This window comes from Canis lupus, chromosome 22, assembly GCF_003254725.2.
Source record: "Canis lupus dingo isolate Sandy chromosome 22, ASM325472v2, whole genome shotgun sequence".
Lineage (NCBI taxonomy): Eukaryota > Metazoa > Chordata > Mammalia > Carnivora > Canidae > Canis > Canis lupus.
Window position 1 is genome coordinate 4,371,375 of NC_064264.1, and position 144,179 is coordinate 4,515,553.

Below are 144,179 nucleotides of genomic sequence, written 5' to 3' on the forward strand. Positions count from 1 at the left end.
TTAATTTTGTACCTATATTGTGCAATACTTGAAAAAATGGTATAAAAGTATTTTGAGTCAGTGTCTTACATGTTAAGAGGGACTGAAATAGTTTATATTAAGTTTGTATTAAAATTCTTTAAAATTAAAAAAAAAAAAAAACTTTCACCAAAATCAGGTAGTCCAAACCTAGATTATTTTAACAGTTGCCATCTGGACTTCCTTCTATCCCTCCTACTTCCTACAATTTCTACCCAACTGCTAAACACACTTGAGTTCTAAAGTCTCAAGCTGGGATCCCTGGGTGGCGCAGCGGTTTGGCGCCTGCCTTTGGCCCAGGGCGCGATCCTGGAGACCCGGGATCGAATCCCACATCGGGCTTCCAGTGCATGGAGCCTGCTTCTCCCTCTGCCTATGTCTCTGCCTCTCTCTCTTTCTCTCTCTGTGACTATCATAAATAAATAAAAATTTAAAAAAAAAGCAATTATTCTTATAAAAAAAAATAATAAAGTCTCAAGCTGCTTACCATGACCTGTGCAGCACTACATACTCTGGTAGTTGCCTATTTCTTCAGCCTCCTTACCTATCTGCCTTTCATTTTCTCCACTGTTTGCTGGATATTATGCTGTTCCTCAAATATCCCAAATCCATCTCAAAGGGTATTTGCTTTTCTCTCTGCCTGGGGATCCCTTTTCCCAGTTCTCAGAAATGGATTCCCCTTGTTATTCAGGTCTTAGCTATAATCTTAAAAACCTATCTAAAGTCCTCCCCACCCCACCTCCCTATCTTCTTATACTGACATTGTCCTTGGCACTCACCATCGCCAGGCCAAATATTATATATTAATTAGTATACTGTGATCTATCTTCCCAAGGAGAATGGAATCTCTGTAAAGGAGAAATATTCTATTCACATCTATATACCCAGCATCTAGTACACTTCCCGGAAAAAAAATGGTAGGCCCAAAATAAATAATTAATGAGTGAGGCAAATGCCAGAGGCCTTTTGAGAGAAACGAGGAAAATGGTAACTGTCAGGGTAACTGGAACTGGAAAGAGATTAGAGAAAACATCTTTCTGTTCAATTAGAGAGTTTTTATTAGAGACAGAACATCACTAACCCAATTATGTTTGCAGGAATCTAAGTGATTTTTAAATACTGTTAAAAAGGTACAAACACTGAGAATGTCAAATTTATGACAGGAAAATGACAGCTGAAATTTGTTAGGAATATGTAATGAACATCTTCTGACTGAGTAGGCTATGATTAATAAATTGCACCTTTGAGCTAATATGTTTAAGTAATGCATATGAAATTCGATAGTTTCCAGTTATCTTTGTAAATTCATGTTGTGTGGTATTTCTTCATTTAATAATAAAGGCTATTAATACCTATGACTTATTTATAATTTAAATTTTGTCTCAATCTAAAATATTCAGTCCATTTTCTTATAACCATTCATATTTAATTTGCTCATCTATACACAGTTTTCAGACTGTCCAAGTGTTGATAAACTGGCTTCTTTTCTCACAAATGGAACACAATTTTTAAAAAGGTAATGGGGACTTTTTTGTTTTGATTTTAAAGATTTAATTTATTAGAGAGAGACAGTGAGTGAGAGAGAGCAGAGCACAAGCTGAGGAAGGGGCCGAGGGAGAGAGAGAAACAGACCATCCACTGAGCAGGGAGCCTGATGTGGGACTGGATCCTAGGACGCTGGGATCATGACCTGAACTGAAGGCACGATCAGACTGAGCCTCCCAGGCACCCAAAGGTAATGGCATTTTAAAACCTTAAGAAACTATACAATAACCATCTCCCAGAACATCAACCAATCCATATTCCCCTTTCATAGGTTCTGCTTCCATCATCCCAACTGTGCAGGTACTAAGTCCACAGCACTGCTGTTTTCCCATATAAAGAGAGACGTGGGTAACTGCCCCTAATGGAGCCATTCAGATGGTCTTTAATTCTGAGATAGTCTTCAAAATCCTCCAGCAAGAGAAATTCAGTTTCCAGGAATAAAGTAGAGACATATTTTTCCCTATTCTTTTCACTGAATCGAACTACAAACCCTAGATGTTTGCATGTAAAATCAAAGTAAGACCATTCTGAATGGTGGAAAGGAGCAGACCAACTAGGTTCATTTGAACCCAAGGAACAACACAGTGGTGAATTCCTTGGGTTTTCTTTTGGCCTCCTATATTTCAGACTGGATTCTAGAGAGGATAGAAACCTGGAAGTACCAATAGGATTAGATAAGAAAAACCCCTCTCTAGCCAAAGGAAAGGGGCAGTGTAGAAGGATCAATGATTTTTTTAATAATAACTGCTCTACTCTAACAAAACATCAAAAAATTAAACTATGGTCACATCCAGCAAGAGCAGAGTGGAAAGCCTAGACTTCTACTCTTGCCAGACACCTAATGGACCTACCCAAGCTGTTATTAGAGAAGGCTGAGTAGGTTGCTAGAACACTTATCTCTGAATGATAAGCAGCTCTAACTCAATTTGAGTGGCAACCGTATGGAGAACACGGACTTCTGATGTCCACATGGCAGTAACAAAGAGGCACTCTCCTCCACTTCCCTATAAAAGCAGGTATCAGGGGAAGTCACTAAAACAGAAGGTTTAAGTAAGATCCAGAATATCTTAAAGTAGCCAAATGTCATATCTCAGTTGAAGAAAATCACACAAAGCAACAAGATCTAAAATTGAAAAGAAATAATCAATAGGTATCAACACTCAGACAATAGGCATATTAGAAATTTGACTGATTTTCAAGTAACTATCACAAAAATACTCCAAGAAACACAGTTGCAACAAATGAAAAGCAGCAAGTGTCAGAAAAGAGAACAAAGAACCAAATGAAAAAATTTTATAACTGAAAATTAAAAAAATTTAAACCCTGAATGGGTTCAACAGCATAGTAGAGAGGATATGGCGGGGGGGGGTGGGGGGGACAGTAAACAGAGAGAAAAGAAATTAGCCAGTCTGAACACAGAAATCTGTAACATTAAAGTCATAGGTTGTAAATAAGGAAAAATCTCATATCAATAATCAAAATTCCCACATCAAGGATCCAGAGAAAGGGGACACCTGAATGGCTCAGTGGTTGAGCATCTGTCTTTGGTTCAGGGTGTGATCCCAAGGTCCTGGGATCGAGTTCCGCATTGGGCTCCCTGCATGGACCCTGCTTCTCCCTCTGCCTGTGTCTCTGCCTCTCTCTCTGTGTCTCTCGTGAATAAATAAATAAAATCTTAAAAAAAAAAGTATCCAGAAAAAGAGCAAAAATAAACCATAAGAAAAGAATGAAGCAATGAAATAAAGGGCATAATCAAGAAAATTGAGAAGCAAAATTGAGTAAAAAAAAAAAATCAATGAAAGAACTGATTTTTTGAGGAAAAAAAATTTTTACAATCCTCCATTAAAATTGAAAACAGACAAGACACAAAATTATCAATATCAAGGGGAAAAAATCCAGGATATCACTAAAACCCTGCAATCATCAAAAAAAAAATAAAAAGTATTTACTATGAACAAGTCGATGCACATAAATTTGACAATTTAGATAAACCAGTGAGTTGAAAAATACAAGTTACCGTAATTCATCCAATACAAAATAGGTAATAGTTAATAGGCTTTAAAAATTAAGTTAGGAGTGCCTGGGTAAGTCAGTCCATTAAAGATTTGGCTCTTGATTTTGGCTCTGGTCCTGATCTCAGGGTTGTGGGATTGAGCCTCGTGTTGGGCTCTGCACTTAGTGGGGAGTCGGCTGGAGATTCTCTCTTCCTTTCCCTCTGCCCTTCCTCCTGTTCACTGTTTCCTCATGTGCACACTCGCGTGCTCACCCTCTTCCTCTCTAAAATAAATAAATCTTTAAAAAATTTTGGTTGAATTCTTAATTCTATTACTGCTCAAAAAGTAATCTCTAGCCTCAATTGTTTGCACTATGGAACTCTACCAAACCCTAAGAATTATTATACCATCTCTTCCAGACAAAACAGGAAGAACATCCCATTGTATTTTCTGCAACTATTATCCTGATACCAAAACCAAACAAAAACAGTAGGAAAAAAAATGAGAACTACCAACCAATACCCCTCATTTATTGCAAAATTCTTAACCAAACATTAGAAAATAGATGCTAGCAGTAAAGAAAAAAAAATCATATACCATAACCACATAGGGATTATTCCAGTAATGCAAAGCTGGTTTAAAATCTGAAGGAAAAAAAATCCACATAATCCATTTTATTAACAGGCTAAAGTAAGAATATCATGAGATCATATCAATTGATGCAAAAAAAGCCATTTAACCAAAAAAATAAAAGGAATTTGTGGGGTGTGTGGTGGGTAGGGGTGTGGGACCTCAACTTGATAAAGACCGCCTGTAAAATACCTACAGCTAACATACTCCATGGTGACCCTGGGGTCACGCCCTGAGCCGAAAGCAGATGCTCAACTGCTGAGCATTTGGTCCCAGGTAAAGAGTTTTTTAAACTTGATATCAAAGTAACCCATGGAAGGAAAACTATTTAAATTGGATTTCATCAAAATTAATTTTTTTTTCTTCGTGAAAGAGTTAAGATGATGAAAAAACTGTCTATGGGAGAAAAGGTTTGCAAGCCACATATGTGATAAAGGACCAGTTTGCCAAATACGTAAAGAATCCTCAGAACTCAAACAGTAACATTTTAAAATTACAATTAAAATTTTAAAGCCCCACATCACTAAACTGGAAATGGGCAAAAGATATCTGCCGTCACTTCACTGAAAAGGATATACAGATGGCAAATAAGCAGTGGAAAAGATACTATCACGAATTAGGGAGCTCGAATTAAAACAATGAGATCACTACACGCCTGTCAAAACTAAATAAAGAATAGTGACAGCACCAAATGCTAGCAAGGACACACAGAAATCAACCACTCACACCTTTCTAGTGTCAATATGAACTTTTAGAGCTATTGTCAGTGTTAGTTTGGCACTTTCTTAAAGATCTAAACATGCAACCACCTTGCAACCCAGCGGTAGTGTTACCAGACATTTATCCCCTGTTAGTTCGTGTTGGCACAAATACCTGTATATCAATGTTTATAACTGATCTGAAGTAGCAAAAAAGCAGACACCAGATGTACAGCAGATAAATGAGTAAACTGTGGTACATCTATACCACAGAACACTATCCCAAGATAAAATGCAACTGCTGATACACATAAAATCCTGACTATATCTACAGAGAATTAGCTGAGTTGGAAAAAAAAAAACCCTTTTCAGTACATTACATTTTGCATAATTTCACTTATACACCATTTTTGAAATAACAAGATTATATTGAAGAACAGATTAGTAGTTGTCGGGATAAAGAGGGAGTGGAGACAGGAGAAATTGGGTATAGCTCTAAAATTGATAAGGCGAGGGATCCTTGTGGTGGTGGAAAGGTTCTATATCCTGACTGTGTCCATGTCAATATCCTGGAAATACTGCACTATTGTCTCGCAAGGTGTTACCATTGGGGGAAAATAAGTGTATACAGGACCTGTTATGTCTTACAACTACATGTAAATCTACAATTTTCTCAAGATTAAAAAAAGAAAAAAAAACAGCAAGTCTATTGGGAGCTTGAGCTGAGAGGATCTAAATGGAGGCTGGGAGACAAGGTTGGACCAGGTAACGCAGAAAACAAAGTTTGCAGTGAGTGAGTTGAGAATAAAGCAAACAGCAGGTAAGAGCGAGCAACTAGAAAAAAGTAGCCTTCTAGATAGCTGCCTTGATTTCTCCTGACAGTTGGGTTCTTGGTTCCATGTTACTGGAAGGCATAGCAGCACTTCCCACCTTTGCGATGCGTACGACAGGTGTCCTTGTGTCTTTCCAGTTGAAGTTCCTTTGGGCTTAAACTGGGGTGGATGGGGTCTATGACTCACTGCCCAACAATTCCTAACAAGACAATCATGTTCAAATTACCTCAACTCTCGGGGGGCACTTGGCGGGATGAGCGCTGGGTGTTGTGCTATATGTTGGCAAATTGAACTCCAATAAAAAAATATACAAAAAAAATTACCTCAAACTCTCAAAACAAAGAAATGTAAAAAGCAAGTAAGGGTATACATGATAGATTTCTTTTTGTTTTGGTTGCACCAGGACACTAAATTTTTAAGGCTAATATAGTACGCAGTAGTAAGTGTGTAGAAACACTGATATTACAAATATTGATTGTAACCGTGAACAGGCACCTGCCAAGACTAACTCATACATGACTATAGGATGTCCTTTATGCCCCATTGCAATGAGAAAATTTCCAATTTGTTTTTTTTTTTTTAGTAGTAAAGCCAAGCTGTTCTGATCCTACCATTTTTTCTCCTTGAATTAGCTCATTTTCAATAGTTTTTAAAACAAAGGAATGTTTAAGAGAAACAATGGTTTGCAGGACATCTTCCAATCTGGATAGTGTAAGTGGTGATCAATGTATACTACTGGGTTGTGTGCACTATTAGTGAAACATAATTATGTTGATGTTCTTTCTTATGCTTTTAATGCCCCCCCCCCAAAAAAAATTCAATGCAACATGTGATCTGGATCCCTTCTTAGAAAGCAGAGGAATAAGTCAAGTAATTCTCTGAGAAGCATGTGTCTCAGATTTCTTTAAAATAACAATTACCTTTTCATCTCCTAAAAATCAGATTTAGGACGGTTAGCTGTAACTGTTCCAGAACACATTATAATGAGCATCACTCACCCACACGTTTATCTATTTGACACAATTATGGTTCTCAGTATTACACAATGAGCCAGATTTACCGAATAAAGACAGTTTTAAAGACCCCCATAGACCCCATCGGGGGACATCTGAACTGCAGGATATCTCAAGATTTTATGTAAGCGTACCGGGTATGTGCAAAAAAAAAGTCAACAGAAATTAGTCCAAAGTAAAATTAGTGAGTTTGTACTTATGATTTTGTGTTTAAAATCTCATCAAATTATGAAGTTGAACATGGAGCCTCAGAGGACCTGTCTCATACATTGTTCAGAGGCAAGTAAAGGTAAGGTGGAGACTTTACAAATTATCAGAAATTGTTTCTAAGAAGAATGACAAACACAAACCAAAAATCAACGTTGTATTTTAGAAATTAGGTATCTTTGACCTGAAAAAGCACTTCTGGATAAGGATATATGAATGAAGTAAAATGCATTACGCCCACACAAGCTACGGCTGCAAGGATGAAACTTCATTTTATCTCTGGCAGTAAAAGAGGTCTTAGACCCCAGAAAAATATATCTTCAGGCAGCCTGGCATATTTTTAACTCCGTGAAATTACAAAAACATTATCCATTTCATTTTCTGTGAATGAGACCAGCTTTTAACTTGCTTCTTTTCATGTGGAAATGGGATTAAAATAAGGTGAACAAAGCTGCCTGATAGTAAAATGTGAAGCACCTTCCTTACCTTGATTCCTTTTCAAACAAAGCACTTATTAACAACTATCATAATTATAATCCTATTTGTTCAATGTATTGAGCGTCTGTTCCACGCCAGGCACCATAGTTAGCACTCTCCTAACTGTATTTAATCCTCACAACCATCTAAGGCATTACCACCCCCATTGTATAATGGAAGAAATTGAGGCCCAGAATGTTTTGGCTAGCCCAAGACTACAAACCAGGCTACCATATTGGCAACCAACAACCAACACACCACATGTGTGCTTATAAAAGGGAAGATGATGGTTGCTTCTGGGATGGTTGCTTCTCTGAGCCTGGGAAGTGGAGACTGAACAAAAAAAATTGTGTGTATCTACTGTTTGTTTGTTTGTTTGTTTGTTTTAACAAGTAGAATGGATTTCTTTTATAATAAAAGCTACTGAATTCCTTGATCTGATAAAACACCTGCTGTATGAAAACTTCAAATTCCTGGAGAGCTCAACACACAGCAGGCATGGAGTCAACACTGGATAGAACTGAAGTGGGTTAAAATTGATTATTCCTTTAAAAAGGAAAGGTACACAGCAATTAAAATGTACTTCTGTCATTAACAAAGTATCATTAGACTATACATGAATATACATAAACCATTATTCAGTTACCTTATCAATATTTTATATATGTTAACATTGCCCTCCCGTAAATATGAATGATTCTCGACTTCTACTGTAGAAGTATATTTCCATGGAGTTTGTTTTACTGAAGAAAATTTGGCCTCATTCCTGAATCTAATCTAAGGTAGAATTTTGAAACAAAACAAAACAAAAACACCTCCAGATATTTGTTTGCAAGGACCAGCAATAGAACCCCTACTAAAACTTGTTCAAAACAGTAACTCAGCAATTCCTCCTCCTAGGCCTATGCTGGATAGAAAACCGTTGACCAAAACACATGTAGTAGATTAACAGCACAATTCATAATGGCCCCAAATTAGAAGCTAGCCAAAGGCCTAGTGAGGGAATAAAAAAATAATAATAAAAAATAAATTTAAAAAAAAGCTATACACAGTGGAATGCTATAAAGCAGTCAAAGGCTCTGTGCAATAAGGATGAAGGTCACAAGATGTTGACAACAGCCAGACACAAAGAACTACACACTGTGCAATTCCACTAATATAAAATGCAGAAACAGATGAAACTCATTTATGCTGTTGGAAGTCTAGATAGCAGTTACCTTTAGGTGGGGAAGAGGAGTAAGGGAGTGAAAGGAAGAGTAAGGAGGATTTCTTATATGATGCTATTCCGTGCGTCTGGTCAGATGGGTACATTCAGTTAAGGGAGATTAATCATGTGGTACACATGCGTGAGCTTTGCTTTATTACACAGCATGATGATAAATCTAAGATGTCGATCGGGGCACCTGGGGGGCTCAGTTGGTCAAGTGGCTGCCTTCAGCTCAGGTCATCATCCCAGGGGCCTGGGATCAAGTTCTGCATTGGGCTCCTGCTCAGCTGAGAATCTGCTTCTCCCTCTTCCTCTGCTGCTCCCCCTGCTTGTGCTTGCTCTGTCTAATAAAGAAAATCTTTAAGATAAAAATAAATGAAAAGAAAATGTGTATCAAATAGTTATTTGGCAGTTTGAAATTTAAAAACCAAGGGGATCCCTGGGTGACTCAGTGGTTTAGCGCCTACCTTTGATTCAGGGCATGATCCTGGGGTCCTGGGATTGAGTCCCATGTCAGGCTCTCAGCATGGAGCCTGCTTCTCCCTCTCCCTGTGTGTCTCTGACTCTCTCTTTCTCTCTATCATGAATAAATAAATATTTTTAAAGTTATTAAAAATTTAAAAACCAAGAATATATGGGCCTGGGTGGCTCAGTGGTTGAGCATCTGTCTGCCTTTGGCTCAGGTTGTGATCCTGGGGTTGTGGGATCGAGTCCCACAGTGGGTTCCCTGCACCGAGCCTGCTTCTCCTTCTACCTATGTCTCTGCCTCTCTCTGTGTGTCTCTCATGAATAAATGAATAAAATCTTTAATAAAAAAACTAAATTAAGTTTAAAAAAGACATAATTTAAAATATACAAAGAATGAATGAATGAGAGTGAATGATAGGGGTTGAGATCCCAACAGGAGCACTGGCCAAGGAGATTTAATTTCAGTCTCATCCCTAAACTTCCCAAGACCATCTGTGTCACATATTATTTCACCTCTTGAAATGTTGTCAGGATTATGTAACATTAACTAAAGCTTAATAGTTGGCGCACAGTTCACAGTAAGCATTCGTTTCTCTCCCTTCCTGGATTTTAGAACAAAATGCATGTTTCATAATGAAGTAGCTTAGTATTCTTAAATGTAATATCAAATGCAGGTAATTTTACCAAGAAATGTTTAAGCCAGTTCAGAAGTAGGTAATCCCAGAGGATTTTTTAGATACTTCTAATTTTCCTGATTTTCTGGGGTGGGATAGCAAATGGTAGGTGGTGACGAAGCTACCACACTGACATCTCCAGCAGCCATAGCCATGTGGTGTGTACGACGTCTGAAAGAGCACTGGCTGCGATAGTTTTCAACAACCAGGAGCTGTGATTCTAACTCAGTGGGATATCACTAAAATGTGTCATTGAAAGAAAAAATGATCAAATTCCAGCAGCCAAATTCAAACACAGCAGAAAAAAAATATCATTTCTGGGTATTGAAGGATTCCAAGCTGAATGGCTGTCAGCATGGTTTAAAAGGCCAGTCCTCAGATGCAGCAAAAATTGGCACATGATTAGTCATAGCACATTGACCGAACGCTTGCTATATATTGGGCCACCGACCTCACCACCCAGTTCTCACTGGGGCTACAGAGGAGTTTTGAAGAGGATTAAGAAGGGCCAGGGTTGATAACGAGGACAAATAGGCACAACTTAAAAGTGACCAACATTATTTACAAAAAGAAGAGAAAAAAAAATCAAGAGACAATTCAACAATCTATATTTGAATCAAAAGATCAAGGATTAAGGAGGAAAATTAGATGTTGTCAACAAAATCAAATCCATTCATCATTCAACCTTCCTGCGTGTTTTTAGCACCCTGTTGGTCCCTTTCTGCTTCCCCAGGCAAAAATGATGCTTTGTTTTTACATACGGTCAGGATATAATCACTGCAACTTCTAATTACAATTATATAACCATGACTAGAAATGGAGGAAATAGAATGGAAGAGAGAAAGAAGTGGCTGGGTCAATAAAGTGGTTTTATATTCCACCATCATGATGTTACTTGGTTACTAGGGGTCAATTGCAAATGGCTCTACAAGTCCTGAAACATGACCATCCCCAAAATAGATACTATCAAAAACGGGGGGAGTTATGGCATGTCATACAGCCATGAAAGATTAATCTATTATATGACAGATTCTTGAATATTGTTAAAAAAGGACGACTGAAGACAACAGCAAAAAAATATCCTAACTTCGCTTTTTACCTTTAAATCTTTAAAGATCTAATTTTCTGCCCCCCCCCCCAAAAAAGTAAATTTGATGGCTCACAAAAATGAAATCAGGCCTATGGCTGAGAAATCCGTGAAGAGGTGTGTTTACATGCCAAACTTTCACATGCTGGATAGGACATGAAAAAAGGAAGTCTGACTTATTCTTAGAGTGACTATAATGCGGGGTGGGGGTGGGGGAATTTGAGAATTATAAGGTGATAGAGAATCAGTTCTGAAGTAAGGGGTCAGCAGTTTTCTTTTTCTGTAAAAAGACAGATAAACACTTGAGAGTATGTAAGCAAAATGGTTGGTTGCAACTACTCTGTGGCTGCATTGGAAGAAGTCATAGCCTATATGTAAGAAGGAGCATGGTCATTTTCTAATAAACCTTGATTAAAACAACAGGCAGGGGACAGTATTTAGCCTGAGGGCCACAGATTGACAACCACTGCTTTTGAGACTATTAGGATGTGGTTTCCACAGAGGAGGGGGGTTAGCACAGACTGATGTATGGAAGTGCTGAGTCACTATATCCTGCACCTGAAACTAATATAACACACTGCAGGTCAAATAATGAGAATAAAAATTAAAAAATTTTAAAAGTTTTTAGACTTTTTAAACCATGGTAGAAAAGAGCAAACCACCTTTTTACTCAATCTGGCCATGAGCAGATAACCTGACCAGCCAAAAGCTTGAGCATGCATATTGTGGAAGACAAAGTTCTTCAAGGCTCCCTACAGTGAGAAAAATCAGAAGACCTTCTCTTCAAGTTTCGACACACATTTCCCCTGTTTTCCTTAGCTTCGCAATTAAAGTATCAAAACCTTAAAATGAATGAAACGTAAGGCTTTGACACATAGAATTGGTAGGAAAAGAAAGTCAGACTCAATTCTGACTCACACAGAATTCACCCAGTGCAACAAGACGATTCTAAAATGCATACTTAAGACAATTTTGCTGCTTTGTCTTTTCAATGGCACCATAAAAAACGCCAAGGGGTGCCTGGATGGCTCAGCATTGAGTGTCTGCCTTTGGCTCAGGTCATGATCCCAGGGTCCTGGGATGGAGTCCTGCATCAGGCTCCCCGCAGGGAGCCTGCTTCTCCCTCTGCCTGTGTCTCTGCCTCTGTCTGTGTCTCACATGGATAAATAAATAAATCTTTAAAATAATTAATAAATAAATAAGTACATAAATAAATAAATACCTAAATAAATAGAAATACCAAGAGTTAGAAACAAATGTAGGCTTTACAGCCTACTGCAAACTTGAACAAAAAATCAAATCAAATCAAATCAACTAAAATAAAATAAAATAAAATAAAATAAAAATAAAGACTGCCAAATTCAGGAGAAAAGTGGTGTGGGAAATGCCAAAAGATGATGCCTGTAGCTACAGATTTCAAAGCTGGAAGCATCCGTTTTTCCAGGAGATGGCCAACTCTGAGAGAGAGGACCAACAAGCCCTTTTTTGTAATAAACAAGATAGAATAAGGATGTTGTTAACAGCAGCTTTCCTAACCCCATCTGGGATAGAGAAGGCAGGGCTGAATGAGAAATCAGCAAGTAGCAGCCTGTCAGGGAGGCAGGGAGTCTACAGCAAATATTTGCCTCATCGTCCTGCAGTACCCATCTCTAAACGGCTAGAGAGAAGTAAAGCTGTAAATCTCACACACAATGTATGATCAGGAACTTAAGCAAACAATATGTAAATTGCACTAGACCTATGGAGAATTTCTAAAAAAAAGAAAAAAAAAGAAAGTCTATGAGGGGGAGGAGGATGGGGACAACTAGTACACAGACTCTTTGCCCCTCTCAAAACATTCCATGGAGAAAATTAAAATTTTGACCAAACATAGGTCATGAATGTATAGGTCTCAATAAAGCTATCACCTATATAAACAACAGCTCGAAGCTGTGATTCTAAGATCTCAGGCAATCTCAGTAAGTTAACAGGGACATCCAGAGATAAAGCAGGAGCTGGCTCACGGCAGCATAAAATACAACGTAGTTACAGAAATGTAGACCATATTGAAAATAGCAAAAATAGACACTGCCAAATCAAAAAGACAAAAGATTAAGTGAATAAAATGAAATACAAATAAAGCATTAGTAAGAAAATGATGACCATTAAGAGAAATTAAACCAATAGGACATACATCTAATTGGTATCCCTAAGGACAATTAAATACTAAGAAAATTTTTAAAGGGTTCTCTCCAGGAGACTTTGGAAGGATCATAGCCCTGCCAAAACCTTTGTTTTATGCATCTGGCTTCCAGAATTCTAAGAAAATGTATTGTTTTAAACCACACAAAAAAAGTTGAGATATAATTCAAGAAAACTTCAGAGGAATTTAATCTACACATTAAAAGGGCACACTATATGATGTACTGTATGTTGGTTAATTCAATTTAATTTTTTTTAAAAAAAGGAAAAAGCACACTATGTTCCAAGAAAAACTGTCAATGATCTGAATGATCATTAGCAGTACATTTCCAGGTAAAATTACTGGACATCAAAAGTTTAAAAAAAAAAAAGTCCATTGAGCATTAGAATGAACAGAAGGAATAAGACACTTAAAATGGTAAAAATAAATAAATAAATAAATAAAAATTAAAAAAAATCAAAGAGGGTGAGAATATACATGGTTTGCCTTTATTGGCCGTAGCCAAGACATGGAAGAAGGCTAATTGTCCACTGATGGATAATTGGATTAAAAAAATGTGATATATACACAATGGAATATTATTCAGCTTTAAAGGAAATCCTGCCATTTGGGATAAGTGGACCTGGAAGGCAAGGTGCTAAATGAAGCCAGCAGACACAGGACAAATTCTAGGTGATACCATTTATGTGAGCAAATCTAAAATAGTCAAACACAGAAGCAGAGAGCAGAATGATGGATGCCAGGAGTGGGGGGAGCATGGAGGGAGGAGGGAGGAAAATAGGGAGTTGTTACAGGGTACAAACTTTCAGTTGTGCAAAATAAGTCCTATAGATCTATGATATGGCATAGTGCCTCTAGCTGATAGCACATTGCATACTTCAAGATTTGCTGAGAGGGTAAATCTTATGTTAAGTGTTCTTATCACACAAAGAAAACAGAGGGAGGGAGGAAACTTTTGAGGGTGACAGGCTTATGACAAATTGTTTTGATAGCTTCATCAATATGCACTTCTCTCCAAAGTTATCAAGCTGTATACATTAAATATGTACACTTTTTATATATCATATCTGAATAAAGTGGTTAAAGAATTTATGTACAATATTCAAGAGAAGGATAAGAATCTTTGATGAAATGTTAAAAAAGCATGTCTGTATTTATGCTTTAACTTTTAACACTCAGGGAATATAGTTCCATGAGTCACTTTTGAAGAAACCGCTAGAGAACAATTTTCAATCAACCAAGAGATACCAACATTTATTTTGCCATAGTTGTGTGGTTAAGCATTCATCCTAGCAAACTGTAGGATTAAGCCTAAAACAGATGTGGGGATTATGGTCACAAGATATGATCCAACATTAGAAGCCTCAGAAATTCTTAGAAATGATATTAACAAAACCAGAAGGAAAAACAGAAAAAAAAAAAAAAGCACCAAGAAAGAAAAGCAGCTCATAGTAATAGGAACATGCTGATTTTTCCTTCTTTATAGGTTATTATTTAAAGCTCTTTAGTAAAGGTATACATATATACTTAGAATATATACATATTAGAAGTCACAAGAGATGTAAAAAACCTTGATCACAGGTACAGATCTGCAGGTCTTGGGTGCTAAATTCTCACAATACATTACTAGGTAAAGTATTTTCTCCTAACAGCCTTTGATTTTAGTTTATGGCAAATGATCTAGACAAAGACATTTGATCTTTGAGAAGCTACCTGGAACCAAGTCATTAAAATAGTTAAAGTTAACACTGATGGAAATGGTAAAAACAGAGAATCTCAAACTAAGGAATAAAGATATTCCAAGTGAATGTTGGGATTTCTAGCCATTACAAAGGTGGTGGATTCCAAAAATTGCTACATTTTTAAAACTTGAAAGTTTCTACAAATTGAAAACAACTTCACAAATATTTATAATTATAAATTTTACTTATACTTTGATTTACAGTGAGGCACAATTTTGTTTAACAACTGGTTGTTCATAAGATGTAAAATATTAGAGCTGTGAATTTAAAGAACCTTATGTTTTGGTCAATTTTATTCTACATTGAGAAAGATAATACCTATTCTTCTCAAGCTATTGCCAAAAAAAAAGGAAGAGAAAGGAATACTTCCAAGTTTATTCTTCAGAGCATTACCCTGATACCACAACCAAAGATACCATAACAAAAAATTGCAGACCAACAGCTCTGATCATAGATGCAAAATCCTCATTAAAATATTAGCAAATCTGGGGTGCCTCAGTCAGTTAATCATCTGCCTTCAGCTAGATCATGATCCCGGGGTCCTGAGCTGGAGCCCCAGGTCAGGCTCCCTGCTCAGTGGGAAGTCTGCTTCTCCCCTTCCCTCTGCAGTTTCCCCTGCCAGTGGCTCTCTGTCAAATAAATAAAACCCTTAAAAAATATATTAGCAAATCAAATTCAATCCATTAAAAAGATCATTCAGCACAATCAAGTGGAATTTCAGAAATGCAAGGATAGTTTGATATCCACTAATCATTACGATACACATTAACAAAATATAGGATAAAAATTGTATGATTTCAATAGATGCAGAAAAAGCTTTTGACAAAATTCAACATCAGTTCCTGAGTAAAACTCTTAAAGTCAACTTAAAGATAACATCTCAACATAATAAGAGCTATCTATGACAAACTCACAGCTAACATACTAACAATGGTAAAAGACAGAACTTTTCCTCTAGGACTGGCAATAAAACAAGTAGGTCCACTCTTACCCCTTTTATTTAATATAATACTAGAAGTCCTACCAATAGCAGTCAGATGAAACAAAGGAATCCAAATTATTAAGAAAGTCAAATTGCCCCATTTGCAGGTAATATTCTATATATCAAAAACTCTGAAGAACTCAGAGAATTAGAATAAATGCATTCAGTAAAGAGGCAAAATATAAAAAGAATCAATACACAAAAATCTGTTGTATTTCTATATATGCGTAAACTGGCAGAGACAGAAATTAAGATAACACTCCCATTTTTTTAGCTGCATCAAGTATACCGAGGAATAAATTTAAGCAGGAGGCAAAAGACCTACACTCTGAATGAAAAGAAATATGAACGAAAAGAAATTAAGGATGAGCAGAAGTAAATGGAAAATATGGCCTGCTAATGAATTAGAAGAATGTTAAAGTACCCATTTTAACCACCCAAAGGAATATACAAATTCAATGTGATCCCTATCAAATCCCAATAGTATTTTTCACAGAATGAAAATAATCCTACAATTTGTATAGAACCACAAAAGACCCCAAGTAGCCAAAGCTATCTTGCAAAAAAGGAACCAAACGGAAGGCACAACACTCCCACATTCAAACTCTATTACAAACCAATAGTGACCAAAACCGTATAGTACAAGCACACACTATAAAATGAATATATTCCTAGAAACAAAATCTTCTAAAACGGAATTAGGAATAAATAGAAAATCCAAACACAATAATTACTGGTAACAAAATTAAATCTGTAAACAAAAAAAACACCAAAAAAAAAAAAAATGTCCATGACCAGATGACTTCAAAGGTGATTTCTATCAAACATTTAAAGAGTTACCTTGGGGCACCAGCTGGCTCAGTCAGAAAAGCATGTGACTGTTGATCTCTGAGTCAAGAGTTTGAGCCCCCATGATGGGTGTAGAGGTTACTTAAATAAATAAAACTTTTTTAAAAAGCTACCTATTCTCTTCAAACTATGTCTAAACCAGACAAAGACACTACAAAACAAGAAAACTACAGGCAAATATCCCTGATGAACATAAATGCAAAAATCCTTAAAATATTAGCAAATCACATTCCAAAATACATTCAAAGATCATGCACCATGATTAAGGGGGATTTATTCCATAGATTCAAGGATTTCACTTGTATGTGGAATTTAAGAAATAAAACAAATGAGTAAAGGGGGAAAAAAAAGACTGTTTCTTGCTTTGACTCAAACTATAGAAAACAAACTGATGGTTACCAGAGGGGAGATGGGTGGGTGGCTGGGTTAAAAGGTCATGGGGATTAAGGAGGGTACTTGTTGCAATGAGCACCAGCTGATGCATGGAAGTGTCAATTCACTATATTGTACACCTAAAACTAATATTGTAGGTTGGTTGATTTTAAAACTTAAAAATAAGCACACTATAAAAAATAAGAAGTGGCCTCATGAAGGTGAAAATTTGGCTTTTCTGATATACAGTTCTACTCCTGAGGAAGTCAACACTTCCTATTCATGTTGACTATGTGAATCTATCGTTATTAAACCCACTGGAATATAGAAGAACCAAATATATGGTCTACTCATTTTATTCTGTCAAAATTCAAGAGGAAGAGCTCCAACGTGAGTACAGACCAAGGGCACAATCAGGCCACAGCGCTAAAAGATTGAACCTTCACTGAAAGAAGTGAAGACATTAAAAATCTAGCCTCTGAGAAGTGAGCTCTCATGCTTTTTTTTTTTTTTTTTTTTTTTTTGATGCATTTCCTCCCATAGGCTGCTTTTCTCTTAGCGCTCGTTCAGTAAAATTGGCCCAAAGCGTTTTTCTCCCTTGGAAATTACTTCAACTATCAGTTTCCTCATTCCCTACTATTCCCCTACCAGTATTCAGTTGGAAATGGATTGGGGCACAGAGGAGAGGCTTGATGACTGTTAGGTATGACTCTCATCACTCAAATAGAACTCTCAGATCCCATTCTGGATCACTAAATGCCCTAGTTAGGAATAAGTGTATTTGCCAGGAATAATCGCCAGCACACATCACAGACAGCTACCAGGATGGCTGTACCCACGGTTGGTGCCAGAAAAAAATTGGGATCCTGCCTAAGTATCTTTGAGATACACCCAATAGGCATCTGCAAATTTTTATGAGGTAGTTCTTTGGGATCAGCAAATATATTTGTCTCTATTAGTTCTGCATCATATACACACACACATACATACACACACACACCTATATATTTATATATATATATATATATATATATATATATATATATTAAACATTTACTCATTTTTAAAAAAGTGAAAAAGAGAGCACATGCATGAGTAGGGGGAGAGGCAAAGTAAAGAGAGAAGCAGACTCCCTGCTGAGCATGGAGCCCCACACTGGCCAATCCCATGATCCCAAAATCATGACCTGAGCTGAAATCAAGAGTCTGATGCCCAAGCAATTGATTCCAAGTGCCCCTGTGCTTTTCTTATAAGAAGTTATCCTCTCACCCTATAATTAGTCTAAAAATATATTTGTTTATCCCAAACCTATGTCACATCTGGTAGTAAATTAGGTATTTCAGGAAATGCACCTAGTAAGAATATATCAAGTGGCCTCCTGGTGACTTTAAACAAGGGCAATATCCCTTGACGCACCTTAGAATGACTCAAGCACCACATCCCATCTGACCAAATTAACACGGCAAAAAAAAAAAAAAAAAAAAAAAGGTCAGTCAAGTACTACATTTCACTAATAGACTAGATCATGATTTTACTAGTCCGGGTAGAAATCCTCATTTAGAAAGGCATCCATTCCAAATAGTTCCAATGAGGTCTTTAACCACATTGCCCTGATCTCTCTCTCTCTCTCTCTCTCTCTATATATATATATAAGTATGGGCAGGTGGCAGGACCCAGACTGGCCAGTTGAAGTACTCCCATTCTTCCAGCCACCATGATTGGTTCAGAGATGGGCATATGAACATCAGGTCCACTTTCCATGTGTGTGATAAAGAGAGATCATAGTTAAATCCTTTTTCACAAGTTTCAATTATGGAAAAAAATGACACCATCAACAGCCATCTTTCCCAGCTATGTGAAGGAAGTTGTGTGCAGTGAAAAGAAAACCAAGTCAGCCCAAAGGAGAGCTAATTCTTGAGATAGAAATACAGTCTAAATCTTTTTAGCCCCTAGATCTTGCCATGCCTGAAGTACCAGTTCTATTATTGGACTTATTAATTACATGTGACTCTTCTTTCGATGCTTCTTTGACTTACATGTATGCCACCTGCCGTTAAAATCTTGAATACTACAACTGCTATGCCTTAAAGGAACAAGCTATTTTTTTTTTTAATCTCACCTTCAAGCCAGTGAATCCCAATCATCATAAGACTATAAGATCATCCCTGGCTCTTTTCCTATGACCTTTAATCAAGTGATAAGTAATTATCATGTTAAGACCTTCACATGTACACGGCTCAGAAAACTTATAAAACCCAAAATGACCATAACTCTTTTGCCCAGATTGTTGTGATCATTTTAATCTGTTTCCTTTCAGTTTGAAAAAGACATACAGGTTCCTAAAGGTAAGATAATATTCCAAGGGGTCTTTCTATTCTACTCTAATTGAACATTAACTTGTGAGTAATTTTCCAGATAAGGAAATACTTTAAGTCTATGATTCTTAAAAGTTTCACAGTTGTTCATTTGCTATCTTAAGAAAACAAGTCCATCTACAATTATACCTTGGAATAAGCTTGACCAAAGAGGTGCATGACCTATACTCTGAAAACCAAACCACTGATAAATTGAAGACACAAACGGAAAGATATTCTATGCACATGGATTAGAAGAACACTATTAAAATGTCCATACTACCCAAAGCAATCTACAGATTCAATGCGATTCCAACAGCATTTTTCACAGAACTAGAGTACTAAAGCTTGTATGGAACCACAAAAGACCCCAACTAGCCAAGCAATCTTAAGAAAGCTGGAAGTTGGGATCCCTGGGTGGCTCAGCAGTTTAGCACCTGCCTTTGGCCCAGGGCGTGATCCTGGAGTCCCAGGATCGAGTCCCACGTCGGGCTCCCTACATGGAGCCGCCTTCTGTCTCTGCCTGTGTCTCTGCCTCTCTCTCTCTCTCTCTCTCTCTCATTACTAAATAAATAAAATCTTAAAAAAAAAAAAAAGAAAGAAAGCTGGAGGTATCACAATTGCAGATTTCAAGCCATATTACAAAGCTTTAGTAATAAAAACACTTTGGTACTGGCACAAAAAAACAGACATATGGATCAATAGAACAGAATAGAGAACCCAGAAGTAAACCTGTGCTTATTTGATTAATTAAGACAAAGGAGGCAAGTGGGGAAAAAACAGTCTCTTCAATAAATGATACTGGGGACCCTGGACAGCTAACATGCATAAGAATAAGATGCAACCAGTTTCTTACACCATACACAAAAATAAACTCAAAATGGATTAAAGACCTGAAACCATACAGCTTCTTGAAAAAAACAGGCAATAATCCCTTGGACACCAACCACAGAAACATTTTTCTAAGTGTCTCCTAAGACAAGGGAAATAAAAGCAAAAATCAACTATTGGGACTACACCAAAATTGAAAGCTTTTGTACAGTGAAGAAAAATATCAACAAACTAAGAGTAACATAGTGAATGGAATATATTGACAAATGACATATGTGATAAGGAGTTAACACCTAAGTATACCAAGAACTCCTACAACCCAACACCAAAAAGACAAATAATCCAATTAAAAGCTGGGCAGAGTACCTGAACAGACCTTTTACCGAAGAGATACAGACGGCCAACAGACACATGAAAAGATGGTCAACATCACTTGTCATCAGGGAAATGTACATTCAAAAATGAGATATCAGCTCACACCTGTCAGAATGACTTAGTATCCAAAAGACAAGAAGTAACAAGTGTTGGTGAGGATGTTTAGAAAAAGGAGCACTCATGCACTGCTGGTAGGAATGCAGCTTCGTACAGCCACTCTGGAAAACAGTATGGGGGTTCCTCAAGAAATTAAAAATAGGAATACCGTATGATCCAGTAATTCCCACTACTGGATATCTACCCCCAAAAAATGCAGACACTAGTTTGAGAAGATCTGTGTACCCCTATATTTATTGTAGCATTAGTAAGAATAGCCAACAAGTGGAAGCAACTCAAGTGTCTAACAATAGTTGAATGGATAGTGTTACATACACATACAAAGGAATATCACTCAGCCATAAAACAATGAGATCTTGCATTTTCAACATGGATGGACCTAAAGGGTATAATGGTAAGTGAAGTAAGTCAGATCAAGAAAAACAAATACCATAGGACTTCACTCATATGTGGAACCTCAGAAACAAAAACAAAAAGACAAAAAGACCGTTAAATACAACGAACAAACTGGTGGTTACCAGAGGGGAAATGGGTAGGGGGTAGGGCTGGGTGAAACAGATAAAGGAGATTAAGAGCACACTTACCAGGATGAGCACTAGGTAACATAGAATTCTTAAATCCTTATGTTGTACACTGTATGTTATACTCTGATGTAAATAAAATTTTGTAAATGTTTTATTTTTTTGGCTCCCAAGACACCACATTCTCTGCTTTTTCTCCTTCCTCATCATCCCCTCCCCAGTGTTCTTTGCAGGTTCTTCCTCACTTCCCTTACTTTGAAATGTTGAGGTAGCTCTGGATTCAGTTCTTGGGCTGCTTCTTACTCTCCTTAGATGGATGAGATTTCTTAAATATTTCATGATTTTCAATACCATCTATATACTCACAATATCCTAATTTATATCTGCAGCCTGGACCTCCCCATTCTCCTCCAGATCCTTATATTCAACTGTGTTATAAGACATAGTTATCTGTTCTATCTCCAGTTTAACATGCCCAAAACTGATCTGACATTTATCCAAAACATGTACCTCCCAAAGCCTTCCCCACTTCAGTTAAAGACAACTCCATCATCCCAGTTGCTCAGATCTGAAACCCGAGTCATCTTTGACACTTGTTTTTCTCACATGCCCACATCCTGTCCTTCCACTTCCCACTCTCAGAAGTTCCTCCCCACCCCCAATACCCCATGTTGCTCTTGTATATTTTAAGATTTTCAGTGAAACTGCTTTTAGGGTCACCACCAAACCCATGTTCCTAAATCTAATGGACTCATGTATACTTTCATCTTAATGGACAACCCAATGCTATTAGGCTTCTTAGGTTTTTTCTTGAAAACACTTTCTTCTGTTGGGCTCTAGATGTAAGACCAGATGTCTTACATTTCTCAAAGGAATTTTTTGTTCAATCTTCTACCTCTTTCAAACCTTTAAAATCTATTCCTTCTCTCCAAATCACGGTCATTCCAATAATTATCTCCTCCTTCTATTGCATCCCTTTCTTCTGGATCATTCCCATCACCACAAAAATGTATCCTATCTTGAAAAACAAAATTCTCTTTGCCTCTTAGCCCATCAATTACAACTCCATTTTTATTTTCCAAGAATATACTGTCTATACTACTTAAAAGGAAAAAATAGAGAGGAAGAACTGGTATCTATGCAGTTGGGCTCTTATCGCAACTGCTCCAAACAGTTCCAATCAAAGCCAAAAGCTTCCATACCGACAAACATGATGGTCATTTCTTATTTCTCATCCTCAGCTAATCAGGAGCACTAGACTGTTCAGTACTCACCTTCCTTCACTGTCTTTTCTCTACTTGACTTCTGGGATCCCACTCTGTGCCCCTCTTTACTCACTGGCTGCTCCTTCTCATTCTGCTTGAGTAGTTTCCTCTGGACTTCCCCAACCTCAAAAAACTGGAGTAATCCAGAGCCCATTCCCAAACCTCTTTTCCTTTCTCTATTTCCACTCAATCCCCCTAGATGATCTCACCCAGTTTCATACTGTATGCATGACCAACATGCCGTTGATCGCCAAGTTCATACCTTTTCCCTACACCCCTATACTCCTACTTGCTCCACCAACTACTTAAGTATAGGAATTAAGACAGGAACCTTATCTTCGATGCTATACTCAACAGTACAACAGTGCCTGACATAGCACTCAAAGGTTATCTGTTATTTTTATGAGTATTGTTAAACTAAATGCCCTTGTGAGAAGATTTCAAAGATAGGGAAGAGTTATTAGCTAATTCCAAATAGTTGCTGCTTTTGAATCAAGTCAATGGTATGAGAGAAAGGCATTAAAAGACCTTAATGCTTTTTTCCAAGCATGCAGTGATCAAGCAGTTTGGTTTGTTCCAAACTTGAGAACTGGCACATCCAAAGGAAGGAATGGGTTATGTATCATTCAGGAAATCTTCTGTGAAAATTTGTTCTCATTCTCAGACTATTAGTAAGATTTGGATAGCATAAATCTCAGGGACATATTCTTAAGAACGAACGTGGAATTAAAGAATTCTGTGCAGCCATCTCAAAATCAAATCAGATATAGTCCACTGAGCAGAGGTAAAGGTTTGCACAGTCTTGAAAAAGAAACCTGAAAAGATCCTAAAAAGGCTCTAGTCCGTGTTTCTTTGAACAAGAGAAAATAAAGGATTTCCCAAATATCCAGGCCATGTAACAGTTTTTCAAACTATAATCTACAGAAGTCTATGCATTGCAACATGGATAAATCTCACAAACATACTGTTGAGCAGAAGAACCCAGAACCAAAATGAGTCTATCCTACACGCATCCACTTAAATCAGTTTTAGATCAACATGAGAGAACTTTCACAAGTGATGGGAATGGTGGGTATCTTGATTTGGGAGATGGTTATACAGGTGCATAGTTGTCAAAATTTGAACTATTTACTTAAGATCTTTACAATTTAATTTGGGTTGCATTTTACATGCATTAAATTAATAAAAGGGTCCTGAAATCAGAGTTCTGGGGCATCGACGGGGAGTGAGAAAGTTAAGGTAAACAGATTTCGTCACTGCACCATCTCTCACTACATTTAATATGTTGCTATGCACTGTAGATCTCTAAGAGAAGGCTATAGGATGCATTATGTTCCAAGTTTACTTGCTCAAGGAATTTCCCACACACATACACTAATATCTATAAGCCACTAACTTAACTGGAAAAAAATTAAGAGCTACAAATACCACCACAGCCATTAAAAAAATTTTTTTTTAAGGATACCTGATTTAAGTAATCATCTTCTAGCAAACACTTCCCAGAATAAACTGGTTGCAAAACATATCCCTAAATAAAGTCCAGTTAGGTACTCAAATTCTGCCCCAAATAAGTTTCCTGTTGGGGTTGTTGACCTTAAATTCCTTATGAAAGTAGTTAGTCAAGCCAGCTGTCTATCGAAGAACTTCTAGTGTATGAGAAGAATCTACTCATCAACATACAATTTTTTTGTTTTGCTTTCCGTTAGACATTAAACTCATCCGGAGTGGCACCGAAGCATTAAAACACAGGTTTAAATATGTAGGCCTTAGGTTCCCCAGGAAGCCAACTCCGACAGACTTGTGTGTGGGAGATTGATTGCTGAGAGCTCTCGATCAATACCTGCAGGGGAGCGAGGGAGGCAGGACAAGGCAGAAAGAGGAGATTAACTGTAATGCAGTCCCAGCAAAGGCCTCAGCAGATCCCATGGAAGCTCTGAAGGGTGGTCCTTCAGCATTGTCCAGCCTTGAAGCAAGGAAGCCAAACTTCTGCATCCTCACAACTGGACCAGTTGTATGCTGGCTGGCCTAGAGGAGAGGCATGACTAAGGGCAAGGTGGCCTCTTTGGCTGAGGGTAATTGTCACAGTGACAATCAGCAGAGAGCCATAAGTCACCAACACGTCCACAGCAGGGGGGAGAAAGGAATCTCGGTCCTAAAGGGGGGGCTGAGCTACACACCAGTGTTCACTACAGCAGCTAATGTACACCCCTCTTCAAAATTCAAGGGTGTTTGACGTCTAAGAAACCATTCCTACCAAATCTAACTCCCATGCTATTAATAGGCTCTGCTTGAGTAATAGCCAGGGGTCTGATTTTGAACATACTGCTTTGTCTTGGACAAGTATTCATAAAACTCCACAAATAATCTCCAATGGCTGCTAACAAAATTATTTCACAGTATAAGCCTCTCACCGAGGAATTCATTTAGTAGATTTGCCATGATAGGAAACCTAGCTGTCCATGAAAACATGAAGCCTGAGAACATCAGATTTCTCTAAGAAACACAGCAATTCATGAAATGAAAGTTATCAAAAAGCTTTAGTTTTCTTTTTTTTTTAAGACTTTGTTTATTCATGAGAGACACAGACAGAGGGAGAAGCTGGCTCCCTGTGGGGAGCCTGATGTGGGACTCAATCCCAAGGCCCCAGGGCCCCAGGGTCATGGCCTGAAGGCAGATGCTCAACCACTGAGCCACCCAGGTACCCCCAAAAGCCTTAATTTTCTAAGAAAATATTTTTAATCACATCTCCCTTTGCCTAATATAGTTAAATTAGTATCCCATGGCACAAAGTAACAAAAAAGGAATTAGAGATCCTTTGCCTCTCCCTGGTCATGCTTTTTAATAAAGGCCATCAACTCATTTATCCTTTCAGAATGCATTGACTGAGGACCTTCCATTAGGAGATACCATGCTTGGTCTTGGAGGTAAAGAGATGTCTAAGAAGTTCACCATCTAATAAGGAAATATGTGTGAACAGCTAAATTATCAGTCACACATTTCATTCAACAAACAGATCTAAGCACTACGTGTGTGACAAACGTGGTCTTCACCCACAGGCAAGCTGAGACTTGATAGAACAGAAAGCTTCTGACGGTGCCACAGTCTTTGCCTTCCCCGAGGAAGGAGAGCGTGGAAAGCTTGATTACTGTAAACCAATGATTAGCCTTGTTTTTCTTTTTGGGTTTTTTTTTTTAAGATTTTATTTATTTATTCATGAGAGACACAGACAGAGAGGGAGAGACACAGGCAGAGGGAGAAGCAGGCTCCATGCAAGGAGCCCAACGTGGGACTCGACCCCGGTACTCCAGGATCATGCCCTGAGCCAAAGGCAGGCGCTCCACTTCTGAGCCACCCTGGGGTCCTGATTAGCCTTGGTTTTAATGCTCAAATACCTGGTATGTTTTAACTCTCAATCAATCCTCTGCGCTAGGTATTATTTTTCCCTATTTACAAAGAAGGAAATTAAGGCACTGGGATTCAGCAGCTTAGTCAAGGTCACCCAGGTAGTGAGTGGCAGCAGTGGGATTCAGGGGACTTACCTTCTGAACTGAGGCCTGACAACCGAGTAGAAATTGCCAGATGGATACTAAGAGGGGGTGAGAGCATTCCAGACACAGGCAACTGCAAATCCAAATGCTTTAAAACCCGCGAGTTCGTCTGCATGTAGGCTGCTTGCAGAAGAAATCAGGAGTCCAGGCCTGGGGAAGTGGGAGCAAGGACGGGAGTTGGGTCCTACCAGGGAGAGGCTGAAGGAATGGAAGCACAGGTTGATGGGAGCGATGTCGCTTTTGTCTTAAGGACACCAAACAGGAGGCTTAGTAGAAGCGTCACTAACGTGAAGAACATTAGTTGGGTTAAGCACGTTGGGTTAAATATTTAATGCCCTCATTTTAGTTTGACTACCATCCTGAGGGAGGTACCCCTATTATCCCATTTACAGGTGAAAACACAGAGTTTTTTTTTTTTTTTTTAAGATTTTATTTATTCATGAGAGACACAGAGAGAGAGAGAGAGAGGCAGAGACACAGGCAGAAGGAGGAGCAGGCTCCATGCAGGGAGCCCGACGTGGGACTCGATCCCGGGACCCCGGGGTCACGCCCTGGGCCAAAGGCAGGCGCTCAATGACTCACCCAGGCGGCCCTTGAGAACACAGAGGCTCCAGGAAGACTTAAGGACCAGGGTCTACTGTTTGACTTACAGAGCTGGGTTTCAAGACTAAGGAGCCTGGGCTCCCAGGGCATACCTGGAGGGAAGGGGGGAGGGGCACGGGGCGGATCCTCCCCCCTACCCCCCCACCCCCCGGGAGGGAGGCGCTGCAGCCCAGAAGGCAGGTGGGACCTGGGCTAGAGGATGGGAAACCCGAGTGCACGCAAGTGGCAGTGGACACTAGGCCCCCGCAGGTGAAGGAAGGGGGTGCGGCTGGAGCCACGCTGAGTGCACCCACCCAGGGGAGGGGTGGAGAGATGCCCCAGGGCCCGGGCAGGTGGGGGGGCGGGGGGGGGATGCGGAGGCCCCAGGTGGGCAGCTGGGTATGTAGAGGGGAGCGGAGAGGAGTTACCCGAGACGGGGCCCAGCTTGGTGCAGAGACGCGGCGAAGCACGCAGGGAGCAGATCTGGGGCAGCCCTAGGTGGGGCTGGAACCTAGGAACCCCCCGCCATGGGGGCGACACTCCTCAGTGGGGTCGGAACAGACCCGGAGGCCCGGTGTCTGCACCTGCACCCGCGGGCGCAGCTCCTGGTCCCCAGCACGGCGGGGGGGGGGGGGGCTCAGATCCTCTGGGAAGCTTCTCCTCCACGTGTGAGGCTCCGACTGAATGAGCCCTCAGGCCAAGCGCTTCCAGGGAAGACTAGTCCGTTGCACGGTATATGCTTTTAATAAGTTTCCAAAAAAAAAAAAAAAACCAAACAGCCCCGGTGCCGATACTTAGGGGGGCGCCCCGGTGCCTGAGCGCCCAGCCCCGCCGCCGCCGCCCCCCGCCCCCCGCCCCTGCGCCCCCCGCCCCCGCGCACCTGCCCCGCCTCCGCGTCAAACGCCGTCTCTCCAGCGTCTCACATTAGAAAAAAGACAAACCCACAAACTTCCCCGGGTTAACGTGGAGCCGAAAAGAGAAACAAGGGTGGGGGTGGGGGGTGGAATGAAAACCACTAGCCCCCCGCGGGGCCCGCCGCCCCGGCTGAGCCGCCCCCGCCGTCTGACCCGCGGACCGAGGGGGAGGGCGGGGGGCGCGGGCGGCCTCTGGGCGTCCCCCCCGCGGCCACGGGGTCCCGCGCTGGGCTCGCGTCCGCGTACTGGGAGGGGCTCCCCAAGGGAGCCCACGGGGGCGGAGGGGGGCGGAGGGGGGCGGGGGGGGGCGCCGGGCTGAGCCCTGGGCGGGAGGAGGGGGGTCGCCGGGCTGAGCCCTGGGGGGAGGGTACCGGGTTGGGCCCACGGAGGGGAGGTAGGGGGGAGTGGTCGCGGGGCTGAGCCCATGTGGGCGGGGGGGGGGGGTCGCCGGGCCGAGCCCTCAGGCCGGGAGGGGGGAGTGGTCACCCGGCTAAGCCCTGGGGGGGAGGGGGCGCCCAACTGAGCCCGGGGGGGCGGGGGTCACGGGGCTGAGCCCACGGGAGGGGAGGAGGGGGCGCCCGGCTGAGCCCACTGGGGGGGGCGGAGAGGGGTCGCCGGGCTGAGCCCTGGGGGGGAGGGGGGAGTGGTCACCCGGCTGAGCCCGGGGGGGGGGGGGGGGGAGGGGGGAGGGGGCGCCCAACTGAGCCCGGGGGGTGGGGTCACGGGGCTGAGCCCACGGGAGTGGAGGGGGCGCCGGGCTGAGCCCTGGGGGGGGCGGAGGGGGGCGCCCGTCTGAGCCCTGGGGGGGTCACTGGGTTGAACCCAGCGGGGGAGGGAGGCCACGGGCTGAGCCCACGGGAAGGCGGGCAGTGAGTGGTGACCCGGCCGAGCCCAGGGGCGGGGAGGGGAGGTGGGGATCTCCGGGCCGAGCCCACGGGCGGGGCGGGGGCGGGGGTGGGGGCGGGGCGGGAGCCCGCACGCCCAGACCGCGCAGGGCTGCAAGCGGCTCCACTCGCGCCTGCAGTTTTTGAAGTCAGCAAAACAGAAATCCAATTACCGCCCCATTATGCTGCGTGACGCGGGCGGAGCAGGGCCCGCGCGGCGGCCTCAGGAGCAGGGCAGCTGCCGCGAGCCGCGGGACGGCGGAGCCGGGCTCAGGTGCGGCCCCCGGGGACGGCCCTAAGCGCCCCGCCGCGTCGCATCTCCGAGCGCACCTGCTTGCTCTCCGGCTCGAGACGGCGCGCGGCCAAGACGTTCCCAATGTCAAGGAGGATTTCCCCGCGTGGGAAGTTGTCTGCCCCTGTTTGCTCGCGACTGCTGCTCTCCTCCTGCGCACCGGGCACGGTGCGAGCCGCAGCTCCCGACGGCGGCCGCGGCGGGTGAGCCCCGAGGCGGGGACGGCGGCCCCGAGCACCTGCCGCGACCCGGGGTGTCCGGACCTGCGGGTCCCGGAGCCGGTGGTGCCCCCGCCCCCCCGCCCCCCCCGCCCCCCCCGCCCGGGAGCGCAGCCGTGCCCGGACTGCGGAGGCCCAACCAGTGGGGCCAGCGTCACCGGCAGACCGAGGCAGAGCCCATGGGACGCCTGGAACCACAAAACTTTTCTTTTCCGGCCGGGATCCCAGCGTTCTTTCTCCCTGAACGCTCGAAACTCTGCAACGTCTGTGTTAAAAAGTTCAGTCTGCTTTTTTTGACCTTGCTTTGAAGGAAAAAAAAAAAAAAAAAAAAAGGAAAGAAGTGAGACCCAACAAGACTCCACTAACGTTGTGAAGGAAGGAGATCCAAAGAGTCCCTGCAGTTCAGCTCCCGGGGGGACAATGGGAGAAAGGAGGCGACCGCAGGAGCCCAGCAGGTGCGCCCGCTTCCGTGTGACAGAGACAGGGGACGGGGAGATGCATGGCCAGCCGAGGCTCTAACTTGTTACTTTCTCTGGACTTCGTGTGCTACGGATTCCGGCTGAGACATGGATGTCCTCTTTGAGGATAATGCTCCTTTGAGCCCAACCACCAGCTCCTTAATGCCGTCAAACGGGGACCCAAGGCTCTACGGCAACGACCTGAACGCTGGAGACGCGAACACTTCGGATGCATTTAACTGGACAGTGGATGCAGAAAACCGAACCAACCTTTCCTGCGAGGGCTGTCTCTCGCCACCATGCTTCTCCCTACTTCATCTCCAGGAAAAAAACTGGTCGGCTCTGTTGACAGCGGTCGTGATTATTCTGACCATTGCTGGAAACATACTCGTCATCATGGCAGTGTCCCTAGAGAAAAAGCTGCAGAACGCCACCAACTATTTCCTGATGTCACTTGCCATAGCTGATATGCTGCTGGGTTTCCTTGTCATGCCCGTGTCCATGCTAACCATCCTATATGGTGAGTGGCAGCAGCCTCCCAGCTGTACCCGCCGGGTACACGCAGCATGTGCATGCTCCGAGCAGATGAGCCGGGCCCAGGGGCCCAGCTGACCACCAGGGTTTATTTATAGACCAGGGGCTCCCCTGTCACACTACTCCAATCTCAAAGTGAGCTTGCACGTTCGAAAAGCTCAGACAACCTATTATCACCGGAGAGTGTTGTGCTTTGGGACAAGGACACTGTAACGTAGTCACTTTAAGTGCCCCCGACAGAGTCGTCCGGCAGTAATTTATCTGTCATCCTGAAGCCACTTGCTTTCCGCCTCTGTGTATGCCCAGATCTTCCAGCCTTCAGGACAGAACAGGTGGTTGTTGTTGTGGTTGTGTCTTTGTCACACACAGTTTTCAGCACTTCTAAAGGAGTAGGTAAGACCTTCCCAGGTCCCTGGGAACACTAGTGGGACACAGTTGGGTTTAATGCTAAGATATGCACCCTCTGCCTTAGAGTGAATGAATTATTCCGGCTTCTGCTGTCCCCCCTCACCCCCCAGTAGCTAATTTGGAAGTTTGCCTTTGAATGACCCCCTCAACTCGTGGAGAATAACCATCTCCCATCAACTCCCCGCAGTGTGTCTGGGAGGAGGGTGGAAACCGGTGAGGAAGGCACTGATGAGTCCTGCGCTCTCCACCAGCCCGGGGACAGTCAGACCCCTCAGCAGGGAGCAGAATGCCATGCTCTTTTCCAGTTATGAGCAATACAGCCTGATTTCTTTCAAAAAGAACATTTAGGGAGGGGAAAAAATATATTTAGGCTGCTGACACAGGCCCGTAGCCGTCACCCGGAGCTAGAAATGCTTTGTAAGAGCTGGGTCTTGGGGGGCTCAGAATACACAGGTGTATGCATCACCCGAGCGAGCGGAGAGGAGGAGGGGGGTGCAGGGGGGAAGGAGAGGGGCAACGGGGAGCAGGTGCCGGGTGCACGGGGTGGAAAGCGCTCCAGGCAAGGCCAGCCCCCCCTCCCTGCTGCACTGCTCAGCCTTCACCCCAGAATGATTTCATCAAATTCGCCTGTGGTTCCCAGACACGCCTCCTAGACCTCACCGCCGCGTCCAAGGCAAAGCCCGGGAGTGGGGCCTGGCTCCCAGGGGCCCCGGAAGGGCACCTAGACCGCTGCAGGGGGGATGGGGGGCCGGGCCGCGGGGGGCGGGGGGGCGCGACCCCGGGGCAGGTGAGGAGCAGAGGCGGCGAGGCCCGCTCGGGGTGCAACGGCGCCCCCTGGCGGCGGGCGCTCGGCAAGCGGCGAGTGGCAGCGGGAGCCGCGCCCCCTCCCGGGACCGCCCCCCACCCACCCCAGCCCGACTCCCGCAGACCTGAGCCCCAGGGCCGACCTCCGCTGCGAGCTCACCGAGGGCGGCGAGGCTCTCGTTTCAGCTCAGGTTTGTGCGTGTGGGTGGGTGTGCAAATATAATCAGAGAGAAGGGCCTTAAGCTAGGACAGCGTGCAGGATGCAAGCCTAAGCCTAGCTGGGGGCACTCGGGAGATGGGTCTGCAAACGCAGGGGTCGTCCAGCCTCGTGGGCCTGGGCTTGTGTAAAGAAACGGCGACGCTCTGTGACCTGCCCTGTGTCAGGTGCTCGGTGCAGCATGCTCGCTGGCGCGGCCACCAAAACACTTTGGGTTTGTGGGACCCCTTGGTGCCCCTCTACATCAACGACAGGGCACGTAGCATATGCATCGTGCACCCGCCTCCTGTGGTGCTTCGCGTATTGGCATCCTCGGGGAGCTTTGGAATACTTGGGGCCCAGCTCTGCCCCCCTCCTGAGCACCGGAGGAAAAGCGCTCCCGCTGATTCCAGAGTGTTACCCCCGGGCCAGCAGCCCCACCCGCAAACGTGTTAGAAATGACTCTCTCCTGCCCCACTGCACAGTCCAGAATCACAACCTCCGGGGGGGGGGGGGGGCAGCAGCACCATTTTATTTTATTCTATTCTATTCTATTTTATTATTTTATTTTATTTTATTATTTCATTTTACTTCATTTTTTTACTTTATTTTATTCGTATTTTATTTTATTTATTTTATTTTTATTTTACTTTTACTTTATTTTTTTTACTTTTACTTTATTTTATTTTATTTTTTATTTTATTTATTTTATTTTATTTTTATTTATTTTATTTTACTTTTACTTTATTTTTTATTTTATTTCATTTATTTTATTTTTTATGTTATTTTACTTTTATTTTATTTTTATTTTATTTTACTTTTACTTTATTTTATTTTTTATTTTATTTTTATTTTTTATTTTATTTTACTTTTACTTTATTTTATTTTTTATTTTATTTTATTTATTTATTTATTTATTATTTTTTATTTTTGTTTTATTTTACTTTTACTTTATTTTTTATTTTATTTTTATTTTTATTTTATTTTATTTTTTATTTTATTTTTATTTTTTTTCTTTTAATAATACATTTATTTTTTTATTGGTGTTCAATTTGCCAACATACAGAATAACACCCAGTGCCCATCCCATCAAGTATCCCCCTAAGTGCCCGCCACCCAGTCACCCCCACCCCCCGCCCTCCTCCCCTTCCACCACCCCTAGTTCGTTTCCCAGAGTTAGGAGTCTCTCATGTTCTGTCTCCCTTTCTGATATTTTCTACCCATTTCTTCTCCCTTCCCCTCTATTACCTTTCACTATTATTTATATTCCCCAAATGAATGAGACCATATAATGTTTGTCCTTCTCCGATTGACTTACTTCACTCAGCATAATACCCTCCAGTTCCCTCCACGTCGAAGCAAATGGCGGGTATTTGTCATTTTTATTTTATTTATTTTGTTTTTTCATTTTATTTTATTTTATTTTATTTTTATTTTATTTTATTTTTATATTACTTTATTTTATTTTATTTTATTTTTATTTTACTTTATTTTTCATTTTATTTTATATATATTTTATTTTATTTTATTTTATTTTATTCTACTTTGTTTTATTATTTTCCAGCAGCACCATTTTAAGACCCTGTCTAGGACACTCAGATTTGCTAAAGTTTGAGAACCACTGCTCTTGAACACTTATGACGACAAGAGCACCATACTTTTCTGCGTGGGTTTCACCCACACACATACACACACACACATCCACCGAAATCTGAGCTAAATACCTAAAGCTTTATGTAATTATTTTTCCAAATAAAAATATTCCCAATCTGGACTTTTTAATCATTTATTTATTCACATCAACAGCATTTGAGAGACCATCAAATGACATCCCCGTGTGCGCAGTTCTAATGAGTAAGAGGTGGGCTGAACCCCAGGGAACCCAAAGTACATCAAATATGTGAATTGAGTACAGGCGCTGCCCTGCAAGAGGCACTGTAATAGAGGGGCTCAAAAGACAGCGGGACTTCTAACTCATTAAAAACAAAGAGAAAAGGTAGATGCTACGGGACACAGGAAGAGAAATCCCGCAGACAGCCCAATTTTTATTTAGCACAACACACTGGCTTCATTCCAGCCACCAGAAATTTCTTAAACCCTGTGTTCTTCAGCGAGTGTGATCTTACCATACTTAGGTACAATTGTTTTAGGCTCTTTAAAATATTGAAGAGTCTCATGTTGTCCTTTGCCACCACCTGCGCCTCCCCCCTCCATGGAAACCCTCCTGGCAGGGTGGGTTCCGCACACCGTGGGCCGCCCCAGGTCCCTCACTGACGCTAACCTTCCGCATCACAGGTTACCGGTGGCCTCTGCCTAGCAAACTGTGCGCCGTGTGGATCTACCTGGACGTGCTCTTCTCCACGGCCTCCATCATGCACCTGTGCGCCATCTCGCTAGACCGCTACGTTGCCATCCAGAACCCCATCCACCATAGCCGATTCAACTCCAGAACTAAGGCATTTCTGAAGATCATCGCTGTCTGGACCATATCAGTGGGTAAGTGGGGACAGAACTGCAACGGGGGGCGGGGGGAATGACCATTCGCGCCTTCCAAAGAGACTCGTTCTGTTTTGTGGCACTAAAACCTGACACGGTGACTATGGGGGTTTTGTGGTCATTGCCGCAAGGTAGGTTGTACTGTGGCAATTAGCAGATTTGCTGTAGGAAGAAAAAGTCTATGAAGGTCCCTGGCCCGCAATGTAAGGCTGCACAGTTAAGAACAGGTACACCTACAGAGCCAACCTGGGGACTGTCTGTGCTGTGGCCACTTCCAAATGCTCTGCACCCCCATCTCACACCTTCAGATTCACTACTCTAACCCCTGAGCTCCCCCAGAGACCTCCTCGTTTATCATCACTGGACTGGTTGTCAATTCAAAACAGCAGATCCTCATGCTGGAGGATACACAGCTTCTGGAGGCCAGAGAAGGTACCAGGTGCCGTGACACAGAGGGAGAAGGTGAGGACGGAGGGGCAAGGCCCCACAGGCATTTCTGCCTGCCCAGTACCTCCTCCTGTTATGTCACCACACCCCAGAAGCTTCCAGCACACTTCACTTACTGAGTACACATCCACCTCTCACCAGGATTGACCTTCTGTCAATATTGCTTGTCACCCAACAAGCAGGAAAGCCCAGGTCATGGAAGCCAAAGGGACAGCTCCCAGGTAGCTAAGTCAATGGCACCTGTCACCTCCGGAGGCTTGGTTTATAACCAGAAGTTCCCTGGGGTTTCTTCTCAAGCTGCAAAGCTTTTTGGCCAAGAACACTGCACCTGCTTATGACCACAGAGATACCAGCATCTACTGACATGACAGATCGCAGGAGTTGACACCAAAAACGGAGTCCACCCCCAGCTTTGTAATAAAAATCCAGTTAACAACAGACACACTAGGACATTTGGTGTGTTTCAGTTCCTGTTGTTTGCCTTGCTGCTGAAGAGGTCCTCTGTGGAGTCGGTAGCTCCATTTTTTTTAAAGATTTTATTTATTTACTCATGAGAGACACAGAGAGAGAGGCAGAGACACAGGCAGAGGGAGAAGCAGGCTCCATGCAGGGAGCCTGACGTGGGACTTGATCCCGGGTCTCCAGGATCACACCCTGGGGTGAAGGAGGCGCTAAACCCCTGAGCCACCCAGGTTGCCCAATAACCCAAGTAATTTTTATGAATGAGCAACAAGTGAAATGGGGTCCGGCCAGTGAAATGATCTCCTCAAGACCCCACAGCTTGGAAATAGGACAGTGCTCATTTTATGACAGAAATGCTAGTGGTTGGAAGACCTTATGCTTATTTGATCGGTTAGAGAACCAAAGCATAGAGAGGTCTTGCAGCTTGCGGATCAGCTCTCCAACCAGTGGCAGGGCCAGGACCCCAAACCTCCGGCACCAAGTTCTTACTGTTGACTGACCGCCTACTTTAGGAAACCATCTCTGCTATACACACACACACACACACACACACACACACACACACACACGGTTTCTGGGCCTGGGCAATCTTGGGTTCATTCTAGTAGGAGCGAGAGAATGAAGCACTAGTGGCTCTCAATCCCAGCCACACCAAAGAATCCTTGGGGAGCATTGTGATTTAGTTGGTCCATGGTAAGGTGACCAAGGTGCAACCAGCAGTAAGGACCACCTCAACACATGTGTTTAGCAAAGGTGGGCAATCATGCAAATGAAGCAAACCATGCCATTGTCAGGTTTCTTCTAGTTTTACCCTTTTACGCTCTCCTGTTGGTGAGACAGACCGTGGGAGAGTCACCCATCTTTTACCTTCTGCCCTACTGACACCGGTTGCTCCATCTTAGGGTCAAGCTCAATAGTGCTACTAGTAAAAGCTGTTTCTGAGCCAAGACTACCAACCTACAGGGTCTAAGGCGCCTTACAGAAAAGAAACTGCAGATAAGCTGCACAGGGTGGCATCGCTCCACTCAGCTATCACTCCAGGAGACAGGCAGGCCGGCATGGATGTGGGGGGGCTAGCAGGAGCAGTCATCACCATCAACATAGCTACTGTGGTGCTTAGCACTGACTATACTAAGAGGAGTAGGATATACGTTTGGAGGCCTCCGGTGATGTGGTGGAAGAAGGCAGATAAGGAAACAAAAAAGCTGAGGTTACACAGGCTCTATAACCACGAGTCTGAGATATGAGACTGAAGAGATGGCCATTGGGAAAGGTTCAAAAAAAAAAAATTTCTACAAGAACCGGAAGGTGCTTAGCCCAAATATTCTGAATTTTCCTCTAGTGTTTCCATTTCTGTTTTACGTTTAGATACTTAGTCCAGATGGAATTTTGCGTATACAATCTATCATGTTCTTCTACCAATGTGTACAGTCTTTATACCATCTATTGATATATCAATAGACAGGAGAAACTCTTCGTTTTCTTGATAGATTTGAATTTGAACAGACCTTGCCTTCCTGAAATATATTCATAAATTAAATTGGTTTGGGATTACTTTGTTAGTTGGGTTATTATTCTTACAAGGTTTCTTTTCCTAGCTATAGTAAATAAATTTGGGTCATTACTGGTTTTTTTTCCCCACTGTGGTCTACAAATATTTAAGTAGGAATGTTCTTTTAAAGGTTATGTAGAACGTAGTTCTAAGTCTCTGTCCTCCTGGTACCTTTTCAAATATTATCTTTAATTATAACTCTAGGCTTTCTTCAGTTGCTATTTGCATCTTTTAGCTTATCTTGGGTTATTAGCTACGTACAAAGTTGAAATTATCTTTTATATTGATTCGTCATTATTAAATGTAATTCTTCTTGCCTTAATATCTACTTCATCTGATATTAGTAGAGCTATGCTTTGGGTTATCATTCTCTGAATATATCTTATTCTATCTTATTACTGTCATTTCTTTCTGATTTAATATTTAAAGTATATTGCTTATAAACAGTGCAAGTTTTTTAATCCAATCTTTATCTTTTAATTGGAAATTTTTTACTCCATTTATATTTAATGGAGCCCAGGTACATAGTATTCGGGTTTATAAATTCTATTATTCTTTCTATTGTCCCATTTATTCTATATTCTAGTTTCTATCCTTGCCTTTCTGTGGTCTGATCAAGAATTCATTGGTCTCCTTTATAAGCTTGTTATCCATTCTTTTAAATTCTCATAGTGGGGTCCCTGGGTGGCGCAGCGGTTTGGCGCCTGCCTTTGGCCTAGGGCGTGATCCTGGAGACCCAGGATCGAATCCCACATCGGGCTCCCGGTGCATGGAGCCTGCTTCTCCCTCTGCCTGTGTCTCTGCCTCTCTCTCTCTCTCTGTGACTATCATAAAATAAATTAAATTAAAAAAAAAAAAAGAAGAAACATTGTTTACAAAATAAATAAATAAATTCTCATAGTGATTTTTTTTTTACTTAGTAGTCTAACACGAATTACTTCTAACATTTCTTAAACAATGGAAAACTGTAGACTATTTTAACTTCATTTACCATGTCTTTTGTGTTTTTTCCTATTGTCTAATTTTAAGTACCCTTCTAAAACCTGTAGGACCTAAGAGTTCTAGTCACTATTTCCCACCTATTGACCCTTTCTGTTGCCATTCATTGCTTTGTCATTTCCATGATTCTGCCTGAGTTCAATACTCCTTACTTCTAAAGAATTTTAGAATAACCAGGTAGTTTTCTTTCAGTTTGCTGTTCTAAACATCTTTATTTTTGCCTTCATTTTAAGCAAATTTTTGCTTAATACACAATTCAAGGTTTCTACTTCTCCAACTATTTTTTAAGATTTTATTTATTTATTCATGAAAGACACCCAGAGAGAGAGAGAGAGAGAGAGAGAGAGAGAGAAGCAGAGACAGGCAGAGGGAGAAGCAGGCTCCATGCAGGGAGCCTGATGTGGGACTCGATCCGGGACTCCAGGATCACGCCCTGGGGCAAAGACAGGCGCTAAACCTCTGAGCCACCCAGGGATTCCCCTTCTCCAACAATTTAGAAGTGTTATTCCAAAGTTCTAGCTTATAGAATTTTGTTTGATTGTGAGAACTCAGCTGTCAGACCTACCAGTGTCCCTTAGAAATCACCATCTCTTGCCACCCTCTGCTGCTTTAGGATTTCTTCTTTGTATCTTAGCAACTTTAATGTGATGTGCATAAATGTGCTTTAGCTTTGGTTTTGCCCTGCATGGTGTTTATATCCATCCTTTGTTATTCAATGCTTTTGGTTAATTTAGCAACATTCTTGGCCATTATTTTTTCCAGTGTTACTTCTTCCACCTTCTCTCTCACTGACACGTTTCTTGGACTCCAGTTTCACAGATGGGAGAAATCTTACCCATGGTTATGCCTCAAACAACTTTTCTACATTTTTTCATCTTTAAGCCTTTAGTCCATCCAAGTAGTTTTATTCCTTTTTCTTCTGGATTAATCATCCTCACCCCACCTACTTATAATTTGCTGCTCAACAAATGTATTATAGCCCTAATAAGTCACTGTATTTCCAGTTTTAAAATGCCCATTTGATTGTATTTAGTTCTCTGGAATGATTCTCCATGTTTTCACCTGTTTTCTTAAATGTTAATCACAGGTGTCTAGATAGTTAATCACCTGGGATATTCTATTTTCTGGGGTCTTTTTCATTTTGGCTATTAGTATCCCTTGTATTTTTTTATTGAATATTGGACACTGTTTAAAAAAATGTGAATATTCTTGCTCAGAAAGAGGTGCTTTAGCGTTAACAGGCAGTTACAATAAGTGCCCTTAATCCAATCAAGGATGGAGTTTATTTAAGGCTGACTTTTCATAAACACTGGTGTTTAGTTTATCCTTACACCTAGGGTATATTCCTTCATGACCTCAGATGAAAGCCTGAGGTGTTCTCAGCACTACGAGACTGCTACTAACTCTTCAGCTACTCAGACTTTCAGTCTATCCCTCTAACAGACTGATAGATGACTAACCTGGGAAATAGTCTAATACCTTCTTTCTCTCTTCCCTTCACTCGAGAATCTTAATTCCTGAAATCCTGGCTAAGTATCCAGAACTCCAAATTTTGTTCTTTCTAAATCTTGGAGACAAGGTTTTGGGCCTTGAGCTCTGCTTTATTAGAAACTAGTATTACAGACCTCTTCCTCATTTGAGATTCTTCATTGCATCTTTCCTCATCTCATTTTTCTCCCATCTTTGTTCCTTTCATATTTTTACATTTTTAAAACACAATCTTCCTACCTCTGCCTTTTGAGAAAGAAATTCAGCCTGTCTATATCACTGTCATGATTGACAAAAATCACTTTTATTCTTCCCGTCTTCTACTTCAAGGATTTTCTCTGTAACAGTTCATTTTCCTTATTTCATGTGTTTACTGACTTGTATAAGATCATCCTTCCCTTCATCCCATGCTAATAAGTTTGAATTATTTGGCTTTTCTGTTCATTATTGCAGTTCCATCCCAAATCATTGCACTGATATCTCTCTTAAAAGATCATAAATAATCCAACGAGGCTGTTTTATTTCCTCATTCACCCTGAGTCTCAATTTAGACTTCTGTGTAATTTTAAGATAACTTAGTAATACAATAGCTTTTTAAGTAAATCAAAGAAATGGACAAACTATAAAGACATTGCTGACTACATAAGAAAGAATTTTATGACTAAAAATAGAAGCAAAATCAAAAGAAAAATTTCAGTGCATGAACAGACCAAGGGATATTCCTAACCTACAAAGAGGACCTGTATTCCAATCCACAAAAAGACAACCCAATAGGGAAAGAAATATGAATATGAACAGAAACATGAAATGGACAATATACGGAAAAGTGGACAACAGATAGATTGGAGAATGCTTAGTTTCTTCAACAGTCATGAAAATGTAAGACGATGTATTACCATTGTTTACCTAATTAGGCAAAATTAAAGTAAGTGGAAACACCCAGAGTGATACCCTGTGTATGCTATATCCTACTTGTGTGAATGTAAATTGTCCTTGGACAATCTAGCCAAAGTTGTTATCATTTGACCTACCAATCGTACTTCACACTGTCTTTCCTACAGAAAAACAAAAGTACATGTAAGGACCTTTAATGCAGTCATCTCAGAAATTAGCAGAAAAGTAAGAAGGTTGGATTATGGTTTGCTGTACTGGCTTTATCCTATTTACACAGCATTTCACAGCTCTTAAGAATATTGAGATAGAGTTATTGGATATTTGACTGGAAAAACATCCATGACCGTAAGTGTAAAATGCAAGGTTTCAGGGAGGTATGGATGATCTGAGCCTAGTCTGGTTAAATAGGAATGATTTATAGAAATCTTATTAGCAGGAAGAATCTGAGGACTTTACATTTGTCAAGAAGGGGAAATTAGGAAGAAGAAAAAAAAAAAAAACAGCAGGATGGTTGCTTTTTCCCTGTAACCTTCTGTATAGTTTTGTCATGAATACTGTCAATGTTTCATTCTTAATCATCATAACATCTGTGCCGTGGGAGGGAAGGCTTCATGGAGAAGCTGGCTGACCCTCCAAGTTTGCTAGGATCTAACAAATGGCAACCTTGGGAACCACAGCCTAGATGACTTAAGTTTTCCTGCACTTGGTATTTGAGGTTTGCCGCTGCGTACCCCCTGCTTACTGCTACCAGCTTGGTCATTTTACTGTTGCCAAGGCTTTCATCCAATTCTGAGGAAAATGAACGCAATTACAAATCAATTGCACTTGCTATTTGTGAGCTTTCAGTGAAGAACTGATGACAGAAAAGATTGACGCATTAGATTAAGAATGACCCTAGGATTCTCTGGATTTCATCATCCTTCCACAAACCCAATTCCCATGATCAGAGGTGACTGTGGCTTTGCTACGGCATATAAAATGAGCAAACCCTTTCTTCGCAACAATTGAGTTGCCAACACCATGTGAGAAGAGAAAATGCTTTATTCCCTGACTCTCTTTAGCAGGTAAAGGTACAGGTTAGCTAGATAAAGGACAATTTTTCACTTTGTCATATGATGGCAAAGACCCCAAATCAGAAATCTATTTGCAGGTCATGGAATAATTTTGAGCTATCATGGGTCCAAATAGAATGGTTTTTTTTCCTCCCCCCTCAAGGTTTCCATAGCTACTATGCTCTACATTACTATTACTGTTCTAATAGAATAAAGATCAGCTGTGTTTCATTAATTCAGAACCGATGTCCTCACAATAGACAGCTTCGCATAAACCCTCGATTGAAAGCTTTAGGCCACCAGGTACAACCCCTTGCCTTTAGGCAGGTCAGAAATTTACCTTCTTAGTACAGATTTATCAAGAAACTTTGGGGGACCGTGAAAATAATAGCTCAGTGTAGTTTTATTTTTTTAATGGACAATTCGAGCATTTTTTTTTTTGTCTATGAACAAATTTCCATCTTGTATAGTTGGCTGGACATAGATCTTGGTTATAAGCTAAAAGTCTGGAGTCAGACAATCTGGTCTGTTGTTCCTAAGCTGTGTGACATAGGGCAAGTTACTACTTTCTCTGCACCTTAGGTTTCCAATGAATAATTATAGTAACAGGACCCAGGTCACAGGGTTTAGTGGTTGAGTAAATCTAGTTTGTGTCCTAAGTGTTACAACATGCAAACTTTTCTGTACGGTTTTTGGTATCTTCCTAACAGATTAGTGGGATTAGCTTTTGTCTCTTTTTACAATTTATCTATGTATTCCCAATGTGTAACTGGTCATTTGACCTTGGTGGGATCTGTGTATGTTCTTTTCTTTAGGTCTTCTGAATTTTGAATTACCAGAATTGCCTTTCCCACTACAAAGTTTAAAAAAAAAAAAAAAAAAAAAAAAAAAAAAAAAAACCCTTATTTTTATAGGTTTCTTTTCTTTTCTTTTCTTTTCTTTTTTTTGGTTTTATATTAAGTCTTTGAAGCATCTAGAATTTAACCTGTGGTTTTATTCTTGCGACACAGCTACTTATACCTTTTATTTCCCCCACTGATCTGATAGGTCACTTTATCATAACCCAAGGTCCCATTGATATTTGGGTTTATTTTTGAACTTGTTCTGTTGATCAGTTCACTCTTTTACCCAGAGTGTACTTTCGTTTGAGAATATATAATGGTATTTATTACCTTAGATCAACTCCCTCATTCTTTCTCAGACATTTCATGACCATTTCCACTTGCTTTGAGTTTTAAAATTGAGCTTCTATCTAGTTTCGGGGAGGGGGAATGGTTTTATTGAAATCCCATGTAGTTTTATAAATCAACTTTCTAGACCTTTCGGGTGGTGTGACTGTGTACTTTTTTGGTCTTTTCTATTTTTCTGTGTGTCATGAGCAGGCTCACATTCTATGTAGAGTGAGGCAAATATGTATAGACAAACATAACTACGTAAAATTTCAGCATTTAGAAAATCACATACACATTTAGGTCCAAGAAGAACAATAGGATAGGATAGAAAAATTAAGCATAGTTCAGTATCTTCTGAAAAAAAATACTTGCAAAAATCCAAAGTGAATCAGCTGAGCGAAATGCTCTTAAAACCAGTGTTCTATTGGCCTTTATATGCTGGGGCAGATTCCCAGCTCCACTGCCTGAAACAAAGACTCTAAGAAGTCCTTCTTCTGGGATTCTCTTCTCTGGGACCTGGCAGGTTCATGCCCGACTCCCTTATCGCCAGGAGTCAGCCAGCCTAGGAAGTGGAGTCCAGAAATTGATGAAGCAACCAGGGCAGAAAGTGGATGGGTTACCTGTTCTCTTTGCCACTGCTGGGACATCTCAATGTAGGCAAGCACCTACCAGGACACAAAGGCAAAATCGAAGAATTAATCTAACTCTTCCTTTCCTTTGGTTTATTGACTCATTTTCTCTCCTGGATAAAAAATGGTCTTTTTTTTTTTTTTTTTCTTTTTGCTTCTGCCATAATGCACTGTCCTTTCCAGAAGGCTAGGTTGGAGCTCTGGGCACCATCTCAGGCTGCAGGTGAGTGGGCCAGTGTCTGGGAGCTACCAGCTTGGAGCAGGAGCAGGGCTGCTCACGGCCACATGGAGATTGCAGTCCTCCCCAAGAGTATCGCAGCACCAGACAGCTGCCAAGTGGCCGGCCATACTATCACAGCCCTGAAGTAAAGGCCCTGCAGAGACACCACCCACTCAGCCCACCTTCTCTTGGCCCTTAGAGTGCCATGATCCTTTCCCTTTTCTCCCCCTACAAGTATAGAATTTAGGAACCTTCCCCTGCTGACCAGCACTTCATACTTAGAAATATCACAGAAAGGCTAGGCTCTTGGTGGACGTATCCTTGGTTGTCCTTCAGCACACTTGCCCCTGGGTACAAGGCCATTTAATGGCCCATGTAGCTTGAAACCTGCCAGAATGACAGCTGACTTCTTTCTGCATGGCAGACTCAGCCATAGCTATGGGACAATATGCTCAGTAAACCAGCACTTAGCATAACTCTCTGGGGCTACTGGAAACTGGTGAGAAAAATTAAGAAGTGATTTGGTGGTAAAGAAGTACTTTATGCCTTGTTGGTCTGCTGCTGTGGCCTGCTTCGTGGGCACTTTGGCTCTTTTGAACATTCTATCAAGGCAAATGAAGAAGGAAAGGAGAGATGAGACTGAGACTTCTGTTGCTTCTTGACATTGAGAGCAGAGAACTGGCATCATATACTGCCCCTTCCTGCCCATGGGCTGTGTCAGGAGTCCGCAGCTTATGGAGGCTTCCACTTTCTCCAGATCCAACCATCCTTCCTGGGCTAGAAGATAGATAGATAGATAGATAGATAGATAGATAGATAGATAGATAGATAGATAGATAGATAACCCTCAAGTCACATGTTACGGTCAATCATCGCTAAGTTATCACCAGCACCCTTCGTGTCCTAGTACCTGTTGCTTCAGTGGCCTAAAAAAAACCCAACCCTGGATCACTCAGACCAATAACTTACTGTTATTGCACCCACGTAACAACCTACAGCTGCCGGAAGAAGTCACACGCTGAATCCCATGACGCCACATAGCTCTGGTTTCCAACTTTGCGTGGTCAGTGCCTTGGTTTGTCCCTCCTGGACCTTTCAAGTTTTTTCCTATTTAAGTTGTCTCAACCTTAGACCTCCATTCTCCAAGCATAAGACCTTATCCTGTTCTCTTCTATGAAAGGCCATCAAGCCCTTTTCCCTACTTCTACTTTCTAATTCTGCTTTTGTCAGCTTCCAAGCAGGTATTCCAGGACTATCCATATTCTTCTCTACTTTGTCTCTACTTCCTATCCTTCCCCAAAGCATTTTTTTTTCCCAAAGCATCTTTGACTCCTCCTCATCCATCTCTCTGATTTACATTTATTCCCCTAAAAATTCTGCCCTTGCTTGCTCCATCTTGTCACGTTCACACCTCAAAGCACCAGCCAGCTTTGGCCGCCCTTCTCTTTACTGTTCTCAAGGTCACCAAAGCCTTTCTGCTTTCCAGTCCTATCTAGAAGACTTTAATAATGTAGTCAAGTAATCCATGAATATGTTCTCAATGTGCGAACCCAGTGGCCCAGACTACAGAGAATGCAGAGTCGCCCTTCATCTCTCCTGCCTTTCCAGGCCCGCACCGCAGTTGGAACTAACCTTGAACCCCACCATCACCATTCAATGCAGAGCATAAGCAGGAGAGGAGCAAGGAAGTCACACCCAGCCAGGCTCCCTCAGATTTCAGCCTTTTTGAGAAGGCCCCTCGGTCCTCTTTCACTAGGATACCCTTTGACTCTGTTTGCACTTCAAAATGCTCCCTTCAAATCCTGCTGACCTTTGCTGCAGTTTCTCTTATTTTGGCCCTTCCTTCAAGTTGTTTTTTCTAAACCAGGTCCCATTTGTTGTCCTCCATTTGTGAATTACTAAGAAGAGCACACTCTTTCCATGGGTTGCTCTAGTTGATTAAACACGACAGAAATGCGCTGATCACAATCAGTGGAAGGAATTTGAGGATCATATACACACGTGTCTGGATATTGTCCTGATTCAAAAACGTTTCTCATTCTTTATCTACGATCCTTTTATGTATTTAATTCTATGGATTGATCGCTTTCCAAACTATCTCTTTCCTCTGCTCCTTTATTAACTCTCAGATGAACCGCTGGAAGTTTATGTGAGGAACTGTATTTACAAGCTACACTCAAATGGTTGAGACACGACCAATTCCCCCCACATTTAGGGAAACCACTCAGTTTACATATTTGATATAAGAACTTTGGAAACTACCCAGGTTATAGTAACCCGTGGTTTGTTTATTGAGGGATGCTTTCTTAAACTTCTAATAGCACAACTAACCTTTTTTTTTTTTTTTTTTTAAGTTTTTTACTCATTAAAATTTCATCTCATCCAATGAAAGACACTCAAGCCTATCTGGAAGAAAGTTGATCCTCATTTGTTTCGTTTGGTCCCCCTGGTTACTGTGTCTTTGTTTTAGGCTCTAGCTACTGAATCCCTAGTAAATGCCGGTGATGTACCATAAACCGTGTATCTGTGGTTTCTCTACTCGGCGGGAAAAGAGAGGTTCCTCATATCTCCCATCACCACCCTGTGCCAATCCTGCCAGCATTCTTTTTTTTTTTCCTGCCAGCATTTTATTACGGCTCCAACCACTCCATTCTGGCATCACCATTCTTAGATGCATAATGAGCCATTACTTCTTGGATCTTCATGATGCAAATTTACCCACCCTGAAGACCCTATTTCTTTTGATTTGTCCTCTAAAGCCATTTACCAAGGAATCAGACACATAGGAGACAAAGTATGAGTGTAGTTAGCCATATATAGAAGCTCAATTTTTTGTTTGAAGGAATAAACGAATGAGAAAAGGATATAGGGAGACTTGGAAGAAAGGGTTGGGGAAATAAAGGAAGGGAGAGAAATGGGGTTTCTTGAGAGGCTCTTATAGTTTTTCCCTGACAGCAAGTCATCTTTAATATGTCCACCTATGCCAGCTGTTTTATGTACAGGATCTCACTTGGCCAAGTACAGCAAATGTGTATTTGCATACACATCTCTAGCTTTTTCAGTATTCAGATTTAATGTCCGTTTCCATAGAAACAGGTCTGGCAAGGCTGGTTCACAGAAGCTAAGAATGAGAGACATAACATGAGAATTGTGCTAACTTCAGGCAAAAGCTAAAAGTCATACTTTTGTCTTTTCAGTAACTTGGTGCTTTAAAGTCAGCAGGAGGGAGCCTTATTAAGTCAAGCAAGAAGCATTTTCATTTTTATTACTGAGGGTTTTTTTTTTTTTTTTTTTACTGTTTACATTTCTCATAAAATTGAAAGCAATTACAGAACAGTGTTAATAGGCAATGTTCCCCAGGGGAATGGAAAACTTTCAGATTCTGGTTATGGTCTTCTGAACAGCCCCTGCCCAGCTCTTTCCTCAGCAAACTATCTTAGCCACCGCCTGTTCACCTGCCTATTTTGAGGTATTTTATGGTTTAGCCAAATGTTAGGAGTATTACACTTGAAAAACTCAAACAATAAGACTGAACTGTACAAGTGAAATATTTCTCTAAGCATCTCTAGTAATCATTCTCAGACCAGTTCCTGAAACTGTGGAACAAAGTGCTAATCCATAAATGAAGACCATTTCACCCGTGGGCGAGAACTTCTTTCCTGTCTGTGAAGGTGGACTCTTCTGTAAGGAAACAATGGAAGCACAATAAGATTGCTGTAAAATGCATATGCCTAGGGCCCCTTCCCAGACACTCTGGTTCAGTAGCAATGGAGAAAGCCAGGATGTGGTTTGCCTTATGGAGCACTGCCTCAACTATCAGGTAGAATTTGAGTTGTTTTTTTTTTTTCATGGATATTCTCATGGACTACTTTGCATGTTCTTTTCAGCTTTCAGATTTGCACATTGCATGTCCGTGTACTTGTAAGGAACCTATAAGCATTTCCACTAGTAGTGCGCAGTTGTTCGGCCATGCAGAATGTACCAGGCTTTTAACTTCTTAAGGGTAGGCAGGAACCATGTCTTACTTGCCTGTGTTCTTCACCATTAGTACAGTAGGTGTTGGATAAATGTTTGCAGAACTGACCAATGAGCCAATCCTGATTTCCTCAGTTTTGGTTTTTTTCTCCCCCTCAGTTTTCATTTTGATTTTGTCAAGGTAATAAGGTACCTTCTCACATAAAGGAGTATCATGTTATTTGAGAGCTATCACTGCCCATCAATAACTACTAGAATTTAAGAAGAAAAGTACAACTGAGACGACATAACTAATTTCCTCGGAGCTCTTTGGAAACCATTTAGAAAATCTTAAGTCTCACATGGGAGTTGTGTAGAATTAAAATACATTTTGATAATCCTTTCCAGCTTTATAATTCCGTTTTCTACTCTTGGGTCTCAATACCTAAAACTGTCAGCAAGCCTCTGAACAACGGTGCTTTTGTTTTAGTAGCCAAGAATTCTACTTCTAGGTTTCCATTCAACCTTCAAAATCATACTCAGAACCGGTTGGGGATCAAAATATGGAAAAGCACTGAAACCTCCTACTAGCTCGACCAAACTACAGTGTAAGCTGCAACTCCTATCTGTGCACCTATCTGAAAAGTTTACCAATTCTTCATAATTATTTTGAAACAGGGATGGTTCTTGGCTGAATAAGCTAATGCATAGACCCTATGGAAAGAGTAACACTAAACAGCCTATCTTCAGAATATTTCGCTTTTACTTTTTCCATAGTGGTTGAAGGCAGAAAAGACAATTGCTTATTTAGCACCCCAATCACTGGCTCAGCAGCCTGAAACAACAAGATAGAAATAGCAACAGCCCAGGTGAGGGCCAAAGAGTCAAAAGTTTTTTTGTTTTTTTTAATTCAGCACCAGTTTCAAGTAAAATTGAATTGACCATGATCATAAAAGAAGGTAGGATCTTATGACTGATTTCCTTTTGTTTTTTCAGCTGAAAATTGACCTAGTTAGTTTATGGGCTTTTAACAGATTTTTCACGAGGCTAAAATAAGAAATCTGAAATCAGATTGTCTTCATAGTTCTTTAGGAAGCTTTTTCCACATTAGTTCATGCTAGAAAGTTAAAGTCCAAATACTCAAAGTTGAAATAAATTCTTAACAATGTAAAAGATCCTAAAAGTTGAAAGGGAGGAAAGAAGAGATGATGGGTTTGGTTAATTTAGTAGCAATAAACTAAGCATTTTAAAGTGGTCATGAAGCACCAAGCTCTTCTGTCCATGATACATTGCCATTCAGAGTTCAGCACCAGGAAGCAGCTACACTGACAGGAAGAGCAGCGTATTGACACCCAGGCAGGTGCGCTATCGTCCAGTTTTTATGAACACATGGGCTGTGCCCACCTCCTCACTTCAGTGAGAAGTTTGGACTACTGAATTCCTAAGCTCCTGATCAATTGTACAGTCCTGTGGTCTGTAAACTGAACCCTGAAGTCTTGGCTCTAAGTGAGACTATGTAAGGAGAGCCCAAGCAAAACTTAATTGGAATCGAACACCTCTAAACTGATTTAGCTGTATTTTGTGTTAGCCCAACTTAGATGTAATTCATCAGGTTAAAATTGAGTATAACTGATATAGCTCCAAGATAAAATCTAGCTCAAAACCCCAAAAGGTAGTTAACAGGTCACTATTCATAGAGACCTAAGGTATTGAGCCAACCAAAACCTTTCCTGTTAGAAACGGTTGAAATCATTAATCCTAGAACTATTTTCACTTGTCTCCCACATAGAATATATTTTAGCACACAACCTACATGCAATTCTCTGTCCTGATACTTTTATAACTTGTATTAATTCATTTCTATTTTTCCATTACCAGCTCTATTGTTAGGATTTTAATGGCTACAACTTATTCCCTCATGTTGGTAAAGCATCATCTGTTAACTTTCCTTCCAATTCTGTTTCTAGTTTTGGTCTAAAAGTAGTTCATTTGGCATTAAATAGCATTTGCTTTATTCTGTCCTTATCATCAGCTAGGTTTTAGTTTCATCCTTTCAGTTTCACCTGCCTGGAATTTCTTCAGGTATATTTACTTTGGTCCAAATGGTTGCTTCACTGTTTTCCTATTTAAGGAAGTCTGACCATTTTTAGAAGTTGCTTTTATTTTTAAAAAGTCACAAATAAAGGCATGTATTTTCTTTTAAAAAAAATTGTGGCAGGGCAGCCCGGGTGGCTCAGTGGTTTAGTGCTGCCTTTGGCCCAGGGCCTGATCCTAGAGACCTGGGGTCGAGTCCCATGTCAGGCTCCCTGCGTGGAGCCTTCTTCTCCCTTTGACTGTGTCTCTGCCTCTCTTTCTCTCTCTGTTTCTCATGAATAAATAAATAAAAATCTTTTTAAAAAATTGTGGCAAAACAACGTGTCATGTCACCAATAAGTATATAGTTCGATGGCATTATATTCGGAACCTTGTGCAACCATCAGCACTACTTCCAAACTTACCATCCCAAGCAGAAACTGACCGTTAAGCAATTCTTCTCCATTCCTTCCTACTCCATCCCCTGGTAACTGCTAATCTACTTCGCCTCTATGAATCAGTCTTTTACATTTCATAGAAGTGGAAGTGTATTTGTTCCGTTGAGTCTAGCTTACCTAACTTAGGTTTTCAAGGTTTATTACACTACCTATTAAAACTCCATTCCTTTCTATAGCTTAATAGTCTATTGTTAGGTACAGCTTGTTTATGGATTTGTCTGATGGTAGACGTGAGTCATTCCCACCTTTTGGCTAACGTGAATACTGCTGTATTGAATATTGGCATACGCAGATCTGTTGGAGCCCCATTCTCAATTCTTTTGTGTATCCACCAAAGAGTGGAATTACAGGCGGTATTCTAGATTTATTTTTTCAAGAAAACTGCTACTTTGTCTTCCACAGAAACAATCCCTCTTCACATTTCCATCAGCAACATAGAAGGGCTGCCGTTTCCGTTTCTCCACGTAATCAGCAAAAGTTAACCTTGCTTTTTTATTGCAGCCATACCAGTGATGTGAAGTAGCAATTCATTGTGGCTTTGATTTGTATTTTCCTAAGAATTAATGTTTCATGTGTTTTTTGTTTGTTTGTTTGATTTTTTACTTTTGTGTATCTTCAATTTCTTTAGGTCCTCTACTTTTTAATTGGTATGTTTATCCTTGATTTTTTAGAAATTCGTCACATGTTCTGGATATAAACCTTTCAGAGAACATTTGCAATCCTTTTCCCCTATAGATTATCATTTTATTGATAATCAAAGTTAAATTTGTGCACATTGAGTACATTGAGTCCAATTTACCTTTTTCTTCTGTTCCTTGTGCTTTTGGTGCTTTATTTCTACCACTTTTTGTTCCTTTTATCTACGTTTTCTTTCTAACTCCCTTTATATTCCCTAAGGTTTATCACCATAAGTTATACTATTGGTAGATAGTAATTCAACCAGTTATTGAGGATTAAAAGGATTTACAGAAAGTTGTTTTCCTATCATTTAAAGTATTGAAATTCTGTGTGGCAATATTAAGAGCAGTGAATAATTTTTTCATTTTTAGAAATGGCACTATTTCAGTAGCCAGTAAATGTTCATGTAGTTTATAAAGGACCTTTGAATCCTTCAAGGATGAAGAGCCACCCTAGACTTCTTTGGGGAAGTATCTGTAGATAGATCATAAAAATGTGGTGTAGAGGATGAAATAGGAACTCAGGCAAATGTGGGGAATTTAAGATACACTATACCCGTGAATACACTCTCAAAAGAACTAGGTATGATAATTATGCATTTGATGGTGCTAATTTCTTTATTCAAGAGGTAAAAGAATCTAACAATATTTTAGGCAGGTGTTAGGTAATCTAATTCCTTCAGTTGGAGTTTGCTTTTGCTCATATGGTGGATTCTTCCCATTACAGGATCTTCTAAATAGTTATTTGTTCTTGGCCATGCATTCACCGTCAAAGACCTTATACAAATATTGTCTCAATACCAAGCTGTCAGAGCTTTGCATTCTGTTTCATCTACAGATTGCATTTCCAGCCGCACAGCAGCCTTCAGTAATTCCATTCAGCTTGACTCTCTGACCCAGCTCCAGCACGTTTGCACTCCAAGGATGCTGAGCTTTCAGATTATGCAAATGTTTTGTGCTCCCTGAAGTCTGACCTCTCTAGGGAAAAAGAGGTCCCCATAGCTTTAGAAAAATGGAAAGACAACACTTGAAAATGGGAACAATTTCCCTGATTTTCTCTTAAATTCACAATTTGTACTATCTAGGTTTCCAATTGCCTAGGGAAACCAGCTATTTAAGAATTGACCATCTCTTTGCGGTAGACTGAGACAATCTAATGGAAAGGAACCTGAGCTTAACAGACCCAAATTCTTTATGATGAGCAGCAAGCAACCAGCCCCTTGCTCCAGATGGAAATGTTATTGGTCATCTAAGTTTGTTCTCCACTCAAACATTCTCAAAAAAGATACTTCAGAGGAGCAGCAACTCAGAATTCTGTGGAGAATCGTCTCCTCAGTTTTTCTTTTAAGGTTTTAATTCCAGTGTAGTTAACATACAGAGTTATATTGTCTCCTCAGTTTTATGCCATGCTGCACATAAATACACCAGGCTCCATCACAATATTGATATAAATTGACAAGTGGTAAATGGTAAAACAAGAGATTAAGCAAAAAATGACAAATTAGCAGTGTCAGGGGACAAGATAATGGGGTTGCCTTCACTTTCTAGGATAAAGGCCGGTTGGCACCAATTATAAGGTAGATAAAGTATTGTATGTATAATCTATGCCAGATACTTTGCCCACCCTACATCTAGCATATCGTAAGCATTTTCAGAGTAGCAGCTGTCAATGTTATTAGTTCCAGGCAGCAATTATTTAGAGTATATATGGAAACTGTTTAATGTATAAAACTATATATAAAATACATAAGAAATATTTTTAAAAAAGTTCTTCTGTTTCTGGACTCAAACCCGTACTACTTAGAAAGCTTCCCCCCAAATTAGTAATGAACCAATAGGACATGTACCTTCAAGCCTTAATGTTCCTGGGGAAGCCTACCTGACCAATCCTCCCTCCCCAGAGAGGAAGAAGCCTACCTCCCCACCTCCCCCTGTCTACTTCCCACCCATTTTACCCAGCTTATTATCTTCTATTGTGTATTTATGTTTTATCTTCAGCTTCCCCACTGGAAGCTATGTCCCATGCGGGTAGGGGTTTGTAATCTAGCACATGATCAATCTCCAGCCCCAAACAATGTGTAACCACCCACAGTTGGTACTCAGCAAATTTGTTAAAGGAGAGAACTGAGGCTCAAAGAGACGGAGTATGTCAGCAGGATTTCTTAACAAGGTAGGATTGGGACACAAAGGTAGGTCTGCTGACTCTATTACTATTTCCACCGTATGTCACTTACTTTCAGAGCCTCTCTCTGCCCTAGGCCTCTAGGTACATGTTGTGAGCTCCGCCTAGGAGCTGAGAGAGCCCAGGAAAAGGAGGGATAGAAGTCTAGGCAGAGGCTGAATGGGTCTGCTCTGCAGGTAAATAGACCACCTGATCCAACTGTATGTGTGAATCAGCCTCTTGGGTTAGTAACAGATGCACTTCTCTGAACTTTATAAAAGATGAGTTTTCGGAAGTCTAATCTCTCTAAGTCAGGACTTCCCATAGTAATAAACACTTTATATAGAACTTTAATCTACAAAGCAATTTCTAAAACTCTCCCAAGTGAATCCTCTTAGGATTTCCAGGATGTGGGCAAGATAAAGATAACAAAACTTGAAAATAATGAAATATGTGAGAATGACAGCAAAAAGGGCTCATGAGATGGCTGGAAAGCCTAGAAAAGGTAACCTGCGTCTGAGCATCCCAGTGTTCCCATCACTGCTAACAACTTTGAGGACTTTCACTCTAGTGTCTGCATATCCTACTGTCAGTAATAGATGCCCATCAATATCCAATACATGAGACATATTTCTACTCATAGCACAAGTCTGTATATATCCACGTACCAAGATTTCCCTTGAATCAAGTAGTTCCATAAAGCTATCCATCAAGTAGCCGCCATAAATGTGTGCTCTTTAAAACTAAAAAATGAAACTAAAATCTAATCCCTCACAGGGTTACATTTTCAGTGTTCAGTAGACACACGGCCAGTGATGGTTGTATATCCCACACAGATATAGGACACTTTCATCACAAAGTTCTACTAGACTATGCCACTCTAGATGTAGCCCATGTGACACAGGACCATTTAGAGATTGCATCTCAATCTGATAGAGCCATAATAGTTTCATATGGCACTCTGCTGGCAGCCCCGGTGCTAGAACTTGTGCCTAATAGCTCTTTGACACTTTTCTCATGAGCTTTGAGCAGTTTCTTTATCTCGTCTTGTCTTATGGGGCTACTAGGAATTTTCTTTTCCATCAGGTCATACTCACTGACCTTGAGTCCTCAACAGCTGAGCCTCTTCCTTCGCCACCTAGAATAGTTTTTGTCAGCTAGCTGACAGTTCCTGGCCATGTAAGCCTTAGGACAACCTACTTTATTATCATCTCATTCTTCGATTGAGAATTTTATTATCTATGTCCAAGTTAAAGTTACAGATTAACAGAAGGCCGGAAGATGGGGAGGGGTAGCAAAATATTTTCTAGTATAAATGGGTCAGATACAGAATTAGGAGAACTTGAATTTGGCATTCGTGATTAACCTACAGACCAGTCCTATAACTTCTCTCAAAATCTCCTTTGTTGTCATTTGTAAAAGTATAGAAATATTCACATCTGCTGGAGGGCTACAGGAATATTTTAACAGCATGAAGTAGAACTACATCACTGTTAGATCTTGTTGAGAAATTAAACCCAGATTCTCCAAGCCCAGAAAACCATTCCACAAAAGGTAGCCAAGGGTTATTAATGAAGCAGCATTCATCTGGATGTGCTCCACATCATAGGTAGGCAACCTAAGAGTGCCAAGACGAGGAAATCTCACCCTTTGGTACAGCCAGGCAGATACAGCCTGCTACCTATGTGATCTCAAGTCACTAGTCCTCAAGTTTAGAGGGTTTACCAGCAACATTTGTCACACAAAGTTCATCTTAAACTCACCTGGTAATTGTGGTGACCATCTGTATTAGCTAACTGGCTGTATACAAATATAATTTTTTTTGTCTTTATGACAGGATATAGTTTTGTAACTCAGAGGGAGGTATTGGCCAAAGTTAGGCTCCCACCTTCCCACAGAACTTGGTAGATGTAGTATCTCTTAATAATTACATTTCAAAAGGATGGCTCCCTGGTACTTGTGAAAAAGCTCCCTAAATCTAAAGACCCACAATAGGCTTGTAAGAAGACTTAAAACTCAACAAGGCAGAGGAAGAATTTAACAGTTACAATTTTATAAAAGCAAACATCCTAAGAAAAGGGAGATGTAGGTCTCTCCCCTTTTAATTAATGAGAATTAAGCCTTTGGATTGTCATTTGTATTTGCCCTGCAGGCATCCATACACAATGGGTTATTTCACATCTGTATCATCAGGTATAATGAACTTTATCTAATTTTTGGTAAAGTAAATCTGGATTAAAGAATCTAAAGTGCATATTAATTTTTACTCTCCTGTGCACATAATAAACTAGACCAAAGCAAACTGACCAAAGAGAAAGTTCAATGAATCAGGTCTTTGGGATCTTTCATTCAGTTGAAGAACTGTATCATTAGTGTACTTCTGCACAAAAGACCATAAGCCCAAAAGCAGTTTAGGCAACTTTAATATTTCCACCAATAATCTATTTGATGTTATTTGTAGAAATGTCATTTTGTAGATCAAATATATGAGAAATATTTGTAGTGTAGTGATACTTAAAGTTTTATTCTATGAACCAAAGAACATTATTTTTTTTGGATGAGTTGCATTATAGGCCTTATTCTAGGTCTCTGCCTCGTTCATTAGGTTATTGAAAAATCTATGTAACAATTATACAGTTTCACCAGCTTTGTTGTGGTTTAGGCAAACTAAAACTACACCATACTATTTCATAATAGTTGATTCTAGTAGGTGATAAAATTCAGTCAGTCAAGAGTCCTAGCATTCATCTCCAGAACAGTCAGCTATGGTCCACATAGTCTAGGTTTCATGCTCATAGGAAACGTTAATGACCATCAAGTAGTCAGAACAGTACCAATATTTTTATATACTCATTAAATATATGTACCCGTTAACCCAGTTAATTTGTAGTTGAACACATGAATGTTTAAACACTAGAGGCTTGATGCATTATTTTAGGTATTCAGAATTCAGAGGTAGGAGTTATCTAAGGTCTTTTAATAACTTTTCAATGGTTTCCCATTTTTCATAGGAGGAGTTTGATATGCATTCATTACACTTAGCTGCTAAGTAATTCCTTCTGGCCCCCAGATACCTGCCCATTTCTCCACCCTCCCTTTACCCCACTTCTTCCTTATTGCTCTTCAAATCTGCCTAGAATTTCCCCACTTACCAGGCTTGCTCTTACATCAAGGTTGAAGTATTTCCTATCCTACCCACCATTCACTTCACTTTCTATTCCTTTAGGTTTTGACTGAGTTTGTCAAGTGGTATGTTTTACAACTGGACCCATTACCAGTTAGAGGACACTGAGTTAGTGGACCCAACCTAAGTCATCTTAGGAGGTTAAGAGAAGCACTAACAACTCTATTTCCCATTCACAGTCAGCCAAATTCTCATTTTTCTTCCTATTTCTGGGGTTTCTCATTAGGGGGCTCTATGTTGTTGAAAGCCACTCTTGACCTATCCCAAAGTGAATTCTACAATATCATTTTCCAGCTAATTTTCCTTATTCTGTTTACATTTTATTAGACTTGGTACCAAAATATAGTTTATCTTCCCCAATAGACTTGGAGCCAATCTTACAGTGCCTATCTCTATACCTCTGATTGTGGTACCTACCAGCAGTTACTTAATGATTTAAGTAATATGCAAAATCCCTATGGCTCCGCCTCCCCAAAGACCTACTTGCTATTAGTCTATTTCTTCCAGTGTGTGATATGTTTCAACTGCTTGGTTCAAAACTATAGATGTATTGCCTATCTGCTATGTAGTAACTGTTGGGTGTAAGTCTATGTTCAGAAGAGAATTTCTTTCATTGTAGTCACATCTGACAAGGAACTTACTGGCCCTCATCTGGTTCTCTATGTTGCATGCTTGGATAGAGGTCATTTAAGTCCACAGCTAATTTATTATGTAAGAAACTAGGATCCCAGACCACTGACCCAGAAACTAAAGGACAAGCAATAGCAAGACAATCTATTTTTGTCACAAAGGAGGCTGTCCCCACGTATATCCAGTATTTATCATCTTGGGCTCTTTGGCAATATGTAAAATGTATAAAAACAAATTGATTTTACATGGGGAATTAGTGATAAGGGAAGTTGGCAAATAGAAATTAAACCAGAGAAAGAGCCTCTTCAGAGGAGCAGAACAGGTTAAAAAGATAAATAAATAAAAATTTAAAAACAAAAACAAAAACAAAAAAACAGCTCTTCTAACTCTTACAAGGGTTATTTTTCCCCCTCTTTCAAATGCTAATTTACACATAATCCATTCTACTTGCTTCAATCCCCCAAGGACTTCTATTCAGGTTAAGGTTTTAGTAAGAAATAAAATCTAAGTTTTATTAGGCTTAAGTTCTAAGTTACTAAGTTCTAACTTACTAAGTTACTACCTCTTCCAGAAATGCGTGCTTTTTAGGCAAAGTGCTGGGGTGGGGTGATGCTTGATAGATACATCAGATGGAAAAAGTTTAGGATGGTAGGAGAGCTAATGGAGAACAGGCCTTTGCAGTATCTCCCAAGCTGTCTCCTAGAAGCAGGTTCACTCTGCAAACAGCTGGCTGCGGGGTGGAGGGTAGAGGGAGGAGAGGAACTCTGTTGCAGCTCCTTGTTGCTGAGGCCCATGTCTACAGGTAATGGAAGTTTAATAATGGTCTGGGAGATGCGTGAAGGAAAATTTTTACAATCTCAAAGTATGTCAAGGAGAAGGAAGCTGCTTAGGAAAAAATAAAAACCGCATCCTTTTGTACATCAGCCCAAGCTTCCAGGTTTCAGAAATGCTCACACTCAATAGGATTTTATTTATCTTATTTATTCTCCTTCTCACTTCTAAGCTTTTTTCTTCCATTTCTCTCTGAACCTGGTTGCTTTTTCATTATTTCAGTTACAGTTCCTCTAAGCTGTTAGGAAATAACTAGGACCTTTTAAAAGGATAAATTCGTGTATTTTCCCCCACTGTCAGCTTCCCATTCCTGCTTACAACAGAAACATCTGGCAAGTCTAATTTTAAATAATCAACTTTTCCAATATGGTAATTAAAAGATATAGATCTGAATTTGCATTTATTTGTGGAAATTCTTCCTGCGAGCCATTCATTTTTCATCAAGCGCCCTGTGCTTTTCATTACTTCCTTCCTCACCTCCTCCCCATGGTCACCCTACCTGACTAAGCAGCCCTATTTCACTCCAGGCTCCCGCTCCGTGAATGTAAAACTATTAGCAAATGTTAATAGTAACCCGTCAGACTTCATTATTTCAGTAATGGAATCTGTCAGTCAGCCACCGATGGCTGTTCATGACCACTTTGTTGATAAATAGGGGGTAACTTCAACAATATTCATTTTAAACAAATAAAATCTGTTCTGATTAAGAACTCATTCTGCCCAGTGGGAATCCAATTAAGCCAGCTTCTGGAGGAAGGTTCGTTCAGCATCTCCCCACTTAGCCATAGAAACCTAGTTTGATTTCTATGAAGCTCTCCTCTTTGGAAGCAAAGAAGTCTTGTTCTTCCAAAAGAAAGGGTGATGGCTCTGCTCTGCGGGCCCAGCTTGCCGCAGACCTCCCTCTCTCAGACCCTCACACAACCCATATATACAGACCCACCCACTTGCCATATCACACACGATGGTTGTTTTTCTTTGGTTTGTTCATGTTACCGTTGGGGGGGGGACCTTGACTTATGGAGGTTTCCATGAATTCTATAGCAAAGCAGATTCTGGTTCAAATTAGACATGTAGCCAGGGGTGACAGTCAAAATATTTCCACCGAAAAAAAAAAAATATTTCCACCAACCTGTATAATGCAGACACCAAACAGTGAGAATGACAAATAGGTAAACAAAAAACATGATTTGTAGCTGATGGAAGTGCTCTGAATGCACAGTACATAGTTCCCGTTATTATGAGGATACTATTTAGAGAAGGTATTCAAGGAAGTCTTTTCAGAACATTTCAGCTGAAACTTTAAAAATAGATCAGCTATAGCACATCTTGAGGAATTGGACAAATAAATGATCGAGAAGATTTTGTTGCAGATACCCGATGTGGGAATGAAGAATGTCCCACCAGTTCTAAGTCCTAGTATTTTTTTTCTCTCTCTCTCCACATATTGAATGCTGATGTCCCTTCAGAAGACAGAAAGTGGTTGTACAGAGTGGACCCCCGTGCCTTAGTACTGATAGGAAAAGGTCAAATGACGTTGCCACACATTCTTTACTACAGATGGAAATTGAACTGGCTGTTTCTTGTGGTGAAGGCAACTCCTAGTCCTTTAGTGACTTCTGACTTTAGTGAGATGGAGAGCTGGCCACTTGCACTGCTTTTCTCAAAGCTACTCCTTGCCATCACCCATCTGGCGCTGTCCTTGTCAAGTGGCCTACCGTCAGCGGAGTCAGAGCCCTGAGTGTCACTCTTGCCATCTTGCCTCCCCAAGTCCATGGCTGTCCATGGCTGCACCTACGGTCTCATCATCGCCTGTATTGGCTCCCCATTCATCCCCTCTGCTTCCATGTGGGACCTCAAGTTTGCACAGGAACAGTACTACGCTATCTTACCCGGTGTAACTGACCCTGCCCTCCAGTACTCTTGTTTGTCCCTTGTTTAAATTCTAAGGCACAAACGTGATCGGGCCTCTCCTCTGCCAACCACCTCATTAGCTCGTTCCCAGTCCTATAGGCACAGAACCAAGATCATGCAAGACCCAAATCATCCCCTGCCTTCCTCCTCCACCTCAACCCTTCTATGCCATCTGCAGTTCCTCATCGCCCTCTGGTCTCTTTCACCAACACACTCCTTTCTGGAGGACCTCCCCCTGCTTTAGCACCCCACCACCGCGATTCATCCTTTGCAACTCAGCGCATTACTCCCTTCTTCCCAGAGTCCTCCCCCAACTCCCCCCAGAGGGATCCCTAGCACCTTCCTTCTCCAGCTATCACAGATCTGTTTACCAAGGAGCTCTACTTGGATATGCCCTGGCTTCAATTTAATGTGTCCCAAGCTAACTCATGTCCTTTTCCCTAAAGCTGGTCCTTCTGAGTTCTTGAGTTCCCTGAGGCACACCACTCTACTAAACTCAGAAACCTTCCCCTCTTCCCTTTCTCCCTCGTACCCATGCCCACTCACCAAGTTCTATCAGTTCTGTTTAGTATCTCAGGTCTCCCCCACTTCTCAGTGTCCCCCCCCCCACTGTCCCTGGTGTTTGTCCCTTCTCTCCCTATTTACTGTGTCATCCCTTTACGGGTCTAATTCCCTGCTAATCCATTCTCCACACTCCCAGGCAACTCATCTGATCCTTTTCTCTCTGCCGAAGATCATTTAATGGCTGCCAGTTGCTCTCAGGATGAAATTAAAACTTCCCAAATAGCTCACAAGGCCCTTTGAGGCGTGGCTCTAGCATACCTCTCCAGGCTCCTCTCTCCAGGCTCCTTATCTCCTAGTGAATTGCTTTCAGTTCATATGATGTGCTCTGCTTCTTCGCCTCTAGGGAATTTGTCAGCTCTTCTGAATAAACCCTTCTTATTTTGAGGTCTTAGCTCAGGATCCTTTTCTATAGAAAGCTTTCTTGATCAGTCCCCAAAGCAAATCAAGTGTCCCCCTTAGTGTTCCTCATGGCACCTTGAAACGGCTCTCACCCCTAGAACTTATTAATATGAATTATGCCTGTTACTGAACTGTAAACTTCATGGTGCCAGAGACTGTAGCTGTTTTGACCAAGTATCCACCCTGCTTAGTATCACGCCTGACACTTAGGAGACATTCAGGATTTATTTGGGAGATGAATAAGCAATTAGATAATGATATCTCTTTCAGTTATATTTTTACTTCCTTCTTTGTTGGGAAAAATACAGATTAAGTAATTCAGTTTATTGAGGCTTCACTGTCAAGTCAGGACGTTGTACCCAGGTATGTGATTTCAAGTCTTTTCTAAATCATGTGGTTGATTACAAAGCCACAGGGGATTGCTGTTTTCATTTTATTGAATTTTTTTAAAAAAAGATTTCATTTATTTATTCATGAGACAGAGAGAGAGGCAGAGACATAGGCAGAGGGAGAAGCAGGCTCCCTGCAGGGAGCCTGACACAGGACTCGATCCCAGGACCCCGGATCACAACCTGAACCACAGGCAAATGCTCACCCACTGAGCCACCCAGGTGTCCCTTAAAGATTTTTTTTATAAAGAACTCTCCAGGGGATCCCTGGGTGGCACAGCGGTTTGGCGCCTGCCTTTGGCCCAGGGCGCGATCCTGGAGACCCGGGATCGAGTCCCACATCGGGCTCCCGGTGCATGGAGCCTACTTCTCCCTCTGCCTCTCTCTCTCTCTCTCTCTCTCTCTCTGTGACTATCATAAATAAATAAAAATTTTTTAAAAAATTAAAAAAAATAAAGAAAGAAAGAACTCTCCAAAATGGGGACTTTTATCAAACAAACAAGTTTGGTAAAACTTGTTCCTCATCCACTGTCAGAACATCAGTTTTCCCAGAGAAATGTGTAACTGGAGATAAAGCAGCACAAAGGACTGCTTTATTCCATGCCTTTTTCCTCAATCCAAGGAGCCTTTAATCTCACCTTCGAAGTCAAGAGATGGACCAGCAAGGAGGAAGGTTTAAGTACAGGATGGTAGAGAGAGGAGGAAAGATCATTTGCCCCAATGCCCAGAGCCATTGATCTTTAATAACTCTTTTTAGAGCCTCTACTTACATCATAGCTTAAGTAGGATTTAATGTGGTATATTAATCTGTAATTATCAGAACGGATCTGGCTGTAATTGTTATATTTTAGATATTTGAATTAAATGTTTGAGGTTACATGTATTTTGGGTCATTTTTTTCCAGGTCTTAAGATTTTTATAGGCTCTTCAGAATGCCACAGTGTCCCCATCTACCCACCCACTTCAGACCTTAGGGAGGAAAGCTTTGGGGTTCTGTTCCTCCTCACTCATCCCATTAGGTTTTACCTGGCTACATGGAATAGATAGGAACACCCCAAAAGCATAAAGGAAAGCCTGGGACATAGGTGGCCAACACATCCCTGAGTTGAGAGCACCTCCCCATACCCCACAAGGGAGTAAGTGAAAATCCTTATTCTCCCCCCACTCTGAGGTTCATAGGCACAAAAGGCTCCCCACATAAACCAGTCTGAGTTGGATCATATGAAACTGCCCTTTCTAAAGGTCAAAATGGTTAAATATCAGCCTTTCACTCTTCAACCTAGTAATTCAGTATGGGTCTTTGGAGTCAACCAATCCATAGTGTCCCTTCTAATAGAGTGAGGGGAAAGGGGTGTTTCCTAGGGTTGCCATAACAAAACAACACAAACTAGATGACTCAGCCAACAGATTTGTTGTCTCAATTCTGGAGACTAGAAGTCCAAACCTAAGATGTTGGCAGGTTTACTTTTGAGGGCTGTGAGCATCTACTGCATGCCTCTCTCCCAGGTTCTGCTGGTTTGTTGATGGTCTTCTGCATTCCTTGAATCACCTGATCTCTGCCTTAATCTTCACATGTTGTTATCCCTGTGTGCTGGTCTCAGCCCCCATTTCTCCTCTTTCGTAAGGTCACCAGTCATATTGGATTAGGGCTCACCCTAATAACCCTAACTTCACTTATTCATCCACAGAGACCCTATTTCTAAATGAGGTCATATTCACAGGTACACATTCACAGGGATTACGACCTTAACAGCTTTTGGAGGAGCACGATTCAACCTATAAAGGGGTAGGAGGTCATCTATGGTCTACTGGCCAAAGGCACAGATCAGTTTCAGCCTCCAGTGTTACCAGGCGTTTATTATAGTCCCACATCTCCACCCCATCAAATTCTGTCAGTCGGGTAGACTAATAATCTCAGGGAGATGCCAGAAAGAGCTGAAGTCAAATAGGGTCAAACCTGGAACTGTGAGATTTTTATTCCGATCTAGTCTGAAAGAGACTCAAAAACAACAACCACTAGTTTAAGTCTGGACACAAAGTTGCAGCAGCTTCTACCTCAAGCCAGTCCAAGCCTGAGTGAGCTAAATTACATGAGCTCCATCATAAAACCTTCTAGTAGCATAACACAAAGCTAATAAGCTCAATTCGAACAAATTCTAATAAGCAACCCTAACAGAAGAAAGCACTGAATGTGGCTCCTGGCTACTGAGGAACACCAAAGCTGTGATATTTTGTAACAGCACCCACTAGATGGTTCTTTTATTCTCAGATGGTTAATTCCCTGGTCACTCATCAGTTAATGTTTTGTCCTATTCACACCACAAGAATTAAAATCCACCTAATATGTAGGATTATCTCCTGAGAGCCCACTGCTAGTACGTACTTTTCTATTTTATCCCATTTAATCCTCACAAGAACTCAGGGATAACTTTGTTTTGTTAGCTAAGAACCTAATCCCAGACTTGGCACTGTGTCCCGTGTCTTCTCCAGTACCGTCTCAACTCAAGAATTCTCTCGAGTAAAATACATAAGGCACTGACAACCAGGACCTTCCAGGCTGGTTTCCCTTTAATTGCCCAGGTTTAAAAAGAAGGGCCTCCAGGGATGCCTGGGTTGCTCAGTGGTTGAGCATCTGTCTTTGGCTCAGGGTGTGATCCCAGGGTCCTAGGATCAAGTCCTGCCTCGGGCTCCCCATAGGGAGCCTGCTTCTCCCTCTCTCTGTGTCTCTGCCTCTCTCTCTGTGTTGCTCATGAATAAATAAAGTCATTAAAAAGTAAAATAAAAAGAAGGACCTCCAGATGCTGTAATGTAGGCAAATTGACCAGGACTGCTAATCACCTCTTCTAAATCGTAGAGGGAAATTGGTGAATTGGAGAACATAAAAGCTTTGAAAAATTTTTAGGAAAGAGAAGGTGATCGAAACCATACAGGGCAGATACATAACCCAGATGAGAAAACCAGAGAGCCACAGGCAGGATAGTGTGGGCAGGTCCCACCTGCCAGGTGATCAAGCAAGGCAAAGAAGCAACAATGGTGGCCCAGCACCTCCTCCAGCTGGTTGGATAACTTCAGGATAGCTCTAGAGCCACCTAGCTAGAGCTGTCATAGTGACATTAGAATCACCTATGGAGTTTTATGACCTCCTTGTGTCCTAGGCCTCACCTGGGTTTCATAAAAATTCAGACCGTAAGTTCAGTCCAACTGTATTTCTAAAATTTGGTTCCATTGTGCTCCAAGGTCAAGAACCACAGAATTAGGGTATGTGGGGGAGGGAAAGGAAGAGCCAGCCGGCTGGTGGTAACTTTCTGTCCTCCCGCTTTTCCCAGCCCAAGGGTTAGGGGACCGGAAGCTAGAGCAGCAGCCCAGACAGGTGTCCATGGAGGTATCCGGCAGGATATGGATAAATGGGGGAGGACGAGGGTCTTTGAGCTCACGTTTCAATTCTAGAGGCTGTCTGCCCAAAATTCCATCTTCTTCCCCAGTCAGAATCACCAGGAGAAGGACAGGGTAGAGTTTCAGTTCCAACCCCTCCTCCTGATGTACAGAGTCAGTTGTGGTTGCTTATATCCTCAGGGGAGCATTTACACACAAGAAAAGAAAAAAAGAAAAAATACCTAGGCATAGAAAACCAAGTCTCTATAAAAGAAATAGAGGAAGTAGACCAACCTTTACCCCACAATTCAGAAGCAACGTACCATACAAAGGGGGAAAAAAAGAGGTAAAAAGAAGGCCATAGCAATACTGGATACAAAGATAGGTTAACAATGAGAATTCCAAGACCTTTTGGGGGGAAAAAATGAGACCTTAGAGTTACAGGGCATCAATGACTTAACTAGTTAAAAAATAAATAAATAAAACTTATTTGTATTAGCATAGTTTAGCATTGTAAATTACAGGACTAACATATTCGTGCCCCCCTAAATTAATCCACACTTTCAGCAGTTTCAATTCCAACATCAGAAGGATTTGAGAAACTTTGTGAAGTCATTGTAAAATGTTTATGGGAGAAGAACCATTCATCACACTCTTGCGCAAGGCAGAGGAAGGAACAAGGGAGAGAGCCAGGGCTTCCATCCCCCAGTCCAGGCTCACTTCACCCCACTTGGCTACAGCTCTGAGTTGCATTTTTATAGCATAAATAAAAGTGAAAAGCAATGCTGTTCTTATTGTGAAAGTTATCTTGCTCACAGATTTAAAAGTTAATACAGAGTCTGAATATCATCAAAACCCATCAAGTTTGTCCCTTTGAAGAATTCTCATGGTGAAGACCACCCCAAATGCACCACACAAAAGGGATGCCACTAAGAACAGTGGGAGCAGGGGAGCAAGCAAATGTGCGTCCTAGGCTAGAGAGCACCGCCGTCCCCCTCCCCACCCACAGCGACACCCGAGTACTGGAGTAGGAATGGTCCAGACACGTTCATTTGTTTCCTTTTGCTGCTGTAAAAACTCCCACAAACTTAAACACCGCTCTTGTCAGCTCAATAAAACACAAATTTGTTATTCACAGCTTTAATTCAGAGTCGAAAACGGGCCTCACTAGACCCAAATCAAGGTGTCTGCAAGCCCACGTTCTTCCTGGAGGTCCTAAGGCAGAAGGCGTGCCCCTGTGACCTCCACCTTCCACAAGACACCTTTCTACTTGCAAAGACTGAACCACCCGACATACCTCTCCCACCCGCTCTTCCACTTTTAAGAACGCTTGTAATTACACTGGGCCCACCTGGGTCCCCAGGCTCTGCGCCTTACCTAAAGGCCAGCCATTTAGCAAGCTTAACTCCCCTTTGCTGTGAATGCAGTTTCCAGGAGATAGATGGCGACTTTTCAGGGGGGATCGTTTTCTCCCACCACAAAATGCATCGGGGTCAGATATTTTGTGGGCTGGCGTTGGTTCAACAGTGTCTTTGTTACTGTCACAAAATTGAGAAAAGTGTTGAGTGCATCATGAGCAAGGTCACAGTTTACTTGACTGGATCCACAACCACCCCACGTACCCAATATATTGTCAAAAGGAAAGCATCTCCCCCATCCATCCCCCCCCCTCGTTGGTCAGAATCATCCTAAGCTTATAAGGTGAGGTGGAGAGCTGAATCAATTTTTCAGATGTCCCTGTTTCCATTAGATATTCTATATGAAAGTCTTCTTTTGGTCTTACGCTAAGTGCCTCCATTTTATTTTTTTTTTATTTTTTTTTTTTTATTTATGATAGTCACAGAGAGAGAGAGAGAGAGAGAGAGAAAGAGAGAGAGAGAGAGAGAGAGAGGCAGAGACACAGGCAGAGAGAGAAGCAGGCTCCATGCACCGGGAGCCCGACGTGGGATTCGATCCCGGGTCTCCAGGATCGCGCCCTGGGCCAAAGGCAGGCGCCAAACCGCTGCGCCACCCAGGGATCCCAGTGCCTCCATTTTAACACGTGGATGGCTTGGCAAATTAGCTTCTCCGCAGGATACTAAAGTTAATTAATTAATGTGTTTCGTGGAGTGTGTGTCTGCATGTGTGTGTGCTTTAACCTAAACACACAATTCATCAAGGAGCTTGTCCCTTATCACTTTCCTGCATTTCCTTAAAACTATCTGGCTCATTAGATTTTGGCTGTGACTTTTGCTTCTTAATGTCCTTCGAAAATATAAATTGCTTCCATATTCTCAGAAAAGTACTAGCCAGGGGAAGCCGAACTCTGAAGCTGTGAAGCTATATTTTTACAAGGACACACACAACATAGCCTTTGCATATCCAGGTTCAGTGGCTCAGAATCATTTTTATATTACGGAGTGTTGGGGGATTGCCTCTCTTCTGAAACATTTACATAGTCACCACAATATAAATTTTCTATCCATTTTCAGGGGGTTTGCGCCTCCCCCCCACCCCACCCTGTCCCCGGCCCTGAAGTCATCTAAAAGGTTAGGCTGGAAGAAAAAACATTCAACATCAAAACAGGTGTGGGGTGCTAATCAGCTGGAACCAGTGGAAAGAAAAGAAGCACAGTAAGAAACCACGAAGGATTAAAGGCTAACAAGTCTTATTCATTATATCTCAAAGATACAGCATAAAATTCTGCTTAAAAAAGAATATAGTTAAAATAGTAAATTTTACATTATGTATATTTTACCACCATAAAAGAGGAGGTGCAGACATACGTCCTACGTACAAATTTCCATGTCTTTCGACACTTAGGGCATGGTAAGCTCTCATAATTATTTTCTACAACACCTGAAACAACACAAGCACAAAGAAAAGTGAACACTGAGTGGATGTTTAAAACCATGTCTCTTAAAAAAAAAAAAAAAAAAAAAAAAAAAAAAAAAAATAAAACCATGTCTCACAAATGTAGTATTAGTGAAAAGCCAAGCACAAAAGAATACATACTGATGACGCCATTGTATAGAGTTTAAAAGCAGGTGGAGCTAGCCTGTTGTGGGGGCAGAGGAGCAGTGACCTTCGGGGAGGAGGAAGGGAGGCGTGCCCAGGAAGTGTCTCCAGGGCTCCTGTGAGGTGCTGGCTCCGCTGTGTGTGTCAGGTGCACGGGTATGCTCACCTTCAATAACTCACCCAGCTGCACTCTCCCACCTGACACGCCTTTCTGTGTGGATGTTAACCTTCAGTAAGCTTTGAGTGTGTACCTTAAAAACAGAGAGGAAATCATCATCTTTTAAATGTTAAAATTGGGACACCTGGGTGGCTCAGTCGGTTAAGCGTCTGCCTTTGGCTCAGATCGTGATCCCGGGGCGGGGGGGAGGGGGGGGTGTCCTGGGATGGAGCCTCAAGCAGCAGAGCAAGCTCCCCAAGCAGCTCCTCAAGGAGCAAGCAGCAGCTGCTTCTTCCTCTCCCTCTGCCCCTCCCCACCCTGCTTGTTCTCCCCCCCAACCCTTTCTTGCTCTTTCCTTGTCTGAAACAATTAAAATCTTTAAAAAAGGGTAGAATTGTTAATATCAATGTCATATTAATGTAAACATGTTAAATTAGAAAAAAAAAAGAAAAACAAGAGGGTTGTATTAAAGGCTTACAGTACGTAATGACTCCTTACCCGTGAGCTCCTAAGCAGCAGGTCCCATAGCCTACCTCATTCATGACTCAAGGCCCTGACTGGCCTTCCCATGGAGAGCATCCACATGACCCTAAACACAAAATTTATGCACAAACACAGGAAGAAGGACACCTGCAGTCGTTGTACTCATTTGATCAGTAGGACACAGGGTGGATGTCAGGATCCAGACCTGAGGATGCAGGATGCAGAAACCAGGCCTGGCTGACATGACTTGTTAAGTAGCAGATTCCCTGCGGTGAGGTAGTTTGCCCTCCCTCCCAAGCCCCTGTGCCGGGCGGCTAAGTGGTCCTGAGGCTGCAGAGCAAAGCAACACACCGACCATGGAGCCAGGCTGACTGCGTCTTGAAGACCTAGTTCCAGCACTTACTGTGTGACCCACTGTAGGCAAGTTAGCCTCCCTGTGCCTCAGGCTTTTCATCAGCAAATAAGGAGACTACACAACCTAACTCCCGGTGTTGCCAGGCGGATCCAGTAAGCCGATTTGTGTAAAGTACCCGGGACACTACTTGAAACACAGGAAACCTCATCCAAGTATTTGCTACCATGACTATTTTTATTAGTATTATTATCTACCATCATCGCCGCATGGTGCCCCTGATGTAGTTAGGTTTATCAAGATAAAGTATCATTATTAACTCTGGGATATTAGAGAAAGAGTAATATCTATAAACCTATTAAAAAAAAACTCTCATGTTTAATAGCTTTACCTTTATCATCTAAAAAGACCTATTTTATCAGAAGTTTTAGTGCCCCAAGTGACTGATATTGGGGCGAATTCTTGCTCTTGCCCCATAACCAAGATAATGAAGAAGATTGTGATTTAGTCATAATTGTTCTTTGTTCCCAAGGCCTCTGAATTTGCCTGTTCGTTTCTTCCACAGATCCTTATTTAGCATTTAACATTTAAATACTATGTGCCAGGCACTATCTTAGGAGAGCTCCTTGCTTATATAGAGCTCACATTCATGAAAAGAGACAGACAGCAAACAAGCAAATAAATGAGCCAACAAAAAATTTCGTGTAGTGACAAATGCTATGGAGGAAACAAACCAGGGAAGCGTGTCATAGAGTGACTCAGGGAGGGAGAGGAGGGGGGCTAACTTACGTTAACCTCTCAGGAGGGGCCTCACCCTGAAGAGGGCATTAAAACCGACGTCCAATAATAAGAAGGAGCCAGGCATGGGGTTATCAGTGGAGGGCGTGTTCCTGGTAGTGGGATCGGCAAGTTCTAAGGCCCTAAATGTGGAAACCAGCTTATGGGGTTGAAGGGTTAGAAGGAAGCTAATGCAGCACCAGTAGCCCATCAAGAAAGGCTGAGTGACAGGAGACAGGGAAGGGGAGGTAGGCAGGACCTTATAACCAAGGTAAGGAGTTCGGACATTGCTCTGAGTGCAGTGGGGGGCCTCTGAGGGTGCTAAGCAGGGGTGGGGGGTACATAGGCAAGGGTAGAAACAGTGAGAGCAGTAAGGACATTCTGGTGGTATCAGTGTGGGGTACAGAGGCAGCTGTGGAGACAGATGGAGGTAGACAGATTCAGGCACCAAATACATGTGGGAGGTAGAATTAATAGGATGCAGTTGAGTTTTTTTGCAACAGGAGAATAATGGAAGGAACGACTCCTAGGTTTTTAAGCTGTGCACCTGGATGGATGGTAGCGCCACTAGCTAGGATGGGGAGACGATGGGAAATGGGCAGCTGGGGGTAGTAGTGGGAGACAGCGTGCGTTCTAGAGTTCTACTGAGGCCATGTAGGGTCAGGGTTGCTTATTCGAGACATCCAACCTGAGGGGCAGGGTAGGGAGCTAGATAATTGTTCATTCCTTATTAAAGAGTCATTTGTGACCTTGAATAGGATCCTTTTATTGAAGAGCTTCGTGAGCCTTGGGGTAGAGGTTTAATTTGTTTTCTATTCCCTATCTCTTGTTTCTATTCCTACCTCCCATGTATAAGATCTCACATAATGCTCAAATGCATCTCAAGGCTCTTTACAAATAAACACTCTTAATCCTTAAAGCCTCACAAACTATGAGCTATAAAATGAAAGCAATGAAAAAGCTGAAGGCCCTCTTGACTAGGGATCTGGAGGCCATGGTCCTAACACAAAGTGAGTAACAGAAGGAAACCAGTGAGTCCTGTGCTTGAATGCTAGTCCATTCATTCACTGACGGAAAGACCTAGAGCCAATTATGGAATATCTTGAAACCTCAATTATCTCCACTTGAAAATGGGGATAACAGTTCTTGCCTTATGGGTGCCTGGTGAGGATGAAATTTGCTGACATCTGTGAAGGTTTACACGGTGTCTGACACACGGTGGACACCTTTAAATAGGTGTAAATAGGACATTGTAAATAGGACTGTTTCACTCTTTTTGCCAATGAACCACTCTTCTATCAGTGTAAACTTTCATAAAGCGTTTAATATCTTACACTTCTAAGACGTAAATATAAATATATTTAATATCTTGGCTCGTCAACTTTGAAAGGAAGCAGCTTCACCAGATGATCATTAAGCTCCATGATAAGTCTTAGGAAACAAAAACAATGACAACGAAAGATGATCTTCTTGAAAACCACCATATAAACTTCTTAGTGAAAGCTCCTTTTTAACCTGACATCCGTGCATCTTTCCGCAAGCCTGCGGGGCATTTGGAAGCAGAAATTACGCCAGAGAAATGTCTCTCCAATGCCACAAAGATGTTCTCCCCCACACCACTAAAATTTCAGGACACAAACACTTTGCAGAGGATGGAGTAAATGAAATCCCACTGAGTGGTGACTTCGGATCACTCACTGCAAATCCAGTCTGAGAGAAAGCAAAACCCAAAGCTCTTCATCTCAGGCTTCCCTAAACTCGATGGGAAGTGTGGAGGTCTAGGTCAACCAGGCGGATGAGTAATGAAAGGGCTGGGAAGGTGGAGCTGTAGAGAAGCTCCTAGAATCCCACCAGTTCCAAGAGGAACTGACATGACAGGAGGGGGATCCTGAAGTTTAGCTCAGATTAGAAAAATGAGTTGCTAGTTGGAAAGTGTCTGTGTCCCCTCCTCCACAGGCAGGGTTGAAACAAGAGTTTATCCACCTGTGTGACAACAGCATTGATCCAAATCCAGGGTGAATGCATCTGAGACCCAAGCTGAGAAAGACCTTGCTTGATTATTGGACTTAGGAGCCAAAACAAAAACGTATCTAAGCCTGTGGTAGAAATAGTGTCAGTCTATCAATAACAGGGACGGTGACCCCAAGAGCAAAGCCAAGATGAGAAGCCTATAAGAGACGTGAAAGAGAAGAACCCCAAAGAAACTTTAAAGTTCAAACCTGTGCCAAGCTAAATGAATAATGAACAGTTTCTCTAGCCCAGAGACATGTTTGCTTTGGCTTGCACAATGTGTGATTTTTTTTTTTTAACTGAAGCTGATTGTCCTTAGACACCATCGGGTTTCCCAGGCACCATTCTCCCTATCATCTTATACCGCAGGACGAGCTCAGTTACAGCACCATGCTAGCCCCACGAGCATTTCATAGATACTGGTATGTAATCTCCAGATTGACTCATTTTTAAGTATCAAATACTTGAACATATGCTGACTACTGACATGACAGAGAAAGGGGACGATCACAGGAAAAATGATAAAAATAGGAAAAGGCCAAAAATTCCAGCCTCGCCATCTTTGGAAAAGGCATCCTCCCAGCCCAGCCCAGCCCAATCACAGCAGCTACGAATCATGCCGTACAAAGGTCAAGTTAAATGGGTGCCTGTCATATTTGTGGCTTCCTGTGTCTTTCACCTAACCTTTCTATAGCTGGGGAAATTCCCAAGAGGCAGAGCTCAAGTTCCAAGCCTTCCTTATAGCTAGGACATTGGCTTTTAGCCTAAGTTCACCCAAATTGCAAAACCGTGATGTGGAAAAGGGCAAAGTGAACAAGAAGGATGAGCAAACCACCTCCGTTTTTGCCAGCATGGAGGTGGCTGAGGTGTGAGGCTTCCAGCTGTTGCATAATTGAGTCCCTGGTGTAGAAGTAGCAGTGGAGAGGCAGGAGCTTCTGTTACTGTTTCCCCCTGGTGCTCAGTGGACAAGGAAAACAGTGGAAATTTCCTCATCAAAGCAAGTCCAGAGTGCAACTTTACTCCTGGAAGTTTTAACCTGGAGCTCAGCCCTGTCAAGAATTCTTTAAACTAATCAATTATCATTTTATCAAACCCATTTTCTGCTCAATCAGCCCCAAATCAGCTTCTGCTGCTTAAAACCAAAGTAGTCTAAGTGATAAAACAGGCGAAGGCAGACACGTCTTTGAGAACCTTTCCTTGGGGGTACCTTGGGAGAAAGCCATTCGCACGAATTTCGATGAACATATGCGAACATACCTGTGAAAGAAGCCCCCGATTTTATAAGGCCATCCTCGTCCTCACAGGGGAGGCGCACAGTGGAAATCTCTCTTTATTCTTGCTCTGTGAACCCTAGCATGTACTTTGTAAAGCAATATCACATTGCACACGTATTGCTTAGAACTCCTGGCAGTTGACTTGATTGTTACCATCCGCAGAAGAGGTCATTACATTCTCACCACTTGCGAGTCAGTTATGGAAAACTGCAGCGCTGAGGAGTCCATTATCAACCATCTGGGAGATGGTCTTGCTCTCCAAGGCCTCTACGTTAAGTCATGGACAGGATCCATAATCGTAGACCTCTCCGTGAGCAAGCAAGGGTACAGAGTTTAAAGCTAACCTATAAAGATGACATCAGGCTGGTTTGCACTTCTGCTACAACCAGACAAGGGGCATTGGAGGCTCGGGCTACGGAAGGGACTTGTAGACAGAACGAAGAACTCAGCATATTAAGGGAAGCTGTGGAAGATGCTTGTCCGTGATTTCTATCTGCCAGACAATACTGCATTTGCTACCAAAGAAATAGCAATGCCCATTGTCCTTCATGAGAATCTTTTAAAGGAGATGCTGTTAAATAATCGGATAATCCTCATTTATAAAAGGTGAAAAATCTCCCAGGGATTACGTGGTCATGGGGGATCCCAACTTGGGTTTTCTGATTTCAAGCTGATGGCTTTTTCTCCTACATCAGTGGCTTTCAAAGTGTGTTCCTGGGGGTTCTGGGTTTACCTGAGATGCTTTCAAGGCATCCATGAGATCAATACTATTTTAATAATAATAATAATAGTAATATAATATTCAAAGGGAAAAAATCACTACCTCAAAGGGGCATCTGTACCATGTTCCCTGAAGCACTATCACAATAGCCAAACATGGAAACAACCTAAGTGAATGAAGAAAGTGTGTGTGTGTGTGTGTGTGTAGTGTAATATTATTCAACCATGAAAAATAAGGAAGTTCTGCTTATTTGTGACGTGGATGGACTTATGGACTTTGAGGCCATTATGCTAAATGAAATAAGTCAAAGAGAGACAAGACTGTATGACCTCAATTACATATGGAATCTAAACATATCAAACTCATTGAAACAGAGTAGAATCGTGGTTACCAGGGACTGGAAGGTGGGAGAAATGCGGAGATGTTGGACACAGGGTACAAACTTTCAGTTATGAGATAAATAAGTTCTGGGGATCTAAGGTACAGCAGGGTGACTACAGCTAATAATACCATGTTCTGTATTTGAAAGTTGCTATGAGAGTAGAGCTCTGAGGTTCTCACCATAACAAAGGCAGCGAAATGGTAACTGGGTGGGGTGGAGGGCATGTCCATTAACCTTATTATGGCAAACACGTCTCAATGTATAGGTGTATCGAATCGTCCTAAATTTACACAATATTATGTCAATTAGATCTTAATAAAGCTCAGAAGAAAGAAAGTACTACCTTCCCTTTTCCCTTCCGTCCCTTTAGAAGGATACAGTGGAGTTTAATGGAGAACAGACTAAAACGGAAGCATCTAGGAGAATCCATCTGCCTTCTAGTAAGCCAGACATTAAAAGGGACCATCAAAACTGAACCAATGCCCTTCTTCACACTATTGGATTTGTTCTCGGAGATATAATTACTTTTCATAAAAAATGTTTTTTATGTTGACGTGCAATGGGTTTATTAATTATTTTTGATGAATTGATAAATTAAGTGTCCTCAGTTTTCATTTATAATACATCAAATATTTATACGTATAACCCAGAGAAACAAAGGTTCTTTGGAGTCCTCGATCATTTTTTTTTAAGACTTATTAATTTATTTTAGAGAGGGGGAGAGAGATGAGCAAGAGTGGGGGCGGGGGAGAGGCAGGGAAGAGGGAGGAGGGAGAGGGACAAGAAGACTCTGTGCTGAGCGCAGAGCCCATGTAGGGCTCCATCCCACAACCCGGAGACCATGACCCCAGCCGAAATCAAGAGTCAGATGCTCAACCGACAGAGCCACCCAGATGCCCCTGGAGTCCTCAATCATTTTTAAATGTGTAAAGGAGACTTGAGAGCAAAAAATTTGAGATCTGCTCTCCTACATTAGGCTACATTAAAAAAAAAATTCAGGCTAACTACAGATTTCCCTAGGTTGTATTATTTTTAGCCAACGGATGCAGGCGCTAACCCTAGTTTTTCTGCTTGCATCTCTCAGCCACTTTTCTCCCTAGTCTTGTTTTGGGTTGATGAGTTCATGAATGACAGCAAAAAGTCTTGGATTATAAAGCAGTGATCTTAGACTCAAGTACTTTCTTCCTCTCAACTTCCTAAAGTACCTAGTTCACTGTATGTTCAATTAATATTTGATTAATGGATGAATGACTGAAACTGATTCCTATCACACAGAGAGGACCTCCTTGATGCCTCTGATAAATAACATGTGTGCTTTCCCCTGAGTTCACAGGTGCGTACCAAACACGCGGGACTCAACCTCAGCAAGGCCAGGTGCACTAGAGCCCTGGATGCACAGTGGTCAACATCCATCGCCCCCATCCAGATCCTACCACCGCCCAGATTCTATTCACCCATAAAGACCTGAATCAGCAACCCTGTCTCCTCCACCGCTCTTTCCCGGAGACAGTAACCCGCAGTGAACATCACATTCTGATCAGCCTACATCAGCCTTTAGCCACATCATCTATTTTGCCTCTTGCTCTCATTCTACTCTGCACCATTGTCTTTGTAGATTAGGTGTGTGTATTTTTGTTTTTCCTACAAGATCTAAGGCTTCCTGAAGGTTCTCAAAGGCCTACTATGGCGCCCAAGAGTCTAGCATAGTGCTAAGTACGTTATGAGCACTTCCATCTTAAAAGTTTACAAAGTAATTCAGACACATGACCTCACTGTTTTCTCACCAAAGCCTTCTATGTAAATTAGAGAAGGGCTTTGTTTATTATCTTCTACCTTACAGAGGGAGGCTTTAAAGTTAAGCAACCTGAGGTCACCCAGCCAGTGACTGACAGTCAGGATGCACACCTACATCTTGGGGGTGGCCAGTCTGTGCTATTCTCACTGTATCATGCTCTCATTTCTCAATACATACTTACTTAATTAATCTGATAAAAAAGAGCTTTGAGAAAAATAACAGCTCTAAATCCAGTTTCTGAGTCAAAATATACAAGAATAAACCCAGGTCTCCTGATTTCCCATGCGGGCACTGCATTTTTACAGCATTTTTCCCCTTGTGATTTTAGCTGTTAAGGTAGTCAACTCATGTGCTGGTTGATCTTATATGTACTTCTCATAGAAAAGTACACAAATTAGCATCATAGTAATATCCATCTTCCTTCTTTCTGCCTCATGTGGCTAATTAGCAGCCACATTTACTGTTGTTTTCCCAGAAAAAAAAATGAAGGGAAACGTTATACAATAATTCAGTAAATTCAAGCTGTGTCTATAAAATTGATTATAACCCACATTTATTATGACTCTTTTTCCCCCCTCTCATTCACTGACTCATCAATCCCACAAGAATTTGCTAGGCCCCTATTTTGAGCAGAGCTGCATCAGATGTGGCTGGCAATAAGCAAAAGATATCCCTGCCATTAATGAGATTATCATCTCATGGGTGAAATGACACTCCTAGAGAAAAATTCTAAGGTATTAGGAGTGTGAATTAGCACAGTATAAATTATTTATAGAAGCAATGAAGGAATATAGAGGAAATTCTCCCTCTTATTACAGGGAGAATTTTTTTTTAAGATTTTATTTATTTATTCATGAGAGACAAGGAGAGAGAGAGAGAGAGGCAGAGACACAGGCAGAGGGAGGAGCAGGCTCCATGCAGGGAGCCCGATGTGGGACTCGATCCTGGGACTCCAGGATCATGCCCTGGGCCAAAGGTGGCGCTAAACCACTGGGCCACCCAGATTGCCCCACAGGGAGAATTTTAGGAAAGCTTCAAACAGAGGATGTCTTGAAAGAAAGACATCATGAGCTATGTCTTCAATAAAGGATATGGTTTGGGAATATAACCTCCAACTGTAGCCCCCCAAACCCCAAATAATCATATAGTCAAGGCGAAAACAGTGTGCTTCCTATGCAAATGTAGCCACAAAATGCGGTTGCCTCAGTCCCCCATGCCCAGCCAGCTGCCACCCCTAGGGCAAGAAGAAGTTCTGGAATCCCCACTGGTTGGTAGACCATTTCAGGAAAGAAAATAGAACCAGAACTGGTACAGAGTAAAATGGAGAAATGAGCCTGTCCCTTCCAATTACTATTTATAGTGCACCTTCCCTCACGGGAAACCCAACATGCCACAGATACCACATCTCTCTGTGACCAGCATCCCTGAGCTATGATGGATGTGATAGGTAGGTCTTCTCTCCTGTGACTGCTTTCCTTTCCAAGGCCCAGGCCCCGAGGAGTCTCCCTTGCTGTGCGTCTGTACCATGGCAACTTAAGCTTAGATTAATAGTTAAGCCTCTGAAGTTTCACGGGTGCAAAAAAAAAAAAAAAAAAGGGACCTCTCTCATTCTAGCGGTGAGACACTGCAGTGTACCAAGCAAGCCACTGGGAAAAGACCCAGGTGGAAGCAGGCAGATCTTGAGAGCCCCTCAGATCACACTATGTGATTAGCTGAAAAATCAAGCTATGCATAATTCCATTCTAAATAGTTCAAGAGATCACATAAAGAAGAGAGAAAATACCACACGACTAGGTCAAAATTGAGAACATTGAGTGAGCACATGAAGACCAGGTCACAGAGACCTTGTAGGATGGGCTCAGTGGTTGCTAATGGCTTGAGCATTGGGGACACTGTAGTTCTTCATTTTGTAATATGATAAATGTGGTGCTTTGGGAAGGTGTGTGTAAGAGATTCTAGGGGAAGGAGAACTGACAACCTCTAGGTCTGGATTATGTGGGCATCTACTGCAAGCCAACTTTCCAGATAACATAACTATTTCTGCACACATGCTCTAGACCAGAGTCTCTGTAATGAGGTGTCACATGTGAGACTCATTCTCCAAGCTTTCAGGAAGAATCACTACAAAATATGTCCCTTTTAAAGCAAATGGAAGAAAGGATGTGATCCTTCAAAGATGAGGTTCAGTAATATGAGGCAAAGATTATTTTTTCTTTTTTTTTAGGATTTATTTACTTTGGGGGGCTGACAGGCAGAAAGAGAGGGAGAGAAAGAATTTCAAGTAGACTCCTCACTGAGCATGGAGCCCAAAGTGGGCTCAATCTCATGACCCCGAGATCATGACTTGATCCAAAGCTTAACTAACTGAGAGCATCCAGGCACCCTGGAATTTTTTTCCTTCTAAATAAACCTCTGTTAGTGAGTATGTGGCTAAAAGAAACCTTTCCAATGTTGATAAGTAGTGTAATACCTATCTATTTAAAAAGAGTCAGTGGATGACAAGGTGAATTGAAGAATTTGAAAAGTTTCTCTATGGCTTATGATTTCAACAGAAAAATGAGGCTCTGATAACTTACCATATCTTATCACTCAGATTCTATTTGGGCGTCATTACATATTGACATGGAAAAAAGATGGGACATGGACGTCAGTCTGCCTTGGGATGAAAGACATGGATGGGCTGCCAGTGTCACAGCGACAGCTGATAATCCATAGCCTACGAGTTAGAATTCAGTCCCTTTACCTTTCAAGAATGCAAGGTCATGATATGAAAGCACAAACTTCTGGGCTACAAAACCCAAAGGGAAAGGAATGAGGGTCTCAAGAGCAAGATACTGCCTTTCCAGGAATCTATGGTATGGCAGCTGGGCCACCAGCCTCGACGGTTCATAGCTGGTCATACTTCAGGGAGACTCTCTGAGCATTTCTTCTGAGCATCATCTATTGCCTGGGACAGAACCCAAGCTTTAAGCCTTTTTGGAGATTTAGTCATAACAGTCAAACCATTTAAACAAGGATATGTGGCTTTATACAATAACTTTACCCAACACATTTTTTTTTTCAGATAACTCATGCCCAAGTTGATGGAGAGGTGGAGGGCAGATTTCTTCCCCTCTCCATCATTTCTCCACTTGGCTTTGCTTTGGGAAGTCAGCCTGAGCTGATTGGAAAGTAATAGATGTGCTCAATAAAGGCAAAGGGAGCAGCTGTAAAACTACTCAATTAGCTTCATTTCAAAATAGACATTATTTAGTTATTTATTAGAGAGGGAGGGGAGCAAAGAAGAGGGAGAGAAAGAGAGAGAGAATCTAAAGCAGCTCAGAGCCAGACACAGGGCTAGATCTCACGCCCCCGAGATCCACGTGGCGCAAGATCTTGTGATCCTGAGATCACGACCTGAGTCAAAATCCAGGTGCTTAACTGACTGAGCCACCAGGCGCCCCTCAAAATAAAAAGACATTTTTACTATGCTTTTCACCCCACACATCCTAGGTTCTCAGCTCTAGTCGTTTATCAGTATCACCCAGGTATTCTTTTGTTTGAATAACAACGTTCTTGTGGGGCCTAAGCGTTAGCAATTTTTTTTAAAGTACTAATATCCGAACCTCTGGGACTGGGGCTCATGCAATGTCATTTTTAAAAGCTCCCTAGGTGATGCTAATAGGCAGCCAAAGTTAAGAATAACTGTCATATAAAAAAGAAAGTTGGAGTTGATTATAAGGATTTTAGGTTTGGAATACCTGTCTGGCCTCAAAGAGTGAATAATGTCTCATCGGAGGAAATTTTGACTTTGAGATTAAGGAATGAAAAAAGAAAGAAAGTACAAAGATGCAGAAAATCATCAGAGTGTGTGTGCGTGTGTGTGTGTGTGTGTGTGTGTGTGTTCTGTACCTAGGACATTGATATAACTTAGTGTTTATTAACTACCTTGGGGGCTGGAACATTTTTGCTAATCTGATGAAAGCTCGGTCTTTAAAAAAATGTACATATATGGAAATTTCAGGAACATCACACACTTCCTGACACCCATGTCAAGGACCTCTGGTATAGTCATAAACTTTTTAAACTACTTTTATAAATAAGCAGGTAAAAAAAAAATCATCTAAAAGAAATGAGAGACCTAAGAGGGAGTCTTGATTTTGCCCCTAAAGGGTTGTGTGAATCTAAATAAATCATCTAAGCTTGCTCCCTCCAGCTTTTTCACAAAGTGAAATTTTTATCCACCCATAGAACAAGGTGGGTAATGTTTTTACAATTTTGTGAAAAACAAAAGATGGAAAGTCAATGAATATATGGGAAAGTACTTTGAGAACTTAAGATTTATTATTAGGGATGTGAAGAATTAATCTAAGAAAAAAAAGAATTGATCTAAGATGAAACATAGAATTTCTTGAGTAACAGACAGGTTTATCTGGCTCTCACTTATATGGACACCGGGCTGTCAGAAAACTATAGCTTAAAAAAAAAAAAGAAGAAGAAGACCATAGCTTATAAGGAATTTAGAAATGCTGGAGCTTTACACTTTGTATTAGAAGGTTGAGTCCCAGGCCCAGTTCCGTGTCTGCTCAGCCTCTCTCCCCCTGCAGTGTGGTGACCGCCCTACAGAACTCACTCATGGTGCTTTCTGTCAAGCTGCCAGTAAATCCATTCTTGTAACTTGAAACGATTCAGTGTGAGTCAAAATACAAAGGAAAGAGTGATTTCAGAAGAAAATGAAAGCTATGAACAAAAATTCAGGCTTTTTCATGGGAGCCCTGAAATATCTGCTTCCTCCCCCCCGCCCAAACTCCCATAAAAGCTGAGGCCCTGAGGACTCCTACTGTCCCATTCCCTACCACAGGACCACCACCTCATCAGGCAACCTTTTTATTTCCCAAGGAAATGCTGTCTCGGGAGCATATTCAGTCCCAAGATACTAAACTGTAAAAATGTAGGGTTGAGGATGAAGCTTATCCTTCACAGCCCGTGCTTCAGAGCGAAGGCCATTCACCAGACTGTGGTCACAGGTTAACCATAGGTGCAAACTTGGTGTGCCAGGGAAGCAGAGCTACCCTCCGAGGAGGACCCAGCCCCAGCCTACAGCTCCTGGGTGCCAGTGTTCCCCACTCATTTCACTGGCCGAGTCCCAAAGAAAAGAAATGAAAATGTGCATGGAGGCACCAATACTGACAGTGGATCTTCCTGGCTATTTACCATCCATTCCTCAGGAAGATACATTAAACAAAATGCAGAGTCACGTAGTTTGAGCTACTGTCTGTTGGTTCAAAAATGCTTTATATGCAGAAATTTCAAGTGAGAGGAGATGTCAGGTCTCCAAAAGCAGCTATTATCAAACAAAGCAGCCAGAAAATTAATGCACTGCAGATGGCTGTGACCGCAACCTTGGAGAGGAGCCAGCGTCTTCATCTCTCTCTCGGTCGGAGAGTGGTTTTCAACCTCGTGTCATACCCACAGAGCCTCCTAAATGTTCTCGTTCTTTGATGTGAAATTCTTTCCCTTCTTTTTACAGAATATTGCTTTAACTGTCTAGTTATTCTTCTAGAAATCCTTGCTGACCCATCACCAGGAGGGAGGCACTGAGAAAGAGTGGCATATGACAGGTTTTGTGAGGTTTTTTTTTTTTTTAATGTCAGGACATTTTTTGTTATGTGTTAAGAGGAAAGGGCCATTTAAGGAAGGCATCAGCTTGCTTCTCCTCCTCCAAATCAAGGACTCCCTTCTAGACAGCCTGCTTGGGCCTTCTTGCCATATCCATTTTTTTTTTAATTTAAAAAATGTTTATTTATCTTTTTCAGACAGTAAATATTCTTAGCTTTGCCATAGTCTGTTACAAGTACTCAACTCTGCCATTATAGCAAGAAAGCCTCCATAGACAATGTGCAAACAAGGGCGTGGCAGTTTTCCAATAAAACAGTGTTTACTGGGTACTTGGTCTCCTAAGCCTGTGTTATCTACACTTTTCCAAATTCTTTGTGAATTCCTAACTTAGAGCAGTGTCAACAACAAGCTTGTTGGATGTGTGCTGGGGTGTCCCATTCTCAAGGAAGGGGAGAAGCAGCAGAAAGGGAGCTTTGGGCAAGCTGATCCTGTTGCCACATCTCGGCCATGAAGGGTCGTGGGCAAGTCATTCATTCCCTTGAGCCTTTGCTTCCTTATTGGAAAAGTGGGAAGATGCCATATCCATTTTAAAGGAGCTCTTTGTCCCTGGCGGCTGAAAGAGGGAATCTCTACTTCAGTAAGAAGGCTCCATCATCCCCATCTATCCCTGGCCACAGAAGTTGAGCCATTCTGGAGAGGTGGGAGTGTGAGTGTGAGTGTGAGTGTGTGTTTGTGTGTGTGTGTGTGTGTGCGTGCTCCCAACCAACGACACTCCTCTGATTTCCAGATGATTCAAGAATTTGGTGTGGGTTTTTTTTTTTTTTAAGATTTTATTTATTTACTCAAAAGAGACCCAGAGAGAGAGAGAGGCAGAGACACAGGCCACCCAGGTGTCCCCCAGAAAACTCTTCATCGTAAAAGTTAAGAAATGGTTCCCAAGAATATTTTGTTTTCCAAGTGTTTGAACATGTATCTGTGAAAGGTATTTCCTCTACCCATCTAGAAGGTCTTTGTTCCACAGTGTAGTTGTTCACTGATGAGAATGGAAGCTTTGGAGTGAGACAGGACTGGATTTGAATTTTGGTCCTGGCCCTGTGCTCCTGGGTTGGGTTGCTTCATCCCCATACTTCCTCATCTATCCTCTATCATCTATAGGGTTGGCACCAACAGACCTCCACGGATGTGGGGAGGCTAAGATGAATCAGATAATGCAAAGCACCTAGGACAGTGCTTAGTCCAGAGTGGATGTCCCGCCAATGGTAGATAAACATGGGAGTAGCCTTCTCCACAGAATTATTCAAATTGAAGACCTTAACTTGATTTCATTTTATTTTGTCTTAAACCAAGAGAAGTCAAAGAGTTTTGGCTCTTGGCTACATTTTAGTAATGATGTAATTATTAGCTTCTGCCAGGGTGACAAAGGGCCTCAATCAATTTTAATTCTGTACAGCCAGAACTGTTGATCGCTCTTCTAACGTGATGAATTACAGCCACTACTATTAGTCATGATGTCCGTAAACAGAATATCAGCTGTGTGACAAAGGTGTATTATTTTGTCATCACGTTCTTAGGGGTGCATTCTCCTAATGCAAGAGAAGTCACTACCTTGAGACTCTTTTGCCCTATTTGTTTGCAACCTGGTGATTTATGTAAGTGGCAGTTCTGGAGGTATTGCTTAAAACACCAAGTTCTTGGGATGTCTGGGGAGCTCAGTGGTTGAGCATCTGCCTTGGGCTCAGGGCATGACCCAGGGGGTCTTGGCATCAAGCCTCACATTGGGCTCCTGGCAGGGAGCCTGCTTCTCCCTCTGCCTTGTCTCTGCCTCTCTCTCTCTCTCTGGGTCTCTCATGAATAAATATATAAAATCTTAAAAAAAAAAAAAAAAAGAGAGTGTTCTGAAGCCTACATAAAACTGGTGTGTATCCAGAGTCTGAGAGGATATTCCTTTTGCATCCTTGTTCTTCCATCCCTTCCTGGCCCACAGCATGTTACCAACAACACTCCAGGGACAGAAAGGAATAAAGGAGATAGAGTCATTAACCACACTAAGGGTCCTTAAGACCAGCTGTGACGTCATTTATCTCCACCTTCCAAGGAGGCTGACCCATGGCCTAGCATGGACAAGTGACAAATACTATTATTTACGTCTGTGAGGATCATGGCAAATGTCACGGAGAAAGATTTGAGCTAAACATTACATTAACTTGAGCTAATGTCCCCCTCCTTGCAAGGGCAGCCAACATGAGGTGATACGCAGTTAGGACGGTCAGGTCCATGGTTGGATGGAGCAGTAGGCACAAATTAGATGATAGAGCGTCAAGGGAAGCTCTTCCGGATGGATGACAAGACTCAAGCTAGCGGTAGCTCCCAACTCTGGAATGAACTTGTGTTCTTGGCTACACTGTGACCACCTACCAGACTCTGAAGGGTGGTCAGAATCAGTGTGCAGGACGCTCCCTGCAGTCCAGCTCTGAGGGAGGGATTGGAAAGAAACTCCACTCCGACTTTCTCCCGGGGTGCCCCTGTGGCGTCTACCCTTTCACAAAAGAAGCAATCCTAGGGATCCCTGGGTGGCGCAGCGGTTTGGCGCCTGCCTTTGGCCCAGGGCGCGATCCTGGAGACCCGGGATCGAATCCCACGTCGGGCTCCCGGTGCATGGAGCCTGCTTCTCCCTCTGCCTATGTCTCTGCCTCTCTCTCTCTGTGTGTGACTATTATAAAAAAAATAAAAAAATAAAAAAAAGAAGCAATCCTAAACTAAATTACACAAAGTAGTCATTGGATTCAAATTTCCTCTCCTTCCTCATCTCCCTGATTTTTTTTTCCTTTATGGCAATCACATGATTGCCAGGAGAGGAAGATACTCCCACTGCCCCCAAACTGCACAATGGTGGTGGAGGCCCATGGAATCTCCCTTAAATAAGGTCCTACGTCATGGGGGATAATTTAGCAGGATTAGAGGCCAAGTGTTCCTTTTACTCACTTTGTTCCCTCCTCTGCCTCACCTCTGTCCCTAAGGGAGCTGCATGGGTTCTCCAAATTTCAGTGATAGAACAACTGACCATGGGCTCTTGCTCCCACGTCTTCTCTCATCTTGTACCATTTGTCAATAAAAGAAGAGTTCATGGCTGCTTATTATATGTATTCCACCCTTATGAACATTCTACTACTAAAAATATGCAATGATTTTTATGGGACATTTGGAAATCTGAACACCGATTCTATAATAATATTAAGGAAATATTAAATTTCTATTTAGGAGTAGGAATGATGTTGTGATGATATGAGGTTTTCTAAAGAATGTGTAGCTTTTATATCTACATAAGAAAATATTAGGATCCCTGGGTGGCTCAGCGGTTGAGTGTCTGCCTTCCACCCAGGGTGTGATCCTGGAGTTCCCGGATCGAGTCCCACATCGGGCTCCCTGGATGGTGCCTGCTTCTCCCTCTGCCTGTGTCTCTGCCTCTCTCGGTGTGTCTCTCCTGGATAAATCAATAAAATCTTAAAAAAAAAAAAAGAAAGAAAATATTTACAGGTTGGATGACATGATGTCTGGGATTTGTTTCAAAGTAACATAGGAGGGGTTGAAACAAGATTGTCCTTGAGCTCCTTATTGTTGAAGCTGGTTGATGGGTTTACTGTGCTAGGTTTGTTTTCATTTTTCAGTGGGTTGTTTTTTTGTTTGTTTGTTTCTGCATATGTTAGAACTTTTTGATAGTAAAAAATTTTTTAAAAAAAGAATCAGGAAAAAAAATAAAAAATAAAAATTAAAAAATAAAAAAAGAATCAGGGACACTTGGGTGACTCAGCGGTTGAGCACCTGCCTTTGACCCAGGGCGTGATCCTGGAGTCCCGGGACTGAGTCCCAAATCGGGCTCCCTGAAGGGAGCCTGCTTCTCCCTCTGACTGTGTCTCTGCCCCTATCTCTGTGTCTCTCATGAATAAATAAATGGAATCTTTAAAAATAAAGAATTTAAAGCATCAAATTTATTATTTATTAAAAATATTTATTTTTATTAAAAATAAATATTTATTTATTATTTATTTAAAAATAAAAAACAAAATATAATTGGTGTTACTTCAAATTCACATTAGAAAATCATTTTTTCTAAGAATATTTTTAAAATATGTGCAATTTTCTATTAACTATAGAGAACAAACTGAGGGTTGAAGGTGGGAGGAGGTGAGTGGGGGATGAGTTAAATGGGGGATGAGCATTAAGGAAGGCACTCGTTGGGATGAGCACTGGGTGGTGTATGCAAGTGATGAATCACTAAATTCTAATCCTGAAACCAATATTATGTTGTATGTTAACTAACTAGAATTTAGATAAAAATCCAAAAAATAAACAAATAAATTAATAAAAATCTGAGACAAAAGAATTAATTAATTAATTATGTACAATTTTCCCAATTGGATGTTAAACAGAATAGGAAGATCTAAATCTGCACATAAAACACTGCCCATACGTATATATTTACATGCGTGCATGGAAACAGAAGAAGAAACTACATAACACGTTAATTATAATTCCCCTGGCTGGCAACAATCCATATTATTATTCTCTATTCATTGTTACTTTCTATTTTTCAAACTTTCTGAAAAGAAAAGATGTTTATAATTTTATGAGGATATTTTTATGAACTAATGAAATAATGTTAGGAGAAAAATAGCTACAGAACTGTGTATGAAACCCAAGTATATAATGTGTGTGAATGCTGTGTGTGTGTGTGTGTGTGTGTGTGTGTGTGTTTATCTAAAATAAATAGCATCCGATTGTGAATGGTGATTATCTCTGGATGGCAGCTTCACTGGTCATTTTTATTTTTGTGTGACTCCATGTATTTTCTTCAGTTAATAAGTGTAACATTGTAATCAGAAAAAATGCAAAATTGAAAAATTTATGAGTTAGATTTATTGTACTATTTTATTGTATTTTTTTTGAAGATTTTATTTATTTATTCATGAGAGACACAGAGAGAGAGAGAGGAACAGACACAGGCAAAGGAAGAAGCAGGCTCCATGCAGGGAGCCTGACATGGGACTCGATCCCAGGTCTCCAGGATCACGCCTTGGGCTGAAGGCGGCACTAAACTGCTGAGCCACCTGGGCTGCCCATTATTGTACTTTTTAAAAAGATTTATTTATTTATTTATTTATTTATTTATTTATTGTAGAGAGAGACAGTGCATGTGAGCAGCGGGGGGAGGTAAGGCTGGGGAGAGAGAGAGAGAAGGAAAGAAGCAGATTCCCTGCTGAGGGTGGAGCCTGACAGGGCAGGGCGCTGGATCTCACAACCCTGAGGTCATGACCTGAACCAAAACAAAGAGTTGGACGCTAAACCAACTGAGCCACCCAGGCGCCCCCCTGTACTTATAAGTAAAGGACTATCTCTATAGGCCAAGGTAACGTACAAGTACGGGAAACCATACGTTGTATGTAGCTTATATTTTATATAAGTGTGTATATACTACAACTATATGTAACGAATGTCACTACAGATAACTATATATTAAATTTATATAAGAACCACATAATATCTGTAAGTTCAAGAGAATTTTAAATTCTCACTGCAAGTATATGTTGAGCTTTTAGACCACGTCGAAATAGAATCCAGTGCGCAGCCACCGTTGTGTAGCAGTGCTCCCCCATAGACAGCCCCTCAATACTCATGTGCTCTTCTCTATCCAACTCCAGGTATATCTATGCCAATACCAGTTTTCGGGCTACAGGATGATTCCAAGGTCTTTAAGGAAGGGAGCTGCCTACTTGCCGACGATAACTTTGTCCTGATCGGCTCTTTCGTGTCGTTCTTCATTCCCTTAACCATCATGGTGATCACCTACTTTCTAACTATCAAGTCGCTCCAGAAAGAAGCCACCTTGTGTGTGAGTGATCCTGGCACACGGGCCAAGCTAGCGTCTTTCAGCTTCCTCCCTCAGAGCTCCCTGTCTTCGGAAAAGCTCTTCCAACGATCAATCCACAGGGAGCCAGGGTCCTACGGCAGGAGGACTATGCAGTCCATCAGCAATGAGCAGAAAGCTTGCAAGGTGCTGGGCATTGTCTTCTTCCTGTTTGTGGTGATGTGGTGCCCATTCTTCATCACGAACATAATGGCCGTCATCTGCAAAGAGTCCTGCAACGAGGATATCATTGGAGCCCTGCTCAACGTGTTTGTCTGGATCGGTTACCTCTCCTCGGCGGTCAACCCACTGGTATACACACTGTTCAACAAGACCTACAGGTCGGCCTTCTCCCGGTATATTCAGTGTCAGTACAAGGAAAATAAAAAACCATTGCAGTTAATTTTAGTGAACACTATACCGGCCTTGGCCTACAAATCTAGTCAACTCCAAATGGGACAAAAAAAGAATTCAAAGAAAGATGCCAAGAGCACAGATAATGACTACAGCATGGTTGCTCTAGGAAAACAACATTCAGAAGACGCTCCTACAGACAATATTAACACAGTGAATGAAAAGGTTAGCTGTGTGTGATAGACCAGTTGCCATAGCAACGACAGAGGGCACACTGGGCAAATTTTCACCTATCTGGGGGGAAAAAAATAAAGAAAATAGGGAGACTGGAAAAAAAAAAAAGCCAGTCTAGTAGAACCAACAATAATATTTATATGCCTCATTTTATTCTGTCAATGGAAAAAAAAAAGCAGGGTTAAATGACACAAAACGTGCACTTCAAAAATGTCCTGACAGCATTTCGGCTGTGAGCTTTACAATACTTGTTTTTAACATTGTAAATGATAGGTCTTTAAAATAATTAGCTTTTATTGTATAATTATAATGAGGCCACAAATAATTCTAAATTACCTTCTATTTCAAGTGGAAACCTTGCTACCATGTTGTTAATTGATGGCATGAGTTGGTTGCCTACTGCTGTAAATAACAATCGCTATACGTAGTGAAAACTGGTTGACTACAATGACCTCTTAAAGAAAAATCCTCTTTGAAACTTACTATGCTATATGTTTTGAACAACAATAAAAAAAAAAAGACACTAAGGACAGTGTTACGAAATCGTATTGCTAAGAGCATTCAACGAAATACTTGACGACTTTTTCATCCCTGCTTTTTCATAGATGTCATTTGGAAATACCCAACAAAGTTGCTGGCATTTGCTGCACTTCGAGTTAATTCTTCTCAGAAGTGAAAAAGTTTCAAAGTGTTATTTAATTATTTAATCACTACTGCTGCTTTCTCTTCTACTACTTGTACTTTATGCTCAATCTCCAGCGTGGTCTTGTTTAGTGTTTGTTCTACTAAGTAAACTATCAAAAAGGATAATTTAACATCACCAAATATGTTTCTGGAAACTGCTTCTCCTCAACAGCACCATAGCGGTGTTTTGTAACTCGCTCCCTGATGACTGCACCGTGCATGCCCCCCTTTGAGCAGTAAGCAGTATTGATGTCACTGTGTCAAGATTGAGGAATAAACTCAGGTTTTTGGCTACTGACAGCGGTAGAGTCTTGGGATGTCTCTGTAAAAATGCACGTGGCTTTCCTGTGTGCACCCGTCAGGTAAATTGATGCTCTCAGATCAATCAATCTATATTCTCTACTAAAACTGTTCAATTTTGGTCTCACAATCATCCACTGGGTGTATACTATCTGTGAAGAAATGTCCTAGGTACCAAGGATCTAAAAATAATTGCAGCAAGATCCCTGCCTTTAAAGAAAATGGCCTATTTGGAGTGGTCCTTGTCAAAAATATTAATCAGCAGACATTCTGAGAATTGGTACTCAACTGTTTTCTTCTTACCTGGTTCAGAAAAAAAAGGCTTGTTTGGACTCAGAGGGCGGTTTTCTCCGTAGGTTTCCCTATTGGTTGCCAAGGAATACCGACCAAAGGAGCAAGGCGGGGAATACTACAGGAGGTCAAAGTTTGCAATTAGTCTAGAAATACACACCTCAGCCTGGACCCAACCTATCCCTACCAAAATTTTAAGGAAAATTTTTGTTTCACTTCCCTAAACACTAATTATTACTCACTGACCCTGGACTCCCTAATAAAAAAAAAATTTTTTAAAGCAGTAATATAATGTTTCATAGAAAAGTTTGCTAAAGAGAGAAAGATTAACAGCAGTTAATTCACCTTGATATCACTCTAGATTAACCTTTCTGAAACAGATGTTAGATGAGATGCGATTACAATACTGAAGCATTTCCATTAAATGAAAAACTTTTTTTGAAAAAAAAAAAGAAAAACTTTTTTTGCTCTAAGCCACTTGAAAAAAATTTTTTGCTCTAAACCACTTGAAAAATATTACAGCTTTGAAAACTGAAGAACATGGGCCAGGCCACTGCGTAATTTGGAAATGCATTGAGTCTCTCCAACAGTGCCCTTCTGGCCACATGGGAAGGTATGTATTTCAAAGCTCGAAATTACAGTAAGCCACTTCTATCCAGGCTGTATTTGAACTGACCCACTTTAATGATCGTACGAACAGATAAAAATGCACATGATTCCAAAGCTCTGCTCCCATGTATTTGCCATAGTTTATAACTGCCCAGCTCATTAAGTATCAGAGAAAAGATCACAGATTTTTACCCCCGGATACTCAATCTTGACCAGAATGAACATAAATACTGCCTGACAGACGTCTTTTGACTACAGATATATTACAAATGTGTGTGCTTTTTCTTTCCACGGGTATCTATCGAGTGTATATAGACAAACATGTATCTGTGTATATGTACAGACACGCTCTCATGCACTTTATTCGATATTTATATATTTATATGGAGAAAAAGCAAGAGTCGTTGAGGCAAACACTCAGTATATAGATATACACGTTTGCATGTCTGTATCCCGTCAACTACAATGTGAATTCATGTTCTAAATGTGTCTCTGACCTTCCACTGCTGTCAAAGCGGATTAAGATGTAACAGAAGCATCGGCTCTTTAAATAAACTGGAAGTTCACCTCAATTTTGTGGCAAGACTTTCACCCCATTCTGTGAGGGTGGTGAAAACAGTGGTCCTTATATATAGCTGAGTGACCCTGAATGAAATGGTACTTTGGACCCCCTTTCTCAGTCTGGGGACTTTCTGACCACTGAGGCTTTTAAAAATACACCCCTCACCCCAGTGACACGCAGTGCGTGAAGGATCTGTGGATCTGTGGTCAAAGGACTCACTCCTGATCCATAGTGTTCTTAAAATACAATGAGCGACAGGACCCTACTTTACGTTGAATGGTAGATTCTTCTATATTTAAAGAAAGGAATTAAATGCCATATAGTTAGGGGGAAACACTCAATTGAGACAATACTTCATCCACTTGGCCGCAGCGCCACCTCATGGTCAAATCCAACGAAGAGCTGCTGTAGCCAAATCCAACCAAGTTCCTGCCCTGCTTTCCGCAGAGGGTGCTTCTCCCATTTGTGCACCAATGAAACATATTTATAAAGTGTTAAGTTATTCTGTGCCATATATCAGAAATGCAGTGATGGTTATTCTGTGTAATGGTTTTCATCGAGGTGATTCTAAAAGACTTCAAGAAAGAATGAATGAGTATAAATAAAGTCTCCTCAAAAATCAATGCAGTTTGAATGAGTATAAATAAAGTCTCCTCAAAAATCAAATGGTTCCTCAAAAATCAATAGTTTTGTCCACTAAAGGGAGTCACCCAAAGCTTCCACTCCTCCGACTGGGAGCTTATGTGTCACCGAGGTGTTTTAAGAGTACGAGGCCTGTGCTTCTGAAGGTCAATGACTGAACTAGGATCTACCTGGTTGAGTCTGATTTATGCTGGTGATCCAGTTGGCGGTTACCTGCAGCAGACAGATGCTCTCCACATTTGGTCACTGTATCTGGTTCTCCAGAGCCTAGAAACATGGAGAAAAAAAAAGAAAGAAACTTGGAGAGCCAGCACTGCACCCCCAACACATGCACACAGGTACTGGTGGGTATGTATGTCCAGGTGCACCCCAAGACATGGACAGGTGCATTCACACAGATGTCACACCCATCTTCACGGAGATAATTAAAATAAACCAAGAAAACACACGGTATCCTTGAATAAACTGAAAAGCTGCCCTGAGTCATCCTTCCATATCTAAATGTAGGAAAAGTTTGGGAAACAGGGACAGTAGGTATCTCTTCCAGGGGTTTATAGCTCCATGTATGGGCTACCTACCATGTGCCAGAATTAAGCCAGTTGCTTTGCTTGCTCTACCTATGGAATCTTCACAACAATCCTATAAGTAGCTATTATTATTTCTTAGTTTTCATAGGTAAAGAAACTGAGATTCAGAACAGTTAGTAACATGTTCAAGGTCACACAGCTAGGGGGAAAAAAAAGGTGGCAAGTTCCAGCCTGGGTCATCTGATTCTGAAGCATAAATTCTTGCCCCGACCCAGCGTGGCACAGGAGAACAAACACAGAATTCAGAACCAAAAGATGCAAATTGGCATCTCAGCTTTGCCCCACACTGGTTATATAACTGGGGACAAATCATTTAATAGCCCTGGGCCTCAATTTCATTGTCTCTAAAAATGGAGCTTCTAGTACCTGTCCAGGCTAACTGTCATTTAAATGAGGTCATGGCTGTGGCCGAGCATGATAACCTGTAAAGCACTTTGTAAATGTCATAACTGTATTGTTATTGGAAAGAAAAAAACCCAAAGCCGGTACATATTATTAGCCACCAGGGCAAATTCCAGATAAAACTGTAGGATGGTCAATATTATTATTCAACAGCTTCTACTATCCTTCTTGTAAACATTCTCATTTTTAAAAAACTTTTAGCTTCTGCTCTGTCCTCACCATGATGCAGACTTCCTTTCATGAAATATTCCTTTTTTTCTTGCTTACATCAAAACTTACCCATTCTGTGACCCATTCCATCACGTTGCTCGTCTCTGCTAGAGCACTAATAAGTCGTTCAAGCTGACAAACCGTTGCCTATCACTGAGGTCCCTTTAGCTGTCTGCATTGATCATAACCCAAAAGGTAAAAGTGTTAGAGCCAGGAAGTCAAGTGAGAAAGAAATTTAGGGACAAGAAGTATTCTCCTGGCATCACCCAAATGACCCACAGAAAAACAAATACCTTCAGAAACTTCATAATGTGTATAAACTTTTCTAACTTAACATTAAATTTTAACCCACAATCATAATGATGATTTTGAAGAAAGCATCTGTGATTTTTAAGATTTCACTCTGAGCTGCGAACAAACAACTAAGCTTATCTCAAGTTCTACATTCAGTAGACATTTGCCCCCATTGAATATGCAGTAAGACAAAACTTGGTTATTTTTTTTATTATTTTTGCAGGTGGTTTGCAAAATCAAATGGTTCCTTGCTTTCCCTTAATGACATACACCCCAATCTTAGCTCTGTTCTTCCCTTTTGATATTTAATAACGGTATGCCCACTTGAGCCAACACATTACGGGAAGTTTTCACACCCGACTGGAACCTCAGGATTTAATGTGACCCTATTGCCCCAGAAGACTGAGGCAGGACACCTAGGTCCAATCTGTTGCTACTGTCTGACCCCGGACAAATCAATACCTTTTTTCTTCAACTGTATAATAGGGGACTACAGTCAATGATCTTTTCAAAAGGTCTCTTCTAGGTCTATGCTTATCTCATTGCTAGGGAGTCCAGTCAAGGCTTTGATGAACCCAGACACAGCTTCATGAACAAAGAATATTCCAGAACAATTTTCACATTCTCTTAAATTCTTCAGATGTGGGATCCCTGGGTGGCGCAGCGGTTTAGCGCCTGCCTTTGGCCCAGGGCACGATCCTGGAGACCCAGGATCGAATCCCACATCGGGCTCCCGGTGCATGGAGCCTGCTTCTCCCTCTGCCTATGTCTCTGCCTCTCTCTCTCTCTGTGACTATCATAAATAAATAAAAATTAAAAAAAAATCTTCAGATGTATTGCAAATAAATGACAGCTGTAACTTTTATATGGGAGTATCATAAGAAAAATTAAATTATGGATCCAAGGACTTTCTAAGATATGAGATCAAGAGTCAGATATCAACACAAATGACTGCTATGGTGGCATTTTTCTCACCATTGGCCTCCTTTCTACACAATTTCTAGCTGGTACAAGATATCTGGTTGTTCTTTTAAACAGCCCCCAGCCTTCCTAAAGAGCAAATGCTATCACTAGTCAAGTTCAACTTCTTCGGAGGGTTAAAATTTAAAAGCTCAAAAAAGATTGAGATACCACGGTACAGCAAAGATCTCTTTTTTAAAAAACAGCTAGATTTTTGTTGAAAGTGAGCCAAGGTCATTTAATTTTTTATTTATAATTAAGATTATAACATCTTCAAAGGTGTTTATTCTAGCTTCTAGAGAGTAACACAATTTGTACTTCCTGTCCTACATTTATTTCAGATATTGAAAGGAAATAATATGCCATTATTCAGATGATCTTGTCTTAGTTGGGGTGACCCCAAGTACAGAGCCAAGACAAAAACCTGAGTGCAGATCATGTATGTGGAGTGTGATCCCAAGTAGCAGATAAACTTAGGGAAGAGGTAAAGTCTCTTTAGGGGTATGGCATCAAGGATACCGCAGACAATGAAGAATCAATTCCATTAGTAGCAGCAGCAGATGACTTGGAACTTTACTACAGCTGGCATGAAAATCAAAAGTGGGCCACAAGCAACTGGTTGAGAGCTTGCATGAATATTTTACCTCATTGGTCATTAACCACAACCTCAAAAATCAATATGCATCCTCAAAAGAAAGTGGTGTTATTATGATTAGTAACAATATTTAAGTGAACACACATTTGTATTGTACAATCATGTCTAAACCTATTACTGAGACCCTATGACCAGCAAACACATTTCCTATAGAATGAAACTTGATCATTCCTTTCAGCTTTGCTAAGAAGGTTCTGGATAGCCATCATCATTACCACAGGAGCTGCAGAAAACCTAGAGAAGCTCTCTAACATCCTAATACACAAATGACAAATTCTCTGTATGAGTTCTACTTATGCAGCCTAAGTAATAATTCTGAACTACTGAAATATATGGAACAAAAAGAAACATACTCAATAAATTTAAAAGCTAGAGGAGCTAAGACATCATCTGATTCAGGCTTCTCATTTAGCAGAAAGGGTGATCAAAAGCCAGGGAAATTAGAGAAATTATTCAAGGCCACCTGGCCAAGCAGCGTCAGAGCCAGTAATAGGATCCAAACCTCACATCTTCCAAACTCTTACTTTTCTCCTTTTATATGAAAAAAAGGATCTGAGAAGGACTCATTGGTCTATAGTTTATATGGCTTATTTATTCATATAACCAAAAATGTATTAAAGCAGGTGGAAATATCAGTGCTGCAAACTCATTTATTCTCCCCACATGTTTGTTAGTAAGAGTCTACGATGTGTATCTTTCTTTTTAAGATCTATTTATTTATTTATTTATTTATTCATGAGAGAGAGAGAGAGAGGCAGAGACACAGGCAGAGGGAGAAGCAGGCTCCATGCTGGGAGCCCAACGTGGGACTCGATCTCGGGACTCCAGGATCGTGCCCTGGGCCAAAGGCAGATGCTAAACCGCTGAGCCACCCAGGGATCCCCTACGATGTATATCTTATACCTCAGACACCGATGGAGTGTAGGAAGTCTCGAGATGAAATTACTCCCTAAAAATAATAAAAATAGCATGTTTGGTGGGGAATTATCCTGTCCTCTCTACAAAAATCATGTTTGCTTTGCTGAGCCCACTAGCTTTGTCACAAATTGGCCTAATTAATATGTGGTCAACTTAATACATGTACCCAAAAATAACACTTCTTAAAGAGAATGCATCTGAAAGATACCCTCAGGGCAATGCCTCCACTCTCTGATGTTTCTGTGGCTGTAGACCCTAAGCAGATTAATGTAAGCCACTGGCAAAAGTGTTAAAAATAATGAATTTGGAAGTTAGTTTTAAAGAGGGAAAAAATTAAAATTAGATCTTATGTTTAGGATCCCTATCTCCAGGCTCCACTATCAATGTTCTACATTCTACAGGACACAGGTTCACATGGGGTATATAAAGAATATCCAAATTATGGGAATTGAGTCAACAGAGATAAGCAAGCCAAGAATTGTCTCAAAAGGAAAAAATTTCAAAAAAAAAGCAAATTCAAAACTAATTTGCTCAGCATATATATATTTAATAATTTGTCTCTCTGACATACTGAAAATGAGAAATATCTATAAGTATTTAATTTCTAAAAATGAGATGGCGGGTCTTTTTCTGAATTAGCAGGAAATAGGAAATGTTAGTTATTCATGAGTGATTATGAGTATGACAAATTTAATTCAACTAAACATATTCAAGACTGAAGAGCAAGAAGAGTGATTTGCATGAAAATGTCACGCTATTCTCAGCCTTCAGTTCACCAGAGAACTTGCCTTTGATAAATTCGTCCCTGTACTTGTCTACAGAATGTGGAAGCTCTGACTCACATTTGCTCCTCCATCTGTCCACCAGATAGGCCTGACCAACTAGCACCACTCAAAAAAAATACATCTTGTCAACCTTAGAATTATAATAGTCATGATGCAAATACCATGTTATCTCAATTTATGTTAAGCACAATAAATAAAACTTTGAAGCTACAGGTACATTTATGTAACATTCTGCTTTACAAGATTTGCTTAATGAATTTGAATTTGAAATACAAATTGGAGGGACATGGGGATCCCTGGGTGGTGCAGCGGTTTGGCGCCTGCCTTTGGCCCAGGGCGCGATCCTGGAGACCCGGGATCGAGTCCCACATCGGGCTCCCGGTGCATGGAGCCTGCTTCTCCCTCTGCCTGTGTCTCTGCCTCTCTCTCTCTCTCTTTCTGTGACTATCATAAATAAATAAATAAATAAATAAATAAATAAATAAATAAATAACAAAACAAAACAAATTGGAGGGACGCCTGGGGGCTCAGTTGGTTAAGCATCTGACTCTTGGTTTCCACTCAGGTCATGATCTCAGGGTCATGAGATGGAGCCCGGACTTGGGCTCTGCAAGGAGTCCATTAAAGGTTCTCCCCTTTCCCTCTTCCTCTATTCCTCCCCCCTACACCCCCATTCACACACAGTCTCTAAAAATAAACAAATTAATCTTTAAAAAAAAAGAAATACAAATTTGAATTTGCCAGTGAATTTGAAAGACAAGTTATTTCCCCTTGGAGAAGAATATTTTTTTATTTGAATTCAGTATTAACTTGTATTGCTACCTGTCCTACTTGCTTCTAAGAATTCAGGCAAAGTACACCTATCTCCTTGTAGGAAGATGATACTGTGTAAATAAACATAAATTACAATGCTTTGATATTTTTTTGAAGTAGTGAAATTAAACCCAGAACCGTCCAATCTACCTTCTTTACAGTAGGAAGTAAAGCAGAAGGAAGAATATAAGGAAGACACTGACACTACTATTTATTGAACAACTATTTTGTACTAAGGGACTTCACATGTGAACACATTAATATGATATCTGCAGGTCACCGTAGCCAGCGAGCAAACTGTGTCTCAAAGGGAAATTTGTCCAATTTGCCTAAACTAAGGAACAGAACCAGAATTCAATTTCAGATCTCTATGACCGTTAAGCTTTTACTGTTTCCTATTTCCACTGTGGCAAAGATCAGAAAACATTGTCTATAAAGAGTCAAGTAGTATATATTTTAGGTCTTGTGAACCATAGGGTCTGTCGTAACCATTCAGCTCTACTGCGGTAGCATGAAAGCTGACAGAGACAACAAGCAAATGAGAAGATGTGGCTGTCTCCCATTAAAACGTATTTACAAAAACAGATAGCAGGCCAGATTTGGTCCTTGGGTAACAGCTAGCCATTTGGGGTCTATGCTGTCCAGCATCAGCAATAACCACAACAGACATGACAACTATAACATTCTAGCATCAGGGTTGTGATGTTCAAAATTCATTTGAACCCTCCGTTGAATGCTAACGATCATGTTCCATCCTTTAACATATCATTTCATTTAATCCTTAAGGTATCAGCACTACAGTCTGTATATAAGGAAACTAAAGATTAAGGGACTTGTCCAAACTCTTACATGGTAAATGGTGGAGCTCGATTTTGGATCAACAGCCATATTCTCAGCCACTTGCTTGGTTTCCTCCCTACCCTAGAAGTATGAGAGCACATCTCCAATATGCCTGCATCATGTCCCAGACCTCCCAGGCTAAGTTAAATCAAAGAAAGAAGCTCAACAGAACTCTAACCTTATTTAAGCGACAGCTCCTCCTAAATATCCTAACATACAATGCCGAGTAGATTAGACATTGCTAAGTAAACATAATTTTAACCTGTAAGTATAGTTCATCATCAATATGATTATTCTTACCTAAAGGATCTTCCCTGATCTTATAAGATACAATCACCATACACCGATTGCTATCTCTTCTCATGGCTCACCTTCATGCCCAGAAATTGTATCCAACATTAAGTTCCTCCTAATGAAAGCTAAAAGAATAAACCCTATGTCCTTCATACCAGTAGAATTATGCTCAAAAATAAATTTCTGATATTACCTCCTACTTCTTGCATGAATGAATAAAAGAAAGCATATAAACTGAGAAAAAAACGCTATTTAAAATGAGCACTAGGCATACTGGTTAGTTGAAAAACCTCAAGTTCCTTCAGAGAACCTAGTTTATTGTCAGTAGACCCATAGGAATGAGTAAGCAGCAATCACAAATGTCAAAAAGACTTCACAGAAGCCCAGAAAGAAAAGCCCAGGTTCACACCAATTCTAGGGCCTGAGGTTACACAAGCACTAGTTCTTCTACTCAATCATCCATGGGACCCAGCTACTCTCTCTCAGCCTGTTCCTCTCTATGCCTCTTTCACTCTTCCTGTGTCTACCACTTGGCTTCCTTCTAACTTCCCTTTACTTTTTTTTTTTTTTGGTAGTTTTATGGTTTTATTAACACAAATGTGACACGCACATAAGCTGTCAATTCATTTTCTTCGTTATGCAGTCTGGCATTGGGATTGGTGACTCTGGGGCCAATTGGGCTGCTCTTTCCACAATGGCTTTGCAGTTCTTGGAGGATACATTGTGAGCAATCTCTGCACGATGAGATTTGTTTCACATCAGCAGCACTTCAAGCTCCTAGACATTGTGGACTAGGAACTTCCAGAAGCCACTGGGCAGCATGTGCTTTGTTTTCTTGTTGCTCCCATAACCAATGCTGGGCATCAAGATCTGGCCCTTGAATCTTTTGTGTACCATACCTATTGTCAAGGCCTGGTTCCCGCCAGTTGTGCTTAATTTTGACATATTGGTCTGACTGGTGCCAGATGAATTTCTTGGTCCTCTTTTTAATGATCTTGGGCTCCACCAGAGGTCTGAGGGCTGCCATGATGCCCAGCAATAGATGGCTGCCCCCTCCGCAGGCAGCACCAAGGAAGAGACTAGCTTCCCTTTACTTGTAACACCCTCCCTCTTGGTCCACTATGACCTCTCTCTACTGCATGGACTTCCATCTTCTACACCTGCCACTAGTTACTTGATCTTAGCTACACTGTTCAGATTTCTAAAAGATGGTGATCCAGTTGGCCCAGATCCTCCCTATTTAGGCAGAGACTTTGTTCTGAGCCCCCCTTCTAGTCCACTACTGTAGTATGGCCAGATGCTCTTCCCAATCCAATCAGCTGTATGGACTGGCGCAGAATGCATACTCCAACTCCCACTAGATCCCTGGACAGAAGAAGAATTTTCCCACAAGGGGTTAAGAAATGTCCAGCACTATGTCTCATCAGCACCTTATATGAGAAGGTAAAGAATCTATTGACTTACGAGTCTAATAAGGAAAGCCATCTCTTTCAAATAGCGCTCCCATTTCTCACCTTACATTTTTTCCCTGGTAATACAACTACTTCCAATTTCCTATCTGTTACCTAGCTGGTCTAGAAAACAGAATAGTCACATTTTAAAGAATGTTATCAAAAAGCGAGCCAGCCAATTTTCTTTTACGGGGCAATCTGCAAAACAGTCATTGCTAAATAATACAGAAGCTTACATATGAAATCCAGGAAATACAATGGGCAGGAGATGAACCAAACGCAGTGATGCTTTTCCAATACTTGCCCTGGGAACTGTGATTTGATGACCTCTACAAGCAGCACTGTGTGCTATGATTAAAATAGCCATGTTACAATCTAAAGAAAATTAGACAATTCAGAAGGAAATATCTACAAAGCCTCAGTTGAGAAAATCATTTAGCAGCTGAGTTGAAAACATTTATGTTATTGGGCAAACAGAGTCCTCCAACCATCTGACCCGTGATGTTATGAAGATATATGTAGGAGAAGAAAGGCACAGAATGACAAGAGTAGCCAGCAACCCTCAGTAGGATGTCCAGTTTATACCGATGAGCAGAGAAGAGCATGGATTTAATTATCTGTAAACCAGAACTCTCAGAAGAAACGAGGGAATTAACTACAGGATGTTAATAAAAATAAGCTAATGAAATATATTCCCCTGCAATGCAGCAAGAGTTATTTGAATTATTCCATATTCCTTAGACTCACAATAACAAGAAGTTACATCAGAGAGCTTGGAGGCTTTATATTAGTGAATATTGCACCAATTCAAAGTTCATGGTTAGGCCATTATGGGAGGTTGTATTTTAGGTCTAATGGCATAAGATTTAGGAAAATGTTAGAAAGGGCGTGGGCTTCGGAGTTACGTAGACATTACTTTGGATTCTGTTTCTACTCTTTACTGGCTGTTTGAAAAAATACTTAATGTCTGTGAGTCTCATCTGTTAAATGGGGATGATAATACCTTGTGGAGTGATAAGAATGAGAGATGGATCTTTGAACAGCACTGGACCTATTCTAGATGATGACCGTTAACATTACTAGCTAGAGAGGAGAGACACGACCCTCCTTGTTAAGAGGACCTGCCTGTCTCCTACACAAAGGAAGACAAAAATGAAGGCAAAGGGACATCTAGAGCTAACAAGTCACGGGCAAAAATCACACACAAGATCTGGCAAGTGTCTCGATCTAATCTGTCCCTGTCTTGTTCTTTCCCTTGGTGTTTATAATGATAAGGTGAGTTATCAAGGGAAAAATGCAATCAACTATTGTTAGGGGCTCTTTTACTAGAATGGATTTAAAAGAAGTCACCTCCTTTCCCTACTTCCACCTGTCTCTAAAGGTCTGAAAGCTCCTTCCCATGAGGGGGCCGGGGAGATGACCACCAAGGTCATGTCTCTCAGAAGCATGGAAGACGGAACTCATGCTTTAAACTGCAGGTGGGGAGTGATGGCCTGCATCACGGTTTCCCTGAGCCTTGGAAAAGTACAGGTTGAGTATTTCTACAAGTGAGCAAGATCTACCCTCTACCCCATCCAGGACCCTGGGACTTAGTAAGGTTTCTCTCAGGCTGCCGCTGAATGGCGGAGAACAGAAAAGCAGATGCTTTGGCAAAAGAGCTCCAGGCCTGATGCAGGCACGGAGGGCATAAGCTTCCCACCCTCCCTCCTCAGCACAGCCGTAGCCATGAGCATCTCCAAGTTTCTGGACTATGACCTTTGGATTCTTACAAAGTAAAAGAAAGGACTCCCTGACAATAGTGACCAAACTGGGCTTTTCTCCAACCTTGGTGGGTGAGGGGATGGGAGGATGGTGCAGGGAGGGGAACTCATGCCTACATTTATTTTAATTTAGAAAAATAAGTAACTTGGGGTTTTTTTGCTCTTAAGGGTCATCATTTAAGTAGCAATAAGAAGGAAGAATGAAGGAAAGTTCCATTTCCTTTTTCAAGTCTGCCCTTTGATGATATAATAGACTATCAGTCCTGCCTGCCCATGCAGAAAAAAAGCCTCATTCCACTCTCGTGAAGACATCCCTGGGCAGAGCAATCCCGTTCTAAGAGAGGAACTCTTGTACTACTGGCTGACGTTTTCTTGGCACGCGCGGTCCAGCAATCTCAGCTCTCCAGAATAGAGTTCTAGAGACAAATGAGTGAAAAGGGCTTCTGAGTAGCCGAAGTAACCTTTATCAAGGCCATCAACACAAGTCTGCTCTTTATTCCATAGATAATGCCCCCCACTCCCAAAGCAGAGTCAGTCTATAATGTAATAAGCAACATTCCGTCATCCCCTACACCATCATAAACATGAAGTGCCATGTACCTGAGGATTGCTGTGAGGATCAGAAGAGGAGATGCTCTTGATTACTCTTGGAGGGTTTCTTGTTACAAAACAGATTAGGAGCTGAAGAGGGACGTACGGAGGAAATGGGATCTAAAGAACAGTTCGGGTGTGCGGCTGCCATGGCCGAGGGCTAGGCGGTAAAACTATAAAGTGGATAATAGAAGAAAATCACCTGAAGTCTAACAGTTCCTTTCTGCTACAAATCCTATATGCCTCAAAGTCCCCCAAAATAACAGCTTTCAGCTTTCAAAATACCTGGTGAGTTGGTTTTAAAGTTCAGATTTCAGAGTCTCCTTCTGGAATTCTCTTTGGGGCCATTTAGGGTCTCCAGTACCTGAAGTTTTTTAAGAGACCTTGGGTATTTATGTAACAGTAAGGCTTTGGACCACTTTTCAGAAACACTGAACTAAAGGTATGACTATACTCCAGTTATTCTTTTCTTCAAATAACATTTATTAAAAATGCACCAGGTCCTGAGTTGGATGCTGGGAATACAGAGATGATGGAGTCATGGTCTCTTCCTTCAGGATTGCCCGCAGCCTAAGTGGAGATACAGACAGGTGGATAATATCTGCAATAACGCCATCAATATGGGGCTGGTATATATTTATATATACACCAGCTACGTTGGCAACACACAAAAACCAAGAAACTCTACCTTGGCGGAGCTGAGAAGCTTTCACTGGTGTGGAGATGTTTGAATTGCATCATGAACAAGTGTGAACTCACCGAGCTGACCCAAGGGAAGAGTATTTAAATCACAGGTGAGCTCAGAGGTTGGAAAAGAGAGAACATTGAGTAGGCCGTTAAGTCTGACCTTGAGAGTGAAGGAGGGAGAGGGGAACAGCAGCTGATGGGGAACTGGGCAGGTAGGGGTCAGGCCATAGAGAACCCTGAACTGCAAACTCCTCATGTGAAGAATCTCTCTGGTGGGCAGACAGGAGCCATTGACAGAATTAGTGGGAAAAAATACCATGTAACCAGATTTGCATCTTTGATATTTGGGGCTCCAGCCAGATCCCACTGTTGAAGGTGAAAGTGCTGATGGTTTGAACTATATGGGCTGGATCCTTATCTAAAGCAATTAAGTAGCAAGGCTAGAGAAGCCCAAAATTTGAAATGTGCTGATATGAAGAATAAATTAGAGATGGGATGACTACAGCCTCAAGCCTTCCTGGAACTATTATGTAACAGGCACACCATCTTTTAACTCTAAGTCCAAAATCCTTTATCCTCAATTCCAAAGCCAAAAAGCTCTAAAAACTAAAAAAAAAAAAAAAAAAATTATTCTTAATAATGGATGTGGCACTAAAACCTGACCTGACCTAGAGTCATTTATGACAAAACCTGCCCTGACCTGATATGAGACTCTGCATAATTTTTAGTTATCCCACTAGACATGACTATTTGTATGTTTGCTGCAGAAATATTAAAGGATATGATTCTGGGGAGCAATTCTAGCTCCTGCTGGTGATGGTATGGAATATGTGGCTCAGGGTCCAGATTTCCTGTTTAAAATCAGAACAATCTGAATTCATGAACAACACATTTAGCCTCAAGGGTTTTGGGTAAAGGGTTGTGGCCCTATGAAATCAGAGCCAAGAGCTTGTCCTGACCTAAAGCATCCACAGCATCAGAAAGGAAAGGAGGTCAACAAGACTTGGAGAGAGCGTGAGGGACAGAAGGAAATCCCATTTATGGCTTGGGTCTAGAACACTAAAGACTATCACCCTCCAGAATGAGGAAGAAGGAACCAAAAGATCAAGGAACACTTTCTAGGAGTTAGGAATCTTCCAATTCACATTATTTTTTTAAATGGTGTTCAGGTGCACATATTACACATACCTAGAAATCCTCATGTCTACAATATCTCAAACCTTGATAAATGAAATCAAAACAGTAACTCCTTACATGGCTGTGTGCATTAAAGTTTATGGAGCACTGCCCTATCACAATGGCACTTAGCCCTCTGAACAACTCCAAAGCATCTTTGTGTGTGTGCATGGACTCATAAACTTAGCTAAGTTTTAATTTTTTTAAATAAAGCATTCAATTTATTTTTGCATATGTAATGTTTCAAGACATATACTCAGTATCAGAAAGGCCCCTGTGGTACGGGGGAAAGACTTGATAATCTGGGGGAAAGAATCTATAGGGCCACGTGAAGTCTGATTAGTGTACTTCCCTATCAGTGTGGAAAATGTTGAGATCTATCCTGAATTCATCATAGTGAGGCACTATGGGACAGCTGTAGGGGGACAAAAAGGACCTGTCTCCTCTCAACCATTCCAACAATATAGTTTCATCACTGTTTTCTTTCAATCAGTAAATTTTTCTCCCTTCCGAAAAATTTACCGTGATCCACAATGGTACACCTATTAACCCCGATTGTATTTGTATCTCAATCTCCTGAGTCAATAACAAATCTAATTGTTCATTCTTGATTGTGTTTTTATCATCCTATATTTATCAAATGGTTCCATGACACTCTGTAGTGTCCTTGCCAACTGTGATGCTAAATATTTGTCTCAATTAACCTGATAAAGGTCATGTTAAGACTGTGTACACATTGCCTAAATGAAGGGAAACGTGTCTTTGACAAAAGCTGTCAATCTCATCAGTGACATTTTTTAATATTATGCAAGTAACATAAAACTATATTATTGTTGTAAAAATGTCAAATATACCGCAGCACACAGTCAAATAAGAAGGTTCCCTTCATGGTCATTTAGGCTCATGTCATTGACAATAGTTGGGTGTTAAGTTATTCGTGCTCCACACCCTTTCCTGTGCTCCAAGAGTAGTTCAAAGGAAGAGTTCAATTGTTTTTCCTTTTAGGTTCTTGTTCTCTCTCTCTCTCTCTCTCTCTCTCTCTCTCCCTCTTTCTCAATACATTTAATATCTTCTCCATCAGGAAACCCTGTTAGCTCAGTCTTCAAAACATATCCTTTGGGGCACCTGGGTGGCTCAATAGTTGAGCGCCTTGCCTTTGGCTCAGATCCAGATCCTGAGTCCTGGAATTGAGTCCCACATCAGGCTCCCTGCAGGGAGCCTGCTTTTCTCTACCTAAGTCTCTGCCTCTCTCTGTGTGTCTCTCATGAAAAAATAAAATCTTAAAAAAATATAGATAGATAGATAGATAGATAGATAGATAGATAGATAGATATCCTTTACCTCACACTGTTACCACTTTGGTCCAAACCACCATTATCTCTCACCTGGATGACTACAGTAGCTTCCTTCCTGGTCTCCTGGCTTCTGTTCTTACCCCATTCTAAAAATCTATTTACAATAAGGGAAGGGAGAAGAAATGTGTGGGAAATATCAGAAAGGGAGACAGAACATAAAGACTCCTAACTCTGGGAAACGAACTAGGGGTGATGGAAGGGGAGGCGGGTGGGGGGTGGGGGTGAATGGGTGACGGGCACTGAGGGGGGCACTTGACGGGATGAGCACTGGGTGTTATTCTGTGTGTTGGTAAATTGAACACCAATAAAAAATAGATTTATTATTTAAAAAAATAAATAAAATAAAAATCTATTCACAGCATATCAGTAAGAAGGATCCTTCTGAAAAAATGAATAAATAAATAAATAATAAAATAAATAATAAATAAAATAAAATAAAATAAAATAAAATAAAGAAGGATCCTTCTGAAAATAGTGTTCTGCTCAAAACCCTCCAATAGCTCTCCACTTCATGCAGAGTACAAGGTCCAGTCCTTTAGGAGCCCAGAAAGTTCTATACAATCTTATCTCTCTGAGCTCATCTTCTGTAACTCTCCTGGCTCTGCACAGCCACACTGGCTTCCCTGCTGTTCTCAAATATGCCAGATCTGAGGCTACTTGGGGTCTCCAGAATGAACACAGCTCCAACACCTTAATTTTAGCCCTGGAAGACTCGCTGTAGATGTCTGACCTCCAGAAAGGAGAAGATAATAAATTTGTGTTGTTTAGGCCACTAAATATGTGATAATTTGTTATGCAAGTAATAGGAAACGAATACATAATCTGCCTTTCTTTTATAGTAGCCCCAGGCAGGCACCCGTTCTAGATGCAAGTGGTAACAGTTCTTCCAACTTTGAAATTGTACTAATTTCCCAGTGAATGTGTAGATTGCTTGCTTATTTACTTATTTGCTTATGTATTTGTTTGTTTATGCTTGTATAATATATGGCAACAGGAAGCATAGTCTGTTCAGTAGACATAATGCATTGAAAAACAGACATTCAAATAGAGAAAGGGCAGACATATGTTTTTTTAAAAAACTTATTTATCCAAGTTATCAAAAATCTCCCATGGGCCAGAGGCCATAACCATGGCAGGCACTGTGTCCCTGAGAGTGCAAAGGATGCTAATTCATTCAAAGACTGAATTCATGTCTATGGTTGTTGATCATCCATGAGCCATCTAGCAATCATTGGTCGATCACCTACTACTACTCGGTGCTATACTAGATGCTGAGTAGCACAAAGAAGTATCAGGATTCATGATGACGTATGACCAGACTAACAGACCAGAACTTAAAAGCAAGCAATGTAAGGCACTATAGAGTTTGCATTAAATCATAAGGATAGCAGGAGATCCATGTATATGGACCGGAGTGAGGGCTGCATTCAGCAGGACCTCAATGGAGGACTGGTAAGATTCAGAAGAAAAGGGGATACTAGGGCATCTGAGGCAGGAGAAACAGCAGGAATAAAAGCGTGAAAGAGAAAATGAGCGCAGCAGAAGTGAAGGAGACTGAGGAAATCAGCTTGGTTTATAGCGCACGGCTTGACAGGGAACAGTAGAAATAAAGTTGGACAGGTATGGCACAACTTTTTAAATTCTGAGCTTTAAAAGCCAGGCAGAGGCATTTGGACTCAATGTATAAAAGTAGGGAGCTGTGGCATATATTTTCCCATTTTACTTGGAAATTTTCCAAACATCAAAAACAGTTGAAACAATTGTCCATAAACATCCTATAGGCATCATGTGCGCTGCACAATTAACCTGTTGTATGTTCACTTTATTCTTATCTAAGCACCCCTATACCTACCTATTAATCCATCTTGTGTGTTAGGACTTTTTAAAATTGTGCTAGATCTTTTATTCTTATTCTTCTGGATGAACCTTGCATCATTTGCCAAGTTCACAATAATACCTTTGGAATTTTGAGAAACATTACACAAAATTCGTTAATCAATTTAGAGGGAATTTTTTAGAGACAATTTTTAATTGTCTATTTTCCTTCTCAGGAAAATAGTCTCAGTAATGTTTTGTATTTTGTATTTTCTCCTTGCATAGTGTTCACAAATTCATGATCAAGCTTATTCTTAGATATTTTATCAACAATGTGAATATCTTTTCCCATTTCATGTTTCTAACTGGTGGCCCAGGTCTTTTCTTTCATGGTCATGCTTAGCCATTCTTTGCTAAGACCTCATTATAATCTGGGCTCACAGTGCCAGATGCAGGGCTGAGATGGGGGGGGGGGGAGTCTTTACATACAAGCTAGCAGTCTTCTCAACAATCCATTTAAAAAATATTCATAAGATAAGACTTGCTTCTCGGTAGTTATTACATATTCTTTTGCTAACCTAACATTTGGGAGAATGAGTTATTCAAAAAACATTCAAGATTTCAGAGAATAAAAGACCTAGCAATTGATTTTAAAAGGAAATATATATCCCTCTTCAAGAGTTGGTAACATTCATTTCCTGAGTAAATATTCTTCTGAGAGAATAAAAAGCCAGGATACAAAAGTTAAAGTCAAAGATAAAAGGTGGTGAGTGTGATAAAGTGAAAAGGAAGTGGAAGGCTACATGGCGCCTAGTTTCAGCAGCACAAGGCCATCTTTCCCTGGACTCATAGCCTTTGATTCAACTATGAATGAGCAGAACTTTTAAATAAATGATGTACTTATTTTACAGCTAACCATAATATATAAATATTTTCATTTTGCTTTAAAATTAATTTCATAGTTAACAGATTCAAATGCTTCCAAAAAAATTGAACCTATAATTAGGAATCTCATGGCTTCCTGTTTCTTCATACCCAACCCTAACATAAATGACGCACTTTATTAGATTTGCATAACCCCCCAGTATTTCTTTACACAAATACAAATATCTATTTATGGTTTTCCACTTTTATATATAAAAAGTAGTATTAAAAAAAAGTAGTATACTACATGCATTGCTCTACACCTTACTTTTTTCCTTGACCTAGAGATCATGCCATACTTACACACAAAGAACTTCCTCACTCTCCTGTAAGGCCTCATAGAATCCCATTTTGTGACATGCCAGTTTTATTTAACCAGCCTTTTACCGATGGAGACTTGGGTTATTTTTGTTGGTTTACTATTATAAACAATGCTGCGATGAATAGCTTTGGATGTAAAATATTTCATACATTTGCAGTCATATCATGGGGTTTTTAATGCATGTAGACAAAATATTAATGATACAAAAGCTAAAAGGAGATGGGTGGGGAAATGAAAGTGTACTGTCACAAAATTCTCATTTTCATAAAGTGACATAACATTACGTCAAAGTAGACCATGATAAAATAAGAATGTGTATTGTAATTCCTCGAGAAACCAGCTTAAAAATACAGAGGTTAAACTGAAAGACAGTAGAACACTGACTACGGAACACAAAACCCACAAATATTCAATGAACCCAAAAGCAAGCTAGGAAAAAAGATGAGAAAAATAAAAACCACAGGAGACAAATAGAAAATAGCTAATATAGAGACCTAAATCCAATCATATCAATACTTACATTAAATGAAAATAGACCAAACATTCTAATGAAAAGACAAAGACATTTCAAAATGATAAAGGGTCAATTCATCAGGAAGGTATAACGGTAACAAATGTTTACCAGAGCTTCAAAATACGTGAGGGAAAACTGACAGAGCTAAAGAAAAAAGAAGCTAGATCCATAATCAGGTTTGTACCTTTCAATACTCTGAACAACATTATTGACCAACTTGGCCTCATCAATATCTATGAACAGTACATTCAACGACCACATCATACATATTATTTTCAAGGGCACTTGGAACATTGACTAAAACAGACATTATGCTGGCTCATAAAAGGTCTCAATAAATTTCAAGTTTGAAATCTGTCACGGCATGTTCCCTGACAAGAAGGGAATTAAATTAGAAATCAATGACAACCGACAGCTAGCAGATGGAAAGGAGAATTATTAAGTATGGAAAGCAGGGAAGCCGAGGCCGTGGCCTTGGATAGGAATTGGAGATTTGGGGGTGAATGCATTAATTTTAATATGTACAGAAAGAAATACAGGAATATATATGTACAGGAATGTGTGTGTCCATTCTACTTTGGCCTCCTGAAAGGGCCCAGAAGTAATCACATGCCAGAAGCAATTAGCACACTCAGCTCCCAGATCTTAATTTATAAAAATGGGCTTCCTTGGAGAAAAGGCTGACTCTAGCCCTGGGGCAGGGATAAGACTACAGCATCTTGTTGCTTCAGAAAGTAAGAAATTGCTCAAAGAATGATGGAAACATGTCAAAAAAGACAGGAGAGGCCCTGGCAAAATCTGGGACAACTCCAGCATCAAAATAAGTAAGATGAGTAATGGATCACATAACCCACTGAAAGACAAAAATACATGAGTACATTTTTGATATAAACAAGTGAATAGATTAATAAGCAAAGAAATAAAGGAGAAGGGAAAGATCTTCCTTATATGAGAATGTCTGCTAATAAATCTAGAAGAAACAGGGGCACTAGAAAATCATCAATGAGCACTAAAACTACCAGATAAAAACTTCGTAAGAAAGAAGATATTCTAAAATGAACTGGCCTGTGTTCTTCAAAAAAGACAAAGAAAATCTGAGGATCTGTTCTAGATTAAAGGAGACTAAAGATATGGGTCAGCTAAGTGCATGACCCTGGACCGTGAGCGGTAAAACACACACACACACACACACACACACACACACACACACACTTTGAACAATCAAAAGGGAAAACTGAAAAATCCAGATATGAACTGTGGATTACATAATAGTGTCATATCAATGTTAAGTTCCTGATTTCAATCATTGCACTAGGTTATTTCAAAATTTAAATATCAAGTATCTGTGATAGAGCGAAAGCGGTAAAGGATGTACAAGAGCTCCTTGTATTATTTTTGCAACTATTCTGTAACCTTTAAATTGTATCATGATAAAATGTTACCCCAAAATTAACATCCTCAGTTTGCTGAAATTCCTTTAAAATCTTTTATACCATTCTTGTAATATACCTCCATAATCTCTACTATCCTGCTATTAAAGCAAAATATAAAACCAGTTTAGACGTCCACCATCCCCTATGTGTAGCAGAGCTATCAATCACCCTGCATTAGATAAAGTAACACACAAAAAGCAAACTCATTTGTCATATTGAAACTCTTGGGGGCATCTGGGTGGCTCAGTGGTTGAGCCTTTGGCTCAGGGCGTGATCCCAGGTCTAGGGATCAAGTCCCACATCGGGCTCCCTGCATGGAGCCTGCTTCTCCCTTTGCCTGTGTCTCTGCCTCTCTTTCTGTGTCTCTCATGAATAAATAAATAAAATCTTTTTTTAAAAAAGAAACTTTTACCATTGATACGCACTATGTTCATTCAAAGCCTGTGTATGGGCATTTTATATGTGGGAATGACTATTTGATTCAACTTTTAGTTTACTTCTGAATGTGGGATTTAAAACGTTATTTGTGATTATCATCCATTCACATAGACATATTCAATAAACATTTTTTGTAAACACTTTTTCCCTTCTTATGTTATGCTGATTATATTTACCGAAATGCAATTTATATGTGTTGAGCCTACCAATTAAAAGTTGGGACTTATATTTTTGCCTTTGTGGTGATTTTTTTGTTTTGATTTTCTAGAAATTCATTTCTATTATCTTGGTGTGCGACATTGGCTATCATGTGTGGTTTTTCACCACAGATAGTTGAGGAGGCACTGGTTAAAGTTCTGATTTATGCATCAACAACCAGCTTCCCAGAGGTTTATTTGCTTTCTGAAAGGATCTCTTTCACTAAGAGAATAAAGCATCCAATGAATTGATAGGGGTTTTTTTATTTGTTTGATTGATTTGAATAAGTATTCACACTATAACTGAATTATGCTGTCACTTACACCCATTTTGGCAATTAAAGAGCCTGAATATGTGGGTTTCATCTCTGAAATGATCAGCTATCCTCATACACAGAGGAATCATTCAAGACCACAGCCTCGTTCAAGAACACCCACCTCTATATTCTTTCACTTTTGCAGAATGCAGTAATTATCAGGGGAGTATAGATGCAGCTCAGTACTTGGGAGGGATGGAGAAAGGGAAGTGGGGCACCTCTAAGAGGCTAAAATTCTTAACTAGTTATATCCACATGGATATTTATTTATAGTTTTAACTAGGAAAAGGTTTTCTCTCATGTCCTTATGGAAAGCCTTAAAATTCCTTTCTCCAGGGGAACTATGCTAGGCATGGCAAGCCAACCCCACACAAATTCTTCTCTAGAAGTCATTATTTCTGCCACAAACCATGTGGCACCACTGTAGAAACAAAGTGACATGCATGCTGATTTAATAAATACTGTCAGTGGAGAATTATTTACTGCTAAAAAAAATACCCAATACTTAGAAATAGGCAAAAAGATTACTGGGAATGCCCTTGGTAGAGACTGGGCATGTTCTAGTGAACATTCTGGGAATTATTTGATTCTATGGGAGTGTGCATCTGTGATTGACCTTCTATTGACTAGGTTATTCTACAACCCTATAGGGGTAACAGAAAGCATGTAGCAATTGATGCAAATGATTCCAGTTAGCAGCAGTGCAAATTATTCACATTTATACTAATGCAAATTAATTTTATCTAACAGAGAATATAAATCTCTGTAACTCAAGTTCCCATTTGAACCAATGTTAACATTTTACTGGCCTCTCCTTTAGTTAATAAATAGTTCTTGATTCATGTGTACTTTTTAGTTGCACATTTGATGAGAATGATACACATTCTCATGTGTATCATTGATAAAGGAGTGACACCTTTATTAGTAATAAAAACTTTCCTTGGAGAGAAGTTCGACCTGTTGAAGGTGCTGAGACAGCCCGGGCGTGTGTTGACCAAAGCCCCCTCATGAGGATGTAAATTCAGAAAAATGAAAAGTGAGAAATATTTGTGAAATTCTGGGAAGAAAATGCAGTAGGACTTGGCAGTTGGTTGGGAAAGTAGAATAAAAAAAACAATCAAATATATAATTTCTTGGTTCCTTGTTTGAGAAATTGGTGATACTATAGTATTGAGAACTAAGAGACATCATGTCACTAATGGAATGTGAATAGTTAAGGACTTAGAAAAAAGATTATTATGGGGTCTGATCCAGTGGGAATATGACCAAGAGTAAACTAGATGGGTATTTCCCAAATTGTGTTTCACATGACAAAAAAAAACAATCTATCAGAATACTGTAAGACAAAAACAGTACTATAACCCCCCAAGGGAGATATGTAATGTTCACTAGCTCCTTAAAGACTCAGTGAAGTCCTTTGTTCAACCTACCACTCCTACATTTAATCACAAAAACATGAATCTAAATACATTCCTAAGGAATTGGAAGTTTCTCAGTGTCACTTTGAGAAACATGGCACCAGGTTTATAAAGAAAGTCCATTTATTAAACAAGTTTTGTCAAGCGATGATAAATTTTAAAGTGAGATATAAATTTTTATGTGATATCTGACTGATACCTAAGTGTATTCCCAAAACATCTCAGCCTCTGGTTTTATATAAACTAGTTCATGAAAATTCTACAAAGTTGGCAGTTTTGCAAGAGTGGTCTTTCAAATGTGATAAAATTCTCACTGCTTTCCTTATCATTTTCCAGAAGTCCAAAACAATCTCAGCATTTTTTCTATTCTTCCATTTTTTTAAAGATTTTATTTATTTATTCATGAAAGACACACACACAGAGAGAGAAGCAGGGACACGGGCAGAGGGAGAAGCAGGGTCCATGCAGGGAGCCCGATGTGGGAGTCGATCCTGGGACTCCGGGACCATGGCCTGAGCTGAAGGCGGGGCTAAACCGCTGAGCCACCCAAGTGTGCCTATTCTTTCATTTCGAATCGAGTTCCATTCTATAAAAATCTCTAATATTCACACATTTATTCTAACATTATTCTCATTTTCCACTAACTCATCTAACTCACACTCTTTTAGAGCTCTGCTCTCTCCTTGTCTTATGGGTTCCAATAAAAACATTTTTAGGCATAGCTTATTACCTCTGTCTCCTACTCACAACATAATGCTTCTCGAGTGCTTATATAACATTGCTGACTTCCAGGTTCTGTGGTTTAACTTAGTAGAAGTTTGATTGGAAAAGACCAGATTTTACTAAGAATCAGGAGATACTGGTTATGTCTTCTCAAATTCAGCTGAGCTTTACAGACCTAAAAGCAACAGTTATGTACGAACACATCAGATTCCATCCTATGGGACATGTGTTGCCTCTCTTGCAAACCTTGGTCTGCTTCAAGGAATTAGACTCACTCAGCATTTGCGTTGGCATCTATCATTTGGATTCATGGCAACCTAACCTTAAACTTGATTTCCAGCTGTGCCAATGCCTTGACTCAAGTCATTTATTCTCTTACGAATCAGTTTGTGCTCTGTAAAGAGCAGATTAAATGTATCCAAAGGCATTTGATTCTGTTAACTGAGTTAGTATGTAAAGATTTGCTTTACTAATATAGAATAATATTTTTCATGTTTTTAGGAAAAGGAAGCTTTGTAAGAACAGAGACCTTGATTTGTCCATTTTTCTAATTCCAGTACCTAAAAAGGTACCTGGCATATGGTAGGCAAACAATAATTATTGGTGGGTAAAAGAATGGATGAATGGATGACGGTATGAGTAGAGATCCAGAAGATATGGCAAATGAGCTTCCCCTGCCCAGTGTTGCAAAATAAACCCAAGTTCTTGTACCTACTATCTTATATTTTAAAAGTCAATCCCTTATTGCTTTCATAAGATGTAACTTGAGGATGACATTGATTTGTTCGATCTACAGTGCTTTGATAGCAAAAATAAAGGTGCATACCACTATCTTCCTCACTAGGATCACCAAGAAGCAGAAGGGGAAAACGGTTAAACACACAAACTCTGGATTCTGATTAATGGAAACAAATCTCAGCTCAGCCACTTACTAGCTCTTTGTACCATATTAAATAATTTACCTATGTTTCAGTTTCCTCATCTACAAAAACATAAACATGAAAATACTTCTCTCATAACCTCATAGGACAATGTACGTAAAAGAACCTTGGAACAGGACCCACTCATAAGGAACACTATATAACTGTCTACTTTTATAAATAATAGTACTGTGCACTCTTGTCTTAGAAAAATGCAGAAGATGTGGTTTATGTATACAATGGAATATTCCTCAGCCATTAGAAACGACAAATACCCACCATTTGCTTCGACGTGGATGGAACTGGAGGGTATTATGCTGAGTGAAGTAGGTCAATCGGAGAAGGACAAACATTATATGGTCTCATTCATTTGGGGAATATAAAAAATAGTGAAAGGGAATAAAGGGGAAAGGAGAAAAAAATGTGTGGGAAATATCAGAAAGGGAGACAGAACATGAAAGACTCCTAACTCTGGGAAACGAACTAGGGGTGGTGGAAGGGGAGGTGGGCAGGGGGTGGGGGTGACTTGGTGACGGGCACTGAGGGGGGCACTTGACGGGATGAGCACTGGGTGTTACTCTATATGTTGGCAAATTGAACACCAATAAAAAATAAATTGATAAAAATTAAAAAAATTTTAATTAAAAAAAAGAAGTACAAATAAAAAAAAATGCAGAAGGATTGTTAGAAATGGCAAAGGCTGTAGTTCATTTTGATCTTCAGGTACCAAAACACAGAGAGTCTCTGTTAGAGTAAAAATAGTAGAGCATCTTTAGTATCTGACCTATTGGCCTTCTTTCTTTTATGGAAGCATACCAACTCCCACAGCAGGGCCTCTGCACTAGCTACCCCTTCTACTTAGAATGGTCCTCCACTGGTCTCAGCTAAAATTTAGTCTCCTCAGAAGTCCTTCTCTGACCAATGTTTCTGAAGTAGAGGCTTACTACTATACCCTACTTAATTCTCTGAATAGTACTTAAAACTGAAATTTTCTCATTTATTTATTTTTATTTTACAAGTCATCCCCACTGGACTCCATCTCAATACCTAATCCAATGAGCACAACAAAGTGGTATTCCACATGACTAAGCTTTAGAGTAGTTTGTTTTGTTTTGTTTTTATGATAGTCACACAGAGAGAGAGAGAGGCAGAGACACAGGCAGAGGGAGAAGCAGGCTCCATGCACCGGGAGCCCGATGTGGGATTCGATCCGGGTCTCCAGGATCGCGCCCTGGGCCAAAGGCAGGCGCCAAACTGCTGCGCCACCCAGGGATCCCTAGAGTAGTTTTTAATGCTGCATTGCTAACCAGAACGGTAAGGCATTGGTTAAGTAAAATACTACATCCATTGAATGAAACTCTATACAGCTGTTAAAAAGTGAAAGATGGTGTAGTTTTAGAAACAATACATAATACGGCCCTAGTTTGTTTTGTATTTTTTAAATTTAGTTTCAACCTTATTGAGGTATAACTGAAAATTATGATCCAGTTCATGAAATAGAGAAATAAACATTGCATATGAGACGTATAAACTTCTTAGAAAACAATTTAGCCATCTATTCATTTCAAGAGCTGTAAAATCCAAAATAGTTGACCCAATAATGCCTTTTGTAAGGACGTATCTTTATTTTGTATTTTAAAACTTCATATATAAGTCTAAGAATTATTCTTTAAAAAGGTCAACTAAAAAATACCCTTTGAATAAAAGAATAAAGCAAAAAAAGAGAAGGAACACAAGCATTCAACACTAAAAAGGGGGGAAAATATGATAACCAGAGGAGTGGAGATTTTCATTTTTTTTAATGATACAAAAATATAAAATCTAGATAAAGCACATTGTCCTTTTTGAAAACATAAATTACCAAATTTTAAAATATAAAATCTAGATAAAACACGTTGTCCTTTCTGAAAACATAAATTACCAAATTTTAAAAAAGAATTATAAAGATTAATAAATAATTGTGCTAGAAGGTGAAAAAGACCTCACTTCTGCTTCCAAAAAATTGTCAGGCACAAAAAGTTTTGCATTCAATTGTTTTCAAATAATCAATGAACAAAAACCCCTATCAGAGTAATTAAATTTTTCTTAGCCCATGGGATTACTGGTGATTTAATTTTCCATTTCCCCTATTCTATATTCTCTAAGAGTCCTACTTTTCAAACATATTCTTCTACTATTAAAATAATTAATGTTACATATAACAATATAGCTAAAATGTACTAAAAATTTAGATGGCTCTAACTGAAATTATGAAAATGGGAATATATAATTTTTTTATCAAGCTTTGAAATCAGTGAAAGGCAGGGTGAAGGTGGAACTAATTTAGTTAGGGACGTTGAGGTCTTTAGAAAGAGATAAGAACAGAAATGTAGCCTGCTTCTCAGGCCGAAGCTCCTGGACCCGCAAACAGGCCTCCTTCCCAGAAAGACAGGGGGTGCTCCAGCCTCCTCCCCACAGTGCACGGTCCCCGGGGTGCACGTCTGGTGCTCCCACCTCCAGAGCCACACAATTAAGGGGCCTCCCTTGGGCTGTCGTTGCAAAACCTGGGACACTGGACTGTGTAAAAGCTCCCCTCTCAAAAATACTGAGACTGTGGAGTGTGGCAGAAGGAGAGCCCAAAGATGGCACCCACCAAGGAAGAAAGAAAGGTCTAGAAAAAAAAAATCTTGGAAAATGGTGCCCGCCAGCAACTCTATCTCTGAGAATCCCAACAGGCCCTTGCCCCACCAGGGATGCTTCCAAATTAGCAGATGAGGGGGGCCTGGGTGGCTGGGTGGTGGGATCAAGCCCCAGGATGGGCTCTGTGCTCAGCATGGAGTCTGCTTGACATTCTCTCTCAGCTTCCCCTCTGCTGCCCACCACCCTGCTCAGGCATGCTCGTGCCTTCTCTCTCTCTCTCTTTTTTAATTTTTATTTATTTATTTATGATAGTCACAGAGAGAGAGAGAGAGAGAGAGAGAGAGAGGCAGAGACACAGGCAGAGGGAGAAGCAGGCTCCATGCACTGGGAGCCCGACGTGGGATTCGATCCCGGGTCTCCAGGATCGTGCCCCGGGCCAAAGGCAGGCGCCAAACCGCTGCGCCACCCAGGGATCCCTCTCTCTCTCTCTCAAATAAATAAATAAATAAAAGCTTTAAAAAATAAAATAAATAAAATTAGCAGATGGATCTCTTTCACCTAAATTCTGGGTACTTTGCAAAGAGCTGCTTCTGCTCTGGGCCCTGGGGCCTGGGGCCTGAGTCTGCGGGAGCCCATCCAAAGACCTTCCTCAGTTCCTTTCTGGTCTCAGGGACTTGAGCCCTGTTCATTTGCGAAGCCAGATGCAGGTGTTAAAAGTTGAGGGTGCCTGATGTGGGCCACAAACTCTACACTCCTTGGGGAGAAACTACGAGTTTGTGGGATCCCTCGTGATTGTTGGGTCACTGTGGGAGAGAGGGAGGTGCAAGGTGAGACTGTGGCTCAGCCTCTGCTACCTGCTTCGTTGTCTTTTTTTTTTATTTTTTTATTTTTTTTATTGGTGTTCAATTTACTAACATACAGAATAACCCCCAGTGCCCGTCACCCATTCACTCCCACCCCCCGCCCTCCTCCCCTTCTACCACCCCTAGTTCGTTTCCCAGAGTTAGCAGTCTTTACGTTCTGTCTCCCTTTCTGATATTTCCCACACATTTCTTCTCCCTTCCCTTATTTTCCCTTTCACTATTATTTATATTCCCCAAATGAATGAGAACATATAATGTTTGTCCTTCTCCGACTGAATTACTTCACTCAGCATAATACCCTCCAGTTCCATCCACGTTGAAGCAAATGGTGGGTATTTGTCATTTCTAATAGCTGAGTAATATTCCATTGTATACATAAACCACATCTTCTTTATCCATTCATCTTTCGTTGGACACCGAGGCTCCTTCCACAGTTTGGCTGTAGTGGCCATTGCTGCTAGAAACATCAGGGTGCAGGTGTCCCGGCGTTTCATTGCATTTGTGCTTCGTTGTCTTCATGCGCCCAGGGGAAGGAGTCGCTCGGCTTGTTTTCAGGTCTCTTCCAGAGGAAATTGCTCCTTTGTAATTGGAGCCTCCCTGCGTCTACACAGCGGAAAGGAGTTGAGGATCTTCCTGCATGGCCCCCTTGAATTGCCTCCCAGGACTTATTATACCTCTGGAAGTTTGTCCATTTTGATCCGCTTCACTTTGTGCCCAGTGGCTTGTCCTCTGCATGACTGCTCGACTCTGGCAACTACCAGTCTGTTCTGAACACCTGTGAGCTTGGGATTAGCATTCATTTTTAAGATTCTACATATAAGCGAGGTCATACGTGTATGAGATAGTTTTGACCTTTCTCTGACTTATTTCACTTAGCAGAATACCCTCAAGATCCATCTATTTTCTCACAAATAGCAAAATTTCCTTCTTTTTATGGCCGATTAATATTCCTATATATACATATACACACATATATGTACATAAACATATATATGTATATGCATCACATTTCTTTGTCCACTCATGCATCAGTGGACACTTGGGTTGTCTCCATGCCTCAGCTATTATAATACTGTAATGAACATGGGAGCGGGGTGAGGGGGGGGCAGTTCAGATATCTTTCCAAGTTCATGTGTTTCCTTTGGGTAAACACCCAGAAGTGGAACTGCTGTATCATAGGGTAGCTCTATTTTTAATATTTTGAAGAACCTCCACACTGGTTTCCATGGTGGCTGCACCAGTCTGCATTCCCACCAACAGTGCACAAGGGTTCTCTTTTCTCCACCTCCTCACTCACACTTGTTATCGTATTTTTTATTCTAGCCCCTCTAACAGCTGTAAGGTGGCATCTCATAGTTTTGATTTGCATTTATCTGATACTTAGTGATGTTGAGCTCCTTTTTATGTACCTATTGACCATCTGTATGTCACTTTGATCTTTCTGAGACAAGGAGTAACAGATACTATGAATGTGTGGTGGAAAAGAAATACAGGCTTCAGGATGTAAGGAGGGTAAAATAAATGTCATTGGTAAAGAAAATGGAAAACAGTCTGCGAGATTTGGACGTTTGTAAGTATTAGTGCAGGAATTAGATAATCTTCACTACGGTTCATATGTACTCACTCTGTGGTTAGAATTTAAAATAACAAACTTGAGCTGCAATACTGGCAAAGGATCAGAATCTGATCCTCAGTGATACACATTTAAAAGTGCAATTTTACAAGGTGGGTATCACATTCAGAGGTGACCAGTCTCTTAAAGAATGAATCACCCCAATTAGATTCTGCAGAGACTGATGCTTTATTAACCTATATTCTGATTTATTAAATAATAGTGAAGGCTATTCTTCTCTAAAATGTCATCAGTTGAGAACAGAATCAGAATAAAAGGAGTTTTGAAAAATGTTTACCTAGGCCAGGGTTTCTCAAAAGGAGCAATTTTTTTGGCAGTATCTAGAGATATTGTGGGCATCAGAGCTTTGGTGGCAAGGGGGTTCTGTGGTCATTTAGTGGGCAGAGGCAGAGATGCTGTTAAGCATCCTACAGTGCATGGGGTAGCTCCCCACAGCAAAGAATTATTTGACTCTAAATGTCAATGGTGCCAAGGTTGAGGAATGCTAATCAGGTCTGTGGGAAAGCCATATGAACACTTCTCATCTTCACGTATGGTGTCTTTTCCAGGTTCTCTCAAAAATCGTCTCCTTTCCCCAAGATCTTAAGCAGAGTTGAGTTTTTTTCACTCGTTACATCTCTTTATTGCCTCCCTAAGATTATATCCTATTTATTTTACTTCAAACAGTCTTTAAATCTTCTCAGCCACATATTTACAGGTAATTTTTGGTCTATTTCTTCAAGTGGTTAATATTCATCCATTTTTTATTACTAGTTTCATTATTAGAAATGTCAACCTTATGACTTCAGCTTACTTTGCTTCCATATATAGGTAGGTATGAATGTACATAAACTATTTCAAAGAAGAAACAGAAATTTACTGGATCTATTGTAATATTACTTATGCTGAGTAAAAGAAATTATAGTTCTGGTTATCATACTGCATTAACACAAGAACCCTTTCATAAAAGACTTCATGCACACAGTTGGTAGGCTGGTTTGCACCCCACAACAATCATTTTATTAAATAAACACCTTCTAACCTTCTTCAAATATTTTCCATCAAATAACTTGCAAACCTGGGTATGCTATCTTAGTTGTGAAACTCAGCTTGAAGAAAATTCCCTTTTCAGTGATTTATATTTAAAATAGAAAGTGGAAAGAAATTTTCAATTCAATAGTTTCTCAGAATACAATCTTTATTTTGATTAGATAAACATTATTTTTGGACTGAGTCTCAATCGATCTGCAGGTCCACAGGTTCGGCCCACAGGGTAGGTCAGTCCACAGGTCAATGGGCCACGGGACAGATTCTTGCATCCATGTTTATAATGTCACCTCTCACAGAGGTCATTTCAACAGCATCAGCCACATGATTTGCAGGGCTCAGTGCAATAGGAAAATATGGGAAATCCGTGTTAAAAAAAAAAAGTATTAACAATGTGGAATAGGAAATAATTTCACCAAGCAGAGAGTTAAACCAAGTGCAGGGTCCTTCTGAGATATGAACCCTGTTTTTGGGCTTATACCCCCATGAAACTAGTCCTGTCTTTCATATTGTATCATTTACACTCAGTCTAGCTGTTGGTTTTAAAAAAAAAAAAGTTTTTTTTTGTGATCAGATTTAATTTTCTCAAAAGCCAAAGTACATGCACAATCAGTTCAATTATATCAAGTGAAAAACAAAAAAATCAAGATTTGCTGTAAGTTATCAACCAGCAACTATTAATTCAACTAAGTTATATTCAGAATAGGGAACACGGGTGCAGTGTGTCTGCTATGTGTCCGGCGCTGGAGATTTGAAATGACTCTTCCTGCGGATGGGCGGTGGGTCCATGAGCCGTTGCATCACACTGCCCATCTGAAAGGAACGTGACCCTAGGTTAGTAACTACACCGGAATTAAAATAAAAGATAAAAATGATGCCTGTTCAACTCCAGCTACTAAGCAGGTGACCTGCAAAGATTTGGGGGATGGAGGCTCCCAGACGCGGTATTATAATCTTGTTTTAAAATACTTTCAAAACCTGCTTGGAAATGTTTTCCACCAGTTAAGTGGGGCCAGACCTTGACCCCTGGGGAGAGGGTGGGCGGCGCTGGCTGGTCCCGGGCCAGGAATCCCTCACCAGCCACCGAGGGAGGAGAGGCCCGTGACCCTAGGGCGGAGGAGCAGGTGCAGAGGGAGGGTGGGGACCGTGGGGGCGGGGCCGCGGCTGGGCGGGGCCAAGAGGCAGAAAGGGCGGGCCCTGATTGGGCGGGGCCAAGGAGAAGACGGAGCGAGGCCGAGGAGCAGAAGGGGCGGGGCAGTGACCGGGCGGGGCCATTGAGAAGGGGCGGGGCCGCGGAGCAGAGGGGCGGGGCCGCGGCTGGGCGGGGCCAAAGGAGCAGAAGGGGCGGGGTCGCGGCTGGGGGTGGCAAGGAGCCTAGGGGACCCACGAAGTACGACCCGGAAGTGGGCGTGCTCTGAAGTGGGCGAGTTCTATCGGCGCGGAGTCGAGGCTGGGCGGTGCCAAGGAGCCGAAGGGACCCACGAACCACGACCCGGAAGTGGGCGTGCTCTGAAGTGGGCGGGGTCTGTCTGCCCTGAAGTGGGCGGGGGCGAGGGTCGAGGCTGGACCCCTGCTGCCAAGGAGCCAAAGGGACCCAAGTATGATCCGGAAGTGGGCGTGCCCCGAAGTGGGCGGGCTCCGCGGGGGCGGGGCCGAGGCTGGGCGGTGCCAAGGGCCCCCCAGGGACTCCGGAAGTACTGCCCGGAAGTGGGCGTGTCCGAGCGTAGGCGGGGTCTGCGGGGGCGGGGTCGAGGCAGAGCGACTCCAGTGTCGGCGCCCGCGGCCATAACGCGGCCCCGCCTTTCCGCTCCCGCTGCAGCTCGGGTTCCCGCCGCCGCCGCCGCCGATCGCGAGGTAAGGCCGCGTGTGGGGAGGGTCCTAACTGTCCTCGGTGTGTCCGCGGCTGCGCCGGGGCCCGCGGCGAGTCCAGCAGGCCTGATCCCGGGCGCCGCGGCCGGGACCTCGGCCGGGCCCCCTGTCCTTACCGGAACTTCCCCATAGGACTGCCCTGCGGCCTCCGAGCCGCTGCATTTACTTGGCTCCTTGCACTTGGCGTAGCTCCTCCCCCCGGCCGTCTGGGCCGGTCGCCGCCGCGCGAAGTCCACGCGTACCCGGTGCGGTGAGACCCAGACCTCAAAGCGGTCACCGCCTGGGCAGGCGCGCCTGGGGGTCGCTCCCGGATGACGTCACCCGGGAGGCGGCGCCCGCGCCCACCTGGGGGCCCCGAGGTCTCTGGAATTGGAAGAAGCAGCGTTGGTTGGTGCGCGCGGTGGCCCGCGGGTGACAGTCAGGGGTGGAATTGAGGCCGCTCATCTCGGGGGCGGCCCTGTGGGCTGGAGCGGATGGCATCCCCGTGTTATAGACGGGGAAGCGAGTCCTAGGAAGATCACCTGGCTTGGCGGCAGCAGCAGCAGCAGCAGCAGCACGGGGTGGAGCCGGAGGGTGTGGCCCCAGAACCAGCTCTGAACCTGCTACACCTCGGCGCTGGCGGAGGCCGCCCCGTGCCCCCCCCACCCCCCCCCCCCCCCGGCTGTGCCTCGGTTCTGCGTAGCCGGGGCTGACAGACTGGAGATGATACGACCTTCGGCCAGAAAAGCAACCTGGGACCATTGAAGACAGGCTAAGGTGTTTGGGATTCGTGGATGCTCAGTGTCCCGCCCGTGGTGGTTTAAAAATGTATATGTGGGCTAGCCAGGTGGATTTTTATGATGGGAAAGAGACTATGGCTTATACACGGTTAAAATGCGACCAAAGTATATATGGAGGGTTTTTTTTTTTTAAGATTTTGTTTATTTATTCATGAGAGCCAGGCCGAGGGAGGAGCAGGCTCCACGCAGGGAGCCCGACGCGGGACTCGATGACTCGATCCCGGGACTCCAGGATCACAGGATCACGCCCTGGACTGAAGGAGGCGCTAAACCGCTGAGCACCCCCCCCCTCCCCCCCGGGCTGACCCGTATATGGAGTTTTATTCACCTTTATGTCTTTGTCAGCTCTTCATCGTTTCAATTTCATGAAGTTTTGATGGCATCAGACTTGAAAAAAAAAAAAAAAGGTGGGGATCCCTGGGTGGCTCAGAGGTTTAGTGCCTGTCTTTGCCCCAGGGCTTGATCCTGGAGTCCCGGGATCCAGTCCCACCACATCGGGCTCCCTGCATGGAGCCTGCTTCTCCCTCTGCCTGGGTCTCTGCCTCTCTCTCTCTCTGTGTCTATCATGAATAAATAAATAAAATCTTACGTTCACTAGGCCAGCGGGATTCCCTCCATGCTTGTAGCTGCCCCATGGAGATGGCCAAGATTTCTTCTCTGCTAGTTACGTGGGCAAGCTGACCAAGTTTCTAGAATTGGCAGTATACTTAACACCGCTGAATCATACACTTTAAAAATGGTTAGGACGGTAAATTCTATGTCAAATGTTTTATCACAGTTTTTAAAAATCAAATAAAAAAAAATCAAAATGACTAACAGTTGCCCGGAGGCATGTCAGGCCTGACCATGGAACATGTCTAGGTATCCGTGAAGTGGTAAGTCACCTGTATTAAAGCCCTAGGCTCCCGTGTAGGATTGATTTTAGTGGGACATACAAGAAGACAAAGTAGGAGCCTAAGTTTTAATTTCTTGTGTATAATTAGGATGGTGGCAGTGGAAATTTAAAGCAGGGTGGTAACTTTAAGACATTTCACACATAGATTGGGCAAGACAGGCATGAATGAAAAGAGAGACAGGAAAAGGAAGGAAAAAATGGTTTGAGGGTGAGAGATAGACAATTTAATTTTATTTATTTTATTTTTTAAAGATGTTATTTATTCATGAGACAGAGAGAGAGAGGCAGAGACACAGGTAGAGGGAGAAGCAGGCCCCACACAGGGAGCCCAACGTGGGACTCGATCCCGGGTCTCCAGGATCACACCCTGGGCTGAAGGCGGCGCTAAACTGCTGAGCCACCCAGGGATCCCCGACACTTAATTTTAAATTGATTTTTTATTTATTTATTTTGGGAATGGGGAGAGTGGGGGAAGGGCAGACAGAGTAAGAGAATCCTAAGCAGGCTTCATACCCAGTGCAGAGCTCCATGTGGGGCTCCATCTCAAAACCCTGAGTTCATGACCTGAGTGGAGATCAAGAGTCAGGGCATTCACCTCACTGAGCCACCCAAGTGCCCCAACACTTACTTTTATTTATTTTTTTCTAAAGATTTTATTTATTCATGAGATGTAGAGAGAGAGAGAGGCAGAGACACAGGCAGAGGGAGAAGCAGGCACCATCCAGGGAGCCCGACCTGGGACTTGATCCCGGGTCTCCAGGATTAGGCCCTGGACTGAAGGCGGTGCTAAACCGCTGAGCCACCTGGGTTGCCCCTAACACTTACTTTTAGTTGTGGTTAGTTTTACTAGCTGGTGGCATATCTTGGTAGAAGGGTCCAACGGGACATTTAAATTCTGGCACTAATACAGGAGAATGATTGGGCCTAGAGATGCAGATTTAGATTCGTTCACCTAGAAAATGTGGTAGAAACATAAGGATTGGGAGTAAAGGGAAAGAGTGCCTGCGAAGAGAAAAGGAAAGGGAGATGGGAGAAGGGGAAGGAGTGGAAGAACCCAGACCCGGAGTTTTCTCTGAAGAGAGGATTTGAACAGAGACCTGACGGTCTGCAGTGCCATTATCCTGCGATGCTGGGGAGGCCTGTGTAGGTCCTAAGAGCCAGTGGGGCGGGACACACTGAGGGTGAGGCAGTGGATTAAAGTCCGAGGAGTCTGAACGAATGGGAACAGAAACTCAGGAAGAGGTAGAGACATTGAGACTCCTCCAAAGAAGAAAAGAATGGGTAAACCTAAAGAACACACATTTCTGGAGGAGCATGGCAGTTAGCCTGAATAAAGAAAGAAAATAAATAAGAGATTTGGCAAATTGACCTTTTGGGGGAACAGGTGTTTGGTGAATAAAGATTTCTCTTTGATAGTTCTTCCCTGACTGGCCTGGCCGTGCCTTTGAGAAAACCACTTCCCTCTCTGAAGATGAGGTTCATATCATTGACTTTGTTGTGGAAGCCTTTGTAACACCCCCTGCACCTGAAATCAGTTGTCTGTTTTTGTTTGGAGCTTTTCTTGGGAGACAGGTTTGTTTTGGGTTTTTTTGCTCAGTCTACCCCACCCTTTCCTTCCATTTCTCCCACAAAATATGTCCGAGAACCTAAATAAGACGTCGGCAGACAAGTGAAAACGATGGGCCTCCACGTACTGCGTATGCTTCTGTTTACTTCTCACTGTGTCGCAGTCCCTTCAGCCTCCTTCACAAGCCCGGTCATGTTTCTGAGCAGTTCAGCCTTTCTGGCCTGTCAGCCCCGCAGCCCTGAAGTCCTCTTCCCTTCCCTCCTTGTCCCTGTGTGACACGTTCCATCTACACCTCCGTGCCGAACAGGTGTCAGCTCTATAGCTTTCTCTTTCCTTCTTGTCCAGGCTCCTGGTCTCTTTACTCTCAGCGGTTGATTCTATGTCAGGCGAGCAAATTACACTTTAAAATGTTCTTATCTACTTGATTAAAAAGGAAGAAACAAAAATCAAACCCACAACTTTCTTCATAGAAATCTTAAGTCTAGCAGAAGATTTTGAACATCCTGCCTTGTGGCAAAATAGGTCTTAAGGCCATTAGATTAGGGCAGAGGCGATGGAGTCTGCTCCCATGCTGTCATACCCAGGGTAGAGAGTCCTCTGCCTTGAGAGAAGAAAATGTCAGCTCAGAATGTGTGGTGCCCTGCACATACATGTCTATATAACCTCTGTTGTGAAAAGTATAAACCTCCTGTTTACAAACCATTTGTTTTTTTTGTTTTTTTTTGTTTGTTTTTTCTTCCAGGATCCCCTGTCCATCCTTTAGTGCACGCAAAAAAGCAAGTAGCAGTTGGTCAGGTAATAAACTTAAGTTTTATTTATTTATTTATTTATTTATTTATTAAAGATTTTATTTATTCATGATAGACAGAGGCAGAGACACAGGCAGAGGGAGAAACAGGCTCCATGCCGGGAGCCCGATGCGGGACTCGATTCTAGGACTCCAGGATTGCGCCCTGGGCCGAAGGCAGGGGCCAAACCGCTGAGCTACCCAAGGATCCCCAAGTTTTATTTCTTCTGTGTTACTTTGAAAGTTGGATGAGAAAGCTAATAACTTAGTTTAAAATGTTATTTTTCACATAGAAAAATTTTCATGAACAATGAAGTCACCTAGTTGAATAGTTCATATATCACGGTGTATTTAGTTCATGGCTTGTGTCATACTTTTTATTGAGGGTAAATTTTCTCTTGATTTGTGATCGAAGGTAATTTCTAAAATGGGTGGTTAGAGGGAAAAAATTTCAAAAGCTTTTGTTTTAGTCAGCTCATTCTATCAAGTGAAAACATAGCATTTTAACTGAATTTTCTCTGACCAAATGGGAAGTACTGATTTTGAATTTTAAGTAAAGAATATTAAATAAGCAAAAGAAATAAGACTAGTTGTGCTTTACTTTTAAAATATAGGAAAAAAAGATGAAGGACAAGCTGATTTTTAAAACTTTCCACGTAATTGGCAGTCAAAAGTTAATAAAAGAATTATTCCTTAATTCAACAAATAATTATTAGTTATCTCTTATGTACTAGATATATGCTCAGTATAACATGGTTTTGGAAAGCAAATGAAACCCTTACTAAATTTAAGAAAATAGGAAGGTCATCCTTATAATTCAAAAAGATTATATGCCTTGGTCTCATGTATATATGCTAAAATTATACGTCTGTGTTAGTATATTATTAAGCTCAGATCATGAACAAGAATAGCTGAAGTTAATAATTTTTTTTTAAAGATTTTATTCATTTATTCATGAGAGACACAGAGAGAGAGAGAGAGAGAGGCAGAGACACAAGCAGAGGGAGAAGCAGGCTCCATGCAGGGAGCCCGACGTGGGACTCGATCTTGGGTCTCTAGGATCACGCCCTGGGCCAAAGGCAGTGCTAAACTGCTGAGCCACCCAGGCTACCCAATAATCAATAATTAATAACATTTGTGAGCAGTTTGTTAAGAATTGATCTCTTATAGATTAAATACATAAACCTGTGAGTAGAAGGTAATTTCTCTGTAATTTTGAGCCCTGATCCTACAAATTTAGTCAATCTCAGCTTCTGAAAAAGAGAGTATGTAAAGATCCTCCAAAGAAGCAGGAGAGCAGAATAGCAAAGAGTAGGGGGGCTCTGATGTTAGGCTCTCTGTTCACATCCCAGCTTTCCAATGCAAAGATAAGTATTTGGATTTACTGAGGAAATTACTAAAAGGTAGGATTGAAACTAATCTTATTTAGAATTTTGCAAAGACATTTCCAAGATCAACTTTTTAAAGATTATTGTTTTATATATATAATATATATATATATATATATATATATATATATATATATTATATACATATATTTTAAGAGCAACCCTAAAGCTCCAGCTCTGATCAGCGTACTGTAGATCTGAGAATGTCGGTAGAGATCATATGAAACATTTTCACTGAGAAGACCACTAGAGCAGTAGTACCTGTTCCAAGAATCTGAGGATTTTTTATTTAGCACGTACAGCTAACTGATTTAAAATAAGGTGGAACATAAAATAAGGTGGAGAAGGGAATTCTTCCGTTAGAGATACACATCAGAAGCAGTCTGGTTCCTCCTTGTTAAACAGGCACTTCTAGTAAGGACGGTTTACTGACTTTTTTTTTTTTTTGTAGTATTAAAAATTAATAACATGTGGCATTTTAAGATTTAAGTTTAAGATTATTACATTAACATCTAAGTTTTAAATTATTATTTAAAAGATTTGTCTGCGAGAAAAGAATTACCAGACTTTAAAATCTCCCATCGATAAGCTGCACGGTCAGTTCCCTTATGTTTTTACTTGTTGGTTTGTTTTAAAAGGAGAACTGTTGATCTAAAAGTTGTGCATCACTTTCTCAGACAAACCCCTAGGACGAGGGAGGAATTTGGTCTGAGTGAGCATAACATATAACAAAGTGGCGATCATGCTGTAAGTGCTCAATAAATGTTACCGCTTATTGTTATCAAAATCGTTACTGTGAGATCATTTTCCTCCCATTTTAAAATGAACCATAATCTGTAAGACCACTTCTTTGATTCCTTTGTGATAATTGACAGGTAAACTATTAACAGTTTTTTATCTTCTAAGCTAAGGTAGTTAATTAGTAGCTTGCTTATATTCTCCTTCTTTCTGAAAAGAATTTGGGGCAGTCCACAAAAAGAAAACAACAAAAAAAAGCTTATTAACCAACTGGGTAAATTAGTCCTGACGTACCGAAGTACTAAGTTTCCTAAAGTGCGTAACAAGTGCGTACCTGAAACTGAGTCCGTTTCTTAATGTTCTTTATCAGAGAAAAGTAGTGTGTGAAAAACTATGCTGGGTGGAAAACAATTGTTTGATAATTTATCTGAAAACAGTTTTGTTTAAATTTTTCAGGAACAAGTGTTCTGAAAATTAATGTTGATCTTTACTAACAGGGGAAGAATGGCATTGAAGCAGATTTCCAGCAACAAGTGCTTTGGAGGATTGCAGAAAGTTTTTGAGCATGACAGGTAACTACCAAGAATACAGTTTTAGGTACCTCTCATTCTGCTTCTATTTGGTTCCTTTAATCAGCCCACAAGAGATCATTGTTGCACAAATTACCATTTACATGGGAAAATACCTGTGGCTTTTATAAAAATTTCCGTATTGGTGATATTAGTGATTGTAATAAGATATTAGAGACAGAGAACAAATTAAAATGTGGTACATTTCAGTGCCCATGAACAAACATGTAACTTAAGATTTTTAAAATTCATTTTTTATAAAAGCTGATGTTATTTTATGCATCTCTAGAAACAAAAACAATTTTTCTTTTAGTAATATTAGTGCTACATTGAGGGTATTACATTTATTCTTTTAATTAAAAAAAAAAATTTCCAATCCAGAAGACAGTTTGGGATTATTTTTTTAAAAGGTTTTATTTATTTATTCATGAGAGAGAGAGGCGAGAGACGCGCAGAGACACAGGCAGAGGGAGAAGCAGGCCCCATGCAGGGAGCCCGATGTGGGACTCGATCCGGGGTCTCCAGGATCAGGCCCTGGGCTGAAGGCGGCGCTAAACCACTGAGCCACCGGGGCTGCCCCTACATTTATTCTTTTAATTTATTCCCGCCCCCTCCCCATGACTTCTGTGCCATGCACAACAAAGACTCAGCTTGGTTAATAGATCAGTATGCTAAATTGGCCCCATCATTTCTTTAAGGGCCAAGGTATTTTCCTTGGAGTCACTTCTTTTGGACATTAAATCACTTATTTTTATGTTTCTGTCTTAACAAGTGAGAGGCATTGATTTTTTTGTTGTTGTTGTGGCTGTTAAAATTACAGTGTTGAACTGAACTGCAAAATGAAATTTGCTATCTACTTACCACCAAAGGCAGAAACTGAAAAATGCCCCGCACTGTATTGGCTGTCTGGTAAGTGTTATTCATTTGCGTTTTAGAAAAGAGTTTCTTTTTAACTGCCTTATCTTACTCTTTTATCTTAACAGTGTGCTTGGTGCCGTCTGTTTTATAAAAGACTTTAGGAGCCTCTTTCTACTTTATCCTGAGAATGATTTCAGACCTAATGAGTTACACTTGTTTCACTTCTTTTAAAATTAAACCAAGTAATTTAACAGAAAATGTACAATTCTGGACTCAATGGCAAGAGCTTAGAAAAGTTACTTAATTTGTACCTACCTAAGAATCTCTGAAATTTATAGAGATTTTACCACTCAAATAGAACAATATTAGGTAACCCACAATACACTAATTAGAAACTACAGACAAGTAACTCCTTAGAGTCTTCTCTAAAATGTTTTAGTTGGACTCCCATCAATCCTCTCTGGCAATAGTTTGGAAAATCACAAAGGAACATTAAAGCTGTTTAATCAGTGGTGAATATTAAAGACTATCGAATGGATTATGAGAGAGTAAGGTTTTGCTACCAGTAGTTTAAAGCTGTGTGCTAATTCTTTCACAAGCTGTTGTTGGTATTTTATCTTTAGAAGCAAACATAAGGAAAGACTTGATAGAAACCAAATTATGTCATAGAGTGCTATTTTTGTCATTTTAAAATTAAAATTACCTTTGCTTTTAATAAATTCCCTCTTATAGATAAATGTTTTACCGAGGATAAGCCCCAAATACTAGTCCTTTAAAATGAAATTGAGACTTTTCATTTTAAAAGGTGAACATTTTTTAAAATAAAAGGTAAAAATGAAGTGCCTATCTGATTGTAACTCAACAACCCATTTTTGTGATTGAAAAAAACAAACTGATTTTGCTAGAAGAGCGTTGGGTATTGCCAAAAGCAACAAGAACAAAGTTGCATGCTTGTTTTAGGAGCATAGTATTGTATAGCTGAAGATGACCTTAGAAATCATGTAATCTACAGAATAGTTAACTCTTTCATAGGCCCAGAGAAGTTATATATTGACCAAGATCATATAACAGAGTCAACAAGTTTTCTGACTCATAACCCAGCGCTATATTTAGTCTTTCCCCTATTGTTTTTGCATTTTGTTTCTGAGGACAGCTGCTGGAGTCCTGTCTCTTGGCTATAAGAACTATAACATAGATCAGAGGTACCCAGGGTATTGTGTAAGCGGTACTATAATAATAAGGCCATAAATTCTTAACCAAAATTAGAATCTATCAAGACATACCATCTGAGCTTTAGAAGAATTAAAAAATAGAATTTGTGTTTGTGTACATCATATGATAGGACAGTTTTCTTAGTGAGAGGCTGAAGAACAGATAGACCTTGGAAATTAAGACTTGATTTTATTTAAAAAATTAAGATTGTCTGACTATACACTGGAGAAATAATGGCAAAAGAATTTCAGTGTATTTATTTCTCAGTAAATTGAAGGAAAATAATGGCAGACATACATCAGTTATCATATTTCTGAAATTACTAAATTAACTGAAAGTAAAACATCCAAACTGAAATTCTAAAAGATAGTCCTGATGAAGGCATTTGTGTGTCTCCCAAGTCAAGGCGACCAGCGGAATAGCCCTTCATTAGCCATATACTCAAGAGAATATATGGGCCCATATAAAAACTTGCACACAGATATCTATATATTACATATATTATTGTAATAGCAAAAAAGTAGAAACAAACCAAAGGTCCATCAACTAATGAAATAAGTAAAGTGTAGTATAGTGGAGTATTGCTTAACAACAAAAGTATCGAAGTCCCCGTAGATGTGCGACATACAACATGGATGAACGTTGAAGCCGTGCTAAGTGAAAGAAGACGTTTACAAGAGACTACGTATTGTTAAATTCCATGTATGTGAAATGTCCAGACTAAACAAATTCATAAAGACAGAAAATGATTACCTGAGGCTGAGGAGGCAGGGATTAGGAGAAAATAGGAAGTGACTGCTAATGGGCAGGGGTTTTCTTTTGGGGATAGTACAAATATTCTAAAAGTAGAGAGTGTGGTGGTATTCCATAATTGTAAATATACCAACAGTCACTGAGCTGTACACTTTAGGTGGCTGAATTGTATGGCGTCTGAATTGTAGCTCAATAAAGCTGTTACCCAGAGCACCTGGGAGGTTCAGTCGGTTAAGCAGCCAACTCAGTTTCAGCTCAGGTCATGATCTCACGACTGTGGGATCGAGCCCTGTATTGGTCTCTGTGCTCAGTGTAGAGTCTCCTTCACACTCTTTCTCCACCTCTCTCTCCCTCTCATTCTGTCTCAAATAAATAAAAATCTTTAAGTAAATAAATAAAGCTGTTAACCAAAAAAAATCCCAAAACTTTTTATATAAAATAAGTATAGTTCAACAAGTGTATATTAATTAGTAACCTTCTTTATATTCTTGAGAGTAATTCTGCTAATAGAATTATCTTCATTTCTTGAGTCTACAGTTTATATCCTAATACCTTAATGAAGGAATTTGTGTCCGAACTAGAAAAAAAACATTTTTCTCTCGTCTCTAAACATTTACATTTCCCAAGTGTAAGACAACTGTACACACTGTGTCTGAGACACAATTCAAGGCTTTTTACATGTTATCACCTTGAATCCTCACAGCCATGTTATGAGATAATCGTAAGCAATATTATCCCCATTTTTCAAATGAAAGAACTGAGGCTCAGAATATTCAAGTTACTTGCCTGATTTTGGTGAGCCAGTAAGTGGCTGAGTGACATCTTGAGAATGAGATCCCGTCTGAAGTCCAAAACCCATTCTTTTTACACTCTTAATCTTGCCTCTGAACACATTTACATTAAGGTTGCCAAGACTGTTGACCTTTTAGCAGTATTTGGGGTAGTTATGGCTCCCGTACCTCTGGAAGATGTACTGGTACAGAACATAGTAGACAAACAAGGACTTTGTCCTCCGGCCATGCCTAGTGAAAGCATGTTTGTCCTAACAGTTTATCCAATGATCCTTGTATGAACTCCCATAACACTTTATGCAGTGATTCTTGTAACTTTGTATCTTGTAATCATTTACTAATTTAATCTTCATTAACAGCCATTTCAAATAAGTCCCTGTTGGCTGTTAGGGGATAAATAAAAACTATAAAGTTCATACTGCATCCTGTATACGAGTCCGTTTTGATGTTGCTAATTATCAGATGTAGTAGGATATTTAGCATTGGCCACTGGAAAGGGGGTTTTGGGTTAGGTGATATTTAGCTCAGCCATCTCTTGCCAGTTTATTCTTGGACCTTCTCCTGTAATAAGAGAATTCAGTCCTCTATCATACAAAAGCCTATAGCTAGGAAAAATGGCCTAAATAGTTGGAAAAACAGGGGCTAAAATTTAAGGAAGGTATATGGTGACCATTTCTCCCTTAAATCGGCAAGGAATACAAAGATGGTCAGGCTCAATTTTGTTGCCGAGGGCCACTCGTATTTTTAAAAAATCAAGTTATTTAAAGTATTATGACTGAATGTGAATATTTATGTTTTGATGCAGGAATAGTAACATGTTTAATTAGCATGTTTGACAACACCCCACTGGGGTTGTTAAAACATTTGATTTCTATACCATATTGCCAATCTACGGTTTGGAAAATTCCAGATTCTCAAGGATTTCAATAATTGATACTTTAGTGAGTGACTTTGAAAGGACAGCTGTGGGAGCGTTTAGCCTAAGATGGTTCTTAGATTAATACTATTGTAAATTTTATGAGAAAGAGAACTTTATTGTCTTCTTTAGGATTATTCCTAAAAAAAATTTTTTTTAATACCAAGTGAGCTTGTTTTCTTACATTATAAAAGGATTAAATCTTACAAACCACCAACAGGATAGCATGAGGTAACACTATTTCTGATCCTCAGGTTTGACTTGTACAGAACAAAATTTTATATCAAAGTCTGGTTTTCATCAAGCTGCCTCAGAACATGGCCTTGTCGTCATTGCTCCGGATACCAGCCCTCGTAAGTGTTCTCATTCTGGAGATCCTTTATAAAAATATAAATCTTTCAGACTAAGTTATGAGATAAGTGGTATAATATAATATTGTTTTATTTTTTATTTATTTTATATTTTTGCTGTTATCTCTTAATCTTTCAGATGATATCATGACTCTAAAATACTGTGCTTTTTTCTCACTGTGAATTTTACTCATGACATCACTCTTATGAGAGGGGACTATTTTGTTATTTCCAGGTTGTAGAATAAGACACTTCAAAACAGACTGAGCAACTTTAATGTATATCATATTGGCGCTAGTGCCAAAATGCACAAAAATTTTTCTATTCCATAGGTAAACTATCTTGTCACATGAAAATTATGTCTTTTCTCATCTCTTTACCCATCATAGTTTAATATGTATTGATTTTAATATAAATACCTAAAATGCTTATATTAGAGAAATGCAACTATCCAATATTTGTGAACTCAGTCCATCAGTAAGTTAAAACTCATTTTGTGACCCTAAATGTGTCAGGAAATGGGATTTATTAAATGGCGGCTAAAATTATCTGGAAGACGAATGGCTGGTCTTGGGAAGTAGTATATTTCTTTTCACAGGACATAATAATACACCAGAGCAAGACATGTCTCACTAGAAATGTAATAAAAAATTTAATTCTGAGCAATATCAAAAATACTAAATGCCTAGAGATAAACTTTTAAAATATGAAGACTTATTTTTTAAAAGGAATGTAAAATTTGCTAACGATCATAAATGAAGATTTTCATAAATGGAAAAATGCCATGTTCCTGGATGAATATCATGAAGTGGTCATTTCCCTGAAATTACCCTACCTATTAACAGTAATTCTATCAACCATCTCAGTGGTTGGCCTTTTAACCACCTGCAAGCATATAATACAAAACCTATCTGATAAATTTTAAAAGATTGTAAGAAAATCCCATTGGGGGATGAATAAATAGAAGAAACATGATGGAGTGATTCCAAAATACATAAGGAGACGTTTTCAGTGCACGATAGTGACCTGAGCACAAGCATGTGTCTCCCTTCCCTTCTAAGAGAAAAAAAGTGTTAGTGATAGAGGAGGTTTCTCGGGGGAGGAATCTCAACACGTTTTGGGAGAACAGAGAGAAGATGTAAGTCCTTTGATAGGTAAACAGTGAAGAAGCATATATTCAGAATACACAGGAGGGTACTTCTTCCACAAAAAAAGCCAATGTGCCTCAATGTGCCTCTCCTTAGCAGTGAATTCTCCAGCCTGGAAGGGCATTCCCTCTGTTACCTCATTTCCTAGAACTAGTCACATGGCCCTATTCGAGGGCAAGCGGGCCAGAAAGTATGCTCCCCAAAAGGCAGAGAACTGCAATATTTGGTGAACAACTCAAATGCAAATGAACTTTGAGATTCATTTAAAAGGGTGCTACCTACCATGAGTCCTTACTACGGAGTCGACGAAGCCACGGGATTTCTCCTTGATAGGTGGCTGCAATATTAAAGGAGAAGATGATAGCTGGGACTTTGGCACTGGTGCTGGATTTTATGTGGATGCCACTGAAGATCCTTGGAAAACTAACTACAGAATGTACTCTTACGTAACTGAGGAGGTAATTTCATTGACGTTGTACTTATGAATTGATGACTGCCAAGAGTTTGATTTGGGACCCAAAGTCCTTCTAGTCCTGAGACTTTTAAACCAGGGTATGGTATTGCTGAATCTACGTGGTACATGTTTATTGATTATCTTAGTGAACATTTCAAAGTTTAATTGTATGATAGTCTTATTTACCACAATTTAAATTAGCATTAAGTACAATTTTAAAGAAGGTAATAATTATTTTAATATCTGTGTACACTACCCAGATTATATAAAGAAAACAACATTTGAAAAACTTTTTCATTTCTCTGGCAGCTGGTTTATTCAGACATAATGATTAACCAACCAAGGCTTACTTAAAAAGGATAAGTGAGGGTAAACCATTGCTTGTATTAATAATATTTATGTTCAGTTTATTCGTTTTTCTAAATTTTGTATGATTTTAATTATTAATATGTACATCATAAAAACTGAGACACAATAATATAAAATATTAATCACTCATTATCCCATACCCCAAATAATAACATTTTTTGGTACATTCTAGATTTTTTTTTGTATGACCAGTTTTCATACAGTTGTAAAATTTATTATCTTGTTTTTTTAATTGTATAAAATAAGTATTTTCCTAATACTCTTTGTAAGATAGCCTTAACAATTGCATAATATTCCGTGATATACCATAATTTACTTTTTCCTAATGTAGGACGTTTACATATTTAAGTATGTTTCTTACCACAATAAATTTTACTGCATTGATTGTCTTGATGTATAATTTTGCCCCCTAAGGACTTTTCCCTAGAATAGATGCCAAGAAATGAAATTACTAGACAAAAGTTTAGACATTTTACAGGCTCGTCCTGCATCATCTTCTTTAATTTGCTTTCTGAGAAGGATGTACCATGTTTTTACCAGCAGTAGATTAATAATCCTTGTCTACCTGAGATATTTTTTATCTTTATTAGTTCATAGTATTGTAAGACTGTGATTTGAAAGTGTTAATTGTGTAAGCATTTTATATGACTTTGAAAAAGTCTATAAACTTGTTTCTTTCATATCTTTTGTCACACTATTAAATTCTCTCTAGCTTCCCCAACTTGTAAATGCCAATTTTCCAGTGGACCCCCAAAGGATGTCTATTTTTGGCCATTCCATGGGAGGCCACGGAGCTCTGATTTGCGCTTTAAAGAATCCTGGAAAGTACAAAGTAAGATTACCGAAGCTTTTAGTGACAAGTATTTCTCTTGGATAAAATCTGTTAGAAACTTTGAATGAGTTAAGTCAGGATATTGTTAAGATAGTACTGGGACCAAACTTTTCTAGTGTTGGGAGTTTCAAGAGGCTGTAGGGGAAGAATATTAAATTTGACCACACAATTTTATGCTCCAGAATCAGAAGTATAGGAATTCTATCACAATTGGTCTGCTAGAAGTATGATAAAGCAATTTTTATTGCTTCTATTCAAACTTAGTTTTCTAGGCATTTTTTCCCCCTAAAGCTTGTTACTGTGGCAGTGTGTATCATTTACTTATATTTTTACCAGGAATACATTTATTTGTTAAGTTGACTTTGATTTTCTGAGGTAGAATAAGGTATTCATAATTTGTAAAAGTCTAAGAATTTTCTCTTCTCATTGCCTCTGGTGAAAATTGGATTGCAGCTTAGCTGCAAAATATCACTCTGTCTTTCCATTCATTTATTTGAAACTGTATAGCTTTCCTTTTTTGTTTAAATGAGCCAAGGTGGAATAACCACCATATGTAAAATGTCCTCCTGGGCGGAGCACATGTTGAGAAAGGAAATGCTGAAGCAGTGATAATCTCAGGATTGCCTCTGCCTTTAACATCATAGAGCTGTCAGATACCTCAAGGTTTATTTAATCCATTTCCTTCCCTTAGAGAGAACTTAGTCATTTCAAGTGTGCCACTGAGAAATGAAAAATATTTCTTATAGCAGTTTTGCATTGTGGCACCAAATACTTTTCTTTTAGTAGGCTTTATTATAAAGTTGAACTAATTCATGGCTTGATAGTAGGTTTTTAAAATAAGGTCTTATTTTCCATTTTTTTGTATATAAGGCAATTAGTTAATTAGTTTGAGGGAAAAAATCAAATTTAATTTTTTCCTTTAAAAAAGTTAGTAAAAAACAATACTGCATAGAACACAAATATTTAAGGGCATTGCTCAGTGCTTTCTTGGCCTCTTTAAGAGAAATCATGGGTCTCAGATTTAATAACATGTTCACAAAAATGGGTATGAACTGTTCTGTATTTCTCCTCATTAATTTTAAATGGAAAAAATGCGTAGAAACTGAATATAAACTTGTATTTGTGCCATAATATGTATTGCTTTACAGTATGTTGGCACCTATGGTTAATTAGCTCTCTTAATAGAATACTCAAAAGATGTATCCTGGAGAGGCCTGCAATCTCAGCGCATAATAGAGCCTAGGAAAGTTGTTCACAGGTGTTTTCATGGCAAGTCAGAGTTTATAAGCAAGTTGCAGATAAACTTCTGAGATTTTAAGTAAGTTGCAAATCATTTGTTCATGTTTGATTTAGCAAAATATAACTTGTTTTAAAATTTCCTTTGTTTCTGAAGTCTGTGTCAGCATTTGCTCCAATTTGCAACCCAGTGCTCTGTGCCTGGGGCAAAAAAGCCTTTGGTGGATATTTGGGAACAGATCAAAGTAAATGGAAGGTAGGTACTGGGATGGCTGTCTTCATGCTCATTCAGATTTGTGAAAAAGCTACACATCACAGATCTATTCCTAACTGAAGGATCTGGAGCTAAAATAATTAACAGAAGAATCTATGTATAACAATATCAACAACAAAAAAGCCCTCTTTTCTAATTGTATTGAATTGTGGCGGATGTTCTGAGACTGTATTTTTTTTTCTGCTAATGATTAATTTACATGTTTATTTCTAAATTAACATTCCCCAAAAATGCAACATTTTATTACTAAATTTACATTTGCCTCTTACTAACCATGTGCTCAGCTGTACGATAGGAAGCATGACTCTTGGCCTTTTAATTATTCCACATATCTATTTCAAAATCCAGAATCTCTCAGATTTGGATTTTAAATTCCAGACCTGGGCAGCCCCGGTGGTGCAGCGCTTCAGCGCCGCCTGCAGCCCAGGGCGTGATCCTGGAGACCCGGGATCGAGTCCCACGTCGGGCTGCCTGCATGGAGCCTGCTTCTCCCTCTGCCTGTGTCTCTGCCTCTCTCTCTGTGTGTGTCTCTATGAATAAATAAAAAAAATAAAAATAAATTCCAGACCTGAAAGTCTTTAAAAATAGTTATTATGTAATGTACATTTATGTAAACATTCGAATATCAAGATTGCTTTTTCAAGCATGGGAGCAGATGCTTCTAAATGAAAAGTAAAAAGTGGCTCTTTGTTTTGAGACTTGTTTGATTTTTGTGCAGAAATAGGCTATTTGCAAACATCAAGAGTTTAAATATTTTGCAGATGCATTCATCATCATGTGCATGTTAACAAGTAGAAAATACTTGAGTGGGGGAAGAAAAAAACTTTTGTCTTACTGTCGTGTGTTCAGGGTCATTCACACATGGTTCCCAATTTTATTTAAGATTGGTTATTGAAATTCTAACAAACTGTGGAGGGTTAATCCTTTAGTTACTGGATTAGAATTCTGTTTTGTTGAGGCTTATATTTTTATTATATTGGAAGAATGCAGAAAGTGATGACTTTTAGGTGCTTTGAGAGCTGACAGTGCATGTACTTTGGTGTCTGGAGTCCTTGCCACTGTGCAGAGCCTATGTGGAGTTCAAGATCTTAGGCCACAAAGGTGATAATGTTTCATATCCATATGGGGCTTAGGTTCTGAATAGAAGTGTTGGGTAAAAGACCAGCTGGTGGGGCACATGGGTGGCTCAGTCAGTTAAGCGTCCAACTTGTGATTTCAGCTCAGGTCATAGTCTCATGGGTGGTGGGATCGAGCCCTGAGTCCGGCTTCCCACTCAGCTGGGAGTTCTGCTTGGAATTCTCTCTGTCTCTCTGTTTGCTCTCCCTCTCTCTACCTCAAATAATAAATATATCTTAAAAAAGAAAGAAGAAGACAAACTGGTTGATAGGATGGGAGAGAAAAAAAAAAGGAAGGGAGAGGCAGAGGCACAGGTAACCTATAAAGGAATCTAATTATATAATTTTTCTCTCGGTGACCGTAGATTTTACCATCTTAAGTATATTGTTTTAGACTATTACTTAATTTCAGAATAAGGAAGCCACACAGAATTATGGAATCACAGAACCTTTAACTAGTTGGACTTTATAGATCTCCTTCCACTCTCTCATAAAATTAAAGCAAGTCTTAAAAAACAGGGTTTTGTCTTGATTGCGCATAGAAGTTGTGACTAGTGAATATATAAAAATAAGAGTACTTAAAGTTGGATGATAAAGTACAAACTTGTAACTGGTGGCAGCTCCTTAGATAATAAATTGGAGGAGTTGTCTATATGATTCAGATTATTTAAATTAAATCTTCCCCAAAGCTCCTAGGGGGATAGCAAACATTGGTGCTGAATAAAAGAAAAGGCTGAATGTATTTAAGTTCAGAATTAGAGCCAAAAAGAAGAGACAACAAAATAGACTATTTATTTGAAATAAATAATATCTAGAAAAAGAAAAAGGTAAGAAAGAAAGTTTCTGGAGGAATTTATAAAGAAAAAAATACCATTTTGTTTTTGTTTTTTGGAGTTGAGAGGTAATTAAAAAGCTCAGAGGTTTAAAAGAAAAGGGTCCAAACTGTGAAGAATTCTAAGATACAAAATTCTCGCCACTGGCCCAGGACTGCTGGGAAGTAGAGAAGCAGCTATAAATGGGACATCGATCTCTGAAGCCCTTACAAGTAAAAGCCAGACAAGACAATGTAAAAAAAGCATTTTTCTGATTTAATCGTCCTTAGAGCTTAAATGACGTTAAATTTCTATTTGGTTCTGCTGTGGTCTATTTTGAAGAACATCTTTCTGGGCACTTTCAAATTTATTTGTCAGTATTTGTCTTTTTCTAGGCTTATGATGCTACCCATCTTGTGAAGTCCTACCCCGGTTCTCAGCTGGACATACTAATTGATCAAGGGAAAGATGACCAGTTCCTTTCAGACGGACAATTACTACCTGATAACTTCATAGCTGCCTGTACAGAAAAGAAAGTCCCTGTTGTTTTTAGATTACAAGAGGCAAGTACTCGGAAACCTCTGCTTGTTCTAAGTAACTATAAAAAAGCAAAATTCCAGGGGCGCCTGGGTGGCTCAGTCGGTTAAGCATTCGACTCTGGATTTCAGCTCAGGTGGTGATCTCAGGGTCATGGGATGGAGCCCTGAGTCTGGCTCGTGCTTAGCTCGGAGTCTGCTTGAGATGCTCCCTCTCCCTGTGCTCCTTTCCCCGCTCGCTCCCTTGCTCTCTAAATAAATAGTCTTTAAAAAAAAAGACAAGATTCCATAATACCTTATATTTCAGAATTTGAAAAGCTACCTCTAGTAAGGTTTTTTTTTTTTTTTAATTATAACAAGACACTTAAAGTGAAAGCCTTCTTACTAAGGTAATGATGTCTAAGATCAAATTCCATAGAAAGAAGAAAGCTTTCAGAAGTGAGAAGTATTTGTAATTTTCTGTGTCACTGCAGAACCACTGAATAACAAGAAGCTTCATGCTTGAATAGTGCTTTATCTGCTGCATTTCTGCTGTGTCTGTCTTTGCACATACAGCTGTTTTCGCGTAAATAACAAGTATAACCTCCCACCGTAATCACTCTTCACTTTATGTATACATCTTAGCCTCAGAAGCTGTGAACTGTTTGTCTCACACAAACATAGGCACTTGATACTTTTTGAGTTAGCTGCTAGTCTAGCCATTGTGCTTTGTGGTATTTTTTTTTTTTAATTTAAAAATAATTACTCACTTTCAATTGATTTGCAGCTATTCCTTGACTAAAAGACTTGACTGTCCCCTACTCACCTAGCTCAGTGCTAATATAGTTATAATTAAAGAAACTCGGAAAACAACAACAACAACAACAACAACAAAAGAAATTCAGCTTTTTTTTTAAATTGCTTATTCATAAGCTTTGGTATGTAATTTAAACAACAAAATATTTCAGGATGAAAAGTGAACACTAAATTACAAATGATTGTGATTTTTTAAAACATTTTTATTCACATTCCAGGGTCATATGTCAGGCACGTTGATCTAAAATGTATAATAATGATGATAAATGTCCAAGTAAATGTAGATCAGTGTATAACGTGTACATTTCAGTTTACAAAAGCTTTTCACAACATTAGCTCATTTTATCCTTATGTAGTCAAATGAGTGACCATTCCTATCCTGTCCATCTGGGGGTTTTGTTTGTTTTTAAGGTTTTTCATAATTTTTTTATTGTGTAAAAATATCATATATAAAATTTACCATCTAACCCTTTTTTTTTAAAGTAAATCTTTATTTACTTGAGAGAAGGACAGATGAGGCGAAAGCATAAGCACAGGGAGGGCCAAAGGGAGAGGGGCAGAGAGGATCCTCAGACTCCCCTCTGAGCACAGAGCCCAGCAGGGTCCATCCCAGGACCTTGAGATCATGACCTGAGCAGAAATCAGCGTTGGCCGCTTACCTGAGCCACCCAGGTGCCCCTCCATCTTAACTAAACAAACACATCTGTGCTATTAAGTATGTTCATAATGTTGTTCAGCCGTCACCACCGTCCATCTTCATAACTCTTATTTTGTAAAACTGAAACTTTATACCCATAAACACTGAATTCCTCCTTACTCCCTCCAACCTTTGGCATCCATCATTCCACTTTCTCTATATATCTGACTTCTTTCAGTGTCTCCTATAAGTGGAATCATATAGTTGTTTTCATAATTTTCTTTTAGATAGAAATGCAGCTGATTTTGGGGTATTGCTTTTGTATTTTATTACTTTGGAATCTTTAGGGTTTCCTACATACAAGATCATATCTACGAACAGAGATCATTTTATCTCTGTTTTTCCAAATTGTATGCCTTCTATGTCTTTTTCTTGTGTAATTGCTCTGGCTAGGATTTCCAGTACTGTGTGGAACAGGAAGTTTCAACAGTGGGCACCTTGTCTTGTTCCTGATCGTAGAGGAAGAACTTTTGTATCTCCCCACTCAGTGTGATGTTTGCTTTGGATTTTCATATATGGCTCCTGTCCATCTGTTTTGCAGGCTTAGAAAAGTATTATGTATGTAAAGTTCATAGGACTAGTTTCCAGTAGAGTCAGCATGGTCATTTGAATGGAAACACTTACCTTCCTGACCTCTGACCATTCCCAGGCAGGGTGCAGCGGGGCTCCTGAGGAGCAAGGGGATGGAGTTTAGCTAACGCCAGGAGAATTTATGCATAACCTGCTGTTTCACTCACGCAATAGATCTTAACAGTCTCCCCCTTTTTTAAAAATTTCCCTAATATTTTGATCGGGTAAATAACATATATTATTTACATGTATATATGTGTACATACATGTTTATGTGTATATGTACCATGTGGGAAAAATATGTCAAATACCAATATGTATTTGTGCCTTATTTTCTCTGAGTGTCCTTCTTTAAGTAATAGGAAGTAATAGGATTTCCTTAGGTTAATTTAAGCACTTACCAGAATTATGTATTTTCAATCAATAACGAACTTTGAGAATCCAAATGCCAGTTTAATTATAAAGTAGTGTGTTCAACTACATTAACTGTAGCTAGAAGTAACGTAATAAACCGTGTTTCTTACCGAATCATTTCTGGGCACTAGATTTCTTGGCGCTAGCGGTGTTGGATGCCTCCTCCTCCCCCTCCCCCCCCCAAGGCTGTGCCAGGAAATTCTGTTGTTACTACCAACAACAAAGTTTCAGCCTGCCAACAAAGACTGAAAAAATCTCTGGAGTTTGTTATAAAAACAGCATAGTAGTTAAAACACTGATGAAATTCTTGGAGGGGGAAAAAATAAATCAACTTATTTATTTCTGAAATGCTTTATATCCTAAGCAACTAAAAAACACAGTTGGGTGTATTTAATGAGGAGTTAAGACAAAACATTCAGTTCTAAAAAAGGGTGAGAAAGTATTGAAATTACCAGCCATAATCTTTAGCTCAGGCACAATTTTTCGTTCACTCTCTTTCCAGCAAGGGCAGGGTAAGAGCAAACTACACCATCCGAAGATGATGTCTAGGCTTGCTGTGATTGAATGAGCAACTGAGTAGACATGACCGGGCATGGCTCCGGAGAGGCTGCCTTCGGGTTTTTGGGCCAATTTCCACTGCCTTCAGGTTACCTCAGGTCTGAGAGTCATATCTGCTTTATCAGTTCAGTATAAGTACAAGAGGACTGTATTTCTTTATGAAATAAATTGAGCAGTGAAGCATTAAGTAGGCCGCAGAAAATAGGGGCAGTCTGTAAGTATGTGAATGAAGGAGGACGATCAAAAATTACGGTCATGTATACGATTTACCCAACTTTCTTTTTTTCCCTTTTTTTGGTATTAAATTCTCACAATCCAGTTTTATGGTCTACATTGGAGAACAGTTGAGAGGCAAGTGTGGTGCCTGGGGATATTTGTCCCCTCATAGAATTTCTCTTACTCTGTTTCGGCTTCCGTGGATCTAAATTGAAAAAGCACTAGGAGCAGAGTCCTGGGAGTGTAGCCTCCAATGTCTTCCTTCCAGTTACTGAACTTATGTGGTGAGCAAAAGATTTTGGGGACCTAACGGAAACCCAAGAGAGCGAGGCTCCCCGACGTCCTCAAGTCTCAGGCCAGTTTTGAAGACTCACAGACTGTTTCGGCCTCTGCACTGCCGTAGAGAACAGGAAGGACGTGGCACAGAATTCCAGAAGTGCAGGCATCTCCTGTGCCTCCGTGTCCTCCGGCTCAGCACCACTACCCAGCACACAGACTCCAGGAGCTGCTTATTAAATAAGGAAACTTCACCTTTCAGCAGTCTTCTCTGTATTCTGAAGAAACTAACTGACCCAGGGATTCCTAGCGGAGCTTTTCTAATTGGGTCTGGAAAATGTGTGGGGAAACACTGCCTGTTTGAATAAGTGTTCATCATAGCTGCTGGAGCACTGCTGCTTTTTTGAGAGCTGAGGGAGGAATGAAAGAATGTGTTCGTTTATTTTTATACTCTTTAAGAGAGTTTGCTACTGACTGATGATTTTGCCATTTAAACTGGAAGTAGATAGAAGAGAAAACCAAGGCTCTTTCAAGAGTCACTGAATATATGGAATTGCATGAGCTGCTTAACACAGCAAACTAACTCAAAAGAATTTAATGGAAGGACCCACACCTATTTGATAATATCAATAAATAGAAGGGGAAACCAGTGAAGAATGACACAGTTAGCTCAAGTTATATAAGCATCTTCTGTCTACCAGAATGGCAGGAGTTCACATGTGTTCTCCTGCCCTGAAGTTGACATTTAAAAAAATCTTTCTCGGGGCGCCTGGGTGGCTTTGGTCAGTTGGGTGTCCGACTCTTGATTTTGGCTGAGGTCCTGATCTCCAGATTGAGACATCGAGCCTTGCAAGGGGCTGTGCTCAGCGAGGAGCCTGCTTGAGATTCTCCTTCTCCCTCTGCCCCTCCCCCTGCTCATGTACCCTGGCTCTCTCTGGCTTGCTTTCTCGTTCCCTCGTTAAAAAAAAAAAAAAAAAAAACTTCTCGCTGTGTCGTGATAGGTAGGCCATTTTCTATCTTCTTGTAAAGGTGGATCTTCTGTTAAATATCACTATGGACATTAGAGACTTTGGCTTTGTGTTTTAGGTAAAATATACCATAACCTCATGGTACACTCCCGAGAGCTGGAAACTGACTTTGTCTTACCCTTGGTCTTCTCTACTAAAACAATAATAATGAATAAATAACCCTAACAGCCCTTTGTGCCTGTGCGCCTGAAACTGTGCACGGCATCCAACCTCCGTGAAACTGCCTAAGAAGACAGCAGAGGTTTTGCTGCACAGGTGTCAGGGCATCCGTGTCCCGGCGTCCGTACCTGTCTTCAGTCAGAGACCTCTTTCCATCTGCAAAAACTGGCAGGTGCTGCTTGGTACTGCGTTTCCTAGGGTCTGAGGGTTGGAAGTCATGGACCCGTTTCACCTCCTAATGACTGAGGAATTGCAGGGGTCCCACATGCTTTTGTTTAAGTAATTCAGTCCTTCAACCTTATTTATTTTTTTTTAAAGATTTTATTTATTTATTCATCAGAGACAGAGAGAGGCGAAGACGCAGGCAGAGGGAGAAGCAGGCTCCCTGCAGGGAGCCTGAGGTGGGACTTGATCCCGGGACTCTACATCCTGGGCCGAAGGTGGCGCTGAACCGCTGAGCCACACAGGGACCCCCCAGTCCTTCAGCTCTAGATTGAACTCGCTGACTGGAACGGGTCTAATCGAGAAATGGGAAACCACTAATTCCAAAGCTCAGCCTTCATTCTGGCAACATTCTCGTCAGGTTCGTTTCTGTGATTTGGCCACAGGAAACAAGACCGTGCTTTTAAGTTACTGTGATGACTTGAACCTGGAACTGTTTATTTAACTTCTGTTCCCAAGATGTATACCACAGCATACCTGTGGGAGTAAGAGGTTAAGAGCATTTACCGATTTCATCAAAACCTTAGGGATTTGCCTTGTTCCTTGAAACCCAGTTGATATTTTTATTAGGGCTATTTTTGCTTCTTAAGTGTTTAGGAAAATCCCATTTTCTCCCATCAGAGACCATTCACTAGATAA

General features: G+C 40.8%; 2 protein-coding genes, 1 long non-coding RNA gene and 1 pseudogene across 11 annotated transcripts in view; 2 read left to right on the forward strand and 2 right to left on the reverse strand.

Moving 5' to 3' along the window:
• The first annotated feature begins 28,981 nt into the window (after window positions 1-28,981).
• Window positions 28,982-89,398, forward strand: HTR2A (5-hydroxytryptamine receptor 2A). 4 transcript variants are annotated; one of them, XM_025478298.3, is made up of 3 exons: window positions 28,982-29,857; window positions 33,575-33,775; window positions 85,536-89,398. In XM_025478298.3, the coding sequence occupies exons 1-3, from the start codon at window positions 29,446-29,448 to the stop codon at window positions 86,333-86,335; spliced, it is 1,413 nt and encodes a 470-aa protein (XP_025334083.1). In that variant the 5' UTR covers window positions 28,982-29,445; the 3' UTR covers window positions 86,336-89,398. The 4 variants fall into 4 exon arrangements, with proteins under 4 accessions (XP_025334083.1, XP_035560528.1, XP_035560527.1 ...); XM_035704635.2 differs by lacking the exon at window positions 28,982-29,857 and adding an exon at window positions 29,890-30,264; XM_035704634.2 differs by lacking the exon at window positions 28,982-29,857 and adding an exon at window positions 29,890-30,203.
• A 7,354-nt stretch (window positions 89,399-96,752) lies between these two features.
• Window positions 96,753-97,202, reverse strand: LOC112678723 (60S ribosomal protein L32-like; annotated as a pseudogene).
• Window positions 97,203-120,093: 22,891 nt separating this feature from the next.
• The window catches only part of ESD (esterase D), a 25,313-nt gene continuing 1,227 nt past the window's right edge, over window positions 120,094-144,179 (forward strand). Inside the window, exons 1-9 of one of the 5 annotated variants that reach the window (XM_025478299.3) lie at window positions 120,110-120,211; window positions 124,210-124,262; window positions 126,878-126,952; window positions 127,770-127,858; window positions 131,734-131,832; window positions 133,311-133,435; window positions 134,513-134,632; window positions 136,026-136,124; window positions 138,465-138,632. In XM_025478299.3, coding sequence (XP_025334084.1) covers window positions 126,885-126,952; window positions 127,770-127,858; window positions 131,734-131,832; window positions 133,311-133,435; window positions 134,513-134,632; window positions 136,026-136,124; window positions 138,465-138,632 — 768 coding nt within the window. In that variant the 5' untranslated portion in view covers window positions 120,110-120,211; window positions 124,210-124,262; window positions 126,878-126,884. Of the gene's footprint in view, window positions 120,212-120,623; window positions 120,983-123,321; window positions 123,473-124,209; window positions 124,263-126,877; window positions 126,953-127,769; window positions 127,859-131,733; window positions 131,833-133,310; window positions 133,436-134,512; window positions 134,633-136,025; window positions 136,125-138,464; window positions 138,633-144,179 lie in introns of those variants that run through there. The other 4 variants (XM_025478300.3, XM_035704637.2, XM_025478301.3 and 1 more) reach the window with 4 other exon arrangements.
• On the reverse strand, window positions 136,456-141,270 carry LOC112678890 (uncharacterized). 2 transcript variants are annotated; one of them, XR_003147964.2, is made up of 3 exons: window positions 141,192-141,260; window positions 140,722-140,765; window positions 136,456-136,672 (listed from the first exon to the last, which is right to left on the reverse strand). It is a non-coding gene; the product is annotated as an uncharacterized LOC112678890 (long non-coding RNA). The 2 variants fall into 2 exon arrangements; XR_007405056.1 differs by lacking the exon at window positions 140,722-140,765 and having other exon boundaries at window positions 141,192-141,270.

What these genes read in the sequence shown, in the direction of transcription:
- HTR2A (XM_025478298.3), top strand. Translation starts at nt 29,446, where the DNA reads ATGGATGTCCTCTTTGAGGATAATGCTCCTTTGAGCCCAACCACCAGC. An exon ending in CATGCTAACCATCCTATATG is followed by an intron (nt 29,858 to 33,574) that starts GTGAGTGGCAGC and finishes TCCGCATCACAG; the next exon opens with GTTACCGGTGGCCTCTGCCT. An exon ending in TGTCTGGACCATATCAGTGG is followed by an intron (nt 33,776 to 85,535) that starts GTAAGTGGGGAC and finishes ATCCAACTCCAG; the next exon opens with GTATATCTATGCCAATACCA.